Source organism: Prionailurus viverrinus, chromosome F2, assembly GCF_022837055.1.
Source record: "Prionailurus viverrinus isolate Anna chromosome F2, UM_Priviv_1.0, whole genome shotgun sequence".
Taxonomy (NCBI): domain Eukaryota; kingdom Metazoa; phylum Chordata; class Mammalia; order Carnivora; family Felidae; genus Prionailurus; species Prionailurus viverrinus.
Genome location: NC_062578.1, coordinates 66,989,992 through 67,134,170, shown reverse-complemented (window position 1 = coordinate 67,134,170; position 144,179 = coordinate 66,989,992). Strand labels below are relative to the sequence as shown.

The 144,179-nt window shown below is 43.9% G+C and overlaps 1 protein-coding gene across 5 annotated transcripts; it reads left to right on the top strand.

Moving 5' to 3' along the window:
- The first annotated feature begins 62,526 nt into the window (after positions 1-62,526).
- On the top strand, positions 62,527-128,397 carry FBXO32 (F-box protein 32). Of its 5 annotated transcripts, none has more exons than XM_047842014.1 (10): positions 62,527-63,248; positions 69,118-69,230; positions 70,096-70,145; positions 71,341-71,433; positions 83,736-83,829; positions 84,713-84,897; positions 90,684-90,866; positions 92,338-92,481; positions 105,764-105,834; positions 128,332-128,397. In XM_047842014.1, exons 1-9 carry the CDS (start codon positions 63,133-63,135, stop codon positions 105,809-105,811), a joined length of 1,026 nt encoding a protein of 341 aa, XP_047697970.1. In that variant the 5' UTR covers positions 62,527-63,132; the 3' UTR covers positions 105,812-105,834; positions 128,332-128,397. The 5 variants fall into 5 exon arrangements, with proteins under 5 accessions (XP_047697970.1, XP_047697969.1, XP_047697967.1 ...); XM_047842013.1 differs by lacking the exon at positions 128,332-128,397 and adding an exon at positions 106,543-106,588; XM_047842011.1 differs by lacking the exon at positions 128,332-128,397 and having other exon boundaries at positions 105,764-106,368.
- The last annotated feature ends 15,782 nt before the right edge of the window (positions 128,398-144,179 follow it).

The following is a 144,179-nucleotide window of genomic DNA, read 5'->3' as shown; positions in this document are numbered from 1 at the left end:
TGCTGTGGACCACGGAGCCCACACAGCTGAACAGATGGTGCTTGTCTGCTGTCACAGTACTGCACTCATGGATCCTGCCCACCCCACAGGGCTGCCCTCTGAGCAGGTGCCTCTCTATGGTTTCCATACCTCTGCTAAGCCACTATTCTCCAAAGCCTAGGCCCAGGGCTAGCCTAGGTTGCTTGGTCTAGAGAACCTGCCAGCATCAGCTGGAAGACAGTGCTGGTCCATCTCTCCCACACCAACCCTCAGATCCTGCATGTAGCTGGAGGCCCAGCCTAGATGCCCCCTTGCTTGAGGTAATTTTATTTTAAGAGCTACATTGCCCCTTCCATTTTCTGTCGCAAGCTTTGATCAGAGCAATCCCAGTCTATTCTGTGAGAGCTCCCTAACTTCCAGTCTCAAGACTTCAGAAGTTGAGATATCAGCCCCTTCCCTCCCTGAAGGTCCCACTCATTACTCAAGTAGGTGTCTCACCTCTTCCCCCAGAACTTTGTGTCTTAGGAAAAAGACGGCTTTTGCTAAAGCGTCCTCCTACACTCTGCTCTTTGGACCCAGGGTGTCCACTAGCTTTACATTCACATAAATAAGAGGACAACTTTCATGATTCTTCATGAAACAAAAAAGGGGGTAGTCATTCCAAATTTAAAAAATAAATCAGTCATGGAGATGTAACATAAAGCATGGCGACTATCGTTAACAATACTGTGTCGCATATTTGAAAGTTGCTAACAGAGTGGAGCTTAGAAGTTCTCATCACAAGGGGAAAAAAAACGGTGTAACTATTATGTAAGGTGATAGATGTTAACTACATTTATTGTGGTGATCATTTCACAATGTATACAAATATCTAATCATTATGCTGTACACCTAAACTAATACAATGTTATGTATCAGTTACTATCTGAATTTTGTCTGTGCCTATTACATATATGGTTATAAAACACTATAATAGATAGGCACCAGGTGCTATGGAGCCCAGAAAAAAAAATATCTGATCCAGACTGGCTTCGTGGAAAAACAAAGAAGGAAGTCAGGGAAGGCTTCCTGTATCATGTATCTACATTATGATGTCCCAGGTCATGTTCATCCTATATCCTGAGTGTCTGCAGCCAAAGGGGGCTTGTCTGTATGAACTCAAGTCCTCAGGTTAATGGCAGCTCAAGAACAGTCTCCACAGAAGTGAAGCATATATACCAGAGTAGAGGAGGAGATGGGGGGTCACAGTCAGGCCAAGATATGACCAGACAGGATTTTAGGGAGTCAGGCATCTGAGTCCCAGCATCAGCAATCAGAGATACGCACACAAAGGTTTCAAATATGGAACAAACTCTTACTGTCCAGGCCACATTTTAGGAGCTGGGAATGTCACGATGAATAAGACAGACACAGGAGTACAGGCCAAATCATTCAACTTCCTAAAGACTCCAATCCAGGAATGAGCAAGAAGAGAAGTATCCTCTGCTCAGTGCAGGGGGACAATGTCGGAGGTCAATCTATAGGGCCTCAGCTGGTCTGAACAAATTTGGGAAAGGGAGACAAACTAGAAAAGAGGCTCCTACTTATGGGTTGACACAGAGTCAACTCTTGGTGAGAGGAACATGGGCCAGATTTCAGGCGCCACTCACCCTCTGGGCCAGGTGCCTTGGCAGAGTGTGCAAAAAGCAAATGCATTTGGCCTTAAAGGATGAATAGGAGAGCACCTCCAAATAAGGGGAAAGACACTCTAGGCAGAGGAACAACATGGACAAAGGCCAAGGGCTACATTAAGGCTTGAGCCTAGAGAATCTTTTAAACCTCCTGTTGAGGCAGGAAGTGGTCCCAGAATACAGGTGACCTGAGATGCAAAATACAGATAATCTGGGGTTCAGGGTACAGCTGGCCTGGGATTAAGAGTACAGGCAACCTGGGGTTCAGGGTGCAGGTGATCTGGGATTCATAGGTGTGAATTTTAAAACAAACACCCCCAATCAGAGAGCAAAGAAAAAATCATTGCTACTGGAGATCAGTTCCAAATCTAAGGAAGGTAAGGAAGCCTCTAAACTAAAATGACAGGGTGGCTCTGTCAGCAGCAGAGAAATTATTTAGTGAGTTTCAAAAATGTGGAAAACACCTGGGACCAATTCAGTCTTTAAAAATAAATAAATAAGGGATTTCTCTTCCTTGTGAACTAGGATTCAGAGACTGGTTGTCCTGAAATAATTGTCCCTAGCTTTTCATTTCCCTTTGTGAGTTTGGAAAGGAACAAATACATCTGACTTGGCTGGATTTGACCTTCCCCATGGTAGACATACCATTCTCCCCACCACCTCCCCAGCAACCAAGACTGAATCACTAGGAAGAACATTTCGATCAGACCACCACCATCCACAGACAATTCAAGGGGATAAAACACATGTGAGTATGGACTTTAAAAGCCAATTTTTAAGTAAAATAAAATGGGCTATTTGCTTATGCTAAGTTCTCCCAGAATTGGCCTGATAAAAAGGTGGGGGAGGCCATCCTACCATAACAAATGGTATGAGCTGAAGGAGACAAAACATATTCCGACTTCAAAATAGCTATTCCCCAAGTTCAGCAAGTGCTATGAAAATCATTCCCTTGGAATATGGCACTGCCTCCTGAAGGTCCTATGAGGACCTTAAGAAGACTCATCTACACAGTAGCCATGTTCCCCTTCCCTGAACACAGTAGCTGATTTCCAGGTATCTGCCCCCAGATGGCCAGGGGCGGGGGGCAGGCCCAAGCTAGGAGTCAGGATTGGTCCAAGCATGTCAGGGGGATCTTACTGCCCTTGCCAGTCTTGGTTTAGCCATGGGCACATGCCATAATTCTGACCAATGAGATATAGGGAGAAGTAACTTATGGAAAAAAATATCTTAGCTCCTAGAAAGACACACTGGAAGGAAGAGAAGAGGAAGAGACACTGGATTTCAGATTCTGACTATTGGTGTATATGGATGTGTTTTCTGAAAGTGGTGTCCATCTTGTAACGTGGATGTCAGTTGGATTGAGTGATATGCACTAAGGGTAGCAAAGCCAAAAGGCAGGCAAAATCTGGGTCGACAATAATAATATGGAGCCATAGAATTAACCAATCCAGAAATGGCCCCTTTTTTAGGACTTTTGTTATAGGAGTTAATAAGTATCCCTAATTTTTAAAGGCACTTTAAGTAAGGTTCTCTATTGTTTATAGCTGAAAACATCCTGATACAGACATTTTGATGTCTTCCTTACCTTGATACCCATTTACCCCTAAACACACTGCAGTTTGGATTGTGCATGCCCCAAATGCCACTGAATCCATTCTTTCTTCAATCCCCAGTGTCCCCCTAAAAAAGAGATCCACTGGTAAATCTTTAGACCTTAGCTGACTCAACTTCCCTCTCATATTTGACCCGTGCTCATAGCCTCCTCCTAGAAACTCTCCATTCCCTTGACTTTAATGACACTAAAATCTCCTGGTTCTCCTCCTACCTGTCTGACCACTTATTCTCTGTCTCCTTCTTCCAATCATTTCAAAGAGGTCCTTGGCCAACAGATACATTTTGTTTGACCTGGGTAGTGTTTTTAAAATTTTGTAAATTCATTTCCAACATTAAAAATTGAGAAATTTCACTCAAATATAAGGCTTCTAGCTTCCTGGAATAATTGCAAGACTGGACAATACTAGCCTGGTATTCCCACGTGAGACTTTACAGGTTGGGAGCAGGACATTAGTCCAGCAAATAGGCAAAAGAATCATCCGGAGTCCAGGTGAAGGATGTGTTTGTGTCAAAAGCTGCTAATAGGTCAAGATGAAGACTCAGAATAGATTTGGCAATGTGGAGGCAGCTGGTGACCCTGAAGAGAGTGTTTTAAGATTGAAAATACTCTAGGGGCACTTGGGTGGCTCAGTTGGTTAAGCTGCCAATTCTTGATTTCAGCTCAGGTCACGATCTCGTGGTTGTGAGATGGAGCCCGGCATGGTACTCCATGCTTGGGATTCTCTCTCTCTCTCTCTCTCTCTCTCTCTCTCTCTCTCTCTCTCACCCTCCCCCACTCATGCTCGCTCTCTCTCTCAAAATAAATAAATAAACATTTTTAAAAAGGTAGAAAATACTCTTAAAAGAGTAGTTTCAAGACAGAAAGAATGGGGGAAAGTTGGCACTACTAGCTAAGCTGTAGATTCTCATAACACATAATCCAGCAATTTCATTTCTAAGATCTACCACAGAGGAAATGTAGTACACATGTACCACAAAACATATATAAGAATGTTCATAATGGCCCCAAACTGAAAACAACCCAGTGTTCATCAATAGTAGAATAGATAACAGACTGGAGTATATTGATACAATGGGATAATGGGCAGCAATGAAAATGAATAGACTATCAGAGACAACATGGAAAAACACCATGATCATAATGCTAAACATTTAAAATAAATAAGATACAGGGGTGCCTGAGTGACTCAGTTGGTTAAGTGTCTGACTTTGGCTCAGGTCATGATCTCATGGCTTGTGAGTTTGAGCCCTACATTGGGCTCTGTGCTGATAGCTCAGAGCCTGGAGCCTGCTTGGGATTCTGTGTCTCCCTCTCTCTCTGCCCATCCCCTGTTCATGCTCTGTCTCTCTCTCCTTCAAAAAAAATAAACATTAAAAAAATAAAATAAAATAAAAATAAATGAGATAAAAAAAATGCAACTCAACTCATAGAAAGTTTTAAAACAGGAAAAACCAAACTGTATTGTTTAAAGTGTTCATGACTAAGTGATATAACTCAGAAAGAAAACCAAGGAAGTTATTATATATATTAAAAAAAAAACAGATAGCTATCAGCCCTAGAAGGGAAGGAGTATATTGCAAGTGTATGGGGTGACTCAGAGATGCTGACAATGTCTTATTTTTTTACCTGGCCTTTGGTTACATAAAGGGTGGCTTTATATTATTATTATTTGAATTGTGTGTGCATGTGTGTGTATGTCGTATATAGATTTTAAGGACTCATGCATGCTATTCTTACCATTTAAAAAAGAAATGAGGACAAGCAATTAAAAACCTTTCTTAAGCATGGTTATGACTGGCCACACATCCTATGAAAATCACTGGCTGGGACACAGTCAGAAGTCACTGCCTCATGAGACCTCTGGAACCACTCAGGCTAAGCTAGCCCAGGTTCATCACTTCTATTCCTCTGTAGTTTTTCTCACTATATTAAAGCATCATGATCATTCACCTTTTACTTGGCAATAGCCTGTCTTCCCCATGGAGGAAAAAGGAGAATGGGAAGAGTAGAAATGGAGCCAGTGGAGGTAAACACCTATTCCCATGATTTTTGTTCAGGGAAGAATAGAAACGTAGCAGGAGAGAGATGATGAGTCAAGGGAGATAGTTTTTTTCTTTTTTAAGATGGTATATGTTATGGTGTATATATATATATATGGTGAAGGAAATCATCTGGAAGGAAGAGGGAAATGTGGTGATCTAGCAGGAAGAGAAAACGATTGGAAAGGCTACATTCTGGAGAAGGTGACGGGAGCAGGTGTCAATGCATGACTGCAAGGCTGCACCTGGGCCAAGAAGCAAGGACCATAGGGAGCAAAGGCAGAGCACATGGGGACAATGGCCAGGAGGTCATAGGTTTGGTAACGGAAGGAAGAGGAAGTTCTCTTGCAATTGTTTCTATTTTCTCAGAGAGTGAGAAAGGGGGTGTTTGAGATTGGAGGGGTAAGTGGAAAAATAGCCCTCTGGGTGAATGGGATGGAAAGTGACCAGAGAAATACAGTAGAATGGCTATGGATGCCTGAGGGCCCCCTTAAAAATTAGGGTCCCCAATTTAAGTTGAGGTTGGTCAACATACTGAGTGCTTTCCTCCAGGCTTGTTCAGCTACTTGATGCAGGTAAAGAACCAGAGGAGAGCTGGAGCTTAATCAGCTGAATTTAACAGGGGGTGAAGGTGCAAGGGGGTGGCCACCACAGCAGACCATGGGCTCTGAGCTGTGCAAGGAGGGAAGCACAGAGAGTAGCAACCTTCACATTCACTGTTATCACCATTTCCAACTACAAATGCAATTATTCTTTTCATTTGTGTTTTAAAGCATAGCAATAGAGTTTGCCTCAGTAAGACATAGTATTTTATCTTCTTTTGGATATATTTTCTAATGTCTATAAAGATATGAAAGTCCTTGGGGAAACTGGACTTTTTGGATCTGTCATGATAGGCTCCTGGTGTTTGACAGAATAACTGATAAGACATAGGAACGCCTGGGAACTACTATCTTATGCGATCCTTATCCATGTAAGGGTCCATTTCAGAGAACCACGTGTGCTGCTGATTAACAATACAGCCATGACAAGAAATCTGGCGTCAAACCCCATCTCCATCACCAACTGACTTTGGCTAGTTTTCTTGGCCTCTTTTAACCTCTGTCTTCTCATCTATAAAATATCTATAACAATAGTATCTACTTCTTGGAATCCTGTAAAGAATCAAGTGAGAAAGTTCATGCATAGCACGGTGCCCAGCACAAAATAAATATTCAGTAAAAGACAGAGTTGCTTAGAATAAGTACTCAATAACTGTTGGCTGATTTGGTTGGTGTTGGTGGTTGCTGAATAATGGGTTAAATGTTTAAGTGCTTGGGTAATAAGGAGATCTCAATCTCATTGACATTCTATTCTATACTTGGACAACCTTAATTTGATCCAGATCTTTCTGCTGCCAACGTCTATGCTTTGTGCCCAATAAAATACTCTTCTTCTTGAAAAGTTGGTTCTCATTCTGATTTATTCTAATTCTCTTCTCAGGAAGGACCCAGAGGAAGTCAACTCGTCTACTGCAGGACAGTTTCCCTCAAATGAAACAGAGACTCTCCAGAGTTGTGGATCACACCAGGAAATTGTACCCCTCACACCATGGGGACCATTAGGGAAGTCAGCAGGGGCAAATACAGAATGGCCTCAGGATCTAGGAGCCTCTCTCAGAGCCTCTGTGTATGGTCAGAAACCCCTTCCCAAGGAAGGTCCTTATCTAGTTATTTCTCTGAAGTCCAGGGGATCTTCCTCAAGGGAAGCAACTTCTCTCTCCAGTGAAACAAAAGTCTGATGATCCCATATTCCCAGTATATGATCCTAATGCATGACTCTCTAATTTAAGTGGATGTGCCATCATTCCATTATTCAACCAGCAAGCTTTGAGTGAGTGCTTGCCAAGCTACATAGGCACTAAGAGGAGTGCAGAGGAAGTATAGAGGCTGGCCCTGAAGGACATGAAGACACCCCATAAGGACATCCTGATATCCTGTGTGACCACAGACAAATCTTCACCTTCTAACTCTCAGCTTCCTTGTGGTGAAATGGGGATAGCAGTAATCACCAATACAAAGATTATTGTGAGGATTTAATGAAATGATTCTAACTATTATTATGGAAGATATCTCCACACAGACACTCCCCTTCCTTGTGGGGAACAAAACCCCAGTTTTGTTCAAGAAAGCACTGTGCTTGCCCCAGGCTATGAATTAAAATTGATCTGATATGGTCATGATGATCCTAATACTCTCTTCCAGATTCACCTTCCCAGACCCTCTTGTGCCTGGGAATGTTCATCTGACCAATGGCCAAATTCTGGCCAATGAGAAATTAAAAGACGTCATCTGGGAGCTTCCGGAAAATTCTTTGCTTTCCTATAAGGGGACAGCAATAAAATAATACACATAAGTGCTCCCACCCCACACATGTAAACACATACTCTCTCTCTCATCCTTCTTCCTTGAATTCAGATGTCATGCCTGGAGCTGTGGTAGCCATCCTGTGACCATGAAGTGGCAAGCATGAAGGCAATGTTCAAAAGCTAAAGATAGAGAAGCAAAATGTTAAATGACCCTAGATTCTTGATGAGACCCTAGAGCTGATAAACCAACCTCAGAATGCCTTCCTCCAGAGTTATTAAGTGAGATAATAAATGCTTGAGTATTTCATCCACTGTTGCTCAAATACCACTCACAACCCAAAGCATCCCTAATTGAGTCAACAATATTAATTATTGTTACATTTACTCCAAGCTCCTGTGATTGTTCTTTCCATGACTTGGAGCAGGGAGCCACATCTCTGGGTACTTTATGAGTGTATTACTTTGGATTAGGACATACACAGTAAAGTTGAGTCCCTCTACTATTTTCCAGAAAGTCTCTTCTACAAAGGATGCCAACACAATTCACAAATGAAGGGCCTTTAGCCCAGCATGGCTCAGAAAATGCTTCTCATAGATTCCTCCAGTTCAACACCATATTTACAGCCCCCCTTGGCCAACCCATGATTCATATCTCTAATATGTTGTATTAACACCATTTTGGGTTGTGTCCTGGGCATTCTGCTCTGCTTCAGTGAAAAAACTTCTCCTGATTCTGAGAACCCATTTTCACAATTGCCCATAAAGGCAAAGGAGAGATTGGAACCTGTGAACATATAAATAGAAAATACTTAGCACAGTGGCTGATACTTATTAGTTCCTCAATGAAAGGTGGCTATTATTATTATATGACACAGCTGTTGTTGCTTCTAAGTTCAGCTCTTCCACAAGGGCATAGACAGACCCTGTACTTCTCAGTCCACTCACCTTCAATGACTTAGGGACTACACTCCTTCTGGCTTGGTATGCTCCCAGAGTGGGAGGGGAATGGCAGGTTCTAGTAAAGAAGCAGGTGTCTGGTAGGTTACATGGAGAAAGAGGCAGAACTTAGATTCACCATTCAGAAGATGAGTCAGGACTGTGGTAGAGAATCACACCCTGTCTTCCCAACTTGGGCTGAAAGTCAAGACTGATTTTACATTATTCATCACCCAACAGGTATGTATCAAGGTATATGGCTCAAAACTATACTGTAAAATTCCCCTTGAAAATAAGGGAGACAATGGGATATACACTGCAGAGGCGATTTATGGCTTGATTAAAAGCATTCATTTCAGAAAAATACTCTCAGGTTTCAGTTACTTAATTTCCTGGAATTTGGACTGAGGTACCAAGGTGACGGATCCCGAAAGACACACACTGAGCTTTCCAAAGAGCTCTCCTGTAAAACACACGCTGCAACTCTATAAACAAGCCAGTCTAACACGTTTGAATAACGCTGTGGTGAGACTTCCTTTATTTGGTGCCGAACCAACAAGCAATCTCCTTGTTATTTCCCCTCAGCCCCAGTGGGGAGATGTCCCAGTGAATGGTGCTGTACGGGCGTGCAAGACTGCAGCCAGGGGGCCTGCATTTCCGTGCTGCCCCCTCCACTGAATCGCTGCATGACTCCAAGCACATCACTGGACCTCCCTGATCCCTGTTTCCCCATCCATTAGGCGAGGGGGCTGGACTCAATGACTCCTATGATGGTTAATTTCATGTGTCAACTTGGCTGGTCACACTGCCCAGGTATGTGGTGAAACATTCTTCTGGATGTTTCTGTAAGGGGATTTTGGACATTTAATCTGTGGGCTTTGAATAAAACAGATTGCCCTCCACCATGTAGATGGGCCTCATCCAATCCACTGAAGGCCTGAATAGACAAAGACTGACTTACCCTGGGCAAGAGGGAATTCTGCCAACAGACAACCTTTGGACTTGAACTGCACCTCATCTCTGGGTCTCCTGCCTGCAGCTGAACCTACCCTGCAGATTCATTTTGGACTTACCAGGCCTCCACAATTGCAGGAGACAATTGCTTTAAAAAAAAAAAAAAAGTGTGTGTGTGTGTGTGTGTGTGTGTGTGTGTGTGTGCACATCCTATTGGTTCTATTTCTCTGGAGAGCCTTGACTAATACAACCCCCAAACACCTTTCCAATTTTAAGATGCCAGAAGTCTGAATGGTAGCAGAGGGGAAGGTTAGGTCCATTTTCAGTCTGCAGCTCCCCAGGGCAGGGATGTCAAAGTGATCAGGACAATGTCCTCTTTCAGGAGAACTTATGCAATGGGACTCCTCAGCACAGCAATAAATACCAGTAGTTCCAGAACTGGTACACCAAGTACTCTGGGGGTATGGAGAGAGATAAGTTGATATGAATGCAGCCAAGAGGAAATCCAAAATGGGAGGTTATAAAGACAGCTTCACATTCCACGAGTTTTGCCATCTTCTGTTGGGACCTCCCCAGCTACTTGCCACATTATAAAACTGTGATCCCTGAGGCAGGAAGTGGGTTTTTGCTCATGATTGATGATGTGTTGCTAAAGATCAGATCATCTGCTGCTGAAGAGATGAGGAGACTGTCTCTGCAAAACATAGTTTGGGGGAAAGGAGGAGGGAGGGAGAGCGGGAACAGGCTGATATTGAAATCCATGCAAGGACCATAGCAACTCACAAGAGTCCGCCCCACACCATCTATTGTCCAGAAGCACCAGAACCGTTGCACGTGTCTCCTTTAAGATATTTCAAGCAGATCCCAGCCATAGCTTTCAGAACTAGAGAGGCCACAGATGGAAGACGGTGGCTCCTTCTCATACTCCTTTGTTGTTTCTTCGTCCTCCCTAAGTCCTACGTGTCCCATGTTCTGTCCAAGGCCCTCTTCTCTTCCATTCTACATCTTACATTCTACATTATACATGGATGGTTGTCCCATTCATGCCCATCCATTACCACCCCTGTGTGGATGAACCCCAAATCTAGACATCCAGCTCTTCTGTTCTCCTGTGCTGCTGACCTGAGCTCCCCCAAAACGTAAGCTCCGTGGAGCAAGGATGGTTACCTCTTGTTCTCTGCTGCATTTCCAGTACCTGAAATAGTGACTGGAACATAACGGTGATTAATAAATATCTGTTGAGGGGCACCTGGGTGGCGCAGTTGGTTAAGCGTCCGACTTCAGCCAGGTCACGATCTCGCGGTCCGGGAGTTCGCGCCCCGCGTCAGGCTCTGGGCTGATGGCTCAGAGCCTGGAGCCTGTTTCCGATTCTGTGTCTCCCTCTCTCTCTGCCCCTCCCCCGTTCATGCTCTGTCTCTCTCTGTCCCAAAAATAAATAAACGTTGAAAAAAGAATTTTTTTTAATGTTTATTAATAAATATCTGTTGAATTAATAAATAAACCTGCCTCCAGCGGCCTTTAGACATTTTCACTTGGGCTTTCTTGGACTCAGAAAGTATAAAACCCAACACTAAATCTTCCCCTCAAAACCTGTATTCTCCAGTTTGCTCATTCACTCCACCGTCCATTGCCTTACTTAGTCCCAAAATCTGGGTGTCATATCTATTTTCCTTTGCTCTCCATTGCTTCCCACTTTCAATGAATATCCAAGTCCTATCTCCTTATTATCTCTTACCTGTTCAGTTTTCTCTTTCCCCACCTGGATTGAGGAATGTGACACCCGTCATTCCTGTTGTATTACAGTCATCGATTTACTTTTCTGCTTCTCCAACTAAACAAGTCATATGATGGCAAAGACCTGAGATATTGACACCTATCTGTGTGTGTGTGTGGAGGGGGAAGAAGGAGGTAATTTCCAGAATCTGAATACTCCCTTGTTATTTTGGGAAGATCCTCCATTGAGTGAGAATTGGTGAAAGGCAGGGCCTTTGACTCCCGCTGCAAAAGCCAAGAGAGCCAGACAGACCCTCCCTTGAAGTTATAACCACATGACCCGGCCTTACCCAATCAGAGGGAGGAAAACAAAGGCGCAGGCTCACTCAGAGTTTATTCACGCTCCAGACATTGGTGTCAGCTGCCCAGCAGAGTGGTGCTGGCAGTGAGTCTTAACCAGCAGACTGTCCCTGGTGAGCCCTTGGCTGTGTTCTTAGCAGCCTGGCTTCCTTGGTCCCTGCCTGGTGCCTAACCCTGCTCTCCAGCTCCCCATCAACTCTGAGAAGTGACCAGTATCCTTCTGACACATCCCTTTTATAAATAAGTTTAGCTCAAGTCAGATTCTGGGCTATAACTAGGAACTCTGAGTGACATCTGTTCTCATCTGTCTCTTAACCTCAGCATCCAGCAGGGTACGCAGCATCTAATAGATAATCAGTGTGTGAATGAATAAATGAAAAAAGGAAGGAAAAGAAGGAAGGAGGGAGGGAAAGAAGTATGGAAGGGAGGAAAGACAGCATTCTCATTCTTTTGTGACCTTTGACTACTTCTCAGATGAACTTGAAAGTAAGGAGAGAAAGTTTGCAAAATTAGGACAACTATATGTATACAAGCTTCAGGGTTTTGTGAATTTGTTGTTACTGTTGTTTTAGCATGAGAACCCTCCCTCCTTCTTCGCTGGCTGCATCTGGAGGTCCTTAGGGAATGTGAGAAAATATACCATAATCCCAAGCTTTAAGAAATCAGTAGGAGCCAACCTTTATGTTGTAGGAGGACAATGACTCCGAAATGTCTCCCAGGCAGGGCAGGGAAAGCAAGGGAAGAAAGGAGCAGGGTTTGAGTGATTTTGGAAGGAGAGATGCAGTTGGGAGCTGAGAATCTGAGGAGACACATAAATAGAGCCTGTAAAATTCCCATGCTTTATAAAAACCAGCTGAGAGCACAAATTGGTATAAGTTTTCTGAAAATTACTCTGGATTCCCTTTGACCCAGTAATTCCACTCTAAGCATCTTTTAAGCAAGCAATGGGAAATAGAGACAACAATTTATGTATAAAAATATCCATGTTAATGTTATTTATAACCAGGAAAAAAATTGGAAGCAACTTGAGGTTAAACACTAAGGAAATAACTGAGTAAAATATGTCTCATTGATACGATGGAATATTAGGCAGCCATTAAAAATAATGTTCACAAAGAGATCATAAAGCTATAGGAAAATGTAGTGACATAATGTTATGCAAAAAAAGTGATCACAAACAGATAAAAAATATTTATATTAGAACAGAAGCTGGAAACAAACTATCAGAGAGTTTGCAAGGCTTGTCTACATGGTAAGGTTATAAATTTTTTCCTTTTAGTAACTTTTCTATAGTTTTCTATAATGAGTCAACTTTAATTTGATGATCAATAAAAAGGAAAAACAACAGTAAAATGTAAGAGCAGAAATTTAAATTATCTGATGCCAACTTGTATAGGAACTGTCATGTCTTAGTTTTGAGTTCACAGGTTTTCTGGTTACTTCTGAGTAAGAAACCTTACTTTCTGCTCCAATCATTTTATATTCCACCCGCCTCCTTCCTCCTCAGATGAGATTAAAAATAAAGGCCCCAGGAATGCTATCTCCTTCTTCTCTCCCACCCCTCCCCAGTTCTAGTTCCTTTCTCTTACTCCAACTTCCCCCACCCACCTCTGCCAACCTCTCCACAGAGTCCTAGGCTGGATCCATCACACCTGACCCATGGGTGATGCTTCTACAGAGCTACTCTCTCAGGTGGGTATGTATCTGAAAGAATGTGACAAAGTAATTCATGTTCAATGAATAGGATATATGGGACGTGTTTGGGTCATCCACCACTTGAAAAGTTTGGGATGACAACCCATGACTTTCCAAGACTCATTAATTCCACTTAGACTCTCTGAGTTCTGAGTAGTCACTATAGGTGCATTTGTTAATACATCCAGCATCTTGACACCTCTAACACTGAGAAATAGGGATGTGCATCCTATCTCTGAATTAATACACTTTCTAACCAAATATAGAGCTGCTGTCCATTCATGGAATAATGCATCCTTTTTATTAATCTCAGCTTCTTCTTGCAACAGTATAATAAATAGAACAGTATAATAAATAGAACAAACAAAATAGTAAATAGAACAAAGCTCAGAGAAGTAACTTAAATACCCTATCACTATACTACTATACAGCCAAGTTCAACTAATTCTCGGGTCTAGTCCAGCCTGTTCTGAATCTTACATAAAATAGACTGTTGGTGTTAATTGCCTCAAAGGTAATAAGAACAATAACAATATTAATAAACATAGCAGCTTATTTTGTGCCAAGCACTGTTGTTAAACTCATTATTTCCTTTATATTTACAAGGACGCACACGGAACCAAGGCACAGAAAGGCTGAATAACCTGCCCCAAATCACTCAGCTAATAATGGTAGAGCTTGCTCAGAGCACCCTGCATACGCCCTTTGCTATACCTATGGCTCTGTCTCATAGCTCCGGCTGTGTCGTCAAAGGAGAAATGATTCTTAATAACCCCTAACAAATAACCACTTTAGAACATCTGTCAGCATCTTTAAATTCTGTCTTGTGATCCAAAATTAACTGCTCTAAAACTTTATGCCTTCATGTCTCTGACTGTGGTGCTTTTATCTATTCAACTTGAGTATCTGTAGAATCTACTTTTTAAAAAATGTTTAATGTTTATTTCATCTTTGAGAGAGAGAGAGAGAGAGAGAGAGAGAGAGTGAGCAGGGGAGGGTCAGAGAGAGAGGGAGACACAGAACCCGAAGCAGGCTCCAGGCTCTGAGTTGTCAGCGCAGAGCCCGACGTGGGGCTCGAACTCATGAACCGTGAGATCATGTCCTGTGCCGAAGTCAGACCCTTAACTGACTGAGGCACCCAGCTGTCCCTCTAATGTGATTCTTGATCAGTACTTTTAGGTTGCTTTTTTTTTTTTTTAGAAACTTTTAAAAGTGCCAAACCTCCCTCTCTTAAAATATTTTTATATTTTAGAAAACCTATGGAGGGGAAGCCGAGTATATCATTAGTAGGAGCTGGTTACATGGGCAAATGAATGATAGTATATAAATAAAGTAAAATTATTTCAATGAAGCTGAGAGCTTGCATGCCTAAGGGTGGAATTTGATTTGTTGTCAACAGTCCGATGAAGAAGACATTTTGGGTTAGATCATCTTCCACCAGAAGTACAATATATCAAGCAAAAACTACTCTTCTTGGGAAGAGGGAAATGGGAACCCAGTAAAATTTCTACCTAATGATCTGGCCTGCCAGGAATTTGCCTGCTTTCAGAGAGTTGTCTTCCTGAGTCTGGCTGTGGTGTGGATGGCAACCATCAAGAAGTGTCTCTGAAAAAAAATTGTGGCAGGGAAAGGAGAAAAAAATAGAAGTAGTAGGAAGTATGGGGTGTCTGGGTGGCTCAGTCAGTTAAGCATCCGACTCTTGATTTTGGCTCAGGTAATGATCTCACGATTTGTGAGTTCGAGCCCCACATGAGGCTCTGCACGCTGAAGGCATGTAGCCTATTTGGGATTCTGTGTCTCCCTCTCTATCTGCCCCTCCCCTGCTCATGCTGTCTCGAAAGAAAGAAAGGAAGGAAGGAAGGAAGGAAGGAAGGAAGGAAGGAAGGAAGAAGAAAGAAAGAAAGAAAGAAAGAAAGAAAGAAAGAAAGAAGTAGGTCATATAACTGTGCTAAATTTCAGCTACAATTGTTAAGATGCCACAAGATATTGTCCAGTTGATAAAATAATATTGACAGATCAAAGAATAAAGGTATAGGGGTGCCTGGGTGGCTCAGTTGGTTAAGTGTCTGACTCTTGGTTTTGGCTCAGGTCATGATCTCACACTTTGTGAGATGGAGCCCCACATCAGGCTCTACACAGGCAGAAAGGAGTCTGCTTTGGATTCTCTCTCTCTCCCTCTCTGCTCCTTCCCCACTCACATTGTCTCTGTCTCTCTCAAAATAAAGAAAGAAAACTTAAAAAAATAAGAGTATAATAACATATAGGTTTATGGTTGTAGCCATAACATTAATTTATAAAAATTCATATCAGGAGGTGGGGTAATGTGTCCCTCTAGGAAATGGAGTGGTGGGTTGGGAGGAGAACAGAAAGCTTTTTAATTTTCCATACACCCTACTATACTACTTGAATTCTTAAATCAGAGAATATGTACTATTACTATAATAGAAATATTAAAAGGCCAAAACTTAATGTATTTATACATAAATCTATCTATCTATCCATGTGTGCAAATGTCCATACACATGTGTACATGGATACATGCATACGCATGAATATGCACACACACACACACACACACACACAACCATCCTTTCCAATATATTTTTTTCTCTGAGGGTGTTTGTAAAACCCCTATAGGTGTCTATTTTCAGACAGCTAATGCTGTCTTTTTAATCAAGATCTGTATGCTTTCAAAAAACAAAACAAAACCAGTGACTCTGAGAACCTCTAGTCAAAGAGGTTGTAGGTGGAGAGAGAAAAACACCCATCCCACTAACAGCTATGGAGCAGCTACAAGTACCACAAGACACGGTGTGAGGCCTTGAGACAGAGAGATGAATAACTCCCAGGGCTTCTGATCAAGATCAGGGACAAAAATGTCGATGGCTGGCTATAACACAACACAAATGCAGTGAGTGGAGAAGCAAGTAAAGGGCAATCACCCAAGACCGCAGAAAGTAGAACCAATCACAGGTGTGAGCTCTTCCTCGATGGGGAGGGATGTTCTGGAAGGCAGGGAATTTGAAGCTGCTTCCACTTGTCCAGAGGTTTGGGACCCTAAAGTCTCCCCTCAATTCTTCCCATGTGTCATCCTACTCCAGCCAGATCAAGGCTGAGGCAGAGCCCAGGGTCCAGACACAGACAGAAATCCTTTCCCTGCCCCTGCTTCCCCAGAGCCAGGCTATTTTAGGAGTCAGACAACTAACGAACATTTTTAGTCTTCCTAAACACCTAGATCCCTGGCAGTCTAACCGGACAAGTGAGTCCTATTCTTTCTCATGAACTGAGGGCTTCTGCATACAAGAGGCATGCAAATGGTCCTATGCGTAGGAAAGCTCCCTGGTTACCATTGAAATAGCAACCTCATGCTTCCATTTTTCACTCCTCAGATTGGCAAAATTCCTGAAGGCGGAGAAAATCCAGTGAGGCTGAGGATGTGAGGACAGAGACGCGCTCCTTCACCACTGGTTGGAGTATGACCCAGCTTAAACTCCTGTAGGGGGCAGCTGGAAGGAATTCAAAGCCTCAACGTGCGACTCCACAAGGATATATGCGTAAATGCGTCCTTGCACAGAAACGTATGGACAAAATGCTCACACAGATGTGTACAGTAGCAGAAAACTGTAAACAACCAAAATGCCCATCCATCAAGAAATGGTGAGATCAGCCGAATGTATCCATACTACAGAATACCACCATGTGCAAAGTTAGAAAGAAGGTGGCGAATCTCTTCATCTAGTCATAGACACAAGGATAAATGAAGGACGCAAGTTTCATAATAGAACAGAGTGTGATCTTACGAATGTTTTAAAATTTTTTCTGCATTGTGGGAATGCAGATGTATAAGAGACAGTGGTTGCCTATCTGTTGTCTGGAAGTTTGCAACGTGTGTTCATACTTCACTCACTAAATTTTTTGGAAGTGACAGAAAAATAAAAGTACTTTAAAACAGGCAGTTGAAAGAACTTTTAAGTCAAGGGAGACAAGGGAGAGGCCCAGAGCTCTAACTGGTGAGTCGTGGCAGAGTCCAGGTGTCGGTCTCCAGCCTGACAGGCCAAGAGACATGCTTATATCACACCGAGAGTTGTTTAGTGTCTCAGCAGCGAATTCAAGCTAACTTGAATTCAATTCAAGCTAAGCTTGCAAGAGATGGAGGGAGAGATAACCATTTATCATTTACAGCAGGGTTTCTCAACCTCTGTGCTATCAACCTATTGACATTTGGGCCGGCCTGTGATGGGGGTATTGTGAGATGTTTCACAGCCTCCCTGGCCTCTACTCACCAGATGCCAGTATCACGTCCCTCCCCACACCGTGACAACCAAAAATGTCTCCAGTTATTGCCAAATGTTGCCAGAAATGTCCCTGGTTGAAACCACTGATTTACAGTGAGAAATGTAACTGCCAAGAAAACCAGACGTCGTCACTGCTATCCCTGCAGGAAAATGACACGGACGACCAAATTACAACAGGAGGTTGCTGGGAGAGTAAGAAGTCAGAACAAAGGCAGTTTTTTGAAGAAAAAAATAAATATATATGTAGTTTAAATATTTGATGGCTGTAGCCTGGGAAAGACTGAGGCACCACCCTCACACCAGGAAAATCCCTGGTTGGATGCTGCCAGCCCCTTCCCTTCTGGCCCACGCCGATTAACGGTTCCCATTCTGACAGACACTCTTTTTCCCCAGAGACACCAATGTCGTCCATTGTGTTAACGCTTCTCAAACACGCCAGTGGCCTCGAGCTGCAGAAGAGCATAAAGCCATGGAAGCTGGTGACCCCTGGGAGAGGCAAAGCCCCAGTGCCTGTTTTTGAAGACGTCTCTTACCTTAAAAGTCCACGTGATTTTGCCTTCTGCTCTATACTATACATTTATATTTATTTTAACAAAAAGCAGGTAAATTTCCCAAATCCTAAAGAGCAAACTTTGGGAGGATGTGCCAGTTTATCCTCTGGCTCTCTGTCCTCCCAGGCATGTTCCACGATACAAAGAACAGCTTCCTGCAATTCCTTCATCTTGTCCGTGGAGAGTATTTCCCTGAGCTTGAAAAATGTTCCAAGAAGTTCTTTGGAGAATCATCTTTCTCTAGGGTGCCTCCTGTGTCTACCCAATCTCCTCCAGTGCACGGTTTACACTCCCAGGGTCTAAAAGACACCCTTTGCCAGCCACGGGCACTGAGGAGCTCACAGCCTGTTGCCCAAGCTGAGTTCGGGCAGCAACACCGAAGAGTGAGTGATGGGCCAGGCCTCCACTGTCTCCGGCAGACTTTCAGTTAAAACAATCCCATGGCTCATTTTGCTTTCAAACCATATAGCTTCTTGAGATTTTATTTTTAAAAGAAATTTGTCTTAGCAAAAGAGAAATTGGGGTAAAAACGCGTGGGAGTATCCATTTCTAAATCAGACTTCCCTTGGATTTTATTTGCTCTTATTTAAGGGATTTCATGTTTCAGTGGGGATGGGATTTTTAAATAAAGAAGCCTGTTTCAATCATGGCTCATGTAAAGCACGTATCAGGCCTGAATGTGTCGGGCACAGAGGACTCATAAGTAGAAGACGTGGTGGGAGGTGCCCAAGAAACACGGAGCTTCCTTCCCACGTCGGTTCTGAGGTCCCAGCGATGGATCCCGCTGTACTGGGATAGGTCTAGGATTTTCTGAGGCACAAACACTTCTGGGGTTGCAGTCAGGATTTCATAAATCTCATTTCAGTATCTTTTGCGAGCCTGCATTCTTTCCTTATTCCCATCTCTTCCCTTCTAACCCCCTCTTTATTTATATGCCAGAAATACCAAACGTGAGAAAGGACAGAACTACACACAGCCCTTTCCTCTGATTCTTCCCAGAACTGGGACGGGCTTCCATGTTCTGTGGTTGCCTCCCTTACCCAATTCTATACGTGATCCTGTTGTACTTTTGTCCTTAAATAGCTCTTTAGCAGAACAAGTTTTTCTATTTTTACATTTTCCTCTAAAAACGACCAAGAGAAATGGGCTCTGGATTTTCACTCTTTTCTTCTCTATTTTTCAAGGACTCAAATGCCTATCTTTTCCTATTCATCTTCAGCACCACCGTATCTAAGGAGGGAAGACCCAACGTGATGGCAAATTTGAAGCCCTCTTGAAAGGTTTCTGGAGAGATAGACATGGTGTTGGTTCCTGCCCTTTCCAGGCCCATGGCAAAACCGCTCGGCCTTGCCAGGGACTATTTACACAGAGGGGGGCAGGGAGAGATGAGAGGCACAGCTCAGGGAGATAGTGTTCCATGTTAAGAAAAATAAGGCCCAGCACCAATTAGGTAGCATGCCGAGCAGAAAAGTAATCTGGCTCATTTAGTCCGGAAGAAGAAATCTGACAGGGAAAGGTCACAGCACTATGAGGCCAGTAATGCATCAGGATTAGGGTGTCTGTTTGGGAGACAGGCAGCTTGGGTTTGAACCCCAGCTCTGCTATTGTATTAACTGCAAGTTACTCAGCCTCTCTCTGCTTCAATTTTCTCATATTTGAAATGGTGATGATGGCATTGAGTCATTGAACAAATGTTGACGAATGCCTAGTATATGCCAGGTGCTCTTCTAGATGCTGGGGGTGGGGGTGGGGCAGTGGTGAGCAAAACATTCGTGGTCACTGCTCTTGGGGGGTTTACATCCTAGGGAAGAGTGCTAAGCAATAAAGAAATGTGTAGGATAAATTCCCTAAGAAATGCTACAAAGAAAATAAAACAGGATAGTATAAGGGAAATTGATGGGGGAAGGGGGGTGGTGAAACATTAGAAGAAACAAATGAGCTGATAGCCGATGATGGAAACAAACCAGCCACGCAAAGATGGGGAGAGGGTATTTCATAAGGATCCCATGAAATAAAGTACGGAAAATCTTAGTGCAGTACCAGACAAAACAGATGTAAGTTGCTCAACAAGTGTAGGTAGCCATTATGATTCAGAGGGCTTGGAAAAGTTCCCGGAGTCAGACCATGAGGAAGCTGGGAGAGGGAATGGCAAGGACATCAGGGAGGAAATTGGAGCCAGTGAATTAACTGTATAGCCTCAACCATGGAGGCCAGATGGAACAAAGGAGGCATGGCAGGGAGGGGGTGTCTGGGGAGGGGGAACCTGTGGAGGAGACCATGGAAAACTGGAGAGCTCATGTTCCATCTAGAAGGAGCAGCTGGGGCTCACTCTGCTTCCCTCAATTACTCTGATTCTTGTGACTTGAGGACCATCCTGGCCTACACATAGCCTTCCTGTCAGCTCACCCTACCCATGTGCCTCCCTTCCCTGTGCCCAGGCTGCCTCCTGGACTCTTGAGCAGGAGGTCAGGAAACAAGTCAAAGGGCATCTATCTAATCTCCCTGTTTTATAGATAAGGAAACTGGAGCCCGGGGAGATGATGAGATTCTAGCAAAGAACACAATTACTTCCTCAGCCTTGACAAAGAGTGCACTTCCCAGAGCAGAGAAGGTTGTCTTCTTCCATCTTGGCCCTCTCTACGTCGGTCCTGCAGCTCCAGGGGTGGTATGCCCAGAGCAGCAGGAGAGAGGGGAGACCCACCCTGCCAACCAACCCTGCTGATCCACAGTCACCAATGACAGAATGGACTACCCCCCATACCCAGAGAAGTGAAGCTCCGTGCACCTAGATTTTCAGAACCACCAGAAGTAGTTTTGGGCCGGTTGTGGGGACAGAAAGAAGGCCATGGCATTAGCACCACCAGGGGCACTGATGAGCAGGTCAGGTACACACCAGGGCAGGACGTGAGAATAGCTCTAAAAAACAGATCTGGTCAAATGAACAACTCAACCATCCAAAGTGTGTTGACAGTGCAGCCTCCAGCACAGCACTCAGAGGAGCCCAAGAGAAGCAGTGATACTCCTTGCCATTTGAAAATGGAAAACTGCCTTTGTCGAGGCAGTTTACAGAGGAGGTAACTGAGATGTGACTCCCTCATGCTCTGTGCTCATAGAAACCAAAGTCCATGATATTTGGGATGCCTTCCATTTGTAGGTTCCCATCCATGACACAATGAGAGAATAGCACAACACACATAGCACCACGGCAGGAAGGCCCGTGCTCCGGACTTCTGCCGTGCCCAAGGCAGAAGTCAGTGCTCCGGACTTCTGAACAACTTGTAATTTCTGCATGACACCGTGCTCCTTTCATCTGTAGGCTTTTGTAAATACTATTTCCTCAGCCTGAAATCCCATTCCTCACTCCTCTCCCCACCATGACCCACATTCACCTGGAAAAATCTAATGCATTTTGTTCCAACTTAAATATCACCTCTTCCAGGGAGCCTTCTCCCCCATCCCTGTGCCTCTTCAGCACCTGATGCCTCTCAGATCAGTCACCAATCACACTGTCCTATAACAACTTGATTTTGTCTCTCTCTCCCCCATTAGACTATGTCCCATGATGGCAGAGGTCGTGTTGTGTCTGCTGTTATATCTCCTGGCCTCATAAGTTGTCATTTATAGAATCAGGAACAGGGACAGATCCCTGCTCTCTCAGAGCTCACAGAGTAGTAGGGACGCCCATGGCCCAGGAGGTTCATTCCACGGCAGACTCTCATCCTGAGAGCTCCATGCCTCTTCGGGCTCCCTGTCTCTCTCTTTTAGGAATTTCTACCCTCCCTCATTGTCAACAACTCCATGTTAGTCAGAGGAGATCTGGATAATGCCAACCCATACCGGAGCCAGCCAGCTCCTCTCTGCAGACTGGGCACTGGTCCATCTGATTTTCTCCCCTCCACTGGCATGAGACATCCAAAGCCAGCCAGGAAATCAGTCTTGGGAATGTTTGGCCTTTTCAGACCCTTGGGATTAGAGTCTAAAAATCTGATCCAGGGAGACAAGCTAACAACCCATTCCCCTATTGCTTGGTGAGGATTCTTTGCTTTCACTGAGCTACCTGGCCCCACCTGTCTCTTCTCTCTTTTTAGCACATTTTGCAGGTTAATTTTTATTTTTGACAGTGACTCTATGTATAGGCTATGGGGGACATATTTTGGGGTAGCTGCCCAGTTTATGTGACTCCTTAGGCATACCTCATACTCCAGCCCCTCACCAGTACTGACTGGACCAGGATTGGACCCCTGAACCAACTGCAGCTAACACATTCTTTCACCTGGGAACTGGGACTAACAGAGTCTAACTCAGTCTGAGTTGGTCTCTTAAATGGAAGTGATGTAAATTAAGCAGCTGTCTGGTGGCCTCCTCTTACCTACTAAGTAGACAGGGAAGCATAGAGGTCTGGTCTTCAGAGAAAGGAGAAGCAACCAAAGACATTGGGTTGAGACATCTGGATTGGCCTTTCTGTTCCTTGTTGCAGCCCCTTCCTAAGGCCCAGTCTTTTTCTCTCCCACACATACCTCTTTGACATTCAACAATTATCCACTGAGCACCTACTGTGTGTCAAGCATGAGGGTCTAAGCACTTGGCCTAAGTGTTGGGAAAAAGGAAACATAATCTCTGCCCTCATAGAGTGTACAGTCTAATCAATCAAATAATGCAAAACTAAATATTGAATCACAAACTGATTTAACTGCTGTGAAGGAAAAGTACAGAGTGATATATATAGTGCAGAAAAGTGAAAAGTGCAGAGTGAGATATATAGACATAGATAGATACATAGATAGATATAGATAGATGTATATATATATATGATATATATATATATATATAACATATATATGTTGTATATATATGTAACAAATATATATATATGAGATATATATATATATATATATATATATATATATATATATGTAACAAAAAGACCTGACCTGGTCTGGAGAATTAAAGAAGGCTTCCCTGAGAGAGTGGTATTCAGACGTACTTTTGAAGCAGAGAAGATCCTGTAGGCTGGTAAGATGACTTCTAAACCAAACCAACACAGCAGGAACACACTTCAGGAACAGAAGTGGCCATCAGAACATAAAATTAATAGTAAGAGGGAGGAGCCTGGGCCCTCAATCTCATCTAGATCTGAAGAGGCACAGTGACACGTGGGTCCATCTGATTTAATTGGCTGGGACTATACTTGAGCACTGGGAGTTTTTAACTCTTCAGGTGGCTCTGATGTGCAGCTACAGTGGAGAACCACTGAATCATGGCCTGCAGTGAGAGCCCAGCAGACAGCAAAATCATGACTTCCTAGAAGCCCAAATCTTTGCACTCATGACTGTTCTCTGGACTCACCAACCCACCCCTTCCTGTGATCAAATCTTGCACCCTCTATGTCATAACTGATAAGACCCCTGACATGTAGCATGCCAGCAACTTAGACAAAAAAAGAGAGAGAGAGAGAGAGAGAGAGACCCTGAACCAGCCTGAGGTGTGATCTAGACTCATTTACCAGGAAATAAGAAGAGCTCAGATTCCAGGGAAAACAAGTAGAGATAAAGCCAAGAAAGAGAAGGAGGGAAGACGACCAGATGAGGTAGAGCACACAGAACTGAAAACAAGTCTCCTTAGCCCTCTAGACTCCCTGCCTATTACAGAATACCAGGAACTCGGAGGCAGAAAGCCAAGCCAGGGCTCCCCTGAGGTCTTGTGTGAGAGCCAGAGAAAGGTGTAGCGTCAGTGGCTGCAGTAGTGGTGTGCTGATAAATGTTTACCAACCCATTCTCAGCAGAAAGCCCTGGTTTATAGCATTCGCCCATTTCCATGGTGTAAATACTCCCACCAAGGCCAATCTCAAGTTACCTGTGTAAACATCGCTGCAAGCAGAGCTGGGAAGAGATGCTCACAGTTGGCATTCTGAGCTGATGTGAACCGGCTCCAGCATACCACTGACCTTAGTAGGTAACCCGAATGAGTTCTATAGGTCGGGATCACCCAGGAACTCTGGGCATCTAGCATTCACACTTAGTCTGACATAGGTAATAAATAGCATTTTCTGTTAAGTAACATTCTAGACATGAGAAGGGAAAAGATTATTTGTCTTCCAAGAAGGGCGAGTCCTAAAGAGGATGTGTCCAGATAGCAGGACAAGCTACCAGAAGAGGTGGGAAAAATTTTTTGAGGGGTGGGGGGGCGAGGGGAGAAATGGGGTTGCTAGTGTTGAGAGAGGAACTTTCAGGAAAGAACAGGAACGTTTAAAAAGAATTTTTTTGCAAGTTTTGCTGGTTATATACAGCATTATGATCCAGATTTCCCCAAGTAATTCTTCAGTAAAATCTGTGTTTCTCGCCAAAACTTCTATAGTTCAATTTGATTTGAAGGAGGGAATCCAGTAAGGTGCTACATTTGGTCTCAAGGTGGGTAAAAAGTGAGAGAAGGGGCTGCCCAAAGGAACACAGTCACATTCAGATTAGAGGAAAAATAACAATAATACCACCACAACAATAACAACCTCACTGGCTGAGCACCAACCGTGTGTCAGCACTGCTCTACTCAGCTTTACAAACTCAACCATTAACGCTTTTCATATGACAACATCTTATGTGGTAGGAACTATACAGATTAGTAATTTACTTGAACCCAGAGGGACTGGTCCCAGAAATGAACTTGACTGATTGATACACTATACAACCTCTCAGCATAGCATATGGAATACAGTGTATATTTTTAGATAAACAGTATATGTTTGTTTTTAATGTTTACTTATTTTTGGGAGAGAGAGACAGAAACAAAGTGTGAGTGGGGGAGGGGCAGAGAGCGAGGGAGACACAGATTCTGAAGCAGGCTCCAGGTCCTGAGCTGTCAGCACGAGCCCAACACAGGGCTCGAACCCACAGACTATGAGTTTATGATTTAAGCCGAAGTCAGACGCTTAACCAACTGAGCCATGCAGGTGCCCCGATGAACAGTATATGTTTCAGTATAGAACACCTCAGACCTCTGTGATTAGGATGTTTATCTATAATTCAGATCTTCCAGGAGAGCTGAAAAACCTGCTAGCCCTTTTCGTAAGTAAACATTGCTTGAAGTGAAATGAAAGCCTTACATGAGTTGTAAGGGGGATTTCAGTCATCAGACAGGGAGTGAGATGCTTTCCATCTGGAGCTTCTGAAACCACTCTCGAAATTCATTGTGCACCAGCTGCCTACCATCAAGTCAACAGACATTACAAAGCACCCTTTGAGGCCCTACAAGATGAGGATGACAGTCTCTTATGCACCTCACCCCGCCAGAGGGATGGGGCAGGGAGTCGAGTGGAAAAGGAAGTACACCACTCTCACCTCTGACAGAGAGAGTAAAATGGGTGCATGAGAGGCAAATTCATAAGCACAGCTCAGAGCCTGACACAGAAATCATGAGAAACTTCATGGGCTGAGAAAGTCTGGGTTTGGCTTTGAGGGATTCCAACAGGTACTGGTGGAGAGAGAATGAGGGAGTTCCAGGGAGACAGGAAAGACCAGGAGAAGGTGTAGAGGTGAGCTAGACCAGGACAGGGAGCAGGACCATGGGCACAAAGACAGAATATAAGGCACAGAAGCCAGATGCAATTCTCAGGGAGCTCTCACTCTTCTCTGTATTGTTTCATGATAATGAACCTATGATATAATGATAATGAGATATTGTGAGAATCCAAAACATCAATAGGACTGTTTTCATTTTGACGAAATAAAGAGTACCTTGAAATTTAAGCAAAAAAAAAAAAAACCCCAAAAGACAAAAAACAAAAAACAAACCCACACTTCCACTAACCTTAGTTAATAATAATTGAACAATAATGAGCCAGCTCACTGAGGCTTAAAATTTTAAAGGGAGAGTGGAATTACTCTGCCCAGATCCATGGCACAACCAGATCTCCACCCCTTTCTCCCTATAGCCCATCTCCATTTTTCCATCCTCCTCCAACTTAGTTCATGAGGCTTCATATTCCCTCAGCTACTCTGGGCTCTTGTCCATGTTTTCCTTTCAAGGTTTCCTTTTCTGATTGTGCCTTTTCGGTCTTCTGCGTCCCAGGCCTTTAGAGTCTGACATAATCCTAATTGGAGCTCAAGTGATAACAGTTAGTGATGCTCTTCAATGAAAATATATTGGCTTCAAAACCAAAAGTGCAGGTAATGGGAGAATCCCATGCCAGTAAGAGAGATTGGGGCTGGACCTCCGACTTCCCCTCAAATCACACCAAGCAGGAGACTCATTCCACCTGCAGGGCTGGCATTGATTGGGGAAATTTCTTTAGGAGACCACAAGCCAAATTTCACAAGAGAAAAAGTAGAACATGGTTAGAGTATCCTCTATGCCCTCTTTTGCCCTGGTCCCTGTTTTCCTTTCTCCCCTGAGGAAGTGCAGAGATGTTTTTGGAATGTAATTCTAGATAACTCAGGCTATCGAGTTACATTTCATCTGGCAATCCAGACAGGCTGGATGAGCCAGCATAAAGGGAGACTGGGGGTGGGGGAAGGAGGAAAAGGCCACAGGGGAGAGCAGGGTAGAAGGGAAGGTGATGACAAGAGAAGCTTAGGGAGGTAGGGACCTGGAAATCTGGACCCAGCAGGTTCAGCTTCTGAGGCCACTGTCTGTCTGAAGGCCAAGGACACTGCCAAGAGCCCTATGGGAATCTCCAGCATTTCCTAATCGCCTTGGCCAGAGTCCACACAACTCATATCTCTAGGCATTTCACTGTTTACAGAACCTTTCCCAGACAAAATGTCTCACAAGAGCCCTGGGACGAGGACTACTGGTGTTAACAATCCTGTTATACAGATGAGTAAACTGAGGCTGAAACACCCTGTGATACACCCAAGGTCACTCAGTGAATGAGAAGGGAACTTGATTCCATGGTAGGTCCATCCATTTTAAAGCCAGTCCTCTCCCACCTGTCCTTCCTTCTCTTCTCTACCACGGTCAAATAACTAAGCAGAAACTCTTTGATTCCATTTAGCCAATGTCCTCTGAGCACCTACCATGAACAAGTATGTGGTACTAGGCAATGTCATAAGAAATAAAGGGATAGAAAAAAAATGTCCTCTCTCCTCAAGTTACTTACAAGCTTTAGAGATTTTGTTCTTGGGGGGTTTGTTTTTGTTTTTGTTTTTTTAATATATGAAATTTATTGTCAAATTGGTTTCCATACAACACCCAGTGCTCATCCCAAAAGATGCCCTCTTCAATACCCATCACCTACCCCCCCCTCCCAGCCCCCATCTACCCTCAGTTTGTTCTCAGTTTTTTTTAATTTTTTTTTCAACGTTTATTTATTTTTTGGGACAGAGAGAGACAGAGCATGAACGGGGGAGGGGCAGAGAGAGAGGGAGACACAGAATCGGAAACAGGCTCCAGGCTCTGAGCCATCAGCCCAGAGCCCGACGCGGGGTTCGAACTCACGGACCGCGAGATCGTGACCTGGCTGATGTCGGACGCTTAACCGACTGCGCCACCCAGGCGCCCCTGTTCTCAGTTTTTAAGAGTCTCCTCCTATGCTTTGGCTCTCTCCCACTCTAACCTCTTTTTTTTTTTTTCCTTCCCCTCCCCCATGGGTTTCTGTTAAGTTTCTCAGGATCCACATAAGAGTGAAAACATATGGTATCTGTCTTTCTCTGCATGGCTTATTTCACTTAGCATCACACTCTCCAGTTCCATCCATGTTGCTACAAAGGGCCATATTTCATTCTTTCTCATTGCCACGTAGTACTCCATTGTGTATATAAACCACAATTTTTTTATCCATTCATCAGTTAATGGACATTTAGGCTCTTTCCATAATTTGGCTATTGTTGAGACTGCTGCTATAAACATTGGGGTACAAGTTCCCCTATGCATCAGTACTCCTGTATCCCTTGGGTTAATTCCTAGCAGTGCTACTGCTGGGACATAGGGTAGGTCTAGAGATTTTGAAAACACAACGTTTATTGCATGCCTGTTCTGTGTCAGGCCCTGTCCTAGGTGCTGAGGTTTTAATAGAGACCAAACAGTTAAGGCCCTTGCCCTCATGAAGCTTATATTCTAATGATGAGAGACAAGTAAGAAACTATAAAGAAAAATAAACAAGTGTGTGTTGAAACTAAAACAGATGCAAACAGAGCTTCTCTTGGACAAAAAGAAAATCAGATCATATGAATGTCAGGCTTGGCTTCACAAATCAGCCTACAGTCTTCTAAATTAATAACAAAGGTTGGTTCTCCATTTACCAGATTATATTAAAACAAGTCCTTTATTACAAAACCACAACAAATACCAGGTGAGAGCCCAGTCAAAAGTCAGACTGGAAGAAACTGTTGCAAGACCTAAGGAAAGATGTTCCTGCTAATAAATCACAGCTCTATCTCCAAGGCTATAAAGAAGGCAGAGCCTGAGAAAAGGGCAGGTTCATTCATGTCGAAATGATCTAGGAAGATGACATTATCATTATGACTTCAGGGTTGAATTGGAGACTCTTGTAAATTGAAATTAACAGTATCACAAGCAAGAATTGCAGCTTCCAGGATGTCAGTATGTTTGTTCACATGTGGCTTTTATATTCCAAAGGATAATACTGTCTGAAGCCAGCCCAGCCCACCCCATGGAGAGTGTTCTCTCTTTGAACTTGATGCATTTGACATCCACTACACTTGTTTGGCAGTTAACCACGCACTGCCTGTGAACTCATGTTATTGTTTTGCATTGTTCCTTTTCTCTTGCAATGTTGAACTGGTAGATGATTCATCTACCAACTGGTCTATAGGGATCACCTCTCACCCTTGTGCTCTTTTAAACTTGCATTATAAGATAGACTTCATTGAGCCCACAACTTGTTGACTATCTACCGCATGCTGGGCACTGCATTAAATACTAGGGAGTAAGCCTTCTTGGAGATTTTAGTCTATAGGGAGAGACAGACATTAGCCATCATTCAAAGGAGCCTATCATTACATAGAGTCTATATGGTTATATAATGAGCCTATAGTTATTTATTACAGACAGAAACAAGTGCAGGAAGATAATTTAATTCCATGAGAATGGATCACCTTCAGGAAAGTCAGCCTGGGCTGGAAGGAAGGAAAGGATTCCCAAAGAAAGTAGAACTGGAGCTGAGAAGGGAATCAGAGGAAAAATGTGTAAAGGCCCCAGGCAAAAGGATACATGGCTCAATATGTGCACTGTACAAAGTCCGCACCGTAAACTGGTCCTGGCGCCAGAGTAGAGAGAGTGAAGGAGGGTGGGAGGGGAGTGAGGCAAGAGATTTAGGTGGATCCTTGTAGAGCTTTCCTTAAAAACAATGAGAAGCCATTAAGGGGTGTGCAGCACATAGCAGCATAATCATATCTGCTCATCGAAAAGATCTGACTGCATCGGGGAGCAGCCTTCTCTCAACATTTGATTACACGAGTCCTCATGAGTGAAAATGTTTTGAGTACACACTTTTGATTTGTGTAAATTTATATACTATATATTTGTATACACTGTAGAGCTCATGTACGTTATAAAACATACAAACACAGAAATTTTTAAAAGGGAGTTAATGATGAAAATGGTTTTTTTAAAAAAAAATTTAATGTTTACTTAATTTTGAGAGAGAGACAGAAAGTGAGCGGCGGAGGGGCAGAGAGAGAGGGAGACACAGAATCAGAAGCAGGCTCCAGGCTCTGAGCTGTCAGCACAGAGCCTGACGCGGGGCTCGAACACACGAACCATGAGATCATGACCTGAGCTGAAGTCAGACATTTAACCGACTGAGCCACCCAGACGCCCCTGAAAATGTTTTTTTACAGTTTTGTCTTGACGAAATGCTGATAATCATTGAGGCTGAGCAATAGGCACATGGAGTTTCAATATTATATTTTCTTTTTTGCATATGTTTGAAGAGGTCCACAAAGAAAAGATTTTCTTTACATCTCAAAAATTATTATGATGACTACATCCTATCATTAGTAAATATCTCAAAGCATAATATACACTTAGGGTAACGTTTGTGATCAACAATCATAGATGTTTGTCTATACTTCATTTGATATTTTTGATCACTCTGAATTTGGGGGAGCCAACTTAATGTCAGACATAATTAGTTCATCACTGTGCTTACGGATTCTAGGATCTATAACAGCTCAGCCTCTAGCTTTTCGTTCCCTCTTGCTTGTCCTTAGTGTTATCTTCAATCTACAAATGTGATGCAGGAATCCTTTTAAGTTGTTTGTCCATTTTTTGAAAGTTCATTTAATGAAAACTACTTAATGTAATCCAGAAGTGGGTTTCCCCTGGAGAAGATATAAGCCACAGTACATTGCAACACATTGAGAGAAAATGGGCAGAGGATCTGAATTTTTCCAAAGACATTTCTCCAAAGAAGACCTACAAATGGCCAACAGTTATGAAAAGGTACTCAACCCCACTAATCATTAGGGGAATGCTAATCCAAATCACAATGAGATATCACTTCATACCTGTTAGGCTGGCTATTATCACAAAGACCAAAGATAACAAGTGTTGGCAAGGATGTGGAAAAAAAAAAAAAAAAAAAAAAAAAAAAAATCTCTTGCACTCCATTTGCAGGAATGTAAATTGGTATAGCCACTATGGAAAATAGTATAGAGGTTCCTCAAAAAATTGATCCATATGATCCAGCAGTCCCATTTTGGGGTATACTTTGGGGTATACATCCAAAGGAAATGAAAACAGAATATTGAAGAGATTGAAGACGTATCTGCACTCCCATATTCATTGCTCCATTATTCACAACAGTCGCGATATGGAAACAAACCAAAAGTCCATTGATGAATGAATGGATGGATGGATAAAGAAAATGTAATATACATATTACATAATATGATTCAGCCTTATAAAAGAAGGAAATCCTGCCATTTGCAACAACATGGATGTACCTAGGAGACATTATGCTAGCTGAAATGAGCCAGATGCAGAAAGGCAAATATTTCATGATCTCACTTACATGTGGAATCTAAAATAGTTAATCTCATAGAAATAGAGTAGAATGGTGATTGCCAGGGGCTGGAGAAAATGAGATGTTGGCCAAGGTGTACAATGTTTGGTTATGCAAGATGAGCAAGTTCTAAAGATCTCATGTACAATAATGTATATATATTTTACTATAGTTAACAATATTCTATTGTGTACTTGGAATTTGTTAAGAGGGCAAATCTTCAGTGTTCTTACCATAGAAAAAAAAGTAACTATCTGAGGTGATGGATACCTTAATTACCTTGATTGTTCTGAATCTTTCATAATGTATATGTATAAAAACATCAAATTGCATATCTTAAGTATATGCAATTTAAAAAATTTTTTTATTGTTTATTTATTTTTCAGAGAGAGAGAGACAGACAGAGTGTGAGCAGGGGAGGGGCAGAGAGAGGCACACACAGAAACTGAAGCAGGCTCTAGACTCTGAGCTGTCAGCACAGAGCCTGATGCAGGGCTCGAACCCACAAACCCTGAGATCATGACCCGAGCTGAAGTTGGTCGCTTAATTGACTGAGCCACCCAGCATCCTAAATATATACAATTTTTAATCATCACCTATACCTCAGTACAACTGGGAAAAAACAAACAAACCAAAGAGCAGAAACCATGAGGACACCCCCTGAACCCCGCCATGAGCTGGAGCCTCCAGGATACCTCTTGAACCAAACGTGATATGTGACTATCTGACACTAGGACTGGGTGAGAGGTCAAGGTGAATCCATTTGTTGAATATCAATAAAGCTTTATTCGTAAAGCTTTATTCCTTCTTTTTTAAAAAATAAATAAAAAATCAAAATTCTCATGTTTTCCGCAGACACTTCAATGGATCATATTGTGTGCAAAGTTTTAGAGACGCTTCAATAAAGCCTGGCTAGGAGGGGCCCAACAAAGATACACAGAAGGCCCCTGCAGCATGGACCGGAGCGATGGTGGGGTGACAATAATGATGAGGGAGGGAAGCAGATGGATTCAGGATAGTCAGAAATGCATCATGGACTGTGCACTGGACTGGACACAGGGGTGGAGAAGAAGAAGGACACAAGACCACTCCTGGGTTTCTGCTTGTGCAGGGCTGTGCCTTATACAAAGGACATGTATTTATTCAAATTTTGAATAAAATTAGCCCACTGACATAAAACTGAAACCTATGTGTGCTATTTAAGTGGATCGTTCATACTACCAGTGCTTATGGTGATCTGTTCCCTGCTTTGGTCTCCTAATAGCTCCACTGAGAGAAATTGTACCAGGTTTTCATTTAGCTAGTTTCACTGGGGGGAAACTTCCAGTTTTGAACCCTGAGCCCAGGCTATGCACAGACAGACTGGGGCAGAGGCCTAGGAGACAGGATATCTTGTAGTATCCAAGCTGCACATTCAACCCTCTGCACTGCAGCCCACATCCCAGGGGCTTTGTCTCGGGTGAGTGGTCAGTCCTTCTCCTCCCACCACCAAAAACCAGCTTCCCAGATGGAAAGTCCTCAATGTGGAGCCTATCACATATCGGGAGGGTGGGGAGAGAGGAGTGAGATGAGCCCTGGATATGGACCAAGCAGATGACCACTCCTGTTGTTTGACTGTAGGGGCTCCAGGAAGACCAAGCCCCAAGGTCCAAATTCTTTTTCCCATCCACTGGGCACTGTCATCTGAGATTCTCCCCCTTGGAAATGAGTTACTTTGCATTAAATCGCCTTCCAGGCATTCTGAGAGGAGTAAAACATCACTGTCACCTTCATGCGAGTGGGTTTTTCTGAGTGACAGGAAATGCCCAGGGCTTCGCAAGAAATATACAATGTTTGTCTGGCAAAGCATGAAAACTGACATGCAGGAAAGACCCAAATACAAACATCATTGATGTGCCCTTGCAGCACCCCCCAAGCTGTACGGATCAGGCAGATACAGATGTCCCTTCCTTCCCATAAGACCATTCTCTAGGGAAATTGTGCTGTTCTAAATTACAGAAGGATACTAATAATCTCCTTAGGAATTTTTTTAAATCTTGAATTTACTGATTAATAAATCTCATGTTATGTGTGCCAGGCACTTGGGAAAGTACTTTTCAGGCAAAGTCTCATTTATTCCTTACCATAACTCCATGAGGTAGGCAACTACGACTGCCTGTATTTTACAAATGAGCAAAGAAGAGAGGTTAAATACTTGTGTTAGGTCGCAAAGCATGAACGATGGAGCCAAGCTTGTATTCGAGACAGCAGGATGTTGTCGATTAGAGAAAACTGCACCAAAAATCAAGAGATTTGAGTCTGAAGACCAGCTTCACCGGTCAATAACTATGTGAGTTTGTGTGACCTCAGAGCCTCAGGTTCCTCCTCTGTAAAATAAAGAACCAGATAGTCTCCTCCCAGCTCTGATGCCCTACGAATCTGCTGGGACATAACCTTCCATCCACCAGTCTTCCCATCCAACTAGACACTTTCCCTGAAATGCAGTTTAATTAGCCACTCTGTGCTCTAAACAACATTTTCAAAGGGTAACCATGTGTTATAATGGTTTTCTTTGATTCTTAAATTAATTTGAAAAAAGCTCAGGCTAACAAGACCAATGCCCGAGCATTCAGAGGGTTGAATGGAAGGAAAAATATCAACCTGCTGAGTGGACAGGGCATCGCACGCTGCAGTGTAATGGCTCTGTGCTGCTGTAACCAAGGCCTGGGCAGGCTTAGTGCCTTGGCTGTTCAATCAGCTGAGACCTAGTCATGTTTCTCAATTCTCAGACTTACTCTGCCTTTGGCAGGATTGTTTTCCACACAGAGACATGACAGGTGGCCCAGGGTCCCTCCTTAGCACCCACAACAGCCTTAATGAGCAGTCCTTGCTGCAGACAACTTTTCAGAAGAGGAAGTGCCTTCCTTTATAACTGGGAGGAATCTTCATCTGGGGCTGCCTCTTCTCGATTCACCTCATGTGTACCTAATCACCAGAGGCCAGTGTCGTTAATGAGCTCTGCCTGGCTCCAGCCATGGGGTCATAAATCTTGGCTTTGCCACTTTAGAATACGACCTTAGCCAAGTTACCTAACACCTCCAAGCCTCAGCCTCCTCACCTAAAAAATGGAGATGATCATACTTTACAGGATCATTGAAAGTTTAAATAAGAGTTTCTTTATATGGGAACACGTGTGGGACAGGGTTCACATACATTCAGTACTCAACAAGCATAAATTAAAAACTTTTTTCATCTGAATAATAACTTGTAAGTCAAAGCCCGGAAGGGCGAAAGTTAAAAATGTTTATGTCAAACAGAGGAAATCTTCAGCCCTCAAAAGTAATTGGAAATTTATTTTGCAAGTCTTTATTGAGTGCCTACTGTGTACCAGGCACTATTCTAGGCACTAAGGATACAGACATGAAGAAGACACACAAGAACTTGCTTCAATGGAACTTATTTAGTATAAGGTATTTGAGATTTTCAAAAGTTTAAATCCATCTGGGGACAACAGTGTCATATGAAGCTCTTAGGCCATTAAGGAGAACCCAGTCTCTGGCCTCCAAGCTTGGGCTCAGCAGAGGGCAGCCACATGTTCTTGCAACACTTTCCTTGGTGGCCCTATCACAGAGTACATTCTTGGCCTTGAAGGACTATGGCTCTGACCCAGTGTGACATTGCTCATGTCCTCAGGTATCCTTTCTGGCCTAAGTGAACAGGCAGTATAGTGTACCACAGCCTCTCTCTCCCCAGGGATGTTCCTTAGGGTGTGACTAGCTCAGGAAACACTGAACTGAGCCAATTCCAAAAGGTTTCTTTGCTGCAGGCCTTTTCAGAGTCTTAATGAAGCTAAGGTACTTGTGAATGTGAGTGGGTGAGTGTCCAGCCTTTGACAAAAATGCTGCTTTAAGCATTTAACATGTATTTATTCCAGAATATATGGTAAGTCTGGCCTTCCCCAGCATGCATTTGGGACATGTTGGATGCTTAGAAGGAAGTCTGGAGCCTCAAGTTCTGATCCCAGTATATCAGTGACTTGTTCCATGACCTCAAAAAGGTCAAGTTACCTCCCTAGGTCTTAGTTTGCTCAATTAGAAAATGTGTTTGTGCTGTCAAAGGAGGGCAGTGGGCAGGAGAGTGATGAAGACAAAGGAGGAGGCTGAACCACATCAACTCAAAGGTCTGTTTCAGGAGGACCAGTCTATCACCTGCAAGGTCCCTAAGTTCCCAGGTGTACAAGCAGGCTCATGGCTCTGTGTGCTGGCCCTCAACACTCAAGACCCCTGGGTTTGACTGAGATGCATTCTCTATCCTGAGAATCACCCCCACTCCTCCCCTTCAATCCTATTAGTTTTGAAAAGGATCACTCAATATCTTGTGTTAGTAGCAAAGTGGAGCCTTAAAGATGCTCCAGGACAAGCCAGAGTCAGCCCAGTCTTATCTGAACCATTCTAGAAGACTGAGTGAAAATGATACAAATAGTATTAGCTAATATCTTAACATGATCAACCATGTACAAATATGTCATTCTTTCTCTCTCTCTCTCTCTCTCTCTCCCCCCCCCCCTTCTCTCTCTCGATTACATATATATCATCCATCAAGAACCAGAGAGGACAGTCTGGAGAAAATATAAGAAAATATTAGCAGTGGTTTTCTTTAGGTCATGGACAATGGATGGTTACTATTTTGTTATTTAAACTTTTCTATATTTTCCAAATGTCCATCAATAAACATGTATTGATTTTATGACAACAACAAAACTAACTCCTCCCCCCTTTTTAAAGAGTCATCTGGTGCAGGTCTGGGTGTGAAAGAAACCATCCAGCGGATTTTGTCAGACTGCCCCAGCAAGAGTCCTCTGCGTTCCTGTCTCCCATTACCTTGGCTTGTGTCCCTGATTCCTAATCTTCAACACTAACACCCAAGCACAGTTTTTTTATAGCTCCCCAACTGAGTTGCTGGAGTTTCCATGTGACCTTCTGCTGTTGGCTTATGTAAGCCCCAAGGCCTCAGAGTGGCCACAATGTAGGTTGTCCACTGCACAATTCCAGGGGTTACAGTTAACATCGATGACAATGTGAATGCCACCTCCTGAGTTGTGCAGTGCACAGTCCACACAACCATACAAGGTGACCCTACCTGGTTTCCTGAACCATTATCATGATCCTCTAAACATTTTGCTAAGTGCTACTCAGAAAACAAAAGTAGCTGGGCTTGGAAGGCAGTACACCTAATGTATCACAGCATGGGCTCCAAAATCAGACTGCCTGGGTTGAATGACCTCAGACAAATTATTTCACTTCTCTGTTAACACAACTTCAGTTTCTTTACATGTAAAGTGAGATAACACTAGTACCTTCCCCTAGGGTTGTTCTGAGGATTAAATGCAGTTAAAATATAAAGCACTTAATCAATTTTCTGTCTCATGGTAAGTGATCAATAAATGTTAACTGTTATAACTGTAATCTCCTCTGAAGTCATACACAGAGACCTGGAGACAAGGTCTTCAATGCAAATTAAATCTTGCATTCTTAGGATGTTGGGGGGAGGGAGTCAGCCAGGGTAGGAGTGAGTTTCCTAGGGCCAGAACTGGGTCATAGATGCTCACCAAAACAGACTGGGGTTCGGAGAGCCAGAGGGTCAAGCTGAATCAGAATTGGTTAGGGTTGCTGCTGAAGAACAGACATCTACAGCAAAGGCAGGAGACAGGATGGATTTGGGGGCTGCAAAGCCAAGATGGCAGCACCTGATGGAAAAGGCTCTGGGGGGCACTGGGGAAAGAGTCAGCGATCAGGGAGGAGCCCCCGAATCATCACTGGAACACCCTTGGGATGCTCTCACCTTGTAGAGACTGGATGTGTTGGACTTCCTGAAAGGTCAGTGTTAATTCCTTTTTTTCCCAAAATAATTAGGTTTGGCTCCAACTGTGAGTTTTGAACATGCCCATAATAACAGTGACTTGAACAACATAAAAATTTATGTCTCATTCAAGTCAAAGTATAAAGGTAGACATTTCAAGGCTGCCCTGTGACTGCTGCTTCCAGCTCATACCTCCCCCCTTCTCTAGGGTATGGCCTCATCCTGGTGGCCCAGTTAGCAACCAGGTCTAAGGGAGCAGGATGGAAGAGATGAAGGAGGAAGAGAGAGGGCACTTTCTGCTGCCTGAGATTCCCAGGCACTGCCACACAGCCCCTCCCCCTGCACCCAGGACTCAGTCCTAGCCACCCCTGGGTGCAAGAAGCTTAAGCAATGTCCTTTTAATTCTGGCCAGTGTGTTCATATCCTATGGCAACTGTAACAAATTACCACAAATTCAATGGTTTAAAACAACACGAATTCATTATCTTACAGTTCGAGAGGTCAGAAGTCTAAAATGGGTCTCACTGGACTAAAATCAAGGTATCGGCAGGACTGGGTTCCCTTCTGGAGACTCTAGGGGAGAATCCATGTCTAGTCTTTTCCAGCTTCAAAAGGTCACCCACATTCCTTAGGTCATGGTCCCTTCCACCTTCAAAGCCAGTGCTGGCCAGGAAAGTCTTTCTCCCAATGCCATCTCTCAGATTCTGACTTTTTTGTCACCTTCTCCCTGCCCCCAGCCCCATTTAAGGACTCCTAGAATTATATTAGTCCCACCTGCATCATCCAGAATAATCTCCTTATTTTAAGGTCATCTGACTAGAATCCTTAATTTAATCTGTAACCTGAATTCCCCCCGTTCCATGTAACATAACATATTCATAGTTTCTGGGAAGTAGGGTATAGATATCTTGGGGGGAGCATTATTCTGCTTACCACAGGTGACCAATTCTATCTCTATACAAGAAAGATGAGGCAATGATCTCAGAGAGCAGGTATCATGGACCTTCAGTTCTGCCATGCTGATGGCACAGAGGTACTCATTGTGAAGGAGCATTCTTGTCTTCCCAGGATCTCTGAGGGATTCCCCTCCCCCATGCACAGTTCAGGTGGGGCAGCCCTATCCTCTCAAGCTTCTGATGGTGTCAATCAGAATTCTCCTAGGTAGAGTAATTGCTTCAGGAGATGTGCATGTGAGCCAAGCCAGGTCAATCATGCCATTCCTGGCATGTGGGCTGGAATTTTGGAAATGATGTTCTCCCTTATTTCTAGGATCACCAGCTCTAGGGATAACTAAAGCTGAGAGGTGCCACTGACTACCTTTTTCACCATGGAGAAAAGCCTGTCTGAGGTTGAAGCCAGCACAGAGGTGAACAAGGATGTGAAATGGAGAGATAGACAGAGGCACAGAGGATCTGTAGCCATGCCCATAGTCCAAGAGCTACCCCTGGGCTTTTCATGGACATGGACCAATAAATTCCCTCTGCTTTTTTATTATCTGTTAAATAATTTCAAGTTTCTTTCACTTGCAGCCAAGTGCCTTGACTAATAAATTCAGGAGACACCTATCAGGTCAAGTCACAGCTTCCCAGAGCCCTGGAGTGTCTCCTGAATCCCGGCTCTCAAATGCTCTGACTCTAAGTCACTGGTTGGGACCCATGAGACCCTTCCAGATTTTATATGCCCTAACAGGTACTCATACATGCTGGCCTCATTTGACCTAGCTCAGCCCAGAGGCATATACAATTTCCCCAAGTCACTTATTCTGCATCGGAAATGTCTGTGTAACCAGAGGCTCTTTCTGGCAACCCTACTTCTTATGTATCTGTTGGAAACACTAACAAATACTCCAGGGTAACTAGAGACCTCCATGGCTCTTCTAAGGACATCCATATGGAGGGAGAGGATGTAAGAGAGAAAGAACAGCTTTCCTTCTTTGAGTGACAGCTGCAAGAGCCTGTGGTTATTTCCTTTCTCCTGTAGTTCCATCCCTAGCACAGCTTTCCTGGCCTGAGTCCCTCTCTGCAGTCCAACTCATGGCTCTGTTTCAGGGGAAAGACATTCCCTAAAGTGTCACCTGAAGCAGGAATACTACCTTTAGGGAATCCAGCCAGTGAGAAAGAAATTTAGGAGAAATAACCATTCCCTAACCATCCCCTGCCTAGGATGACGTCCGAATCAGAGCCTTCTGACTTGTCATAAGGAGCGATGAAACTAAAGAATTTTACAAAGCACCTGGGAAGTTGGAATATAAATGTCCCATTTCAAAATCCCCCGCCGGTAGTATGCCTGGCTGGCTCATGGGAGCAGCTGTGCACATCTCTTCCCAGACCTAACATTCACCAGTTCCCTTTATGTTTTCCCAGCTGGGTGGAACCTACTCTGCTATGCTGGAGAGCCTCTAAGACCCACCTGGATTCTGATGTCTGTAAAGAAAGCAACACCTCTTAGGTCATTCAACAAATGAGAAATCAGGGTCCATATAGTCTTGGAATTTTGACTAAAATCAACTATGAAATCATAGTAACAATTGCCATTCACAGAGTGTCTCCCACATACCATCACCTTACACCGTTTCCTACTCTAAACCTAACCGCAACATATGGAGGCCTTATCGTTCCCATTTTACAAACACAGAGAGGGTAAGTTACTTGCTGACAATCAGAATTCAAAGAATTCTTTTGATTCAAAGAATCAAAAATTCAATCCCACTGAATTAATTAATAAATAAAAGTTACCTTGGAAGTGAACACAAAACAAAAGGCCGTCAGCATATGATGAGTGCCCATCCCTGTGCTCCATGGAACAGCACCACCTCCAGCCATTTGTCTTCTGTATGATGTATTTTTTCTGAGAAAAGTCCTGTGGTACCACACAGTCCTGTGGTACCCCCTCTTAGAGAGGGGGAGGGTCTGGGATTAAATTCTGGCCCTGCTACCGACTAGTCATGAAATTTTGGACAAGTCAAGCAACCAAGTAACCTTTAGTTTTCTCATATGAAAAGTGGAGCTAGGAATACCCATCTCTATTTCAGATAATTATTTCAGATCATAATTTGCAAAGGACCTAACAATGAGCACACAGTAAGTGCACAGTGTGTGGTATTGGTAGTAGTTAGGCACTAAAATTGATTGATCTGGGACAGAGCGATGGGCTCCATGAGTGGGAGGATGATGAGGGCAGAGAAAGCACAGAAGGAAGGCCTAGGGGAGGGTGCTCTTAGGAGACGGGATGGCCTGAGACTGAGGTGGGCAAGGAGGTTACAGAGTGGACCATGGGCAATGGAAGGAGAACTGAGAGCCACAGAAGACAAATGCGTCTATCACCAATGTGCCAAGGACTCCATGGCCTGGAACCCAAGAGCTACCTGGATCAGGACTCACTGTAAGACCTCTCTTCCAGAAGGAATGTTTGCCCAGATGCTGACCTAAGACCCTTGAGTTGAGTTTCTATGCAGAGCAGCTGGGACTCGAGCAAGGTCACTTGTTCGCTTGCTTTCCCATCACCAGATAAACCACCTTTCTGCCTCCTCCCTGCTCTTTCCCCCCATCACCCTCCAGGAGGCAAAGGAGAAGATTTACCTAGAGCTGCCTCTTCTTGCAAAGCCATGGGAAGGAATCTCTCTAAAAGGCAAATGTTCCACCTCATAAACATGTCATAAATCCATAACCAGTTCTCCATGTTCTTTGTGTTTTTATGTGATGCATCTAATAATCATTCTACCCTTGACTTTGAACCCACATCTTCTGGGTCCAGGTTACCAAGAAGTGGCTGTTCACAGGAGATTTCAAAACTATTTATAACTTTTGTATGGATGGCACAGTGGCTTCTTTTTTATTAATCTCCAAGAAAAATACATTCTCTGAAGCACTCAGACTAAATGTGATAGAAGATATATTTTTCTTTTTCTGAAGAAGTTGCTTCCACTTCTGGTAAGATATTATCCAACCTGAATCTCCCAGAGGCCGACTTGTCTTAATGATTTCAGAGTGGTGGCCATTGTGTGGGAACCTACATCGATTTCCTTCCCTCAGAATGAATGTACTCAAGACAAGTGCCATCTGATGCCCAGCAGCCCCCTTGCAAATTCTATCCATAAATATGCAAAGGCCGCAATAACGGGAGAGGAGCCAACTCTTGATTAACCAGCCTTCAACGCACCAGAACGTCAGTTACTCAAAACTTTGTACTTGAGTTCAAAGGAAAAGACTAAGACCACAGAGGGGAGAAGGTAAGACCGGTTTAGCTTTAGAAACAAATACCTTCCAGTGGTTGTTATTATAGCTAATCCTTACTAGGAGCTCACGGGGCACCAGATGCCATGAAAAGTAGCATAAATGCACTATCTAACTTAATCCTCACAACAACCCTTGAAAGAAGTACTGTTATAATCCCCATTTTACAGATCAGAAAACTGAGGCTTAGAGTCTCAGTTGCCCAGTCATGCAGAGTGCCCTTGCTCTCAAGACTCTGGCTTAAGGATCCATAAGCTTAACTTACATCATCCTGTTCCAGGAAATCAATAAAATCAGATCCAACGTCTATACCTTTGACAGAGACATCTAGAATTGAGAAGAGCTTATTCACCTCCTCTTGTTACAGTTGAGGAAATGGATGCCCAAAGAAAGGAAAGGGTCAGCCTATATGCACCTAGCTAGCAACTGAGAGAGCCAGGATTTGAAATAAGTTCACCACTCAGGACAGTACCCAGAGGTTGCATGATCAAAAAGACTGCACAGCCAAGTTCCTCAATTTCCATGTCAGCCCTTTCTACTGCTCCTGGCTCTCATTAAAATAGAACAGTGAGGGGCGCCTGAGTGGCTCAGTCGGTTAAGTGTCCAACTTCAGCGCAGGTCACGATCTCGCGGTCCGTGAGTTCGAGCCCCGCGTCGGGCTCTGGGCTGATGGCTCAGAGCCTGGAGCCTGCTTCCGATTCTGTGTCTCCCTCTCTCTCTGTTCCACCCCCGTTCATGCTGTCTCTCTCTGCCTCAAAAATAAATAAACGTTAGGGGCGCCTGGGTGGCACAGTCGGTTAAGCGTCCGACTTCAGCCAGGTCACGATCTCGCGGTCCGTGAGTTCGAGCCCCGCGTCGGGCTCTGGGCTGATGGCTCAGAGCCTGGAGCCTGTTTCCGATTCTGTGTCTCCCTCTCTCTCTGCCCCTCCCCCGTTCATGCTCTGTCTCTCTCTGTCCCAAAAATAAATAAACGTTGAAAAAAAAATAATAAAATAAAAATAAAAAATAAAGAAATAAACGTTAAAAAAAAATGTAAAATAGAACAGGGAGACCTTAGCTTTTGGATAGATCTCCACAAGAAAATTTGGAGGGGAGTAATTGGCCACTTAATTAACTTTTTAATTGACTAGTCAAGTAGCAGGACCTAACTGAAGCTTCCTTTGGGTGACAGATTCAATAAACCAACATAATAACTAGCATTCATTTAGCACACACAATGTGCCAAGTCATATCCTGAGCAACTTACACATTTGAACTTAGTTCGTCCTCACACAACTGGATGACACAGGAATGATAAGATTATTCCCATTGCACAGGTGATAAGATTGAGGCACAGATAGATTAAGCATTTGTTCTGAGTCTGCTAAATTTACCTAGTATTTGTATAACACTGCTTCCATATATATTTTCTTCTTTGTTGCTATAACAAGCTTATGATTCACAAATGAGTATTTTATTATTTTTACACCTCAATTATTTTGGAGATGGAGAACCAAAGCTTTGCCTGGGCCCTGTCACTTTTGAGCTATGTAAGCTTGAGCATGTGCTTTACCTCTCCAGGCCCCAGTTTCTGTAAAATAGTCAAGGAGGAACTAGATTCTAAGATTCCCCAAGCTGGAATACCCAAGATAATAAAGAGAGACAGCCTTGTTTTCTGGAATGTCCTTCCCCTGTGTTCTGACAAACCTGAGGTCTCTTGGCTTAAACACAGGGAGGCTGGCATCTCCTCAGGGGTTGTGAATAATTAGGTGGCTTAATTATCCATGCACTCAGGGGCAAAGGAGAGTGGGTGCATTTTTACACAGATCTAATCAAAGACTGCTTGATTCAGAATGAGGGCTCTCAGAATGGGCAACAAATGTTTCCGTGGGCACAAGATGGATGGTCTGGGGCTGGCTTCCCTTGAAGTATTGTTGAGGAAATGGCACTGAAAAGTCCCGGGGATATTAACCAAAGAAAAAGCCATGTATTTCTCAATATAGTCCCCTTTGGTGCAGAGGGTGGCAGATAGGTACAGCCATCAGACTACTCCTCTCAAGGTCTAAAGCAACTGGGATACTCCCCAATTATATGGGCAAGGCCAGATCAGAGGCTGAGGTCCTCATGTTCTTCTAGGTATTTGGGGGTTTTCTTTCTTTCTTTCTTTCTTTCTTTCTTTCTTTCTTTCTTTCTTTCTTTCCTTCCTTCCTTCCTTCTTTCTTTCTTTCTTTCTTTCTCTTTCTTTCTTTCTTTCTTTCTTTCTTTCTTTCTTTCTTTCTTTCTTTCTTTTCCAGGCACTCAATTCTGTTTACATTTAAAAGGGCACTGTGCTCTGGCAGGATTTGCCTTTAAAATAAAACGTGGGGAATAGACAAGAAACTAATAGGCCTCCCTCAGTACATGACGACCTGTCATAGTTTTGACACCTGACATGTGGAGAGTGGGGAGTAGATGAAAAATAACACAGTAAGGCTTTCACTGACTCAAAACGTTCAGTGAACTGAGCGTCTTGTCAGAAGCTATCAAACAACTATAATGTATTCAGTTTGGAGAGACTTGGCTTTCTACCTATTACCAGAATAAAGTTATTTTTTGCTACCCAATGCTAAATCTTCCTGTTCTAAAGAGTTCCCTACTAAGAGTAAGGGAGACCCCACCTCCACTATAAGAGCCTAAAAGACCATACATTTATTTTCCCAGCTTCCCTTGCAGCTAAACCACATTCAATCAGACAGACTTTCAATCAGATGCTGGTAATGCAAAGAAGTAGGGCCGATGGAAAAGGCCTTCTGGGGAGACCAGCAGCAATGTCTGCTATCCAGAGACAGTGATGCTAGCAGTGCTGTGCTGGCAATGTCCTCTGTTCAGGGGGAAGGTGGGGATGTCACCCATGTCCTCACTAGGCTGCTTCTCAGGCACCATTTGGGCCTTGGTGCCTGCCGCCATCTTGTCTCCCTTGTTCCGGCTCATTTTTTTAAGCCTGGGTCTTCCTGGTGATTCTGTGAGCTCCCCAATAGGCTTCGAGTAAGTTCTTTTTCTTCTTAAATCAGCCAGAATTGGCTTCTGTTGTTTATAATTACGAATTGTGATGGATACACTTGTCGTATGCCTTGGACAAGTTAATCTCTCTGACTAAGCTTCCCTGTCTATAAAATGGAGAGCATACTCCTATGTCTTCCATTTATTCACTCAGCAAATACGTAATCATCGAACAGCTACTAGCTGTTAAGCATTGTGTAAGCTTTCCTGCACTCCTAGATTCATAGTCTAATGGGAAAGGGAGACATTAACAAAGTATATCATGGAAATAATTTATTACAGTTATGTAAGATGCTATGAAAACTTCATAGCAGCATAATTCATAATAGCTCCAAACAAGCCAAACGTATACCAACTGGTGACTGCAGAAACAAGATGTGGTATGTGCATACAATGGAATATTATTCAGCTATAAAGAGAAATGAAGTACAGATACATGCTACAGTATGGATGGACCTTGAAAACATCATAGGAAATGAAAGAAGGCAGGCACAAAAGACCACATACTGTGGATGAAATGTCCAGAAGAGGCAAATCTACAGAGACAGAAAGTAGATGAGTGGTGTTCAGGGGCTAAGAGGAGGGGGTATTTGGGAGTGACTGCCAATGATGACGGAGTTTCCTTCTGGGGTGATGGAGATGTTCTGGAATCAGAGAGCAGCGACGGCTGCACTAACCTGTGACCACACTAAGAACCACTGAACTGTACGCTTGGAAAGGGCCCATTTGTGGATATATGTGGAGTATGTCTCTAAAGAGGGCTCTCATTCTTATTCCACTCCTCACCACTGTTCCCTTTGTGCCCTATCTTCTTTCTCCCTTTATGCTGATCTTCTTCCCAATGCTGCTGAGAAAGAGAGCATCTGGTATCCCTAGATGCACACACTTCTGCTTTAGCAGATGCATCACTGGACCCTCCCTCTCTCCAGAGCTCTCTCAATCAATTCCAGAGAAGACCTGACTGGCTCCACTTAGGTCACATGCCCACTGGACTAATAGCTGTGAGGGACAAGGGGTGAGGGCTAGGGACTATGACTGGCCCAGCTTGGTTACTTGGTAACCCCTGTAGGGAGGTAAATGGGCACAGAGATTAACAGCCCCATTGGAACCACGTAGAAAGGGGGGAGTTTTCCTCCAAAGGAAGGGAGGAGGAGTTACTAAAATGGAGGAGGGATGAGATGGTGAGCTTGACAACCAATATCTATCCTGTTTCACCATGATCACTATGGAAACCAAGCCGTTCTATACGCATGCCGCATGCCGGTAAAACCTCCCTAAGAGCATTTAATAAAAGACCTAGAGAATAAGTGGAAATTAGCAAAACAAAAGCCAGTACCTGAAAAAGAATGCTAAGGATGGAGGGAATACATATGTTAACATATGTTAAGATGTATCATCAACTCTAAACCAATAAGTAATGAAGTAATTACTCTAGGACCCAGGAATCTTGCCCCCCCCCCCCGCATAGGTCTCTGTGTGTCCTGAAGAGCTGTGGTTTAGAACACACTCTGCCCCAGGTTGCCTGCCGAAGCCCCACCATGAGACCCATCACTGCGGATGAGCCACATACCTGATCCATGAAGATTCTCCGGCTGTTTCCTATCACAAGCAAAATAAATACCATTTCATGCCTAGTGTTCCAGCCCTCTTCCCACATAAAAGTTGCAAGGAGATATTTTAATAGTCCTCACTTTCATCTAGGTAAAACTGTGCCAAGGGATGATAACATCAGCTCAAGCACATTGCTTGCATCTTGGAACACTCTGCACAGCGGGTTTGTTTTGTTGTGTTTTGATGTTAAGGGGTGGGGGAGGTAGGGTTGCAAGACTGGGCTGACACACATGCATAAACTTTATGGGGGTAGAAGAAAACATAAAAGTCATCCAGCCACTCATCTGAAAGATGGAGAAACCAAGGAGTACTGGAAGACTTTAGTGACTTGGTCAAAACCACACAGTTGCCCCTGGTCCCCTAAGCTGCCCATTTCTGGCTCAGTCAGGACCCATTTGGCTGCAAAAGAGAGAAGGCAATGAAAGTTCACAGGCAGGGCTGGGACTTGGGGCTCAGGTGACATGATCAGGACATACTCCCATTCTGTCCCTAAGGTAGAGACTGTCCCAGTCTGCCCAGGACTGAGGGGGTTCCTAGGATGTGCGACTTTAAGTTTTAAAATCAGGACAGTCTGGGATCAGTTGATCACTCTAGTCTGTATCTTAGCCAGGCCATCCTCTGTGTTAACTCCATTCTCTCCAGCTTCTCTCACGTCCCTCCTTCTCCGCAACTCAGGCAGAAAAGAGACTTTTCAATACCACCAGCACAAGTCCTGCAATTCACTCTGTTTGGGTCACATGCCCTGAATACCTCACTATATGCAAGAGATGATTGTGTTCAGCCCCTCCTGGACCTTCTAGAGAAATAGCTACAGAAGTCCACACACTGTTCATCATCTCACGGCTGTAATTTGATGCCCATGTGTGATGCCTGGAACCATATAACAAGTTATATTTATATAAGATGATTGAGAGATATATAACTGTATAACAAGATGGTGCTGGTGACCCATAAGAAATTGTTCACAGAACCTACATGTCAGATCTCCATGACATTTCTTGACAAAGGCACTCTTTGCAATCATATAAAATGACACTGCGGGAGTTTCAGATAAGACCTCACCCTGGACAGGCAGAATCCCATCACCTCAAACCCAAATGTATCTCCTAAGAGGAAACGGGGTGCCTACAGACACAGTTCTCCCAGCACATCCTCCAGCCTGAAACCTCCTGGTTCCCTTTGCTGAGCATGAACCTTCTGGGCTCATCACAGAAAATTGTGACATTTTTAACATTCAGGGTCAGTTTCGCCGACTGCTTCACTTGGGCCACATGGCCACCCTGTCACCTGCACGTGCACGTGGGTTAAGCATCAAGGAAGGGTGCCGTTGCCAAAAGAAGGGAGACAAAGGATGTCAGAAACAACAGAAATCCATCCCACCTTTCTGTGCTGTTTACTCCTGCTGACAGTCATCCTCCAGGTAATTGTGAAGGTGGGCCATGTAAATGTGAGAGAGCTACTGCTTTAACATGGTGAGTAGAAGTCATGAAGTCAGAAAAAGTAGGGAGTTAAACCTCCTCTTACCAGTTGTGCTGGCTATCTTCCAACTGCCTTTCCAGACTCAACATTCTGCCCTTCTCTGCCTTCGCTGCGCCCCAGCAGGCTGCATCAGTGGGCATTCTTGCTCTCCAGCTTCCAGTTGGGTTTCTCAATGGCAGGGACAGGTAGGAGACTGAAGGAAAGGAAGAGAGTGCAGTCAGGGTATTTATTGCTCTTGGTACCTTTCTCCCAAGTCACTGGGACTTGGCTATATCCTTTACCAAAGGCCACAGCTCCTATCTGGTGGCCCTCTGCTACAACCATGGCTCCTTTCTCCAGGTTCCCATAACTGCTCCCTCCATTTGCCCCAGGGGCCTTGCAGTAGGAATAGTCCTCTCCACTGCCATCCCCACAGTGTCCCACCATCCCTCGTTGGTTTTCCTTACCTGCTGATGCCATTGTAAGCTGTCCCTTTACTAGACTGTCCTCCCTTACCCCATCCGAGTGTGTCATCTGTTCCCTGCAGAGATATCTGAGTGATAACCCAGCTATGGGACCTCAGGCAAATAACTCAGCTTTCAGGAAATTTAGTTCTCACAACTGAGAATGAAGATAACTATACTTGCCTCTCATGGTCATCATGGGATAACATATGGAGCCTAACACCTTGCCTGATACACGGCAGGCACTCAGTCTAAAGACAACTATCTCCTTCACTAGTCTGTGAACTCCCAGGCCAGGGATGTAATTTTACTCATCTTTGAGTCAACAGCAGCTAGTATGTGCTCAATAAATGTTATTTTATGGATTGTCAATCTATTGTTTGGCCCTTGTTCCTTCCCTTTGGTTCTGGAAGATAGATAAGAAAAATATGGTAGCACTTGGCATTAAACTTCAACCAAACCCAGAAGCTTATAGTGCTGTTCTTTATGTTGTATCTTGTATTTTTTTATAGGTCACGAAAAGAAACTGATTTTATCATACATCATCTACGTGCTTTCTTTAGAAGAGTCCTGCTAAGGAGGGGTGCCATTTAAACATGTGATCCCAGGGGCGCCTGAGTGGCTCAGTGGGTTGAACATCAGACTTCAGCTCAGGTCATGATCTCACGGTTTGTGAGTTCAAGGCCCACATGAGGCTAGCTGCTGTCAGTGCAGAGACCACTTTGGATCCTCTGTCCCCCTTTCTCTGCCTCTCCCCTCCTTGCACTCTCTCCAAACTAAATAAACATTTTAAAGAATAAATAAAAAACAAACATGTGATCCTGAATTCCTGATTAGCTCAGCCAGTTGAGTGTCTGACTCTTGATTTCAGCTCAGGTCATGATCCCAGGGTCATGGGATCGAGCCCCACATCAGGCTCCACACTTAGTGGATTCCCTCTCTCTCCCTCTGCCCCTCTCCCCTCACTCCCTAAAGTCAAAAAAATCAATCAATCAATCAATCAATAAACAAAGAAACATGTGATCTTGCACCAATATTTGGACACTCAACTCTGTAACAGCACTCTGGACCCACTGGTCTCCCCAGGTTTAGGGGCTCCTAATGCTGCTTCAGCCTTTAAAACCTTTAAAACTCTTATGGTTTGGCTTCCTCCCTCTCTAACTTTTTTTTCCTTCCCCTCCCCCATGGTCTTCTGTTAAGTTTCTCGGGACCCACATAATAGTGAAAACATAAGAGACTCTTAAAACCTGAGAACAATCTGAGGGTTGATGGGGGGTGGGAAGGAGGGGAGGGTTGGTGATGGGTACTGATGAGGGCACCTGCTGGGATGAGCACTGGGTGTTGTATGGAAACATATGTGACAATAAATTGCATATTAAAAAAATAAATAAAATAAATAAAAATAAAAAATAAAAATAAATAAAACCTTTAAAACTGTTGCAAGCACAAGAACATGGAGAGCTCCACCCACCAGGACAGGCACGCTGGCTCAAACATGTCTCCAGTGCTATAGGATCAAACACCATGGAAGATGCTCACCTCACCTCCCAAAGGCTCTCTGCCCTCCATATGGCAGAGGAGGGTCTTCAAATTCAGGCTCTAACTTGCCTTCCAGATTCATTTCCTGTCTCCTTTCATGCAACCTCTGCTCCAGCAACACTGAGTCAGCACGTTTCCCAAACACCCTGGGCTCTCTTATTCCCACATGGCTTTGCCCTCTGCCTGAATGTCTTCCTCCTTGTCCTTTCTCCAGTGAAGTGAGGCTTGTCCTTCAGCTGTACCTCTCCTGTGGAACCTTCTATGACCTCCCCATAACAGAATAAGTGCCTATCTCCCCTATGCACCAGATATACTACACGTTACATTTTAGTGCAATGAGTCTGTCTCCCCAGTAGATGCTCATAATCTCTAGCATTCATTAAGCATCTATTATGTGCCTGTGGCTCCATGAACATCTCATTTAATTCTCACACCAGCTCTTCATTAAGTCCTAAACTGTAAATGCCATGATTACAGAGACCACCTGAGTATGTGTTTTGGGTGCTGGTTTTGGGGAATGGTTTTGTTTGTTTGTTGGGTTTTTTCTTTTTTTTAGTTTATTTATTTATTTTTGGAGAGAGAGCAAGAGCAAAGGAAGTACAAAGGGGGGGGAGGGGAGAGAGAATCCCAAGTAGGCTCCACACTCGCAGCACAGAGCCTAACACAGGGCTCAAACCCATGAACTGTAAGATCATGACCTGAGCCGAAATCAAGAGTCAGATGCTTAACTGACTGAGCCACACAGGCACCCCTGTTGTTTTTTTTCCCCTTTTTTGCTTTGTTTTTGTCCTTATTTTTCTTTTGTTTTGTGTATTTGGACAGTTTATTATATGCATTTTTCCTTTCAGTCTTATACTTCTGATACATAGCGCTGTCCCATTTCAAGTGTTCAACAAATACTTACTGAATGAATGAAAGTTGGCTTTTCTTAAATTTTTTTAACTTATGGAGGCACTCAAAAGCAGAGACTGGAATGAGTTTACCCATGGCTCTCTCACTGTGCTCAGCCTGTGTCTGGTGGGCGAGGGCCACACCCCATTCATCTTTGTTTTACCAATGGCAAGACTTTATGTGGCATCCAGTAAGCACAAAATAAAAGCTTAGAGAAGGAATAAGTGAATGTTTGGGGAATGCATATCCCAAAGGATTATAACCTAATGACAGGCAACTGAAAAAAAGGTAGAGTCACAGCTAAATTCTACCACATGTCTGTAGAAATCAACTTTCTCATTTAAAGTATAAAAATGTTACTTGCCATAAGTAATGCTAGGAGGAAAGTCTATTTGCCCAACTTGCTAAGGTAAATGAAACTTTTAAAATAGCCCTGCTCTTATTTTGCATTACTTCTGGCATGCCTTCTTCCTGGAAGTCTCCATGTAAATCAAACATTTGTAGATCGAATTGATTTAAATATTGTAGGAACCCTTGATTTTTCAAGAAACACTACTGCATAGCCTTTGGGAAAATCAAGACTGCTCCAGTAAAATGATAATTTTATGCTTCAATAAAATGAAGTCATCTCCCAATTTGTATCACACAGGGGCCCAGCAGGTTACAAAACTCTGTTCAAATGGTTTAACTTAAGAGGTTTTAATAAAGGGATCTGTTACAGAGGTGTGGATAGAGTTAAGGGAGCCCTCAAGAGGTGAGGGCAGCAGGAAGCTGTTACTACCTCTGGGTCTTAGGGGCAAGAGGAAGAATGTGATTTTGCAGAGCCCAATGAGAGTTGAAATCAGGGCAGAGCAGCTGCCTGGCAGGAACTAAAATTGTGGAAGGGCTAAGCATATGATGCTAAAGCAAAAAGGGAGAGAGGAAGAAATCAATCTCTCTCTCTCTCTCTCTCTCTCTCTCTCTCTCTGTCTCTCTCTCTCTCATCCTTTGCCAGTAACTTTCATTGACCAAACCCAACCAGAAACCAGAGCACGAGGAAGCCCAGGTGAGATGGTCTGGATGGACTGGAGGGAAGAGAAGGGGAGGGATGCCGGGGAAAACCTGAATGGTTCCCCCCTTTTGCATTTACTCAGCATCCATCTTGTACCTCATCCAGATGAAGAAACTCATCCCCAACATCCCAGAGGACCAAAGTCCCATAAGCTGCTGTCATAGTAAGGAGAGATCAATACAGTCACACTTTCACTTGGAACCTATATTGTAACATGCCCTTCACATGAGGCAGAAAGTCAAACCCATAAAGAAGACCATAATCAATTAGAGAAGACATGCCTACCAACAACAATCCCAATGTCATCTTCTGGTCATGGGACAAAAATCAGCAATCTCTCCACCACCACTATTCTACGTTCTCCCTCAGCACTTCAGCTAGTTGGAGTTTATTAGCTGACAGGATGAGCCAACTCTTCATTTCCTGAGGATCAGAGCCCTCAGTGGCCCTGTACTGACCATATTATCACGGTTTTTCATTAACCATTATTATTGTGGTGCTAAGAAGTGACCTGGTGAGCCTTCTGGGCTCTGGATATGGTCTCTCTTGCCTTCACTGGGTAGCAATAACCTATTTCCATTAATAATTAGGATCAGTCACTCCAATCAATACAGTTACCTCCTGCCTACTTGTTGATTCAGTGGCAGGAGGAGCTTCAAAGGGCTAAGGACAGTTTTAGCTTCAACTTTAATGGAACCATGTCTGTGCTTTCTGGTGGAAGCCAGAACATCTAAACCCATCAACCCAAGATTTCAGGCATGGGAAGCCAAAGCTCTCTAGATGGCTTGTTAGGTACAATAGCCTAAAAATGAGATGGGGGCTACGTTCACCTCCCCACTTCTGGACATGGTGGAAACACTGTATTTACTGCATTCTGTAAGACAGGAGCCCCAAGCTTTTAGAACATTATTCCCCAGCAGTCTTTAGAAGGTCATTCTACAGTTCTGTGAAGCTTCTGAGTGATGGGTCACATAGTCAAATCAGCTGACTTTGCCAGCAAGCACCCAGTGCTATACTTCTTTTATCATAAAATGAGTCCCTTGGTTATTGACAGGTAGAATACCAATCCAATCGCGGTCTTTCCAGACTACACACTGGCCGCTATGACACAAACCGTTAGCCATGTCTGTGGTCCTGAGTCTCACACGCATGAAAGAAGATTTTTCTTCCCAAGGTCTAGAAGTGTGCTTTCTCTGCCCTTATGCTCCCTGTTGCCCTCACATAACCTTCAGGAGGCAGAATTGTTTCATAGAAAGAGCACAAGCTTTGGAGTTAAAAGTCCTGGATTGAAATCCCTGCTCTGCCATGCATAAGCTGTGTGAGTCTAACTATGAGTCTGACTATTTATTCTTTGTGAATAAATAGGGATATGATACCTTACACTGTTTGCGGGGGGGGGAGGGGTTAAATAAACCAATGTAGATAAAAGTCAGACAACAACAGGCATTCAATAAATATCACTTCCTTCCTCCTGCCTTCAAGCTAAATTCCACATCTGAAGCATCAATTTAGGAAATGGTTTGTAACAAAAAGTGTACCTTAGGGAAATTTATAAGATATTCTCTGGGTTCAGCCATGCTGCCCTGATGAGGTTCATGCCATGGATTTATAAGAAAAATCTACAGCTCTGAGCTTTTGAATTCCTCTTGTTTCACTTTCACACATGGGCAGTTCAGCAGTCTTCCCGGTCTCCATATTTCTAAATCCGCCGGCTTTGTGCGAGCCAAAATCCCCTGTCTGGGCTTGAGTCCAGTTTTCTCAGTGGATGATTTCTTTAGGTAAGTCCTAATACTTACAAATCATCCTCTCTGGTCTAATTCAACTGTTGGCCCAAGTGCACACATAAGCACATGAGATCACAGGTGCTTGGAGGGGTGATGGGCAGAGGAGACAGTGTGTTCATATGTGACCCAGGCCCCAAATGCCTCCTACATGGAGCTTCCATACTGTCGCAGTCACTGTTTGCAAGGAACAGAAATCGACCCCAACTCTTCTAAGCACAAAGATTTTACTGGAAGACTATCGGTTCATAAAGGCTGAAGAAACAGGCATGGAAAACCGAGGCAAGAACTGAGAGGGTCCCCAGAGGAACAGATAGCAAGGATCATAGCAAAGCTGCTACAGCAGGGGCCAGCCAGGGTCAGCATCCCTCCAATGAGGAAATGCCAACCTCCTTCCAGCACTTCTCCAGGAGAGTGTATGTGATTGGTGCAGCCCAAGTCACATCCTGCCCCTGACTGAACCACAGCAGGGAGAGAAGTCCCTCTGGATCCCGGATTTAGAAGTCGGCACAACCTCCCACCATACTTGAGGCATCCCCTGTCCCCCACATCAGGGCACTCACAGGCGGTACAAATTGGATGGTAAAAATATTTACCTAAAACAAATTTTCAGCACCCACCCATTCACTTGTTGGTTTTAGGCAATTTCATTCTTATTTGTAGTGAGAATGACACTATATATTCATAACATTTTTAAAGACAGGTGAAAAAGGAACATTTCATTTCATGGGACAGGACTGTGTACTATCACCACTGGTAGAAAAAACAATCTTATTCAAGATGGATCAGATAATGGAGGACAAAAAAGAAGATCCCTTTTGAATGTTGTTCCAAATGGAGCTCCTTCCTCTTCCCTGGGCAGGCCTTGGCAATTAGAAATAAGTCCCTTCCACAACACAGGCAACGTCCCCAGGGAAGAGGAAATGCAGAGTTTGTCCTGTCCACGGCCCTAAAATGAGTGAAAGTGAGGACTCACTCAGTACAGTGAGACAGTCCTCAGACCCTCACCCAACCGTTGGTTTATTCTTTCACCTAATGTAGAATCTGTCTTGATATTGAAGTTGTGAGTTCAAACCCCATGTTGAGCATAATAGAGCTTACTTAAAAAGAAGGAAGGGGGGTTCCTGGGTGGCTCAGTCAGTTGAGCATCTGACTTCAACTCAGGTCATGATCTCACAGTTCATGGGTTCAAGGTCGCATCAGGCTCTGTGCTGACAGCTAGAAGCCTGGAGCCTGCTTCAGATTCTGTGTCTCCCTCTCTCTGCCCTCCCCCGCTTGCATTCCATCTCTCTCAAAGAAAAAAGAAAAAAATTTTAAAAAAATTAAAAAGAAGGAAAGAAGGGAGGGAGAAAGAAAGAGAGAGAGAGAGAGAAAGAAAAGAAAGAGAAGGAAGGGAGGGAGGGAGGAAAGAAGGAAGGAAGGAAGGAAGGAAGGAAGGAAGGAAGGAAGGAAGGAAGGAGAATCTAGAAAGCCTTCCTTCTTCCTTGGTGCTGTCCTTTCTTCATCCCTGATCAATCACCAAGTCCTGGGTGTTTGCCTCCTACAAGAGTCTCAAGTTCATCTCCTCCTCACCGCCCCAGCTACTACCCTCCTGGCTCTGATGCTCATCAGCTGCTGCCTGCAAACAGTGACATCCTCCTGACTCCTGTCCGTTCTGTGTGCTTCTTCCGTCCTTCCCTCTGCCCTCCCCCACCAAGAGATATCTATTACAGCACAGCCTACCTGCGTCATTCCCTGTTTACAGCTCTCTGAGGCTCCTACTGCTTCAGATAAAGCCCAAGCTTTCTACCAGACCTCACAGAACCCTCTGCAATCTGCCTCCACCCCCTCCATCCCAGCCTTTCTCACTATCTGCTCACACTCTGTCCTTCGAGGCACCCCAGGCTCTTCCGCCCCTTTTGTCACTGTTCCCGCCGTCTCCTCTACCTGGAGGCTTTATCTCCATTCGCTTCATCAGTTCCTACTCATCCTTTAAGATCCAACTCCTGGCAGCCTTGCCTGACCAGGCCAGGTTCAGTCACGTGATTTACCCTTGTGGGTGTCCCAACAAACCCTGTGCAAATCCCAATCACTATACATGGCACATAGTTTTAGGAATACATATTTGTATATGTCTCTCTCCCTACGGCCTATACACTCCCTGAGAGTAAATGTTCATTTTTGTGTTCCCAAAGTTGCTTCAGAAGAGCACCAGAACATAGCAGAGGCATGATATCCCCCTGTTGAGACAGTGAATGAATGATATTCGACAACAGATTTTACAGCCTGTAAAATGATCAAAATCAGAACTGAAGATAACCACTCCTTTTGCTTAGTTGGCAGAGGAGAGAAAAATCTAATTTATGCCCCATCTCTTCAACAGATACACAATTTGAAGAGATTTAGCAAAAGCTTTTATGCAATACCATTTTTAGCAAAGCAGATGTTTAAAAGACTAAATTATTTCTTAAATTACTATCAACAGTAAACCCTGGTTGAAAATATTATGTCCCTTAAGGGACTGGATTTCTCAGGCTGTAGTCAGAATGGGAAAGAAGATGAACATTCTGTACTTATTTTTAAATTACATTCTTCTTCCTGAAATGAATGTACTGCTGTTTAAAAAAAAAATATCACAGGCTCATTTTATTTTTATTTTTATTGAATCATCTGAGACAAACAGTAAAACGGTTTTCAGTTCATGGACCACAATTTCTAGGTGACGACTTAGAAATTCAGTCCCACTTACACTGAGACCTCCTTGGCACTTTGATCTTTGATATGCACCAGGCATCAGGCATACAACAGTGAGCAGAATACTTCTAGAGACTTTTGCTTTCTTTTTTTTTTTTAATGTTTTTTTTTTTATTGTTTACTCCTTTTTTGACAGAGAGAGAGAGAGAAAGAGAAAGAGAGCATGAGCAGGGGAGGGGCAGAGAGAGAAGGAGACAGAATCGGAAGCAGGCTCCAGGCTCTGAGCTGCCCGCACAGAGTCTGACGAGGGGCTCAAACTCACAAACTGTGAGATCATGACCTGAGCCAAAGTCGGATGCTCAACTGACTGAGCCACCCAGGGGCCCCTAGACTTTTCCTTTCTAATGGAGGTGACAGGCAGCCACCCAACAAGAAAGACAGGAGAGAGTTGTATTTTTCTATTTCCCAAAGAAAATCTGTAATCATGTTAATGATCACCCTTCAATCAAGGATGCCATAGAATCATACAACCATCTTTATGACGTGTGTATATAAATGTGAATACTGAACACCAAACAGGTTAAGTGATTTCTCCAGGATTTGACAAGTCAGTAGTTAACTCACGTGAGGAAACACACTGCATAACTCACCAACCATTCTAATCCCCAGGGCTGACCAGTCAAAACCTGCAGTGATTACCACAATCTGTCAAAAGGTAACAAGCAGTAAATCCACATTCAATCTGGTGGCCAGGTAAATGCTGATTTTTCAATTCTGTCGTTTCTCTAGGATCCTGGTTGACTTTGAAGAGTAGCATCTCTAGGGGATCAAATTGTTTTTCTTGTACCTTCTGGAACAAACTCACTGATGAGAAGCCCTAATAAGATCTGATCACTGGATCAAATCACAGAGGATTTGAATTTTACTTCAAAGTGTACATTTCTCAGGGACATTGATCAGCAAGATTACTGGAACATCCAAACACTGTGGGTTTGGTCTCATGGTGCCCAAAGAAGAGAGTTTCTCTTCTTTGAGACTTAGCTTTTTCAAGGGTAAAAGGAAGGAATTGAATTAGGTAAACTCTCTAAATTTTGTTCTGATTTTTAAGCAGACCTTTGAGTAAATGTTTAACATATCTAAGCCTTAATCTCTTCATCTATTAAATGGGGATAAAAATACTTACCTTGCAAAATTATATGAACATTAGTGATAATAACAAGTAACCATGAGATACAATGTCTAGATGAATTTCAGTCCAAGCTATTTTTGTATATGAGAAATCTCAGAACTAAAATTTGTTACTCAACTATTCAAGATACCATATGAAAGGTTATAGATAGGATGATTTTAACCAATTTCAGGCACTAATAGTGTATTTAAAACTTGACATCCGTAACAAATTTAAGATCCTCATTTTAAAATGTGTTTTTAGGGGCACCTGGGTGGCTCAGTCAGTTAAGCATCTGACTCTTCATTTCGGCTCAGGCCAAGATCTCTCAGTTCACAGGTTCAAGCCCTGTGTGGGGCTCTGTGCTGACAGTGCAGAACCTACCTGGGATTCTGTCTCCCTCTCTCTCTCTCTCTCTCTCTCTCTCTGACCCTCCCCCACTCATTCTCTGTCTCTCTCTCTCTCTGTCTCTCTCTGTCTCTCTCTCTCTTTCTCTCTCAAAAGTGAATAAACATTTGGGGCACCTGGGTGGCTCAGTTGGTTGAGAGTCCGGCTTCGGCTCAGGTCATGATCTCACAGTCTGTGAGTTCGAGCCCCGCGTCGGGCTCTGTGCTGACAGCTCAGAGCCTGGAGTCTGCTTCGGATTCTGTGTCTCCCTCTCTCTCTGCCCCTCCCCTGCTCATGCTCTGTCTCTCTCAGTCTCAAAAATAAACAAGAACATTAAAAATATAAATAAACATTTAAAAATAATAATGATAAATAAAAATAAAATGTGTTTTTATAAAAAGACACTAGAAGTCTGGACTATTCGTAAGTGTCATTTCATTCATTTCTCTATATTGTACAAAAGTTAGCAGCCTTGCCTCCAAATCCTATTTACTACTTATTAAAAGAAAAAAAAAAGAATTTTCATTAAAATTGAACAACTGGGCTATGAAAGAAGGAGGATTATAGCAAAATGCCCTTGACCCTCTCTCAAAAACAGAACCAGGCCCACATTTGAGGAATGCCAAATGATTCTCATTAAAGTAATGAGAATATTTTCAGTGACATGTGTCTGACCGACTTTAATTTAGTTGGCAGGACTCATGGCATCCAGAGACCCAAAAATACCACACAGCCAGCAGTGCCTGCTCACACACACCTAACAGACGTATTTCACACTGTTTCAAGGATGCCCCACCCTAGACAGACAGGGTGTAGGGTCATATGCAGATTGTTGTGGCATTAAACACACGGTCCTGCGACAGCACTGACAGGTTGAATTTAATATCCTGAGTTCCTCTAGCTCCCCCTTTACAAAATGCACTCTAACTTGGACAGAGCGAGCCAACAGATTTGGTTGCTCGCAGCCCCCGCCCCACCCAACAAGCTATTTTTAACTTACAACGACTGCTGATAAGTATTAAAAAAAAAAAAACAAAAAACAAAAAACACAACCTTTCAGAAAGAGAAACTATGAAAAAACAAAACAGCATTGCATTTTAGCGAGAAGTAGTCAGTCCCTCAGCCAAAACCATAAACAAATGTCATTTGGGGCTGGAAACAACAGAGCACTTCGTATTTATCAATCCTTTCCACAAACAATTTCTATAAACAGCCTTATGAGGCAGTGGGCAGGCTAAAATTATGCTGGGTTTGCCTTTGGAAATGTAGTCTTCTGAGCAGAATAAGACCCATTTCCATAGTTTAAGTGCAAGAAATTGCAGCTAGTAATAGGCAAGCTATCATTTCATTGTACAATTTGCTCCAGTATAGACGGTTTTTCCCCACATCTGGAAATTAGCTGGGTGAACTATGCTCCACGCCCTCAAAAGTTAAAATTCGGTGGGTAGACACGGACTTAAGCAAATAAAAGATGGAGGTGCAAATTTTGCATAAAGATAATAATACTCTTTACCATTGGTGCTGGCACCTTTATGGATATTGTATGCACATTAACTCAATAAGTCCTCACTACACCCTTTGAGGTGGGTACTATCATGATTCCCATTTTGCAAATGAGGAAACTGAGAGGATAAGTAACTTGTCCAAGGCCACACAGCTATTTAAGTGGGGAACTATGATTCGAACCCAATCTGGCTCCCGTCGGGGTTGGAGACAGACCCGGGGACGAGCTTGGGTTTCACCCTACTGGCTGGCTGATCTTCAAGACAGGCTACCTAACTTTTCAGAGCCTCGGCTTCCTCAGCTGTAAAACAGGGAACGATCACACCCATTTCACAGGCTTTTGTGAGGAGTATTAAACCGGATCACGTTTGCAAAGTGCTTGACACAGTGTCTTCAGCATGGCTAGCCTCTGCCATGGGGGAACAAGTGTTTAAACACTTAAAACGTTTTTTTCTAAGATGTCACCTTTTGACCTCCTTTCCTGTTTGCCTCACTAGCTGGTAAGGCCCAACTCGTGGAGGATTCAGCTATGCGGGCTAGGATTCGGGGCTGCCCACCCTCCCTCCTCTCTACCCTGCTGTGTCCTTCGGAGGAATTAGGGGTCAACAGGAGAAGACAGGGGAATAACAGCATCCTGAGTAGTTCAACACTTATTGAGTCATTTACTGATTGCGAGAGTCACATACTAAACACCATGACAAGCACTGTGGTGACTAAAACATGAAGACACGGCCCTACAAGGGGTTCACAGCCCCATAGAGGAGAAGCACACGTTTTTTTTAAAAAATCAAATACCCAGGGGTGCCTGGGTGGCTCAGTTGGTTAAGCATTCGACTTCCACTCAGGTCATGATCTCACGGTTTGTGAGTTCGAGCCCCGTGTCAGGCTCACTGCTGTCAGTGCAGATCCTGCTTCAGATCCTCTGTTCCCTTCTCTCTCTGCCTCTCCCCCACTCTCACATGCCCTCTCTCTCTCAAAAATAAATATTTTTTTAAAAAATCAAATACCCAGCATGTCACATGGGCAATCTGTGGTAGGAAGCTGGTCAGGAGAGACAGTGGCCCAGTGTCCATGCAAACGTACTCGCATTGTGTGCCCTGCTCAAACCAGGCCATGCGGGTCCTCCCCGGCCTGTGCCTTGTGAAATTCTCGGAGCATCTGTCTGCCTCTGCATCTTCAGTCGGAAGCTAAGACACCTTAGCTGATACCTTGTCTTTGTGGTTCTCAAATGCTCAGTCTCGATATGGCCTCCAATCGCAAGACTTTGCAAAGTCCAGCCAGTATCTGATATGAAGCTAACTGTTCTAAAGATAGTCTAGTACTTTCTTTATCCTGAGGGGCTCAGCACTGAAAGGCTTCCTAGCAGAAACCATATGTTTGAAGAAGTGTCGAGTTAGATGTTTAATGGTGTGGGAAATCTAAAGCAGTCACTGACACTTCAGAAGAAGGCTGGGTTAGATAGGATAACCACAACTTGTTTTCTTTTCTTTTCTTTATTTTTTTCTTTCTTTTTTTTTTTTTTAGAAGGAAGATAGAGCTGAAGTACAAGAAGCAAACACTGAGGCTCTCTGAGATTAATTCTTAGCAAAAAAAAAAAGTGATTTCCTACATATGCTTGAATTTTAGAAGTGAAAAAAACTTTGACAAACTTTCAGCCACTCAATCCTTTGTCGCTACTGGCTGTGTAACAAAGACCACAATAACGTCAGTGGCATTCAAGAATAAACGTTTATTTCTTGCTGATGTATCTGTAGGGTAACTGAGGTGTCTGCTCCCTGTGTGCCATGCTGGGACCAAGGCTCTAGCCGTGGCCACCCAGGGTATACCCTTGCCACGGAAACACAAGAACACACAATCAACCAGACAAGCACGCACCCCATATCTCCTCATGTCATATCCGCCGGCATCCCACCGACCAAAGCAAGTCACCTAGCCAAGCCCAACTTCAAGAATCAGAGAAGTACACATCACTAGGGGGCCATGGGCCCCGTGGATGTGTAACGTCACCAAAGAGGATGGAAGAACTAGTACGAATAATCCCATTTACAATGATTTCAATCCAGAGAGGGAGGCATTAGAGGCTCTATTTTTTTCTTGATTGTTCAAAAAACTGAGCCTCCAGAATTTAAGTCATTCATCCACATCAGACAGCAGTGTGTTGCCCTAGCAGAATTAGAATTCAAATCTTCTGCCTTCTCCGGTTTCTATAGTGATGTAGCTTAGGGACATGTAACTAGCAGGCATCTTTAATAATCACATCCCTCAATTACGCTCCCTTGCAGATATCAGTTCTGTCCAGCAAAGGCCAGACTCAACATTGTCTCATCTGTTAGCATGATCACTGTGTTTATCATTTGTTTAGGATCTTCTGCGCTGTTTTTACAAGCTATTTTTACTATTACCACACTAATAAATTATTTATGGTGGGAAACCTGAATCAGAAAACTCTGGCTACTTGAAAACAGACTTTATTAAAAACATCTCCTTCCCCCTCCACCATGCACCCCTCCCAAGGCTCACACGATCACTTTGCCTACTTTAAGCCTTAAAGATTGCACAGTCTGTGGAACAGAAAATACTTGTAGATGGCTGCAGAGGAAGGAATATTGAGGGGTCAAGTTTGAAACTAATTCTTGAGGGTGGAATTTTTACTTGCTACAACTGCTATGTGCCTTCTCATTGCCAAACAGATCAGACTGTGAAGCATCATAACCAGAAGTCACGAGGGGTTTCCTGAGCTACCCCAAGCCAGCAGCCTCCCACATCCGATCGCCTATTCCTACAACAAATAGTTATTGAAAGTCTTCTCTTGGCCGGGCAAGGTGCTGGGATATCCCTCCAACAAGACCTAGGAGCTCTCAAGGAGTTTATGTTCGGCAGAGAGGGACGGAGAGGAATGGATTACTACAAACAAACTAAAACTAAAACTGAACAGGGTGATTTCAGATGGTACTAAGGTTTGTGAAGAAGTTAGCTTTGCCATCCTGGGTAAGTCACCCGCTTACCTTTCCTCTGGGGCCCTTAGTGCCCTCATCTGGAAAACCCGTGTCGCTCCCACACTGGCTGCTTGCCCGAGGTTATGAAGACCGGGTTAACAGGCTAGTCCCTGAGGGTCTCGGCACCTGCACTGGGGCACCGCCAGCTCACCGCACTTCCTTTAACCCCCATCGGTCGGGTGGATGGGCTTCTGCGTCCCTCGCCCCCAACGCACACCAAAACTAAAACATAACTCCTGGCCTAGTATTTCCCGGAGAGAAATTAACAGCCCTGAGGATGTTGAACAGCGGGAAGGAGAGGCGGGCACAGCCCCGGAGCTGGAGCGAGGCTCGGACACCTTTAACGTGCGGCCTGGTGCCCCAGAGGTCGGCGCTGCTCGCTTAGCGTGCTGAGAGAGAGAGTAGGGTGGGGGACTGTCTCTGCTCTCCACTCCCACCCCGCAGGCACCAGAAGCGCCCGGCCTCCCTGTCCTTGTCCTCTCTTTGGCACCCTCGGAGACAGGCCTGGCAGAGGACACGTTGACGGCGGCTTGGGGGCAGGGTGGGGTGGGGGCTGCCCCTCCTCCCCACCGCCGCCCCGCAGGGGTTGCCCTCTTCCCGTCCAAGAGCCGGGGCTGGGGCTGCGAGAGAGGCTCGGAGGCTGTGGTCTCCTCCCCCGCTCTGCTCCTGGCCGCGCTGTGCTCCCCCAGTTCCGGAAGAGCTGCTCTGATCGCGGGGCTCGGTGACAGCTCGGGGATGGGAGGGGAGCTCTCCCTCCTCCCCACCCCCGCCCAGCAGTGACCCAGACGCCGCTCGGGCCTCCTTTCTGCGCCGCGCCAGCCCGGGAGCCGCGGGCGGACGGGGCGCGGCTTCCCGAGCGCCGGGCCCCGCTCTCCCGGCGGCGGCGGCAGCTGCGCCCTGGGGGGCGGGGAGCGGGCGCCGCGGGGCCAGGGGCGGAGGGGCGGCGGGAGCCCCGGCCTGGCAGCGCGGCTTCAAGTTTCCACCGGCGCGCGGTTGTGCAACAGCCTCGGGAGCGGGAGCCGCGGGCGCCTCGGAAAACAAGCCGAGCCCATAAACAAAGCCACGTGGGCTCCGGCGGGGGGGCCGGGCTAAGAGCAGGCGGCTCTTCCGGCAACAAAGGGCCGGGGCCGGCGGCCCGCGATAAATACTGCGGCCGGGACGGCGGCGCGGCACACTGGCCAGCCCCGCGCGCCCTGCGGCCCTCCCCGGCGCCGCGCCCTCTCCGAGCCCAGGCGCTCGGCTCCGCGGCCCCCGAACCCGCAGCCCTCCACGCCGCCTCCCTGCAGCCGCCCCCGCGTCGGCCCCAGCACCCCTGAGCGTCCGCCCAGGGCAGCGCGTCCCCGAGGCCGCCCGGCCGGTCCTGTCCGTCAGTCCGCCGAGTCCGACCGTCGCGTCGCCCCCAGAGCCATGCCATTCCTCGGGCAGGACTGGCGGTCCCCCGGGCAGAGCTGGGTGAAGACGGCCGATGGCTGGAAGCGCTTCCTGGATGAGAAGAGCGGCAGCTTCGTGAGCGACCTCAGCAGGTGAGTGGATCGGCCACCAACGTGCAGCCCCGCGAAACAGACCTGGGCTGGTTTCGGGGGCGCAGGGGCGGGAGAGTGGGGGGCACGCAGGGCTGGAACAGCGTGAGGAGGAAGCCCCTGGACCAGGGCGGGGGGGGGGGGCGGTGGAGTGCAGGGGAGGAGAGAGAAGTTGACGGGGTTTCTGCAGAGGTCGCTAGAGCACGAGATTCGGGGAATTTGGTTTCTCTTATTGTTCAGGGTCTGCGTCTCCAAGTGGGCACAACTCTTTACAGAGCCCCGGGTCCCTCTGGGAATCTGACGACAGACGCAGACCTTGTCCGCAAACGTTCAAACTCAAGCATACAACTTCAGGGGACCCCCGCCTTAAGGACACTGGAGTCGCGCCGTCCGCCTGGGCGGGGGCGCGGGCGAGTGGGCTTCGCACCTTTAAACCGCTGGGGGTGGCGGGGCTCGGAGCACCCTAGCGCAGTGGGCACAAGTCGGGTGACGCGATCGGACATGGGTGCAGCACCTCCAGGCTCTTCCCACGCACGGGCGACCGCAGAGTGGGCAGGGAGGATGAGTAACCAGGAAGGGGCGGCCAGATGGTCCCTGGGGCACCGGCGCTTGCGGGGCGGACTGGCGGAACCAGGGTGAAGACTCGCGACTGCGGAGCTGCGGAGGAGGGAAGGGAGGCGGGAAGGCCACCCACAAGCCTTCTGCTTTTGAAAGGACGAAGCGCTTGCACCTGTTTCTTCAGTGGCCCTTTCGGCCAGTTTTCTGAGCGAAATAATGTCAAGTGATGCCCGTCAATTGCAGAAAGTACCCCACCCCCCACCCCCCGAGCCCCGTCAGTCTGGTTGAAAACCCGAGGTCCGCTCCGTTTGGTTATAACACAGAAGCGCTGTCTAGTAAGTGAAGTGGTCTGGAATCTGTCAGTCCCGGATCGCAACAGTTGACTTCCAGATCGCTGACATTTGGAACAGGTGGGAAGGGCAATGAAAGCGGGTCCAGAGGCGATCAGTGCAGCCCAGTCACCCTTGGATGCCTGTTCGTGCAGCCTTTGGTTGAAACCACTGGCACCAGAACCCTTAAATTGATTCCGGTGATGAGTTCTGTAACCGGACCAGGTTCCCACTTACTGAGATTTACCAGTGGTTTTTTTGGCTGAGCCCCCTGGCACTCAATTTTAAGAAAACTGTCAAGAAAGTGTGGTTATTTTGACAGCTTGACCTCCAGAGCGCGCCCCCCCCCCCCATCTGATTGTTATTTGTAAAACATCAAACTCCTTTAGTCTTCCAATGGAAAAAGAAACAAAAGCATTTAATCCTGGGGGTCTGTCAGGAGAGACAAAAGCATATATAACCCTTATGTTAAAGATATTTTCAGGCAAACTGTAGAGTTTGGAGAGCAAATAAGAAGTCTTATTGCAAATCAGATAATTTACTTAATAGAAAAATAGACCAATTGCTGTCACTAGACTCTTAACCTTTTAGGGAGGCGAGTTACCAATTATGCCTAAATTATTTTCCCTTGACTAGAAGCTTGCTTCTAGTAGAATACAAGCTTCCTTCCTGCCTCCTCATTCCTAAGGAATGATGATCTTGATAGTTTGTTTCTTTTATTTCTGTACAACAGTCCAGATTCTTTCTGGGGAAATACAGCAAGGATCTGCTGAATGATGTCCCAGCGGCTCACCCAAATATGATTATAGGTTGCTCATCAGTAGGATGCAGTCGTTCAGTAGAAGAGGATTCAAGATACTGAGCCTCTGGTTCACGTAAATATTCACACTGTATCTGCTCCAAGAGATAAGCTGGTATCACTCCCCTTTAGAAGCAGATAGTGGTGCCTCTCGCCACAGAGTGGGAGACCTTGAGGATGGTTTTAACTTACCACAAAAGTTTAACCTAGGCTGGGATCAGGTAGCTTCACACCCCTCAGACCCCTTCATGAGCCTCCTCCTTTCCTCCCATTTCGTGCCTTCTGAGCCAGTGCTGTAGCACCGCCATAGTTACCACAAGTGGTGATCAATATAGTGGCCACCTGTGGCTCTTGGAGGAGTCAGAGTTTAGGAATCGTTTGGTAGCTCCTGGCAAAGCAGCTGGCTGTTTGTTTGCGGAGTATTTTTTTCCTCCACCAATTGTAAACAATCCCTTCCCTACTTAGCATGAGAAGTCTGCCAACTTCTTAAAAGCAGTTGGCCTTCTTGGACCTAGGTCTGGAGTCTCAAATATCCCCACTGTTTTTAGTCTTGGTCATGTTTCTCTGTGATGTAAGGTTTGGGCTGACCGCCTGCCTACACAGGTGAATGCCTCTCCTGTTAGGAGAAAACAAAAGGCCGACGGCCCTTTCCAAAGGGGGAGGGGAGGTAATAAAACAGAGGACAACAGAGGCCTGCTACACTTCTCTAATTCCACATCCAATTCTGTGAGCTGCCTGAACAAGAGTCGGGAATGAAGGGTACATTTGGTGTGTTCCGACCTGGGGAGAGTGTTTACAGTTGACCACAGCCCGTCTGGACAGCACGCCTTCTCTGGACTCTGCTGGCCATTCTATGTTCTGGTCCCTGTCCCCTTCCAACAGCAGAACCTTACAAAGCCCATCCCAGCCATGAACAGAGATCATGGCAGGCTTTAGGATAAGTTTAAAGCAGTACCCCTCATTTAAAAGGGTACTTGCATAAAACAGCAGAGGAATGACCAGTTTAAATGTGGGTGGGCAGATGAAAAGTTCAGGGAAAGCGCTTGGCATGAATTGGGGGTGGTCCAAGAATGCTTCAAGGAAGTGGTAGTTGAGGTACCTCCAAGCCTCACCAACAACCCTCCAGCTTCCCCCACCCCCAGAATGAGTCATCTCAGCGATCGGAGCCTCAGGCCACTCTTCTCCAAGTCTACAGGCCTGCAGCTGAAAACTCCAATGTTGCTCTGCACATAGCTGAGGCTGAACCAGGAAGCAGGAAGCTTGGTGCCCTGGACGAGTAGTGCAGAAGACAAAAATAATAGGTCAAATTTTTATGAGTGCTTACTGTGTGCAAGGCACTGTTCTACAAGCTTCATATAGTAGGCTGTTTGTTTCACCAGAACAATCTGGGTAGGGAGTCTGACGATTTGCGTCTGTATTGGAGCAAATTAGCATAGAAATCTCACCAGCTTTAATCCACCACCAAATCCTTTAGGCCCTCCATAGCTTTCTTAAATGGCCTGTGATTGTGGAACAAAATGAGAAATAGGCCTTTCCCCCCACCGGTGCCCTTATCTCCTCTGCCCAAATGGTCTTATTTTGAAATCTTTCCATCATTTCTAAAGTTGTCTTTAAATATCTAGGTACGTGTATATTGATAGTATAAGGCTGGGAGAGGTCTTTTTTCTTATTCTGTGCCTGTGCCTATAAAAATCAAGATTAGTAAAAACTAACCACCAAATGGCAACTTCAGTGGCTATTCTTGAATTTAATGAGGTAATTAGCATCCTTAAATAGTTCTACTTAAAAAAAAAAGTTAAATGTCATGGTTCCTAAATGGTGGTGGCTTTTCTTGTTAAAAATTTCAGTTGTAATTTTCTCTTGGCTTTGCATTTCCTTGAAATGGATGGACATAATTGAACTCTCAGAATAACCTCTAACTGAGTATGTTATTGCTTGAAAGAAAAGCTACAAGCAGACAACACAAATAAACCTCCTAGCCCTTCCTTCCAGGCCCCACCTCTGAAGTCCAAAACCTAATAATCAAGAGAAAAATGCAGGGTTTGTCTTTGGTTGAAGCGTTTCTACATTCTACAGTGGAAGAACATCATCAATGATGTCAAATTCTTCTTCAACTAACTTTGGAAATGAGTCGCTTGGGCTTAAAGCAGATTATTGTCATTTCTATGAGGAAAGCAGGTGCTCAAATTCCTTTGAGTAATGTTCTCAGTTAGAAGAGAGTAAGGTGAACTGTAAATATTTAAAATCTCTGGGGAATGGCCACAATCTAAGGTCCAGGCTCTGGAAACTTTCTGCCAAACCTCAAAAGTATGACTGAGAATAAGACCGCTTCATTTTATGGTTCTCTACAGGTGGAATTTAAGCTCTAGGTTTTCGTTCATGGTGTAGGAGTGTGTTTTCTTTAAAAATAAGCCTTCGTGTGGTGTTTTTACATGAAACACGTTCTTAACTTTGCTTTCTAAAGGCTGTTCTCAGCTTTGGTACACCATGGACCAGTCAAGTAACCTTCCATGTTTTCCCCTTCTCAACTTTGATTGAAATTCTTAAGTTGGCTTTAAGGACTCAGAGTCCAGCGCTCCCTTGTTCTCTCTTTTCTTGCTGACCTTGGAGCAGATCACTGACCAGTCGGTGGTTTTGTACACTACTGTCATGCAAGTAGACAAACACACACTCATGCGTGACACAGAGCCTGGCCCCAAACACTCACCCTTGGCTCGTTTAAGAAACTGTCTCTAAGAGAAGACATTTCTGCAGTAATCGCTATGAAACCTAAAAATATCCAGTTTCCCCAAATGAAAAGAAGGCTAGAGATGTTAGAAATCTCAATAAGTGGTATTAAACATGGCCTTACAAGGGCAGATTAACAAATGATAGATTATCCATCAAGCTTATTCCTCTGGGTCCAGAAACACTGAGCACGTTGTTGGTGATATCATGTGTAAGCATTTATGTAGCAAGATACTTATTGTACTTATTGAAGTGCTACTTGAGACGACTGTAGCAACAGGATACTGGAAATTGTTTCAAACCCTCTTTTCTCTTGTACCATTTACATAATGTCTGTGGAATAGAGAAGTGCAGGTGTGCCTCATTTTAGCCAACAGATGTATGTCCAAAGAAGATGTAAAGCAGACCACATTTTAAATTCAGCAAAGGAACTCAGAAAATTAAAGAGCTCTGATATATCGGTGATACAAGAAAAAGCCCCTGATTTATGTTTTACTAGTGGGAATTCTAAATCCTGCCTTGTACATACATCCCCATGGGGCTTGGGGGACCTACTCACTATACTTCAATATTTCTCCAGCATCCTTTCAATGAAAACTCTTCAGAGATTTACCGTGAAGTTATGTGGTATCACAGAATAGACTTCAGCCCCCCAAAATAACAGCTCAGCCTACTGGCAGAAATATGCACCTGACCCAAGTTGAATCTGTGCGTCCTTCAGGGACCTGTGAATTGGGCAGTTCTGTTTTTTCAGCCCTTATAAATTTATGAATTGTGAAATCAGTTGGTTTCATTTAGGACCCAAGGTCTTCACCTCGCAGCATGATGCTGAGTGTTAGTCACGGAATTCCATGAAATCTAAACAATTAGCACTGTATGCTCAACGTCTCCTAGAAATGGAGTGTGTAAGTCAGATTTTTGTTAATATGATCATGTTTCAAAGGCATGATGGAAGCATGCTAGTTAAAAGAAGCTTGGGTACACTTTAAATGGGTGGATTGTATGGTATGTGAATTGTATCTCCATAAAGACTTTTTTTTTTTCTTAGAAAGCAGCTTAGGGTGGATACTTTTGCAAAATGAAGGCATTGTGTACCACAGTGATAGCAGTAATCATCCCTCTCCCTCCCCCCTGAAGTCGTCATTTTTGCTTAAAGTAATATTGTAGTGCCCGGCATTGCCTTTAGTTAAAGGGTAAAGGGCTGTGTGTCAAACACAATGGCAAGCACTGTTGGGAATTCAAAAGCAGTAGAAGCCCCCATCCCTGCCTTCCACAGAGATGTGACAATATTTCATCCCCAAAGAGGGAGGTCTGTGCCTGAACAGACTTCTTTTGAGGGGGTTATTGTTTTGTTTGAGGAGATGTATGTTTGTGTTTTATAACCCGGTAAGTTATTTATAGAAACAGCTCTTATTAAAGTATAGCTGCTATAGCTCATCCCCTCTCCTGTTATTCCTAGTTATTGCAACAAGGAAGTATACGATAAGGAGAATCTTTTCAACAGCCTGAACTATGATGTTGCAGCCAAGAAGAGAAAGAAGGACATGCTGAATAGCAAAACCAAAACCCAGTGTAAGCCATTTGTTTTGAACTTAAAAGAAAGCTGTTTGAAGATCGCTAGGATTGGTTCTTTGCGGGGGGAGGGGAGAAAATCAGACCTCGAGTGTTAGACATCTGCTTTAATGTTTACTGTGTCATTGACAGAGGTCATTGGGAACTTTGCACTCAGAAACCCGGCCGTGCATTTTACAAGCAAGATCAATGTGTTCTTTATAGTCTTGTTTATAAGTCAGTTGCTAGTCAGAGTGGGGTTTTTTCCCCCCACTTGTCACTAACATTTGACGTAGTTAATTTAGTTATTATACAGTGATATGGTCGGCTGAATCAGTTCCAGCATGTGCTTTTATTTGGCACTGTGTTGTGAGGCTTTGAAAATAGATTTGTTTCTCCCTCTTTCCTTGTCTAAATACTACTACATTTCTAGATGCTGGGTGTAAGAGTATAAAGTTCTAGAAATAAGTCGGAATCACAGATCTTTAGTTTAATCCACCCATACTACATGATCTCTTCATGTTATCTGCTTTATTTCTACTTTTTATGACCTTGTATAAGTTGTAGGTTTGACATTTAAAACAAACTTGTACTTGGGTATTTGATTTTTTTCAATTTGGAGCTTTGGTATATACTAAATCTGATGATCAAAGATTTGGAGAGCTTCAGACCCGGTAAGCATAACTCCGATATGTATACACTGCAGAAATTAGGCATTTGCATTTCTTAGATTGTCAGTAGAGTCTCTGTCTTTTTTTGTTAAAACTTTTTTAACACTTTGGAGTATATGAAAAAGAAACAAGTTTAAAATTTGGGGCATGTTGCAAATTGTAAAGCTGTGGGGTTTTTTTTTTATTTTTTTTTTTTATTTTTTTTGCCTCTGTAGATTTCCACCAAGAAAAATGGATTTATGTTCACAAAGGAAGTACTAAAGAGGTGAGCATCCATCTGTTCCTTAAAGCATATGCTTAGCTTTATGCCTCTCCCAACAGGAAAGGGAGGGAAAGTGGGCAAGAATATGACTTCAAATCATGGCTGGGTGTGGGGGGTAGTGGCTAGCAGCTCACCACCTACCCAACCATCAGAGAGAGTGAGAAGCCAAAGTCACTAGGTGGACTCCCCAGTCATGCAGTGAGATCACGTATGTAAAAGTGCTTTATAAAGATTAGTATACCCATCTCAAATGTGTTGTTATAAAGCCTTGGCCTTGCCCCGAGAACAGTGCCTCTTTCTTGTTCTGAGATCTCTTCAGACTCCGACTTTGTTAAGTTTTAGCCCTGGAGGGGCTAATCACTAAACGCAGCAGAAATTTTCATGTCTGCTCAGTATGAGACACTGAGCTAGACCTAGAAGGGGACAAGACACTGTAACAACTACATTTGCGTGGCACTTTATAAAACCCTTTTATGTGCATCTTCTCCCTGCACAGGCCTCTGCTCAGATATCTAGGTTATCAGGCAGTGTGGTAGAACGATGGAATTTCTACCACTGTCAGAGACCTTGGTGAATACATAAGTCCCTCTGCGGTTTGGAGGCCAAGGGCACACCCGCCATTATCCAGATACTCAGAGCAGAGCTGGGACTGTGAGTCAGGGCTCTCTGCTCCCAGTGCTTGTGCGTTCATAGGTAAAAAATCAAAAGTTCTTTTTGCCTCCTCATGAAGCCTTAAAAAAAAAAAAAAAAAAAAAATGTTTCTAGTGATCCCAATGAGAAGAGCAGTAAAGATGCGAGGCAAGGTAGCAGGCAGGGTTGACACAAGGAAGTCTAATTCTCCTCCCAGGAGATGCTACAGTGACCAGCTATCTTTGTCTCCCATCCTATGTCCAACTCCTGACCTTTCCCAGATAAGCAACTACTTAGGATTTTCCCATTCAAGTTCATGCGGAGAACAAGGGTCCAAATGGTGCAAGTCATGAAGGGGGGTGTTTAACATGTGAGTCACAGACTAAAGCAGCTGCTAGCTGCACTGTCCGTCTTTGTGGCTCGCAGGGGGCTCCCAGAAAGAGCTTATCATGGCCCAGGAAAACAGCATATGGCCACAGGTTACCTAAGACAGGCATCCAGCTTGCCAGTAGAGTCCAGGTGGACCATTCTGGAGAATGACCTCTGTGCCCCCCGTTTTCACATTCAGCGCCATGGATATTGCACTCTGGGGGAAGCTTTCAACAGGCTGGACTTCTCAACTGCCATTCTGGACTCCAGAAGATTTAACTACGTCGTACGGGTAAGTCTCTATAGGTTCCCAGGGTCTCAGTTGAATTATCTTTTTCATGTTCTCTTGAGATAGTTCCCCCCCCCCAAAGAATAACTCTGTAGGACACTGGGAATTTTGAGGAAAGCAGAAAACAGACTTCTCAACTCCCTTCTGTCCAGATGTACTTCGAGTCCTTACGTGGATCCCATGAGGATGTCCCTGAGATTGGCCGTGACAGACAGGAACGGCCATAGTCCTCGTGTGAGCCACTTCCCGCCCCCCACCATAAATGGGAACACACTGCAGGCAGCAAGGGCTCTGGCAGCCACATTAGCAAGAGAGAATTCAGTAGTAAGAAAGCCAAAAAACACCATGGCTTATTTTAAAACCTTCTGTACCTCTGATTGTTCTCACTGTCCTCCTCCTTGTCCTGTTTTAGCAGACTCTAGGTGACCCCACGGCATTCTTGGTTTAGGCTACAACACCAGACAAGTTCAAAGCACCTCAGTGCATCTTTCCCGTGACTCCCTCCCACCCCACGTTCAGTCTTTTGTTCACCTAAAGCGTGAAACTAACTACCTGTTCAGGTCCGTTGCTTTCCATTTGAAACCCCATGTCGGGGAAAAAAAAATTTTAAGGAGCTTTGGCAAGATATTAGTGATGAAGGTAGTAAAGCAAATAAGTCTAAACATGCCCTCCAAATCAGTGATTCTTTTTAATTGGTTTATTGTTGTTGTCCCCCCCCCCCCCAACCCTTAGCTCTGTTGTGCATTTCTGTCAGTGGTTCAACCTGAGAGGTAGCAGCTGTTTGGGTTTTAGTCTCAGAAGTAGGAGGAACTAGGGGCTCCTGGGTGGTTCAGTCAGTTAAGCAGCTGACTTCAGCTCAGGTCATGATCTTACATTCACGGGTTCAGGCCCTGCATCAGGCTCCATGCAGACAGCTCAGAGCCTGGAGCCTGCTTCAGATTCTGTGTCTCCCCCTCTCTCTGCCCCTCCCCTGCTTTCACTCTGTCTCTCTTTGTCTCTCAAAAAACAAAATAAAACATTAAAAACAAATTTTTAAAAAACGTAGGAGGGGGGGCGCCTGGGTGGCTCAGTCGGTTAAGCGGCCAACTTCGGCTCAGGTCATGATCTCGCGGTCCGTGAGTTCGAGCCCCGCGTCGGGCTCTGGGCTGATGGCTCAGAGCCTGGAGCCTGTTTCAGATTCTGTGTCTCCCTCTCTCTGACCCTCCCCCATTCATGCTCTGTCTCTGTCTCAAAAATAAATAAACATTAAAAAAAAAAAAAAAAAACAGAGGGAATTTACCCCTTGTGGGTGTTGGGTGGCTGGGTTTTTATCTTCTTTTTCCTGGGTCGTTGTGCTTCTCAGTGCCCCGTCACTGAGTCACATGATTGCCACGGCTCAGCCAGAGCAATGACATTCAAGGCCCCTTGAGGCCTGGATCATTCACCTGTCATCAGGGCAGATGCTGGCCTGGCCGTCCCAGCTGACCTGATAAAAACCCAAGCCTCCTTGTAGGTTAGAAGCTCTGAGCTGAGCCTGTGACCACATGAGTAAATCTGTCAGCTTTCAGCTGAGCCCTTATTCCAATCCAAAAGGGATGAAAATAAGAGACCTTCTTGATGAAATGTTCACGTCATTCAGTGTGACTCTGCCATTTCAGGGAGGTCACTGTGGCCTGCAACCCAGCCCAGGCTGGTTGGAGACAGGCCCAGCAAGAGCTGGAAACTCTGTTGCTAAGAATATGAATACTTTCCATCTTCTAGGTGTCAGAGGAGGACACCCAGTTCTGATGTCTTAATTACAAACTGATCAGCAAAACAGTCAGTTTGTAGATGGGTCTTCCTACTTGTTTTCCCTTTCACAAGAAATACAGCAAAGGAACAAGGTCGTAATAGCAAAACTCTATCTTCGTGCAATTATGTGCCTTCACCTTTATTCGTCCATTAACCCTATGAAGTGTGGGTACTTTTATTATCTGTTTCAATAAACGGAAATACAGCAAAGTAAAATGGCTTGTCCAAGGTCACAAAGCTACATAAGCGACAAAATCGGGATCTGAAACCTGGTCAGTCTTAGAGTCCACAGTCTTCACTGCTACAGTAAGTTCTTTGCAAGCAGAGGACTGAAGGTACAATGGTCTGAGGTCAGGCCCCAGCCCCGCAACTTTCATACTGTTACAGCCTAAGGCTCAGCCGCCCCTTCCGTAAGAAGGATTTAGAACAACCTCAACTTCACAGGGTAGCTGTGAACTCAGTAATGTTATATATGAAGATACCCTGCAAATCGGAATCAATTAGAGTCAGCTACTAATATTTATTATTGCCTACTCACCTAAATTATCATTGATTCTCCCTAATATGCCTTTTCAATTCAGTTGATAAATGTTTTTCTACTTCCAAAAAAAAAAGATTAATGGGAAATCTGCCACTTGATTAAGACTCAGCATAGAGGACTTGTATCTGATAGTATCTAATTACAAAATGTGAGCACTTTCCCACAAATAATCTTGAAGTTAGAGAAACTGCTGAATGCTCTCAGAGCTGTCAGGTTCAGCAATAGTGGAAAAGTGTTTCTATTTTGGAAAGAACAATCTTTTTTTTTTTCCCCCCTTTCACTGTTAAGAGTCCTCTATAATTTGAGAAATAATGTTATTTTTATAAAGAGCTTAAAACATTTTAATGATAGGCACTGTGCTTTGAGGGTTTTCTTCTAAGGAAGTCAATGCACATCTCATATATTCTTACCCTTAAGCCAACTTTGCAAAGTAGCTTGCCAATATGTCCTCCCCATCTTACCACTTGGACATAATGGTCTAATATAGTACCATAGTGATTCCTTAATTCCAGTGAACAACTGAACCAACTTTGAAGGCCTTTAAAAAATGTTCTTTAATCTCTTTAAAGCCAAGTACATTAAAAAGAAATTTTTTTTTATGTTTATTTTTGAGAGAGAGAGACAAAGTGCAAGTGCGGAGGGGCAGAGAGAGAGAGGGAGACACAGAATCTGAAGCAGGCTCCAGGGTCTGCTCTGAGACATCAGCACAGAGCCCAATGTGGGGCTCGAATTCACGAACCACAAGATCATGACTTGGGCTAAAGTTGGACGCTTAACCGACTGAGCCACCCAGGCGCCCCTAAAGCCAAGTACATTTTTTACAAAATGTGTTCATGCTGGCTTCCCTCTTCAGAAACAGACAACGCAGAGGGAATAAAAGAGGTGGCCAACGCCGCTATCTCAAAATTGTCTAATTTTTATCTGTAAGTACAAAAGTTCTGTGGAATTTATGGAGTCAAAAGTTTTTAGTATAAGCTGGGAAGGAAAGGTTTTCATATAGTATCTGTACCTTATTTTAATAGGCTTCAGATTATACTTGCTGCCTTCATCCCCTTCTCTACACACACACACCCAATGGCTTAAATACAATTTTAACTGTAGTTTTTAAGGATGATCTAAAACCTTTAGAGGCAACAACTTACCCATTTATGAAAGGTCATTTTAAAAATTGGTTTACACCATGCCTGAAGACCAACACATTTTGGAAACTCCCTTGGGAAATCGGTGAGCATTCCAGGGGCTGGGCTGGTGGTAGGGCTGGAATTTGGTCCCCATGAGGAGGTGAGTGCTGACTAACTCAGCTAGGGCAAAGAAAGGCCAATGGAGAAAGTGGGTCTCCAGTAAGCTGGGAGAGGGTTTTCGAGACCACACATCAACTCACAGCTGTCTGAACTAAGCCTGCTGTGGCCCACTGGTTCTCATTTGAACTGGCTGCACATTAGAATCACCTGCAAAGCTGGTTTCTCTACAGAAGGCCACCTCTCGGGCATACGATTTAATTAACTGAAGGTGGTGTCCATGCATTGCTACTTAAATCTGCCCTTTGGTGACCCCTGTGTTTTTAAGTTTGGGAACCAGCTCAAAAAACTATTGGAAGCCCAAATGCTGGATTTTGCACATTGCGTTTTTAAACAAGACACAGTAAGGCACACATGCAGGAAAGGGTTTTCATGCTTTAATGCCAGGATGCCCTTTGACCGGGTCTTCCAGCTCTCTTTGTGGGATGCAGATGCCACCTCTAGACCAGAAAGGTTCTGGAGAACCTTGAGGACCACCTCCTGACTGGAGAGAACTGGCCCATCTGTGCTAGCAGATCAGAAAGGACAAGCAAAAGCTTGCAACCCCACTCTCTATCCCTCTGCAGCCCAAAGAAAATCACAACCTAAACCAATGCACGTTATTTTTTTCTGCGTTACCACCCTAAGTCCATTTGAATGTTTCCAGCAAGTTACTGCATTCCTACAACCCCTAAAAGTCTTTTCCAAAAACATGTTTTAGTTTAAGTTGACTGGTGGCTTGGCAAACAAAAGACTGAAATATGGCACTATGACTCAAATTCAAACCCAATGCCTTCAATTAAGGGCATGCTGTTGGTGGGTCGTGATGTGCAGGAGAAGCCTGGCTCCTTTGCTAGGTTCCTCTGCCGCAGTGACCTTGGATTAATTTAGCACTGCACATACTTGGCGCTTTCCTCTGATGGAGGGTGGCCCCTGCCACCTGGGTCTTAAAACCCGTGGTATCTTTTTCTGTTGGGAGAGAGAAGCTGGGTTGGAGGGAGGAAGGCCAGCCACCCCAATGGCCACAGAGTCAAAAGAACAGAGCTGTGAGCCTATTTGAAAATGACTCACAGAAATGGTTGGAATTGTGAGAATCTACTGTGGGGCATTAACATTTGAGGGCACAGGGTGGGTCCTTCAGTGAATGTTGATTAGGCTGCCAGGGATCTTACAGGAGAAAGTCTGTGCCGCTTAGAATTCCTGGTTTTCAGTCCTAACAAGCATTGAGGCAAGCAGATACTGTAATGTCTGAGTACCCACAGAAGAGGGAACACTCACAAACAGAAGCAGGGGAGCACACACAGAAGTGGGGACCTACCTGAAGAAATAGGGGTGCCTACATAGCCCACAGAAGTAATGGGATACATTCAAAAGTAGAAAGGTACCCATCGAAGGGTGGGGGGGCACCTGAAAAAATGAGGAATGGCCAAGAGAGCAAAACAGTGGTGTTTTTGACCATGGACTCCTAAACAAATAACATAAGCACGTACTCTCAATTTACATATATTCATAAATTCATCTGTGAATCACATCCCTATAAAAGGTGCTAATAATGGTATCTGTCCCATCATGTTGCTCAGGGAATTAAAACTAAATTTAAGTGCTTTCCGACAGGATCTGGTATGTGGTAAGCGCTCGATGAGAATCAGTTGTTGCCATTAATATCCTCATCTTTAGGGTCCTAATTACAGGCATTAGAAAACACACAAATAGATTATAGAAATAGACAATAGAGATTAAAGATGAAATAAAATGGAGAGATTGATGTTTTATGCTTTTTCTGCCAGATTTCCTTTCCTATCCCACTTTGAAGACCTCAAGATCAAATTTGTTTTGAGAACTCAGAATCTAAGCCTATCCCACCATAGGCCAGAAATATACAAAAATATACAAAAATTCTGTCCAGTTTCTACATTATCAGGTGCTTATTATGCAGAGGGATATGCTAAAATGGACAGGTGAGCTGAGTTTTAAATGCCATTTCAGCAGACTTTTCTCCCATGCAAGGAGGTAAGCTCCTGAGAGCATTGGACACTGTACTCCAAGTGCTCTGGTTGAGGGTAAGGTTTGTTTTCAGGAACTGTGAGCTAGGATCCGAAGGCCCCTCCAGTCCACAGACAGAGGAGCTCCAAAGGCAAGGAGGTGACAGCATCCCCCTGCTAGGTCCCCATAGATCAAAGACTGCTTCCGGTGAATGCTTTCAAATTCCTAAATAGGTATTTCTGAATGAAATCCATAACATTTACCTAGTGTTGCCATAACCACTCGAGAATCAACGAAGACCTGGTCCCTGCTTATCAGGATCTTCTGGGCCACTTGGGGGACAAGGTACAACTACTGAAGTGGCAGACGGGGTTTTGGTCTTGTCTAGGAGACTGGAGGAGGGGCGGGCACCAGAGACAGCCTGTTGGAAGAGGTAGAATCGCTGAAGAAGGACTGAAGAACCAGTCCTTCCAGGAGCTGGCTAGGTGCTGAGGCAGGAAGAAGGCTTTGCAGGGACAAATGCTGTGAGCAGAAACCGGGAGATGAGAAAGAATGGGAGGGGAGTGCTGGTCAACCAGAGGCCCAGGCAATGTGACATCCAGCCTCATGAAATCAGAGGGTAGAGGTTAGGAGTGCTAGGGTAGATGAGAAGCCCAATCTAAAAGCAGGATGACTGAAGCAAACAGAGCTGCTCAAATTGATGCAAACAGGGAGCGGGGCACCATTACAAGTTCAAAAATATCTGGGATGGATAGAAGACAGGCAAGTTTCTCTCAGATGAGAATACAATTAATTTGTGTAAACTTGGCCCTCCTTCTTAGGATTTTAACACTCCGTTAGAGAGAGATGTTTCACTTGCAAATAATATTTACCCAATCCTGACACGCCTGAAGATTATTAATGTAGCTGCAATGTTCTCTCTTCCAACCTGTCAGTGTTCAAGCTCAAAGTCAGGACAAAACTTTCCAGGTTTTTAATCTGTGTTATCCACTGAATAAATAAGGGTCTTGAAAGTACATGGCACTCGGTACAAGCAGAGGCACTGACTGATGTAACCAAAGGTTTCTTGCAAAGACATAATGTTCCTATAGGTACCCAGCTTGGGTATTGAACACGTGAGAAATGGCAGGGGCTTCTTGAAGCTTCTTTCCTGCCTTTGATAACCCTGAGGCATGTTTTCAATCGCACCTATAATTCAAACTTCAGAGCCCATAGTCACAGGAGATGGAAGAATTTAGAGATCAGTTATGTTCTTAACAATATCCTATGAAAGACAGAGTATGCTCCAGCAGCAGCCTTATTGTTAACCCCTGTGTGGTTTGGTCTGAAACAAACACACAGACGGGGAAGCTACTGCTTTCTGTTGATGCTTCCGAAGCCCAATTTATTTACCGTTCCTCTAGATGTCAGCTGCTTGCCTTCCTGGAAAGGGTGATCTGTTTGCACTCTAAGTAATTTACTCCTGAAGCATTCGTCTGGGACCAGACCCCATATGAGTTCCAGCCTAACAGTCGAGACGATCTAGCACTGACCGTGATTGTGTCATTTGACCATCATGAGCCTCCTGATCTAAAGAGGAGGAATTTGGGCATACTCTTTCCCAGGTCCCTTGCAGCTACAATGCTCATTGATTCTAAAAGACAAATGTGTTAGAAAATAAATATTGGTTGACTGCCTACAACGTGCCAGGCTGGGGGTAGAGCGATTGGTAAACAAAACAACCCGTGCAGTCTTGAGGTTCATATCCCAATTAGACAGTCAACAAATAAGGAAACAAGATCATTTCAGAGATGTGTAAATGGAACAATGAAACCACAATAAGATAAAAATGGCGACTGGGAGGTTTCCATAGAGGATGGTCACAGAAGGCCTCCCTGAGCAGGTGATATTTGAATGAGACCTGAGGGGTGGGTCAGAGCCAGCATGTGAAGCCGTGACAAGGGCAAAGGCTGGGAGGTGGGACTGAGCTGAGCCTGTTCAGGAAACCAAAGACGGCCCTTGTGGCTAGAACAGAATGAAGTTGGAGGAGGGGCACAGGCCACATCAGGGAGGACCTTGCCAGTCACGGAAAGGAGGTGAGATCCTCTTCTAAGGGAAGCTGTTTGAGAGTTTCAAGCAGAGAAGTGGCATAAGCTGATTTTTTTAAGTATGAATGCTATGACGAACCGAAGGTGAGAGAAGATAAGAAACCTGTCCTTTCTTTGGTTAAGTGAGATAGGAGGGGAATATCTCTTCTGCCCAGTCATGTTCCACACGCCACTTCAAGCTGCGGTTGTAACCGCTCCAAGATTTGCTATACGATATTGCTTGCAACTAGATTTTTCCCCTACTCGACGTCTCCAAAATGAGCACGAGCCAAAGTTGAAGGGCAGGATGTGGTTTCGGCATGCGGTGACCACCATCCCTTCCTCTGGTAGCCCAGACCCATTCCTGTCACTGCACAACCAGTCACTGCAAATCACTCCGGATACCCAGACTGCCCACGCAGCAATGATACCATGGAGTTCAGGAGGGGCCTGAGAGCCGTCTTGCTCCTCCTTTTCCTGCTCCTCCTTACCCTCCTGCCTCTCCTTAAACACAGCACAGGTTACTGGCACCTGGGCTAAAATTTGCCCGGCCGAAAAGAAAGAGCCATTTCCAAACAGAACATTTTCCTTTGCTGTCTTGTGGCTGGGGGCAAAGAATCCAGCCAGCTAAGTCATCTTGGTAAAGAAATCGCTAGATGTAGTCCTGCTCCCCTCGGCACACAGCTCTCTTAACACAGAAGTAAAATTAATCAATTTAAGTCCTCTTTACCACTAGCTCCACACCATACTACCTACTGGTTTGGGGCCTGCAGTGTTATGCTGTTGTGGAAAGTAGACCTAAGTGGTTTACCCAAAGCAATGGCCCCATCCCAGTCATGTCGTTAACACTTTCTGCGGATTATTTCTCCCTTAGTAGTAAAAGCTGATTACCTGTCACAGTGTAATATTGATACGGCATTTCCAGACCCTGTCTCCCAGAATATAGCAATACGTGATATTGCTACTAGTTTTAAAGTTTGGTCGTAGAGGCAAATTTGATCGACCCTGAAAAGCTGAAGTCCTTAACATGTTTTCTGTGAAGACACATCTGGTTAGAGTCCACCACTTAACTACTGCTGGTGTGACTTTAGGTATTTGACTTAACTTCTCTGAGCCAGTGTCCTCTTTTTCAAATGGAGAGCCCAACTCCTCAGGTTACCATTGAAGACTAAGCGAGATCATACATGTGAGGTGCTTAGTGCAGTCACTGATGTGTAGTAAACCCCCATTTATCGTTAGCAAAATAAGACCTCATGGTAGATGCAACTATGTAAGTCGTAAAACGTATCAACGTTAACATTCATCAACAGATAGGGAGCTATTAAAATGTATCACAAACATAAAAATGACAGAAAGTGATATTAAAATTTGAAACCATTTAAGCATTTGGTTGACAATACATAAAATTGAAATACAAGGATTCTAAAGATCTTTAAACCATCTGTACTTTACTAATTCACTATGCCCACCCTGGCATTAATTTTACCTAGTGATATTCTCTGCATTATGATAAAAACTAATAACAATTTGAGTATATTCTTTGTATCAGACACTATTCTGAATGCTTTATGAACACAATCTTCATTGCAACTCCAAAGTTGGTACTATTATTATGCATGGTTTACAGATAGGGAAACTGAGGCACGAAGTAAAGTTGGTAAACTATGGCCCAAGGACCAAATCCGGTCCCCCACCTGTTTTGGTAAATAAAGTTTTATTGGAACACAGCCACATCTATTCATTTACATGTTGCCTAAGGCTGCTTTTGCACTATAACTGCTAAACGGAGTAGTTGTGACAAAGAGCCTATAGCCCACAAAGCCCAAAATATTTACTCTCTGGCCCCTTACAGAAAGTTTGCTAAACCCTGATATCAGCTGTAAACTTCACTAAAAGATTGGGGTCTGGAATAGGAAGAAATAATATTTTATAATAGTAATAATGCTTTGAATTTGGTATTTAGAATGGGTTTTTACACATTTATCTCTTTAACTCTTATAACAACCCTGTAAAGTAGGTAGTCTTTTCATTTCCATTTTAGAAATGAAGAAAATGGGGCTCTGAGAGGTTAAATGACCTATGCCACAGGCTAGACAGTAAACTCCATGCGTCTAGCTATCATGTGACCCTACTGTCATATCCACGTCACCTGCCACAATGCTAGGACAGAGTGGGCACTCAGAAAATATTTGCTAACGAAAGACAGTTGTAGAGGTCACCCAGCTAGAGGAGCTGGGTGTGTTCCTATTGCAGGGTTTTTTCTCCTGACCCCACAACTGCCTGGCAGTGAAAAGAGGGACTTTTTCTTGAGATCAGGTTAAACATAGCGTAGTTGACATGTCATCCTGAGGTCGATGGAGAAATTTTCGCTGCCGTATTACTCTTCTTCCTTAGTCAAACGTCATCTCAATCTGACCAAAGGGCTTTTTGTTTTCCCTCAGATGCATAGTCATAGCCTTGCGAGTTGCCTTCTCCATGTGATTGGTATGTTTTTAGACAAGATTAAAACTGACACCCTCAAGAGATGGTAGTCACGTGGAATCTGGGTTTTGGATGGATTTCAGGCAGAGCTCCGCCCGCCCTCCCCCATTCCACCACACGATGAGTCACAGTGCACAGCCAACTGCCGTTCCGAGAGCCACTCAAGGCTTTTGTTTTCTTTCATCTTGCTTTATGCTGGTCATGTGAGGCACAGTGTATTAATAGACCATCGGGCTGGCCTTCTCAATCTGGTTGTTGTTGGTCAGGGAGATAAATGCAAGGTCTGGCCGGTCCCTTGGTGCCATTTGTCACTCCTCTCTTGACTATCACGTGCTGGTTGGTGACAGAGCTGAACCAGACAAGCAGAGGTCATCGGGTGTGGTCACCGCCCATGGATGTGGCCTCTACGGATGTACTGACTTCTCGCCTCTCTCAGTGGGCACTGGATAAGCTTGGATCAGCAGCACTAATCTTAACAAACCAGCCTCCGCCTTGCCTCACCTCCTTCTCCCTGCATGTGTGAGAGATACAGAAGCCGGGCAGGAAAAGGTTTTGGGGTGGTTTTTTTGTTTTGCTTTGTTTTACTTAAAAATAAAATTATGTTCAGGAAATTAAAAGTCTGTATGTGGTTTGACAGGCTCCAAAAGGGCTCCGGGAGGACAGAAGTTTTAAACAAATGTCTTGGAAGCAGAGGTTCTTTCAATTGCCTAGGGCTTTGATCCAGAAGTTTCGGTTCTCCTCTGCAGCCTACTTCTTAGAATGTCACTTTGCTAGTTCCCTCAGCCTTGATTCCAACGCTTCCAACAGTGTCACACTCAATGTTTATTGACCCAAAGTGAAGTTGGGCTGGGGCCTAGCCAGGAGATGAAACGCTCTTGAAAAGTTTCCTAGGAGCAGAAATTCAAGCTTTAATGTCAAAGAGGGGTCTTGGTTCTAAGTCTAAGGTGAGTGCGTTGGGGGCCTGCTGGGCTCTGGGGAGATTATTTTCATTTTACATCAACTTCTTTTGTTCAATAACTCCGTGAAAGCATCAAGTGTGTTGAGGTCTCTGCTGAGTCCTCTCCTTGCTCTCAGTAAATTGATAGTCTCTTGAGCCTCACTTTGTTCATCTGTTAAGTTGGTTGAACTACATGATCTCTAAGATGCCCTTCCAGTCTTAAGTTTCGTTTTTTAACAATAGAATTTTTAATAGATTTTTTAAAAATATTGCCACATCTGTAAAGAATTTTGCTACCAAAGAAAGACCAGACTAGGGACGCACCAACTTAAATTATTACCTTCATTTCTTTGTGTTTGGCAATAATGGGGGTCGTGGGATTGGGACACAGTCTTTCAATAAACACCAACCTCTATTTTCCACCTAATTTGTGCCAGGCACTGTGCTTTATGGGCATTCCCTCATTCAAAGCTCTCAACAATCTTGACGACTCTGAGTATTATTAGTACAGATGATGAAACCAGGGCACCAAGAAATTTAGTAACTTGCCCATAGCCACAGGGCTAATAGGTGGTCAAATCAAAAATTGAACCCAAGGTTAGGAGCTATAAGGATCCTAGCCTCTAAGCAGAAATTTGTAGATATACGATACAACCCTGAATTCCTCTCTTTTCCTGTGATTGGCCTCTTTCCACAGGAATTTAAGTGCAATGGAAGATTCTAATTAACAGACATTTTTACTGAATGCTGCAGGAGCAGGAGACTTCTGGATAAGAATTTCCCCTTCCTTGGAAAGTGTGCATCTTACTGACCATGAGGTTTAATGTGCCTTGAGAGTAGTTGGTGCCGGTGGGGAAGAAGTTCAAGTAGGGGTAGAAAAATTCTTGCTGGGAGTGATTGTGTACGACTCCAACATTTGCAGGTCATTGGAAGTTTTGTTCCCTTTAGAGTTCCTCAGCTTCACTTGCTGAAGTAGGACAGGCAGAATGAATTCACCCTGGATGAAGCAAGACTCTTTATATTGAAAAGAAAACAAAAGCAATTAAATATTCAGCCTGATTCCTGGGTTTTGAATTACCCCCCATTTGTCTTTCACTTTGAGCATCTGCTTTTTATTGCACTGTGGGCCCGCCTGCCATCTATCTCTCCCTGTCGATCTGTCTCTACGTGTCATGTGACCCGAAAGCAAAGATTAGAGGAGAAAAATGTCTCTGTGTTCTAAGCCTGGCAACTTCTATTTTTATCCACAGCTGTTGGAACTGATAGCAAAGTCACAGCTCACATCCTTGAGTGGCATCGCCCAAAAGAACTTCATGAACATTTTGGAAAAAGTGGTACTGAAAGGTGAGCGTTCTCTCTCTCTCTCTCTCTCTCTCTCTCTCTCTCTCTCTCTCACCCTCACCCCTTTTTATAGAGATGGGGATGGGCAGATGGGTTTTCTGATAGAGTGGACCTGTCATTAGATTTAAGGAAGAGTGAGTGGATGGAAGTGAATGACTCCAGATGCACTTCTGCCAAATTCCAGTTCAGAAAGGAGGGTCACTTGTAAAAAGGGGAGACACCATCACCCTCCCATCCTTTTATTAGGAGTATCCGTTTGCCCTGCTATAAGCCTCTCAAACTTCTCAGTGTGGGCACACATCCCAACCTTGGCTAACCAAGCTCTCTGGATTCTAAATTCCTAGAAAATTGAGCTATATATGAAGCAGAATAGACTCATAGACTATTTGATCTAAAAGAAACTTTAGATCTTTGGCTCATCTGAGTCGTTGTACACAGAGGGAAACTGAGGCCCATAAGAAAGAGTAATTTATCCATAATCACACAAAGACTCAGCCAGACAGGATCGGAACTCACATTCCTGACGAGTGACCACTTGCTGGGCAGGATGTCACTGCTGGGCAAAAGAAACTGCCTTCAAATCAGGTGAGCCATTGGTGCTGGCAAAACTGTGAAGGGAGAAAGAGTCTTTGTCGAAAACTAGGGAGAAGAGAACAAAGAGGGACCTAGATAATGGAAACTCTACCCAGTAACCTCAAGTGTAGAAGCTTGGCCAAGTGTAGAATAAATAACAGTGAGAAAGAAAACCACATCCCCGGAGGCAGTACCCACGTAACATGAGCAGAATCGAGAAGAAAGGCCCACTTATAAAATATACAGTGTTTCCAGTATCACGACTGTTAACACTTTTTTCTACCCGCCCCCCCCCCCCCCGCCCCCACTCCAGTCCTCGAAGACCAGCAAAACATCAGGCTAATAAGGGAACTACTCCAGACCCTCTACACGTCCTTATGTACGCTGGTCCAGAGAGTCGGCAAGTCTGTGCTGGTCGGGAACATCAACATGTGGGTGTACCGGATGGAGACCATTCTCCACTGGCAGCAGCAGCTGAACAATATCCAAATCACCAGGGTAAGCAGCAGCGCCCCGGCTTCCTTCTGGCAGTAAAGACGTTAGTCAAGTCCTCCACGGCGAGGCAGGACTTTAAATCCACGGTGGTGGTGGAAGAGTCAACTATTCTGATCTGATGCTTTCTACTTGGGTGCTGGGAGCGGGCTAGAACTTCCCAGGAGAGGGAAGCAGAAGAACTTGGCAAAACAGGATCAAAGTGTGGGAACTGAAACATGGTAGGAAAACTGGAGACTTCGATCTGGGGTGGGGGGGCGGGAGGAATCTCTCCTCTTTGCCCATTTCCTCCTAAAGAACCTGTCCCTTATAGCTCTAGGAATGCTGCCTTGCATATGATAGAGCTACAATGGCAGTGGCTTGGAAAACTGGTGCCAACTTTTGAAAATTCTAGTTCCAATGAATAATTATGACAAGGAAGCCTTTGGTTAAAGACTGTGAACATACATGTAGGAAAGAGAAGAGTAATTCTCACTCAAAGCAAAAAAAAAAAAAAAAAAAAAAAAAAAAAAGCCCTATATTACAATGAAACTACTATAACTATAAGTAGTGTCTTTTGACTTTTACAACATAATTTGGCCCCCAGCTCTTGTCTTCTTAATAGTGAGCAGCAGGACGAAGGCACACAAAAATGTGAGAAAGACACTGCTGTAATCTCTAAGGCTCGCTAATGGACAGGCATACTTAGACCGCTCACATAGCGCTCGACTCCCATATCTAATCACCCACCGCACTGTTCTAAGTGGTTCCGGGACCCAAGCTGATAAAGTTTGGGTCCGCCCCATCTCTCAAGGCAGTAGTGTGAAAAAAACCTGTTTGACCTCTTTTAAATAATTACTTTACTAACAAAGTTTTCAAAATGTAGCATCCTTGACTTTGCTGTTAACACCCTCTCTAAGACTTAGTTTCTCAAACCCTGAAACAAGGGGAATAATTAGAAGCCTCAGAATTATGTGACTTCCTTAGTCACGTAGGCTACAACTCCCACACTTACACACACACACACACACACACACACACACACACACACACACACATACACACACACACAGCAGAGCTCAAGCCCAGATAATCTTTCAAAAGCTATCTCAATTATTTGACTATTTTAAGAAAGTACATTCTGAACCTTTACCTAGTTTATTCCAATAATTTACCCCAATCCCTTCTCTCAGGTATGGGCATAGTTTGACAACGTGAACTTGTGACCCAGATTCCCAGCTTATCTCTCCCAGAAAATTCACTTACATCTTCTACCTGATTTCTGGTATTCTGTGTAGCCTGGACTTAATACTTTTTTTTTTTTTTTTTTTGTCTAAGCCCAGGAGAGAATTACCCAGCCAGTGATCTAAATGAGCAAGTCCCATTTGTCTCAAGGGCATCTTCTCCCAGGGGAATTTGGGACACTGTTTAGATGATCACACTTGCCTAGAGCTTGCCTCTGTTCCCTCTGTCCACACCACAGGAGCCCCATGGGCTTACTTACCTAGAACCACCCCCTTAATTGACCCATGGACACCAGAAGGATAGCCATTGTAGTTACTCTAACCCTTCATGGAGTGAGAGGGGAGTAGGGACCAGAGAAGCCCAGTGACTTAGGCCAAAACCGGACTCTCTATTCCTCACACGGCAAAGCTTTCTTAACGTCAGAGATTTCCAAACTTCTTTTCAGTCCAGCTTTCTTCCAACTATTTATTCCATGATCCAGCTTTTCGCAACCTTTTAAGTCCAGCGCAATCCTGTGCAGGACAGATCAGACACGGAAGTTCATCTCACTCGCCCCTCTGTTCCTGGCACTACAGCCAGGCCAAGCTATTCCCTGCCCCTTCCAAGCTTGGTCCCGCCTCCCCAGACCATCGGATCCACGGAAACCACTCTCCCCTCACCTTCTTCAGAGTGGTTATTGCTATGTGAAATTATCTCCTGCCTGGTTCCACTTCCCTGCCTCCATCCACTGGCTTCTGAGCACCGCAGGGAAAGACCCCACCATCTTGCTCCCTCTCTGTTCCCTCTTCCTTGCTCAGAGCAGAAGGCAGTCAGTAAATCTGAGACGAATGGATGAACAATTGAAGGGAAGTCCCCCACCACCTGCCTGAAATAACTCGTGCAGTGTTTGGGGGAATATAGATGGAAAATACTGCCCTGGGTTAGGGATGATGATAAACATTTACCAATTGCCGAATTTGGGGTGAGTTAGTCAGCATCTCCGGGCCCCGTTTGGAAAATAAAGGCAGTAATACTGATCTCCTAGCCCTAGTGTAGGATTTAATAACCTATAGAAAGTACTTGGAACAGTGCCTGACATGTAGTAAGTCTTTAAATGGGTCAGCTCTTATTATTACTAACGGCTCACTCTGCGGCTGGCTTTCTTCCAAGTCTTTCATATTGTATTAATTAATAATTGTAAGTAGGGGTCTTTATGATAGCTCATTTTCACTGGGCACTGGGCTAAGTACTTCTGTGCATTATCTCTTCCACCCTGCCCGGCAACACTATAAGATATACGTTTCCTCATTTTATAAATGAGAAAAATTAGACTGCGTAGTTAAGAATAGCTGGCTGGTGCCTTGATACAGATCAGATGTAGCAGTATAGGGACTGAACCTCAGGCCTGGCTACAGAGACCGCGCCTCTACCCATACTCTCTGCTCCCCTCTGCCCTCCTTCCCAGCCCTCCTTGCTCTGAGCCAGTGATTTTGAGAGCAGTGATGGGAACCCATGGAGCCCTAAAGAGCTTGTCACACAAATGCCCAACTCTCTGGAGGAAAGAAAGAGAGAAGGGACTTTGTTACTTCAGTGTGGACTATATTTTAAAGCCAACTTTTTAACAGTTTGGACCAAAGAGAAGTATGTTATCACACAAAAACGTTAAGGTGACATTCACACTAATTGCTTTCTATTTGCCAAAGTCCTAGCACTATCTTCCCGGCATATAATCTCGTTTCCCTTCAAAATTTCATCTCTAATTACATGGAGCCAATGATGTTTGGCAAAAATAATTAATAGGATAAAGGATGAAGGGGAAAAAAAAGAGAACTGGTTGGGAGGGGAGAAAAATCAAATAGAGCCACAGAGTGCTGTGGGCAAGGCAGGGTTTGGGAGCATGTAGGGGATATAGAGAATCCATAAAAGGATTTTTTTTTTCCCAATGTTTGTTTATTTTTCAGAGAGAGAGAGAGAGAGTGTGTGCATGAGCAAGCATGGGTGGGGGAGGGGCAGAGAGAGAGGGAGACAGAATCTGAAGCAGGCTCCAGGCTCTGAGCTGTCAGCACAGAACCCTATGTGGGGCTCAAACCCACCAACCGCGAGATCATGACCTGAGCTGAAGTCAAATGCTTAACCGACTGAACCACCCAGGCACCCCTAAAAGGATTTTTGCCAAATGCTTGACTGGAAGAACAAGAGTGACTTATTTTTCTTATATATTTACATTCAAAAAGAAGAAGGCATATAAGCAGTTAACCATTTATCAGGAGTAAGGGCTCAGCATGGGGTCTGGGCAAATATTTTGGAAAAGTTCAGGTTTGAAAATTTGAGAGTGAACTCTGCCAAGTGGACTTTAATAGGAGTTCATGTAATAATTGGCCTGGGAGTTTTAACCAAAAAAGTAGATGCTTTGAAGTGCTGGAAACAAAAAGAAAATTTCATGGCAGTTTTATTAGCTCACATGATCACCAGCAGATGATAAACGACAAATAGGTCTAGAGCCTTCAGCAGCCCGGCAAAGTCCTGAATTTTGCAAACAATTGAAAGTTCAGCCCAGCAGCCTGAACAATTTAAACTGTCAAGTCACAGACTTTCTGATGAGTTAAGAGGCTGAAGCCGATCCACATCCGAGATTGTCGGAGCTAGAAGGGATCTTCAGAGTCTTCTAAGCTCATTCATTTTGGACATGGGGAAACTGAGACCCAGAGTCCCCAAGGACACCTGGGATCCAGATCTGCTTGTCCATTCGGTGTATCTCTCATGTCACCTGCCATTCTTCTCCACAGTCCAACTTCCCAAGGCCCCCTGCCACTTCCCATATTCCCTCTACACACCTCTCCTGCTTGGCAAGGGACACAGGTGGGAGTCAATAAGACTGCATACCCCCTGGAATCCTGGGCGGCTGGGGGGCTTTGATGTCCCTCGAACAGAGCAGTTCCCTAAAAATTTGAGGAGGGGACTCAATACCCTTTGACAAGATAGTTTTCCCTGAGCTAAGGAAGGGCTTCTTCATCCTCTATTTTTTTCCCTTGAACGTCCCCCCCCCCACCGCCAGATGTGACAGAGCACTGAGCTAAAAATGTCCATAGTCCAAAATCAAGAGCACACCCAGGTCTAGCGTGAGAAGGACAAAGAACCACAATTTTGGATGATTTGTGCTGACTTTATATCCAAATGGCAGCATCCAGATGCTGTTCAAGACATATCAGCAAATACTACTGAGGACCTCCTCCATACAGACTGTTGCCAGAGCACTCTGTGCTTACTTCCTGGTCAGCACTTAACATACTGCTCTATAATTATTTGCTTATGTTTCTGAGTATCTTGCCAGCCTAAGGAACCCATTCCAACTCCAGTACCAGGCCACAGCAGGCCCTCAAAAGAGGTGGTTTGTGCTGGGCTAGGCTGCAAGGGATATGAAATTAGACCCCGCCACCCCCCCCCTTCAAGGTTCAAAGTGTAGATGGGATAACATAAGCCCATCAAAATTTAAACAATAAATGTAAAAGTAAACAGTAAATACAAAATTAAAGTTCAGGCTTATAGTAGAGGTTTCTGATTAACAGCCTGTGTATTATTATCCACAAAGAGTTTTTTAAATGTCCCATGGAGCCCTAGGTTTGAAGAGAGATGCTCTAATGGATGGAATGGATGGTGTCACTTAGGTCAGAAGGTTCTGGACGAGTTAGTCCCAAAGCGCACATGCATGTGCACATACACCCAGGCACAGGGTCTTTTTGTTGCTGTTTTTTTTTTACCTCCTTAATTATTAAGGTTTTGTTCATCCCTCAGGTACTTATTGGGTGCCATTCTATGCTAGGCACAAAGGAGACAGCAATGACAAAAGACAAAAAGTCCGGCCCCCGTGGAGCTTACCTTCAGCAGGAACGTTCCTTTAAGCTTTCTTTGGGAAAATGCCTTACATAACAAAAAGGCGCTGGTTCCAAAAGTACCCGAGAGAGACCATGGGAGTTCCAGGAAGATGCAGTGAAAGAGGGCTGGGGTAGTCACAAACGCAGAAAAGGCCTTTCGGAGGAAACAAGTAGACGCTGGATCTGAGGGAAAGTAATTGGGATGGGCAGAGAGGCCTGGGGAGAGCAGGGGCCCACGGGCAGCATGTTTGGGCACAGGTGAGAAAGCCCGCTTAGAGATGGGTTGTCAGGAGGGGCAGTGACAGAGCCAACTCAGGCGGCAGGGGCGGGTGGCGCCCTGTCCCAGGCACCCCGCCCTTTAAGAAGGTAGCGAATCTCGTCGCAGAGTGAACTGAGTGGAGCACCAGAATCGAACATGTGCTGTGCTGCTCAGAGGATCGTTAAAAGTATAAAGCTTTGTCAGTCTCAGGAAAATCCCTCTGGCACCCTTCAGCTCGAGCTGTTCAGGGCTGTTCCTGTGGGTCTCGGCCACGGGTCCTGCATTTAGGGCATTTCTGCATTTAAAGTGGGGAGAATTGCTGCTTCTAATCTCTGATCAAAAAACCAACTTGAGGGTAGAGGACGAGGGGACAGCTGCATCCCTGGAGGGTGTCACCTGGTGATCCACTGCCCTCCCACCCTGCAGCCCACAACTTAACATCATCCTTCTCCCCACAGCCTGCCTTCAAGGGCCTCACCTTCACCGACCTGCCTTTATGCTTACAACTGAACATCATGCAGAGGCTGAGTGACGGGCGGGACCTGGTCAGCCTGGGCCAGGTGGCTCCTGACCTGCACGTGCTCAGTGAGGACCGTCTGCTGTGGAAAAGGCTCTGCCAATACCACTTCTCTGAGCGGCAGGTCAGGGGGCCCAGCGGGCAGTCCTTCCTTCTCTCCCTTCTCTGTCCCCCACCCTCAGACGTCCTTGGCATTCTTCTCGCACTTTAGGCATGGGTGCCCACCCTCCAGGGCTTCCTGGCCAACTGGAAAGCAACAGTACAGGGAGTTTCTAAATAACATATGTGAGGGTTTCCCTTAAGGTGATTTTGATGGGGGAAAAAAAAAAAACTTACTTTTTTTTTTTTTTTAATGTTTATTTTTGAGATGGAGACGACATGCGAGCAGAGGAGGGGCAGAGAGAGAGAGAGAGAGAGAGAGACAGAATCTGAAGCAGGCTCTAGGCTCTGAGCTGTCAGCACAGAGCCCAATGCAGGGCTCGAACCCACGAACCGCGAGATCATGACCTGAACCGAAGTCGGATGCTGAACCGACTGAGCCACTCAGGCTCCCCCACCAACTTACATTTTTAACCTATATGCACACTTTGCAATTTGCTTTAAAAAGTTCATAAAGGGGGCGCCTGGGTGGCTCAGTCAGTTAAGCATCTGACTCTTGATTTGGGCTCATGTCCTGATGTCACAGTTCGTGGGATAGAGCCCGGCTTCAGGCTCTGCACTGCTTAGGATTCTCTCTCTCCCTCTCTCTCTCTGCCCCTCCCCTGCATTCATTCTCTCTCTCTCTCTGTCTCTGTCTCTGTCTCTCTCTCTCTCTCTCAAAAAGAAACATTTTTTAAAAGTTCCTGAAGTGGCATCAATCCTCCTTTTCTATAACAAAGTAACTTACAAAAGTCACTTATTTTCATGATATTTTACAGCTGATGTACTTTTACAGGTATTATTTCATTTTAGTCTAATGACCCAGGGTGGAGTAGGTATCATTATGCTCACTTTAAACAGATGAGGGGGCTCAGACCACAGGTGGCTAAGTGACTGTCCAAACTAGGGGAATGGCTCTCGAGGTGAAGAAACCGGCCTTGAATCTGAATTTGAACTGGGGCCTTCTGACACCCGAGGAGTCCTGTTTCCCCTCCTCGTGCTGCCTCAGATTTTTTTTTCCCCAACTTCTTTATATAGACGTGTGAGTTCAACAAGTTCTGTTCATGAAGCCACTAATATTTAGATCTAGATTAGAGGCACTATGCCAAGGAGTCACCGCATTTCCCGGGAAATAATCACTCAAGTCTACAGCTAAGAAAAGATTGAAGGTGTTTATGGAGATTACCTAAACTTTAAAGGACCATCCAAATATAATTTAGTAGAGGTCACTAGTAAGATGTCACCATCCACCTGTTTCTTTTAAAGACTGGTAAAAGCTACCGTTTAACTGGGTAGAGCTTAGAAGTTCCCTCTTTATATCTTGGCTATTTTTTCCCTGGAAATTGCAGGACACAGATGAAAAAGGGGGAAGGAGGGTGGGAACAGAACTTTTCAGAACCAGAAAACCACAAGCCATGTTCTTGATGAACAACTATCTGTATTTGTTTGCAATTTAGATCCGCAAGCGATTAATTTTGTCAGACAAAGGACAGCTGGATTGGAAGAAGATGTATTTTAAACTTGTGCGATGTTACCCACGGAAAGAGCAGTATGGAGACACCCTTCAGCTTTGCAGACACTGTCACATTCTCTCCTGGAAGGTATGTGTCTCCAGTGGTTGCCACAGACCCCCAGCCCAGCCCCTAGGAGCCAGCAGCACTGCCAAAGCCGTTCCTACTCCTTTCCTGCTCTTCCCCTCTGCAGCCCCCAGCTGAAGGTGTAGGGAAACTGAGTCAGTGCCTGGGGAAAAAAACTTTCAAAGACATTCATTTCCTCCACCCCCTTACATATATATTTTTTTTATATTTATGTATGTATATTTTATGTGTGTGTATATATATTTTTTTTGCATCCCACCCACCTTCAAATTCTCCCATCTCTTTGGGCATAGGCATACACACACACACAGCTCTCTAGTTTTGCATAACTCACGGCATTCTTGACAGAGGAATGTTGCTGTGAGGTTGGGAAATGACTCACGGTGCTAACAAGCCAGCAGGATGCTTCTGAGAACCTAAACCTACCCATGATGTTCCTTTCCAGGGCACTGACCACCCGTGCACAGCCAATAACCCAGAGAGCTGCTCCGTTTCCCTTTCACCCCAGGACTTTATCAACTTGTTCAAGTTCTGAATCCCAGCACATGACAACACTTCAGACGGGTTCCCCCGGCTGATTGGATTCTTGGGAATACAGAGTTTGGACACTTCATTTGTAAATAGTGTACATTTGAAATGCTGGCTCAAAACTTCTGAGATAAGTCACTGAGAGGATGTTGGAAGGGGAGAGATGCAGTTGCTGGCTGGGAATTTAAGACTATGGACTTCTCATTAGAATCGGTATGGAAAATCAGAAATGCTGTAAATAAATTTTTTCCCTAACTATTTGCCGGCAAGACTATAAGGGCAGGAATTCAGTTTCATCGGTGAAAATGGAATTTCCTTGACGTTCACTGAAACGCCTTTGTAGTTCCCTAGGGATGTGGAAGAAAAGGGCAGAACTCGAATACAAGATAGAACACTCTCTGTTTACAATGTGAAAATTTGCTTAAAGAAAGGAAGAGAAGAAGAAAACTTCATTATATATGAGAAGTCCCCGCGCTTTGGTTTCGATTTTGGGGGGTTTGTTTTAAAAAGGCAAAGGAAGCACCACCCATCTTAACCCGTGTGGGCACAAGGCCTTATCTTGCAAATATATCACACAATAGTCTACCTCGGAAAGTATGCAATGCCCTCTCTGACAAAGCGCATTGTCCAGTAGGCAGTGTCTGTTTTTCTTGGTTTTTCATCACCTGAAAGTGGTTTCAATAGGAAAGGGATACTGGAGGCAATCCTCATCATGCTTGAGACTTCCTTTTTAGGCGAATAAGCACTTCAGAGTTGCCTCTTTTCTAGAACAGCCCCACAGCGCGTATGCCTCTTTCCCTTTCGTGCTGTAGCTCATTCAGGGCAACATAAGGCCAATTAAAAACAGTCCCAGAGGAAGTCCTACCGCAGAAAAGATAGAATTAGTCACCCAATAGCTGTGAAGACTTTCTATTCCTGTTTAACTTCTTGGTTTGTCTGGGCTTCCTGGAATATCTTCACGGATAAGCATATCTGTGGACTGGTCGGAGCCGGAGTGCTGATAAAAGCTTGTAAAACAGGTTTTACATATCAGTTAAACGTGTTTCCAGCTGCTGTTCCTCATGACAGGGGATGAGTTGAGGGGCTTTGTTTTCTTTTTGCCCAACATCAAAATTCAGTCAACCTAAGCTAGCACTTCTTGCAAGGATGACAAGAGAAAGCCTGGAGTTCCAATCACAGGGAACAGAAGTACTATGAGTTCATCCTACACTTGCTACATACCCCTGGGGATCTTGCGAGGCAAATATCAGCAGGTAGCTGTGTAGAGGAAAGGGAATCTCAGGACTTAATGAGTTCATTGTCAAATATTCCTGGGATGGGGTAGGGGATGTTTGGTTTTTTTTACTTTTTATAGAACTTTGCTTTTCTACAACAATGTACATATCTTGGCAGTTGTATTTGCTTCATGCTTTTTTTTTTTCTCTCTCACGCAAATAAAGTTGCCACTCTGCATGGCCTTGGCACATAGGTGAAGCAGAGATAGGAAACTTGCTCACATTCACATTGAAGAACAGGGTATCCTTAGGGGTTGAACCTTGGGGTGACCAGATGAGGGGAGAGATGGTTAAGCACGTACAGAAACGAGGCAAGGGACCGGCCGGTGATGCGAAGTCCCTTCATGCCCATCCGTCAGTGCACAGTCCACGACTCAGCATCCCAAAGAGAAGTCAACCATTAGTCCCCTCACTTTGCAATGCCTGTGTCTACACCCCAGGGTGTCTCCACATTTCTTTTCCTCATCACCCCTGACAGAAGAAAAAATTAAATTGAATTTAAATTCTCCCCACTGTGACAAATATTAAAGAATAAGATTTTGTTGGGTAAGGTTGAGCTTTAGGAACCCCTGTATTACCTGATGGGATTTTTGCTTCCCCTTCCCCCCTGAGTCAGAGTCACATTGAGGATGCAGGGCCTAAGTGGTGAATAAAAAGCTGGCACTTCTATAATTCAGAGACGTGCCCTCAAATGTCTCGGCTTCCTTAAAGATGTGGGGCAGAGCTGGGTTAATTGTTGCTCTAGATGCTGGAACCTTTAGCTCTGACATTTTTAGGTTTAGGCATCCATGGCCTTCCACATCTGCCCATCAACTCATGACCTCTGCCCCTTCGTGCTGATCAGGGAGGTGGAAACTCCTGGGTACCCTCAGGTTTACAGTCCCGGAAATGTTGCCTGCTTTCGACTGTCAGCACAAAACTGCCAAACCAGTCTCATCTGGACTTTGTGCAATGCCCACGATTGCACATCATCTGCCAGGCAGCAAGGCACATCTGTGCAGGATGACTCCTACTGCCAAGCGGTGGGGTTATGGTTTTCTGAGATGTTTACCTTGATGGTGCCTCTGGGCTCTCCCCATCTCTGTTGGCATTTTTGGAGGTGGTGTGAAACAGAGTCAAGGAAAAATTTTAAGGAAGAAAAGAGAAGAAACCAATGCTCTTGGTTCTCTTTCATTGGGAGAGGAGAATAAGAAAGGAAATGGCAGGTGGAGAGGGACGGGGGAAGGAATAGAAATGGCCTATCTTTGATGCTGTGGTTTGTGTGAAGGCATTGGAGAAGAACATAGTGGGTTCAGGGCATCTGTGTTGGCACCACATGGCAGCTGTTAAGCATGGTCAGAGCCTCCCATGTAAGTAAAGTGAGTGAAAAAGAAAATACTTGTTCCCTGGGTACCAATCATCTAGAGAATTTCTATTGGCAAACCCTCTCGGGACAACCTAACCTCAAAACAAAACAAAACAAAACAAAACAAAACAAAACACACAAAGAATCCCTGTCTTCCAAACTACTGGTCTAAAAGCCAGAGGGACAGGACGATGGAAATTGCTGGAAGAAATAGAAAGCTCTCCTCTCTTTGCTGTACCTACCTACTACCCCCGACCCCAACCCTGTGATGTAGAATTTGAAATTGATGTCGACTATGAAGTAATGCGGACTTCCAGAGAAAGAAGGAGTGTGTCCAGGGCAGTGTGAGGAAGTCCACAGGGATGTTCTGTATGATGAGCTGGTCCAACATAAAGGTGTATGAGCAGTGAGCCTAGAGTCTCTTAAGAGTAAGGCACAACGTTTGGGGAAAGAATATGTGAGTGCTCACTTCATAGCAAGATCCGGAAGAAGGTCCAATGACATCTTAAGCCAGGTTGCATTATTAATGCTATTACTCTGAGGAGACAGACCAGTGGCGTGGGAGGGTAAGTGGCATAAAATACGAAGTGAAAAACATCCCCAGGGCATCGGGTATGAGATGACATTTGTTCAGTAATGATCAATTTTATATTGAAGTGGCTGGGAGGAGATACTTGAGATGCGCTGGGTTGACATTGCAGAACACTCAGCAACAGTAGGCCTTCCTTGGGGACATGACTTGGTAAGTTGTGTACTGTGTTACCACCATGATTCTCCGTGGATTCAAAAACTTTGCTCATAAGGAGCCTATGATTAACAGAGGCTCTGTTTTTCTGTTGTTTTCTATGTGGGAGAAGGGAGGGGGCTTAGAGTATCATTTGTCTAAGCAAGTGGAGTGATTCACAAGGTCAATCATTTCAAGACATGTTCAACAATGTATCATTTGTAGCACTCAATACAATGTTTATCATAAAATAGGCACCTGAGTTTATATTTTTCTGCCAGGCTTTAGGGCAATAATGTTTTGCTATGCACTCTATTTTGTGTGAATTTTTTTAAACTGTAATTTTATGTGTGAATTTTTTTTAACTAAACTATATCAAACATATTCTATGTGGACATCTGGGTTTTTTTTTTGTTTTTTGTTTTTATCTGTTTCCAACTCTCTGAGTCTGTGAACCATCGTTCTGACTGGATGCTGGCCTAAAATCCTATTAGTGTTTAAACAGACCTCAGAAACACCCTGAACCTCTAGACAAACGCAAAGCCGTGGCTCTTTGATATATCTTGGGCTCTTGATGTCTTCAGTAAACAAGATCGTAACTCCTTTAAACTCCACGTTTTCTCTAGAGGCTTTCTTCTCTTTTTTTTTAATTTTTTTTTTTTTATTTTTAAGAAGAGTAAACCCTCTGTGGTTTTCCAAAGGAAGGAAACTCCTATCCCAGACTTTAATGCTAGAAGGGAAATGAAAGATGGTGGAGTCTGGCATTCCTTCTGCCTTTCAGCATGAGGTAGTGGGTGCACAATATTCAGGGGACAAGTCTGAGCCCATCTGGTACTCAGTGGTAGACCTGAGTATAAACCTGGGACTTTCTGAGGTCTTTACTTTGTGCCCCCTACCCAGCATCTTTTGCTATGTCTGGAGACACGTGATACCTGACCTGAATCTTCTCAACACCTTCGCCGTGGAAGGCAAGCATGAGAGTCCGGTGTTAGGCATGTGGCCATTATCTTTTCCAAATATTTTAAGCCCCTGGTTCTCTATGGAGAAATTCACATTTCTCCCTGGAGCCACTTAACATTTTTACAAACCTCTGACTCTATTGTGAGGACAGCATTCTAGTGAGTACAACCTGCTCGCCATAAAGTAAGCAGCATGTTCTGACAAATTTACTTTTCCCTGGGTACTTGCATTTTAATTCCAAAAGTGGCCCTTAAGACAGAAAACGGCTGAGCGGCCAGCTTGCTTTCTAGAAACTGAGGTTCTGAAACCAAGCTTGGGAACCAAGCAGATATTTCCTCTCTTAGACTAAGAGGAACATTTAATCCATACCCTCATCTCCCCATCTTCCGGCACCTGGCATGAGATCCAGTGAGCTTCTGTCCCAGTGCAGACCCTCCCACTCTCTGCTAAACCTCATCTTCACTAAGCAAAGAGGGATTATTCCAAGAGGCAGCAAAGAGCGAGGGACCACAGATACTTCTGACTTTGTCTGCTGGACATTTTTCAAAGTGTCTCTGAACTCAGCAAACAAAGCCTCCTGAGAAATCTCTCAAAACTCAGGTCCTGCTCCATTTGTCCAAAAATGGATAGCTGCTCCAAATCTCTGAACTTCTTAAAACTCCATCTGCTACAACATTACTTCTGGAGTCTGAACATGACTTTTTCTGTCTTTGAGTATAGCAATGTTTGTTTAATTAACGATGTACAAGTCTGTTAAACAGAAGGCTCCAAGTACTAGTCTATGCTTGCGAACTCTTGGCACTATCTTTGTTCTACCAAATGCCAATAACCCTGGCTAAAGGGGGTGTATAGTCAAGTCCACATCCTAGTCGAGAAGCTTTACTCCTTTCAATAAAAAAATGCTATAAGGGGTTGAACATTGTAACTAAAAGTATGAGGTTAGACTAATTACATACAAAAAAATGTTTATTTAATATTGTGTGAGCTAAGCCCTCCTGTATAAATTATTTGCACACTTTTCTTGCATGATGAATTGATTTTTTTATAGTTGTTTGTACCAGACGGTGGCATATTTTTGTAAAGATTTTTTTGACACTGAATTGCAATAAATGTTTTTCCAACAACACGCTGGTGCATTTTGGTGCGTGCCAATTCAAGTTGGCTTTCTGAGCACACGGACTACATTTATCTTTTGCCTCGTAAGGCTTATATGCCTTGTCCCAGAAACTTGTTACCGTTGTTGTAAAATTTCTAGGGATATGTAGAAAAATGACCTCCCTGCTGAGTACCAGCCTCAGTCAATAAGACAGAACTGTGCTTAAATGGGATATCTCCACTTACTTGGGTATAACAGAATGATTGGGGACTAGTGAGATGTGAAATCAGTATCAGTTTTTTCATCAACATTTATTGAACAGCTACAATATGCTGGACCCTGTGCGAGGCACTGGGAATAGCATGGTGAACAAGACAGATACAGTCCCTGCCTTCATGGAATTTAGATTCTAGCAGGAAAAACAGACACACACAAAGCAAGTGGGAAAATATTTAATTCATAGTAAGTGCTATAAAGAGAATAAACAAGGGGCACCTGGATGGCTCAGTAGGTTGAGCGTCTGACTTCGGCTCAGATCATGATCTCATGGTCTGTGAGTTCGAGCCCCGCGTCGGGCTCTGTGCTGACAGCTCAGAGCCTGGAGCCTGTTTCAGATTCTGTGTCTCCCTCTCTCTGACCCTCCCCCGTTTATGCTCTGTCTCTCTCTGTCTCAAAAGTAAATAAACGTTAAAAAAAAAAATTAAAAAAAAAAAGAATAAACAAGGGGCTGAGATGCAGAATGTCAAGGGGACCTGCTTTGGACCAGCTGTGCGGGGGGGTGGGGGGTGGGGAGGGGGTCTCTCCAACAAGAGATACTGAAGCTGAGGCCCAGAATGTGAGAAAGAGCCTCCTCCAGAAGAGTGAGGTCATGAGCACTTCAGAAAGAGGGAATGGCTTGTGCAGGGTTCAGATCACGGTCCTGCCACTTACCTGCAGTGTGACCTTGGCCCCCTTGACTCCTCTAGGTCCCAATGTCCTAGACTCCAAAATGGTGAAAATAAATCTATGACTGGGGTTGGGAGGGTTATGTGAACTACCACCAGTAAAATGTGTGGAGCCACACACACATTCAATAAATGCTCATTAAATGTTAACAGTTAACAGTCCCTGAGCGACAAGGGTCTGAGAATTAGGTTGGGAATTGCTCTGCATCTCTCTCTAGTTAGGTGTGATATGCTCGGGTGACCGACATGGTGACTGACTTAATAACACATTTACTCTGGAACACACACTGATCCTGCCACTAACTCTCCATCGGAAAACGACGTAAAAGGTGCATGGGAGTAATCAGAGATTTTTTTTTTTAATGTTTATTTGTTTCTGAAAGAGAGCGAGTAGGGGAGGGGCAGAGACACAGGGAGACAGAGGATCCAAAGCGGGCTCCACGCTGACAGCAGAGAGCCGGATGTGGGGCTCAAACTCATGAACCAACTGGGAGATTGTGACCTGAGCCCAAGTCAGAGGCTCAACAGACTGAGCCACCCAGGCGCCCCGAGAGATTTTTTTTTTTCCTAATTTCCACCAGGATCACAAAAGCTCACCATTCGCAAAATATCCCACACACTCTTTGCTCAGACTACTTACTCCATCCACCTAGAATACTCTTCCCCTGCCTCTGACAGATAAGCATCTATTACCCCTTAGGGCCACCTCCTCCCTAAAGCCTCCCCAACTGAGTAAATCTCACCTCCCATAACCCTTCCCTGCATCTAGACTTTGCTACACTGTAGTCTGACGTGGGGGCTATATCATAGTCCCCAGCACAGTGCAGGGGCTGAATGAATTAACACACACATACATTCACAAAATGCTTTTGGAAGTCTTACTGGCCACATACTTACCCTCCACTCCAGTAAGAATCAGTGTGAGTTGATGGACATAGAACTATTTACAGCTTCTCAGTTACAAATAATGGTAGTTGAAAAAATAACAAATGTAGAGACCTAGTTTTCATTAAGGTTTTTTTTTAAGTTCAACTAAATCTTTACAAGTCTAGTAAATTTTCATACAAAAGAAAAGGGGCTTTTATTACTGTTTGATAAACTCAAGTTGAATAGACCAAAGTCCTTTTACAAAACAAGTCCCAGGGTGCCTGGGTGGCTCAGTTGGCTGAGTGACTGACTTCAGCTCAGGTCATGATTTCGCGGTTCATGAGTTCGAGCCCTGCATCGGGGTCTGTGCTGAGCACTCAGAGCCTGGAGCCTGCTTCAGATTCTGTGTCTCCCTCTCTCTCTGCCCCTCCCCAACTCATGTTCTGTCTCTCTCTGTCTCTCAAAAAATAAACATTAAAAAAGAAATTTTAAAAAAACAAGTTCCTTTCATACACTTAATGAAAATTCCTTTTAACATCTTAAAGCTACAATTACAAATCTAGCACATGTGATATATATATATATATATGCACTTCACATTTTTGCTCAGGTAGGCATCAGCCCTAATAAGTAAAACACTCCCAAGTAAATTAATAAGTTATTACATTTAATAAATTAAGCATAAATATATCTCAAAAACCCTAGCATTGTTAAAACTAGTGAAATCATTATACCTTTCCATTTAAAATCATATCTTATACTAATTACTTATTTTAAATGGAAATCATAGGACTACTAAGGTAGGCAGAATAATGAATCCCCAAAGATGTCCACATCCTAATCCCCAGAACCTGTGAATATGTTACATGGCAAGGGAGAATTTGCAGGTGTGATTAAGGTAAGTGCTTTGAGATGGAGATTCTCCAGGACCACCTGGGTGGGCCCAGTCACAAGGGTCCTTAAAAGTGGAAAAAAGAGAAGAGCACTAGAGGACAGAGTGATGTGATGTACAAAGGGCCCTCCCACCATTGCTGGCTTTGAAGATGGAGAATGGGGGCCATGAGCCAAGGAATGAGAGCACTGTGTATCATCAAGGAAAGGCTAGGAAATTATTCTCCCCCAGAGCTTGCAGAAAGGAACACAGCCCTACCAACACCTTGAACTTAGCCCAGTGAGATCTGTGTCACACTTCTAAAATTCTGATGGATCTGCATTGTTTAAACCACTCAGTTTGTGGTGATTTGTGACAGCACTAACAGGAACTAACATAGTTAATCTGACAGATTTGCCAGCACGTACAGCAGCCCGCCCTACAAAGCTATCAGTTACAGGGCGCCTGGGAGGCTCAGTCGGTTAAGCGCCCAACTTCGGCTCAGGTCACGATTTCATGGTTTGTGGGTTTGAGCCACCCCCCCCCCTCCCACTGTCGGGCTTTGCATTGACAGCGTGGACCTTGCTTCTGATTCTCTGTCTCCCTCTCTCTGCCCATCCTCTGTGCGCGCTCTCTCTCTCTCTCAAAAATAAACATTAAAAAAAATTTTTAACTCTATAAAATAAAAAAAGCTATCAGTTCTGACCCTTCTGTGGCATGTCCCCCACCCCAAGCTGAGTGAAGGTCTTTCTGCAAATGAAAGGCACAGCTGTCTTTATAGCCTAATTCAGCAGCAAGAGTTATGTTGACTGCCCAGGTATATGACCTTCAAAGCCAAACAGGAGAGTTCTGCCTGTCAGTGTAGTAGGCGTAAAGTTGTCTCCTGCCCGTCTTACACAGGCTTAATTGAGGTTAACACCAATCACATTCCTGCCCAAGAAACAACACAGACGATCAGCCTTTCAAAGTCTCTCCAATAAGCAATGTTTATGAAGCAGCAGTGTCCCGGCACTAGAGCAGTCATTCAGAAGTATGAGCCCCACCCTTGCCTTCAAGAACTTTTACAGATCTGGTCGGGGGCCTAGGTGGGGCAAGAGAATGTACATCGACTACAACGCAAGATCCAAAGTTGCAGGTGCCCCGAGCGAGGTACAAAGCACCAGAGGAATTCAGAGGGGAGGAAGGGAGTTCATGCTTCTGAAAAGGAACAATGTGGGAGAAGACAAAAGCCCAGAACATACTCCTCCTGAATCTGGAAGCCAGGGGCTGTGGCTTAAAAGCCAGAGACCAAGACTTACCACCCCAGTCTGTTTGGTGGTGCCAATCGGTTTTTTGAAGAAAACACTGAAGGGGGGGCAGATTTCCCTTTTGAGGGGAACTGAAGAAGCTCTTGGTGTTCCCCGGGGGTCCCAGCGCCTGAGCCTTGTTGTTCTCAGAAATTAACAAAAGCTCAGTGAACTCCAGGTTGCTTCAAAGAACTCAGTGATGATCAATTCTGAGTCCACTTGACTAACCCATGGCACTCACTTGTTAGGTCAAACACCAATGTAGACTTTGCTGTGAAGGGAGTTTCTAGGTACGATTAACATTTAAATCAGCAGACCTCGAATAAAACAGATTAACCTCCTTGATGTAGGTGGGCCTTAGCCAGTTGGTGAAGGTCGTAAGAGAAAAAGGCTCATGTCCCCCATCCCAGAAAGAAGGAATTCTCTCTCCAGACTGCCTTCAGGCACAAGACTGCAACATAGGCTCTTCTCTTCTCTGAAAGTCTGTCGACTTTCCTCGCCAATTACAACCTTGTCCGCTCCACAATTGTGTGAGCCAATTCCTTTAAGTAAAGATAGCTAGCGAGCTAGCTAGCTAAATGATAGATAGATAGATAGATAGATAGAAGATAGATTTTAAAGAATAAAATATATGTATATCTATATAGAGCTAGAGAGACAGAGAGAGAGAGACAGAGAGAGACAGAGATGCATCCTATTGGTTCTGTTTCTCTGGAGAGCCCTGACTAATACAAGCTCCTAGAAAGAGAACAAGGGTGAGGAAAGTCTTACAGGAAGGCTTCAGAGGGCAGGAGGGAAAGGGAGAAAAACCAGAGATCGGAATCTAGTGGCTGAAGAGGCTGTCAGCCAATTACCACATCCTGAGAAATCCTATCTGGCAGATGCCAAAGAGGGCAGCAAAATAGTCCCTCTTACCCTACATAAAAGTGATGGCTCCCCTTTCTTTGTACTTTTTAAACGTTCAATTGTTTCAATTATATTTTTTTTTATGAAAGAAATGGGACCCTTTCCATATCAGCTAGCACCCAGTTGACCTGTCAGCTAACTTTATTTTTTTCAAGCTTTAATTTAAATTCCAGTTGGTTAATATATAGTGTAATATTAATTTCAGATGTACAATATAGTGATTCAACACTTCCATACATCACCCGGTGCTCATCACAAGTGCACTCCTTAATCCCCATCGCCTATTTAATACCCCCACCCACCCCTCTCTGGTAACCATCAGTTTGTTCTCTATCATTAAGAGTGTGTTTCTTGGTTTGCCTCCCCTATTTCTTTTTTTTCCCTTTGCTTGTTTGTTTTTGTTTCTTAAATTCCACATGAGCGAAGTCATATGGTATTTGTCTTTCTCTGACTTTTTTCACTTAGCATAAAATGCTCTCTATGTCGTGGCAAATGGCAAGATGTCATCTTTTTCATGGATGGGTAATATTCCAACCACACACACAAGCGCGTGCACGCACACGCACACACACATCTTCTTTATCTGTTCATCAATTGATGGAGACACTTGGGCTGTTTCCATAATTTGGCTATTGTAGATAATGCTACTATAAACATTGGGGTGCATATATCCCTCTGAATTAGTGTTTTTCTGTTCTTTAGGTAAATACTTAATAGTACACTTGCTAGATCATAGGGTAGTTCTATTTTTAACATTTTGAGAAAGCTTCATACTGTTTTCAACAGTAGCTGCACCAACTACATTCCCAACAACAGTGCATAAGGGTTCCCCTTTCTCCACACCCTCACCAACACCTATTGTTTCTTATGTTGTTGATTTTTGCCATTCCTGTGACAGGTGTGAGGTGATAGGGGTTTTTTTTTTTAATTAATTAATTAATTAATTTTGAGAGAGAGAGAGAAAGAGAGTGCATGAGAGTGCAAGCAGGGGAAAGGCAGAGAGAGAGGGGGAGAGAAGATCCTAAGCAGGCTCCATGCTGTCTGCACAGAGCCCAACACAGGGCTCAATCTCACGAACCATAAGATCATGACTCGAGCGAAAGTGGGACGCTCCGACGTTACTGACTGAGCCACTCAAGCGGCTCCCATCAGTAAGCATTTTTAAAACAAACCCAATATATGTGTACTTATTAAGTACAGGCAGGCATTGTTATCATTAACATTTCAAGCATAATGAAGTCTTAGGGGGACAGTCATCATTAGTAATGATGGATATAAATCCACATTTCAAATAGTTGTGACCACTTCGAACGTTCTAGTCAATTTTTGGTCAGATTTCGTTCGATTATCATTGTTTACACCTGATACTGCAGCCAGTGAAGAGGCCCTCCTAGGAAGGGCCATGTTAATGCTGACATTTTCTTGTTCCTTTATGTATGCAATCACAGTATCTTCACTCTGCTGTTCCTTTGCAAGAACCACCTTAAAGCATGTGTCCATTTTGTGAGGTTTGATTTCAAACTAGATACTATAATCCACGAATCCAGTTAGCCAGGCAGTCAGAAGTTGCAGTATGTCACAATACACCGAAAACAAAGCACTGACTGGCCTCCACTTTGCACTGGGGCCAAGGCACCTTGGGTACGGACATGACACCTGATGTCTGATCGGTGGGCAGAGAGAACCAGTATCAATCTGGATATTAAATATTTGTAAAGCTTTTGTGCTGGTTGCTCTGTGTGTCCCCAGAGATCCATGCCCAGCTCTGTGCCCCGGGGGGCTGAACGAAAAGGGTTGCATCCGCGCACCTGGGTGGCTCAGTCGGTTGAGCGTCTGACTTCGACTCAGGTCATGATCTCGCGGTCTGTGAGTTCGAGCCCCGTGTCAGGCTCTGCAGAGCCTGGAGCCTGTTTCGGATTCTGTGTCTCCCTCTCTCTCTCTCTGCCCCTCCCCCGCTCATTCTCTCTCTCTCTCTCTCTCTCTCTCTCTCTCTCTCTCTCTCTCTCTCTGTCAAAAATAAACATTAAAACATTTTTTTCTAAACAAAAGGGCTGCATCCCCCAGATTCTACTGCCTGGTTGGATTGGTGTGTGTTTGGGTTTGCCCAATGAGAGCTGCTGACGGAGGACAGAGAACAGAGAGAGGGAGAGTTTGGGGTCTTTCTTACCACCTCCCTCCTGGCTGGCCCACTAGTCTCTCACAAGGGCGATATCCTCCCTCCACATAAAGCCTCCCCATGGCTCTGGCTCTCAAGGGCCTCCTCTCCAAGCCTGGGAGAAGTAATTCTTGTTGCTCACCTCTGGGGGCCTCAGCACCTTTGTGCTCCCTTAACCCTGCCCACACCTCTCCAAGCAGTCCCTTTGCTAATGTCCCTTCATTGGAACTACATAAGGAGATCATTTCCCATCCAAAACCACTGATCACTGCTTTATTTCTTCCTCTTTAATAAAGAAATCAACATAACTTTTCATTTTTTCCTTCCAGCACCTCACTTCAGAGACCACCAGTTTAAACAGCTATTCTGAAGATTAAGCCAAATAATTTTCCTGACCAGTGTGAGTATAAACCTTAGATTTCCCATTTCTCCCATTGCTCTTTGGGGAAAAGTTCTTGCTCGAGCCACTGAAGGCCTGCCAAAAAGGGCTGGGCTCACAGACTGACCCCTGGATAGATAGCCACCCTGCAGACCTTGCTGGCTTCTACTCAGGGTGCTGTCCTACCAGGCTGAAACTGCGGGAAGCCATTCCAGCTCTCTGACTCAGTCTCTTCATCTGTAACATGAAGGTATGTTGGATCAGCCACTCTCTAGGTCCTTTTTAGCTCAAATGTCCTTTTGTGATTTTAGGAAGTCATAAAGAAGTTCAGATGAAACTATGTTATTTGGTATTTTTGTTTTCTTTTTTGTTTTTCTTTTTCAACACCACAGCACACATACACCCTCCTTTGGTTAAAGTGTTTCTTGGGTGAAAATCCTTTAAATTTTATAAACCCCTAAGTGACAAGAAATAAGAAAGCCCAGACGTATTATCAATAATAAATTAAATCCAGGGTGCCTGAGTGGCTCAGTCAGTCAAGCATCTCACTTCAGCTCAGGTCACGATCTCACAGTTTGTGAGTTCGAGCCCTACCTCGGGCTCTATGCTGACAGTGCAGAGCCTAGAGCCTGCTTCGGATTCTGTGTCTCCCTCTCACTCTGTCCCTTCCCCATTCACGCACTGTCTGTCTCTCTCAAAAATAAGTAAACATGAAGAAAAAATTTTTAGGTGGCTCGTCGGTTAAGTGTCGGACTTTGGCTCAGGTCATGATCTCACAGTTCATGGATTCGAGCCCTGCATCGGACTCTGTGCTGACAGCTTGGAGCCTGGAACCTGGAGCCTGCTTCGGATTCTGTGTCTCCCTCTCTCTCTGCCCCTCCCCTGCTCACACTCTGTCTCTTACTCTCAAAGATAGATAAAACATTAAAAATTTTTTTTTAATTTTTCTAATAATAATAAACTGAATCCTATGTTTTCAAATACATTATTCTTTTTTAATTGTCATGGCACCCCTGTAAGGTATATGCTAGTATCATCCCACTTCATAAATGTGGAAACTGAGGAGGCTCGGACAAATTAAATGATCTGTCCAAGATCACACGGTGCGGTGTGCTAGAGCTGGCTCATGAGAGCTGAGCTGCATGTGTTCGTCTCTTTCCAACTCCACATTCATTGGCATGTTAGTAACTTAAAATCGGCCTAGTGACACCACAGAAATCAGAAAGAGCTACGAATCAGAGCTGCTGCTGCTGCTTCCTCTCCCCTCCTCCTCCTCGACCTCCCCCTCCTCCTTCTACAGAGCTGATTCTTAAACATTTACCATCATACGATGGTACTGTGTGACCATCGTATGATGGTAAATGCATAAGAAACCACAGACCTACAGTTTAAACTCAAATCTGTCTCATCCTAAACCCAGGGTGCTTTTTACGACACTACAGCTGTCTTCCCTGAGCAGCACCTGATACAGTGACTTGGGAAAAGTCATTAAGAAACACATGCTTCGGGGCGCCTGGGTGGCGCAGTCGGTTAAGCGTCCGACTTCAGCCAGGTGACGATCTCGCGGTCTGGGAGTTCGAGCCCCGCGTCGGGCTCTGGGCTGATGACTCGGAGCCTGGAGCCTGTTTCTGATTCTGTGTCTCCCTCTCTCTCTGCCCCTCCCCCGTTCATGCTCTGTCTCTCTCTGTCCCAAAAATAAATAAACGTTGAAAAAAAAATTTTTTTTTAATTAAAAAAAAAAGAAACACATGTTTCCTGTACCAGATTGCCCAGAGGTCTCCAGAATAAATTTTCATTAGCCTTGCCACTCAAATGGGCTTTCTATTAGATGAAGACTTGCCAACAAATAACTCCGAAAGAATTTTTGGCTTGTGCTAATAGCCCTGACTCCGGTAGATGGGAGTAGATTATACACAGAGCACGGCTTTGTTTCCATTCCCTCATATGTGTGAGCACAATACTCTCTTCTCTCCTAGTTAGGACGGTCCCCCTTTCTAGGTCGGGCTTCACAACCAGGAAATGCATTGACATGACTGAGATTTTAACTTGAGTCAAAACAAAGGACAGAGAGGAGAAACCTTGAATTCAGGCAAGCTAAAGCCATGAACTTCACAGATTTAAAGACATTAACCCTGACAGAGACCTCAAGAGGTGATCTGATCCAGCTTCTATCAATTTTCCTATAAGCACTCCCCATTTCACTGAGACAACTGAGACCTAGGAATGTTCAGTATCTGCCCCCAGAACAACAATTTGTAATTTGATAATTACTATAACAGGATATTGAGTGGGGTTTCCCTTGCCCCAGAATGTTGCTTTTGTTTTTTCCCATTGTGTGTTGATTTTAACTAGTTCCACTAACATAGATCACCTCATTTCCTAGTTCTGGGGACATCTGTGTCTTTGAAATACTTTTAACGTGCCACATTCCTAAGCTCAAAAATTGCCTGCGTATATAATTTGGAAGAACTTCCAATTACTCTTTCATTTCTGAAGACATATAACTCACAAAGTCATAGCTTCAGGCACGAAGAGAAAAGAGAATGACATACATTGACTTTATGGTCTGTTTCATAGAACCACTTACGAAATAAAGTGTTACGTCTCTTAAGTTATCTCTGGAAGATTTTTTAAGTTTGGAAATGCCCCTAGTTTTGTTTTCGGTTTTGTTCCAGCTTTATTGAGATGTGATGGGACATATAACGTGTAAGTTTAAGGTATACAACTTGATGACTGGATATACACATATACTGTAAAATGATTACCACAATGTTAAGGCTACTTAACATTTCTATCAACTCACATAATTACTGTGTATGTGTGTGTGTTGAGAATATTTAGGATCTCTAAGATTCTCTAAGATTCTAAGATACTCTTTAGGATTCTCTTAGCAATTTTCAAATATATAATATACTATTGTTAACTACAGTCAGCATGCTATACATACATACGTCTCATACATACATATTCATCTTATAACTGGACATTTGTACCCTTTGACTAATAGCTCCCCATTTCCCTTGCCCCACGGCTCTGGCAACCAGCATTCTAGCCTCTGTTTATATGAGTTCAGCTTTTTCAGATTCCACATCTAGGTGAAATCATACAGTATTTGCCTTTCTCTGCCTGACGTATTTCATTCGGCATAATGCCCTCAAGTTTCAACCATGTTGTCACCAATGACAGGACCTCCTTTTTCATGTCTGAATAACATTCAATCACATGTATATATACACCACGTTATATATATGTACATACACACACACACACATCTACTGTATCCATCCACCAGTGCATGTTCAGTTTGCTTCCGCATCTTGACTACTGTGAACAATGCTGCAATGACGTCCCAGAACTTTGGATAAAACCCAATGCAGAGGAGAAGTGGCACTGAGTATCCTGACATTCTAATCCAACAGTGGGAGCCAGCTACCTCCCTGCAGGGCTTATGGAAAGGCCAGAATCTACCCTCCATCCCCTGAATCAATATAAAACAAGGAGTAAGAGGGAGGAGTTCAGGCAGGAAGGGAGGACTGTTCATGGAAAGAGCCTGTCTCCTCCTGGGAGTCACAGCAGGGACTCTAAGAGAATTACTCATAAAGCCCAGGAGTTCCAGCCATGTGGAATACTGGCATTTCATTCCCCTATGGATGGCTGCTTGGGCAACAGGCTTGCAAATGTTGCCTGGGGCTAAGGAAAGGGGCCCAGGAGAGGACACTGGTCTGTGAGACAGAGTGGCATCAAGGCAGCTTGCACTATGCCCAGGGGCATGCCAGGGTGTGCAAGTTTTCCTTGGGTCGACTGGACACTAAGAAGGTAACTAGGCTCGAGCCACTTTTCCTGCATCTCATTAAGAGCGTGCCCCTCAGGTAAGTGGCCCCAGTAGCCACCGAAGGGGGTGAGGACCAAAGCAAAGTCGGGGGAAGAGGTTTTGCTGCAGCCAGGTCTCCACGCAGGGAAGTGTGTGGGGAGAGTCCCCAAGGGGGCCTTGGAAAGACTTGCTCCCACAGTCCACAGGAGAGCTGGCTTGAGAACCTGTCCCCGAGGGAACTGACCACAAACTGGTTAGCTAGAAAAGCAGCAACCCATGGGGAGAGGGTGGATACCTCTTCTTGGACTCTGTAAGGAAGAGCCTCTGCCCCCTCCCCATTCCCACCCTCCCACGCCCACCTCCCCCCCACCACACCTAAGCTCCAGAAAGAGGGACAGCCACGAGGAAACCAGCGGCCACGGCAGCCACCACCTCCTTCTGCCCTAGCAGGGTAGACAAGAGAACTCACATCTGGGAGAGACACTATACAGTTAACCAGACTGAGGCTCACACACTGGCATGAGACTGCTAATAACCAGCAGGAGCTGGAAACCTGCAGGACTTGGCTTGAAGGTCACCAAGGGAGACATTCCCATGAAGCCTCAGGAAGAGGTTGGGAGCCAATATTGAAAAAAAAAAAATCTTTTCATGGTGATACCCTCGAATGAGACCTCCGTGAAGCCAGTTCCAATTTACTCAATATTATTTACCTACTGTGTGCCTGGTCCTAGGTCTATCAAGTCAGAAAAGACAGCTGGAGTCATCCTGTTTCAGGAGCCCACATGTTTATGGGGGAGACTGAGATGTATGAACCAATAATTTTAGTATTCTACGATCAGGTATACATGGGGTTCAGCAGACACACAATAATACTTATATCAAATAGACTTTTCTATGTCTCAATGTCCTCATCCATAAAATGGGAATAACAATAGCACCTACCTCATAGGATGGTTGGTTGGATTGTGGATTAAATGAGCTATTGTAGGTAGAACAGCAGCTGGCACAGTAAACCGAACACATGTTAGGGTCCAATGTCGTAGTTATTACTGTTATTTTATGTTGAAAGGCAAGGCACGGTTCCAAGCCCCCTAAATGCTTAATCCCAACAATTCTTATGAAATAGGTACTATTTATTATTCCCATTTTACAGAAGACAGAACTGAGGTACAAGAAGGATAAGCAGGTTGCCCGAGGACACACAGTAGAGCTGGGATTCAAACTTAGGCTGTCCACATCCAGGGCCTGCGCTCACCATGTAGCTCAGGGGTTTAGGGTGGCCAGTTTTGTTGGGTACTTCCGGGAACAGAAAGGCTAAAGTAGTTTTTCCAAAACAGTGACCGATAAAACACAGTCCTAAAATAACTGGCAACAAAGAAGTCTGTGGCTCTGCCTGAACTTAAAACAAAACAAAACAAAACACCATTTGCATGGATTCTTCAATCCTGTTTCAAGTTACAAAAGGCAATAATTCATGCTGGGGTCCCGGGCATGCAGGTACAAGCTCCCCAGCCAGTATGACTGGGCCCACCCTGGCATGTTGATCCTTCGACCCTGCAGAAAGCTACATCCTGCCCCTCTGCCGGGTGCCCTGATTGATGTGGATGCCAGGCCCTCCAAAGGGGAATTTCAAGCCCTCGAAGTATAGCCTGGGCAAGCAATGCCTGCTCTTTGTGTTTATCTAACCATCCCAGCTCCAAAACAAGGGATGCTGATACTCTATAATTACAGGCGGGTAGCCTGTCGCTGGGGAGAGAAAAACAGGGATAATAGCTCCATCTGCCTGTGGAATCTAAATTCTCTCTAGAAGCCCAAGAAAGCTCCTGGAAAAGGACACAGGAGGCCAGATCCCCTAGCACCGCCGTTCAAAACATCCATTTTTATTAAATAAACAGAATCTGGCTGCTTCTAAACTGAGTGTGACTGTGGCCTTGCAAATGACATCATCACATCTGGGTAGTATTTTGTTAAATTGAAAGCTCCTTTAAGCTCCCAATCCCATAAATTCCCCCTAAACATGTTCCTTAATCGAGAACAGCAAGAGTTGAACTTGAGAAGCATAAGACATGCTCATTAATCCATACCATGTATCAAGATTCCAGATATCAAAATCTTGCTTCTCTTTTACACACTAATAAATTGTGAGCTGGTGTTCGGTGTTCCCGTGCGGAGTTGGTGGTCTCAGCTTTTAATTCTACGGCATTTCATCAATTCTAAGATGAACGCCCTTTTCATTCTTAGTATCTTTGAATTCAAGCTACATCATATAACCCATGGCGTCTTAGAGTCAATGAAGCAGACTCATGATTGGACCTCAACGTACCCCATCAATTCTATTCTTCAATCTCTCCCTGATGGCCCCCCTCCTTCTCCACTGCCTCCCCTAACTAGAGCTGTCAGCATCGCTTGCCTGGAAGTCTGCAAGAGGTACTTAACCTGTCTCCCCATCTCCAGCCTGAACCCCTTCAACACATTTATCTTGCTGCTTCTAGAACGCATATCTAATCCTACTTAATTGTTGGATCTGGGTGATAGATAAATGAAGACCCTTTCCACTATTTCTTCTATTTTGGGCAGGTGTCTTGGTCTCAGGCTGCCATAACACGATACCCTAGAGTGAGACCTTAAACAATAGAAATTCGTTTTTCCACAGGTCTGGCGGCTGGAAAGTCCAAGATCAAGGTCTGGCAGTGTCTGGTTTCTGGTGAGAGCTCTCTTCCGGACTTGCAGACAGCGGTCTTCTCACCACGGCCTCACGTGGCAGACACCTGACCTCATTTAATCTGAATTTCCTCCTGTCTCCAAATACAGTTGCACTGGAGGGGTTAAGGCTTCGACATACGAACTGCAGGGGGACACAATTCAGTCCACAGCAGTAGGTTTGAAAATATACATAATAAAACTTGTAACACAACAGTGAGGATGCCCCAGGCTATTAACAAAAGCAAACTCTGTGTTGGGGCCATAGGGAGCCTGATTTGGATGGACATAGAAGAGAGCCATGAAAGGGGACTTTCATCCATTTTGTTTGTCTGGTTTTCGTTTCTTTCATTCATCAGTTAAAATTTTATTTTTGAAAATAAATTCTATTTTTTATTTTTATTTATTTATTTTTATTTTATTTTTTTAAATTTTATTTAAATCCAAATCAGTTAACATATAGTGTAATAATGGTTTCAGGACTAGAATTTAGTGATTCATCCCTTACATGTAACACCCAGTGCTCATCCCAACAAGTGCCCTCCTTAATGCCCATCCCCCATTTAGCCCATCCCCCCCCCCCACCTCCCCTCCAGCAACCCTCAGTTTGTTCTCAGTATTTAAGAGTCTCTTATGGTTTGCTTCTCTCTCTGCTTTGATCTTATTTTTCTTTCCCTTCCCTTATGTTCATCTGTTTTGTTTCTTAAATTCCACATATGAGTGAAATCATAGGATAGTTGTCTTTCTCTGGGGTCTTTCACCCTTCAACTGTAAAATAATCTGGGTTGTTTGTAAGTTTGGCAAGAGTTACTTTTGTCATTTTTATAACAATTTTTCAAATCACTTCAAGGCATCTCTTTTTTTTTTTAAGTTTATTTATTTTGAGAGAGAGAGAGAGAGAGAGAGAGAGAGAGAGAGAGAATGAGCAGGGAAGGGGCAGAGACAGACGGAGATAAAGAGAATCCCAAGGAGGCTCCACGCTGTCAGTGCAGAGCCTGATGAGGGGCTCAAACTCATGAATTGTGAGATCATGACGTGAGCCAAAACGAAGAGTCGGATGCTTAACTGATGGAGCCACGCAGGTGCCCCAAGGCATCTCTTTAATACTGGCCTAACACTCAAGCTCACTGTCATGGCCAGCACAAAGCCTCCCCAAAGCCTCATCAAAAGCCTTAGGCAAACATCCTTTGCTCCAGTTCCTCCAAACCCCATGCGGTTCCTGGAACTAGCCAGCCACCAGCCTCATGCCTCTGTTGCATGCACTGTTCCTGCTCTCTAGAATGCCATTGCCTGCCTTGTAAACTCCTACTCTCCCTACAAAGCCCAGCTCAAATGCTACCTCTTCTGTAAAGATTTCTTTGAGCATCACCACCCCCCCATACACACGATTCCTGAGACACTATGCTCATGATTCCATCGTAACACTGATCTTGCTGTATTATAATTATTTGTCCGCAGAACTATCCCTCCAAACAGATTAAAGCCTTGAAAATCCATATTATAATTCATTTGTTTTTGTATCCATAGTGTCTAATTCAGTGGCTGCCACATCTTGGTGCTTCATTTTATATACACACAGTGTGACTAATATTAATGAAACAGACTTCCTGTTCATAAAACTGCTTGGTGAATTTAATTCCAGTCACAATCCAGGTGACTGGAAGTAGAACTGAGCAAGCTTTGAAGAAGGTAATTTGAAACTAAAAAAAGTTTAGAAGAGACTCATAAATATGGAGAACAAACTGAGGGTCACGGGAAGGATCGTGGGAGGGGGGATGGGCTAAATGGGTAAGGGGCACTAAGGAATCTACTCCTGAATTCATTGTTGCACTATATGCTAACTAATTTGGATGTAAATTTTTAAAAATTAAAAATGAAACAAGTTAAACTAAAAAAAGTTTGCTTTTACACAATTTATAACTAAGTCTGTAGTCTTCTTGCCCTAAAAAATAATCTAACGCGAAGGTACCTTGTGCTCCTGATAATCTCTGGGAGCACATTTTAAAAAGAAAACAGATGGGGCACCTGGGTGGCTCAGCTAGTTAAGCGGCCAACTTCGGATCAGGTCATGATCTTGTGGTTTGTGAGTTCAACCCCATGTCAGGCTCTGTGCTGACAGCTCAGAGCCTGGAGTCTGCTTCAGATTCTGTGTCTCCCCCTCTCTCTGTCACTCCCATGCTCATGCTCTGTCTCTGTCTCTCAATAATAAATAAACGTTAAAAAAAATTTTCTAAAGAAAACAGATCAGTGTTCTCACCCAGGCATACTAAATGAGAATTTCCAAGGATAGAATCCCCAAATCCGTAAAATCTTAAAACATCCCTGGGAATGCTGATGTAATCAGTCCCAGGAAAGAAGTTGGGGACCTCTATTTTAGGGAAAAATACAAAAAAGTTTAGGTCAATTCATTCATGATACTGTGATATCAGTACTGTGTTTTGGTCTTGTATTTACAGTAAATGATGGACTAACTTTAATGTATAATTTACTTTGAGAACTTGCTGCATCACACTGAGGGGTGAATTAGATTATTAGAAACAGGTGCACTGACATCATTTATCTGCACTATAAAAATATGAGGAAAACCCATAGAAGTTAGAAGGCTATGTTAGAGAGAACTCGTGAAAGCGGAGGCCCAGGTAAGTGAGGGAACCACTCCAAACTTCCCACTTTGTTATAAGCTCCAGATAAGGGGCAAACCACTCAAACCACACCAGTCTGGGTATTTTCCATTTGCTGCTCCAGATCTACCCTTCTCCATCCTCTTTGTCACCTGAGAGGCTGACCCATGTGAACTGCATCTGTGGGTCCCCTGCCTGCAGCTCTGGTTAGATAAGCCCAGTGAAAGAAAGACAGAAAGATCTGGGGGGTGGGGCAGGGTGAAAGCAGAGTACTTATTCTCTCTGGCCCCTCCCCACCAGGCCACGGGCTAGCTGCCTACCCCTCCTGAAGGCCACAGGGCTGTCAGGTGACCCTCTCCAGTAGCTTTCTCCCTGCATCTGGTCACGCCTCCTCCCCCTCCCCCCTCTTATTCCTTTAGGCTTAGGAATAAAGTTTTCCTATTGCTGCTTTAACTAACTACCACCAACCTAGTGGCTTAAAGCAACAAATTTATTACAGTATAGTTTTGCAGGTCAGGAGTTAAAAATGGGTTGGCAGGGGTACATTCCTTCTGGAGGCCTTAGGTGGGAATCCATTTCTTTGCCTTTTCCAGTGTCTAGAGGTTGCCTGTGTTCCTTGGCTCTTGACCCCACACTGCTCTGACTTCTGCTTCCATCACCCTATCTCCTTTTCTGTCTCTGACCATCCGCCCTCCCTCTTAATAGGGCTGCTTGGTCTCAGCCGCCACGGACTTTGGTCCAGCCGACCCCAGCAGAATTTTGATCCTGTCTAGTCCACAGCAGCAAATCCGATCACATCACTCATCTATTTAGGACCTGTTGGTGGGTTTCCATTATACTTCAAATAAAACCCAATTTCTTACTGAGAATGGATGAGGCCATCAGAGTCTGCTCCTGCCCATCCTTCTGGTCCCATCTCACCCCACTATACCCCATCCTCTTTGAGCCCCTTTACCTTTTCAAGCTCTTTCCTACCTCAAAGCCTTCGTCTGGATTGTTCCCCCTTCCTAGGCTCTTCGTATCATTGGGTCTTAAATGCCACCCACTCAAGGAAGCCTTTCTTTCCTACCCCATGCAAAGTCAGATCTGACCTCCCCTACCTTGCCCCAATTCCATTCTCCTCTGTCTCAATCCTTTGATTATTTTCTTGGTGGCACTTATTATTACAATTTGTAATGATTTCATTTGTTTCTTTGGGTTTTAATATATTCCCTACTAGATTACAAATTCCCTGAGCACAAGGATTATGTCTTGTCAAATATCGTATCCCTAGAGCTGTTGAGTCTCACAAAGCAGGCTCTTAATATCATATCTGTTGTATGTGGTACACGGTCATTTTTTAGACTCTCTAAGAGGCAATGGCTAATCAGGCCAAGATTGCAGACTTTGCTGCAGAGTTCCCTTTACTTGATTACAAACCCTCTCACTACAACACCACTCGCATTATATACATTGAGTAGAAATCCTTGCCACCACTATTCATTTCAATTCAGTAGCTACCTAGAACACTAGGCATGGTGGGTCTTACATAGCAGAGATAAGTATATCACCTGCCTAATACAGCATCATGTTACTTATACATGTAAATAGTACCATGAATTCATTATGATGCTTATTTGGGGCCAGGAATTGTGATAAGTCTGTTACACACATCATCTCATTAATCCTCACACCAGCCCCACAATGGTATAGCATACCAACAAAGAACATAGGTTCTAGAATCACATTGATGTGGGTTCCAATGACAGTTCTGCTACCTTGCAAATTTCCTTAACATCTCTGCTTCCATTTCTTCATGGGTGAAATGGAGATAGTAGCAGTCACCACATCTTAGGGTTGTTGAGAGGATTAAATGAGATACAGTGTGTGTGATGTGCTTAGCTCAGTGCCTGGCACATTGAAAGCGTTCCATAAATGCCAGATGCTTCTTCTTAACTTGCTCTTCTGCAGGACATGTTATGGCTGGCAGCACCTAACTATGCAGCATGCACAGTGGGAGAATGAGTGATCCAGGCTGAGCTCCTGCCCTTCGGGAGCACACAGTCGGAGACAGCTGTGAGCACATACTTAGAATTCAAAAGCAGACAGTAAGCGTGTTCCTCTAAATGGCTGTATTCGTTTTACGGTGTGAGCACAGTAAACCCATGTTCTCATTTCCTTTTCCACCAAAATAGCTACCTCTGCTCCCTGAAGAGGCCCTGGATGATTATAGTCCCTTGAATGGCCTGAAATTCTCAGGAGAGAAGGAATGTTTTTTTAAAGCAGGGACAGCTTGGAGCTAGAAGACAAAAGGTTAAATTCTCTTAAGCTACGACAATGTAACTCATTTCCTGTTTTTCTCAACTGTCTAGACACAGATCTCATAAGCATTAGCCATGAATCCCACCATCATGTTAAAAATAGAAGGTTTAAATATGAAATCCTGTGGTGGAGGAAAGATTGTAGGTTTTACCTTCATCCACAAAATGACTACTTTGGAACAGGACTCTGTCTTTGTTGTTAGCTTTTCCCTAAATTCTGTAAAGCTGCATTTCAATGGCAGGAGTAGAGAACACCTTTTTTTCCCTAAAGAATATACTTGCCCCTCAATAAAGTGAATGCAATTTTTCCCTGTAGGTTTTAAAAGCCATTTGAAGGCTAACTTATGGCAGTTTCTCTTAATGAGGAATGTGGTCACACTTACTTAAAAGTTTTCAGGTTAGGGGCGCTGGGTGGCTCAGTTAAGTATCTGACTTCAGCTCAGGTCATGATTTCACAGTTTGTGAGTTTGAGCCCCACATCGGGCTCTATGCTGACAGCTCGGACCCTGGAGCCTGCTTCAGATTCTGTGTCTCCCTCTCTCTCTGACCCTCCCCCGTTCGTGATCTGTCTCTCTCTGTCTCAAAAATAAATAAACATTAAAAAAAATTTTTTTAATAATAAATAAACATTAAAGAAAAATTGTTTTAAAAACCAATACTCTGATAAAAGTAACATACTTTTTGGAAAAAGTTTGATACCAGGGTTGGGACAAGGAAAATACAAGGTGAGCCTATAAAAAACAAAAAGGAAGTGCCAAAAAGTAATAAGGTACTAACAAATGAGCATGTTGAAAGGATACAGGCCCAAACTAATTAAGCTCCTAATGGCAAAGCTGGGACAACTTGAGCAACAAAATAAATAATAATAGTATGACACTGTAACCTATAAAATAAAATAAATATGCATAAGCCTATCCTAATATAAAATATAAATGAGTGAGGAGGAACAACTCTTCCTTACAGAGAAATTATAATAAATGCAGAAGGCATTATGGATAGAGAAAATCCCCAATAAGCAAACCTCACAGTAATGCCTTCCCATCCCCCACGCTCAGCAGCTAACAATCCCAATCATTTTTTCCACTAAAATACCAGGGGTGCCTGGGTGGCTCAGTCAGTTGAGCATCCGACTCTTGATTTCGGGTCAGGTCACGATCTCACAGTTCGTGAGATCGAGCCCCACATCAGGCTCTGCGCGGAGTGTGGAGCCTGCTTAGGATTCTCTCTCTCCTTCTCTCCCCTCTCTCTCTGCCCCTCCCCAGCCACTTGCACACGAGTTGCACTCTCTCTCTCTCTCAAAAATAAAGACATAAACTTAAAAAAAAAAAGATAAACCAATACCCAAAGTATCCCTGAATGAGCAAATAAGTAATGAAAACACAAATAAGTAATGAAAGTAATGATGACAGCAAGGGGGCAGGCAGATGGGAAGAAAGACATTTGGCTAATTAAGAATTAAGAATATGCACGACCCTCAGCTCTGCACATTTCTAACTGAGCTGGACGGCTTATTTTCTCTGACTTGTTCTCCTCAACTGAAAAAAATGAGTTTAAATAAGTGTGTTGGAAATGAATAGTGTACCCCCAAAGTCATGTCCACCCACAACTTCAGAATGTAACCTTTTTTGGAAATAGGGTTTTTGCAGATGTAAATAAATTATGATAAGGTCAGACTGGATTATGCTGGGCCCTAACTCCTATGACTGGTGTCCTTATAAGAAGAGAGGACAGGGGCGCCTGGGTGACACGGTCGGTTAAGGCTCCAATTCTTCATCTCAGGTCATGATCTCACAGTTGCTGAGTTCAAGCCCCACACTGGGCTCTCTGCTGATGGTGCAGATCCTGCTTGGGATTCTGTCTCTCCTTTTCTCTGACCCTCTCTGAGCTTGTGCTCCCTCTCTCAAAATAAATAAATAAACTTAAAAAAAGAAAAAGGAGGGGGAGGAGGGGGGGGAAGGGGAGAGGGAGAGAGGGGAAGGAGAGGACAGACAGACAGACAGCACCACCAGAAGTCACCAAAAGCTAGGAAGAGGCAAAGAAGGATTTTTCCCTAGAGCCTTCAGAGGAAGTATGGCCGTGCTGACACCTTGATTTCAGACTTGTAGCTTCCCGAACTGTGAGAGAATAACTTTCTGTTGTTTCAAGCCACCGAGTTTGTGATCATTTATTTTGGCAGCTCTAGGAAACTCACAGAGTAAACAATACAGGAGACAATGTATGTAAAGGGACTAGCAGAGGGCAATTAATCATCTTTCGGCCACATCATGGCTCTGCTTTAGTCAGAGGAAGGAGAAGGAAGGTCAGGCTTGATTACACTGTTTCTTAGCTTTGGATATTTTAGCCCTAGTTGGCACACTCCCTGCCTTGTCCCTACCCACAAGTGCTCTGAGTCACTGCCCAACTACCAGGAACTCTAAAATTCTGGAAAACAGCCTCTGTTATCCATTTCAGGAGTGAGAGTGGGAAAAGACCCCTATCAAATAATAACACTACTGAGTAGTAAATACAGATTTGAATTGACCCTTCTATCGTCAGCTAAAAAATGTTCTCTGGGCATGAGTCCCTTACAGATAGGCTGAAGTCCTAATAGGTTGAAGGTACTTCAGAATGTGACCTTATTTGGAAATGGGTCACTGCAGATATGGTTAATTTAAGACGGGATCATGCTGGAGTAGGGTGGGCCCTTAACCCAATGGCAGGTGTCCTCATACGAAGAAGAGGCAGAACACAAGGCGATGACAATGACATGACCGTGGAGACAGAGACTGGAGTGATATATCTAGAAGCCAAGGAATGTAACCACCAGAAGCTAGAAAAGACACAAAAAGATTCTCTCCCACCAGTACCAGAGGGAGCATGGCCCTGATGAGACCTTGATTTCAGACTTACAGCTTCCATAACCATGAGAATACATTTTGTTGTTTTGACCCAGTTTGTGGTACTTTGTTGTGCAGCCCAAGGAAATATATATAATTGCTTTAGTAAGGCTAAGTTTTAAGAGGTGGTGTCCCTGTCCTCCAAAAGTTTGCATTACGATATAAGTGGATACAGCCAGCGTAAGTAGACCTGTAAGTGTCCCCCCACGGCTGTTCTCTATTTACACATACCCTCCTCCATTTTCTACCTTCTCTGTGGCCTGCAGGGCTGATTCCCAAGGACTGCAGTATCCAGGCTCCCTTGTCCTTAGCTTCTGGTTGGGTTTGGCCAGTGAGAGACAACAACTGGGAATTTGAGTATAGAAGGCATAAAGTTGGAGATTTCTTGCTCTCTCCCTGTCTCGATGTTCTGGCAATGTCTCCATCTCTCTACGACTACAGCTCCCATTGGGCACCCCTGCCCACCGTCACCTCATATCTTTAGCTCTCTCTGAGCTCCATGACACAACTTCTTCCCCTTGTTCCTTCATTCCTTGGAGTAAAAGAATTTCCCTCTGCTGCCAGTCCCTGAGAGCCTCAACATCCCTTTTGGTTCCCTCTATCCCTGCGTACTATGGAATACATGTTTTTATCGCCCCAAAATTCATATTTTGAAGCTCTAACTCACAATGTGACGGTATTTGGAGGTGGAGCACTTGGGAGGTAAACAGGTGTAGATAAGGTCATGAGGGTGAGGTCCTCATGATGGAATGAGTGTTCATTTAAGAAAAAGAGAGACTAGGAGCACCTGGGTGACTCAGTCGTTTGATCATCCAACTTCAACTCACATCATGATCTCGTGGTCCATGAGTTCAAGCCCTGCATCGGGCTGTGCTGACAGCTTGGAGCCTAGAGCCTGCTTCTGATTCTGTGTCTCCCCTCTCTCTTTGTTCCTCTCCCACTTGTGCTCGCTCTCTCTCTCTCTCTCTCTCTCTCTCAAAAATAAATAAACATTTTTTTAATCATTAAAAAAAGAAGAAGAGAGACTAGAGTTATCTCTCTCCATTTGAGGACAAAGAGAGAAGACAGCCATCTGCAAGCCAGGAAGAAAGCCCTCATCAAGAACCAGTTGGCCAACACCTTGATCTTGGACTTACCAGCCTCCAGAACTGTGAGAAATAAATGTCTACTGTTTACGCCACTGAATCTGTGGTATTTTTTCATTTAAAATTTTTTTAAATCTTTTTTTAAGTTTATTTATTTTGAGAAAGAGAGAGAGCATAAGCAGGGGAGGAATAGAGACAGAGAGGGAGAGGGGGGGAAAGAGAGAGAGAGAGAGAGAGAGAGAGAGAGAGAGAGAGAATGAGCAAGCAGGCTCCATACTGTCAGCACAGAGCTCAATGCAGGGCTCGAACCCACAACCCTGGGATCATGATCTGAGCTGAAATCAAGTGTCGGCCGCTTAACCAACTGAGCCACCCAGACCACCATCTGTGGTATTTTTTTAGAGTAGCTCAATCTAAAACACTGTCCCACCTGGATAGATAGGCCCTTCATTAAAATCCTCTTCAGGGCACCTAGTTAATGGCAATGTACCAATGTTGGTTTCTTGGTTTTGACAAAAGTCCTGTGATGATATAAGATGTTAACAGCAAGGGAAATTGAAAGTGGGTAAGAGATATATGGGAACTCTACAACTATTCTGCAAATCCAAAATATCACAAAAGGAAAAAGTGTATTTTAAAAAATGATTAGAGAGAACTATACGAAGTGACAACTATATGCAGGTCAAGGAACAGTTGAGTAAGCATAAATAATTTGTTTACAACAATAAATATTACAAGCTGGGATTCTTATATAAACTCGGTAAGCCTCGCCAATGATAATTAAAAAGCCTTCAAACAGAGCTGGGAAAGTACTGAGAGAAGAGTCAATGCAAAAGATACTCCAGTCACACATGTGTGCCCAGTCCATCAGGCAGAAGTAAAACACCCAGGCAAGTCACAGCAAAACAAAGCATTACCTGCACTCCTACACAATTGCCATTGTTCAGCCCAAATGAAGGTGCTATTGAATATCTCGGTGGCTTGCAAAAACAGTATCTCTTTATACCCTATTTTCTGTGCTTCTTGAATGGAGCACTCAGGTTACTGAAAGGACAAAACCTTTGGTTTCAACCAAAGTGGAATGCCCTTGGGGAGGCACTGAGGGACCGTCCTACAGAGAGCAGCTTCAGAGGGAACACTGACTCCTTCAGGCACTAGACATAAGCCTCAGTCTTTAAGGCCTCATCCCTTTCATTCTCTAAGCTATGAAGTGTCCATCTCATCAGGTATTAGCCCTTAGCAAAGAACAGAGAACACAAAGGGTCTCTGGGGCCATGGTAAGAAATAGTACACATGGGTCCTTGAGGACATGGAAAGCGTCTCACAGTCCCTTATGCCTCTCCAAACTCCTAGCAGAGGAAGGGCAGAAATACATATTTTTGTTGATGCTGCTAACAGAAAATAGGATTCTACACAGAAACACACATAGCAGGAACCTGTCTCTCTCTTTTTTTTTTTTAAGTTTACTTCTTTATGTTGAGAGAGACAGAGACAGCATGACTGGGGGAGGGGCAGAAAGAGAGGGAGAGAGAATCCCAATCAAGCTCTGTGCTGTCAGTGCAGGGCCTGATGCGGGGCTTGAATCCATGATGCCATGAGATCATGACCTAAGCCAAAACCAAGAGTTGGATGCTCAACCAACTGAGTCACCCAAGTACCCCAGCAGGGACGTGTCTCTTATACACCTGTATTCTTTTGGCCTGGTTAGTGCCTTCTATAGTTGACACTCAATAATCACTTATGTGGTGAACTAATTAGTCAATCAACGCCTACCCCTTGGCATTGATGACATCTTAAGAAAAAGTGTTACTAAGTCCCCATCCAATAGTTTCATGGTTTTATTCACATTTTTGTATTTTTATTTTGGCCTTTCTACCTCACTCAAAAACTCATTATATACCCACAAATCTGCCTTACAAAGAATAAGTCTGTGACTTTATCATGTTTCCATCAATAAAAAATTATATTTGATGATCTTTGACAAGGTTGTCAATACCACTTAATGGGAAAAGAACCATCTCTTTAAAAATGGTGTTAGTTTGGGGCACCTGGGTGGCTCAGTCGGTTGAGCGCCCGACTTAGGCTCGGGTCATGATCTCGTGGTTCGTGAGTTCGAGCCCTGCATCGGGCACTGTGCTGACAGCTCAGAGCCTGCAGCCTGCTTCGGATTCTGTCTCTCTCTCTCTCTCTCTCTCTCTCTCTCTCTCTCTCTCTCTCTACCCCTCCCTCACTCATGCTTTGTCTGTCTCTCTCTCTCTCAAAAATAAATAAACATTAAAATTTTTTTTTTAAAAATGGTATTAGTTTGGGGCACCTGGGTGGCTCAGTCGTTGAGCGTCTGACTTAGGCTCGGGTCATGATCTCATGTTTCGTGAGTTCGAGCCCCATGTTGGGCTCTGTGCTGGCAGCTTGGAGCCTGGAGCCTGCTTTAGATTCTGTGGCCCCCTCTCTCTCTGCCCTACTCCTGCTTGTGCTCTGTCTCTGTCTTTCAAAAATGAATAAACATTAAAAAAAATTTTTTTTTAAATGGTGTTAGTGTTGATGCCAAATATCTATAAGGAAAAGAATGAAATTGGGCCCTTATCCTACACCATGTACAAAAAATAACTTGAAGTAGAATAAAGACCTAAACCTAAGACCTAATAATGTTAAAACTCCTAGAAGGAAACACAGGAGAAAAACTTTATGGCATTGGACTTAGCAACGATTTCTCAGATACGAGAATAAAAGCACAGGCCACAAAAGCAAAAACAGACAAATGGGACTACATCAAACTTAAAAATTCGTGTGCATCAAAAGACACAATCGACAGAGTAAAATTCAACCTGTGGAACAGAAGAAAATATATATCTGATAAGGAGTTAATATCCAGAATATATAAAGAACTCTAACAACTCAACAACAAAAAAATCAAATAAACTGATTTTAAAATGGACAAGGACTTAAATAGATATTTCTTCAAAGGTAATATACAAATAGCAATGAGCATATGAAAAGGTGCTCAGCATCATGAATCATCAGGGAAATGCAAGTGAAAACCACAATTAGATATCACCTCACATCCATTAGGATGGCTAATATTCAAAAACAAAACAAAAAAACAGAAAATAACAATAAAAATTAGAGCTCTTGTGCACTGTTGGTGGGACTGTAAAATGGCTTAACCACTGTGAAAAACGGTATGAAGTTTCCTGAAAAATTTAAAATAGAAATACCTTGTAACCAGAAATCCCACTTCTGGATATATACACAAAAGAATTAAAATTAGGGTCTCAAAGAGTTATTTGCACACCCATATTCATAGCAGCACTATTCACAATAGCCAAGAAATGGAAGAAACCCAAATATCCATCAATAGATGAATGGATCATCAAAATGTGGTATATACACACAATGGAATGTTATTCGGCCTTAAAAACAGAAAGAAATTATGGCAAGTGCTACACCACCTGGATGAACTCAAAGACATTATGCGACATGAAATAAACCAGTTACCAAAAGACAAACACTACACACTTCCACTTATGTCAGGTTATCTAAAGTAGTTCAGACTCAGAAACAATTAGTAAAATGGTGTCCACGAGAGGCCAGGGGAGGGAGGTAAGTGGTATTGTTCTTCAACAGGTAAAGAATTTCCCATGGCAAGATAAAATGGTTCTGCATATCTGTTTCAAATCAATGTGAATATACTTAACACCATGGAACTGTACACATAAAACTCGTTAAGATAATAAATTTTGTGTTATATAAAACGTACGCATACATGAATTTTTAATCCATTGATACTTGGCGGGGGAAAGGCATATTCCCTACCCTACTACCTTACTTGGAGGCAATTCCACAATCTTTGTCTCCCAAGCTCCTTTCTCAACTCACTTCCTGACCTCATGGCCACCTCCTTGTTCTTGGTCCCTTGATTTCATTTGTTACCTCTCGCTTACAGCTCTTAAACCTGTCTCTTGTTTTCATTCACTGATCCTCTGGCCTTCACCTCTCCCTTTCTTCCTTGCTCACAAATCCTACAGAATTTGCTGTTTTTCTAAGTGCTCCAGGAAAGCCCCTCGACAAAGCTGCATATGAATATCCAGTGATTAATTTATAAAATCAGACCTTTAGCAATATTCTATACTCAAGATATTAATGCCAAGTTTAAAGAGATTGATAAGGGGCGCCTGGGTGGCTCAGTCGGTTAAGCGGCCGACTTCAGCTCAGGTCACGATCTCGCGGTCTGTGAGTTCGAGCCCCGCGTTGGGCTCTGGGCTGATGGCTCAGAGCCTGCAGCCTGCTTCCGATTCTGTGTCTCCCTCTCTCTCTGCCCCTCCCCCGTTCATGCTCAGTCTCTCTCTGTCTCAAAAATAAATAAAACGTTAAAAAAAATTTTTTTAAGAGATTGATAAAACATCTAATGCAAAAAATTTTCATATTACAAAAAGCATTTTAAAAATTATTCCAAACATCAAATAGCATTTAAAAACATTTTTAATATTTATTGATGAGAGAGAGAGAGCACACACAAGGAGGGGAGGGGCAGAGAGAGAGAGGAAGACACAGAATCTGAAGCAGGCTCCAGGCTCTGAGCTGTCAGCACAGAGTCCAATGCGGGGCTTGAACTCATGAACTGCGAGATCATGATCTGAGCCAAAGTCAGACCCAGGTGCCCCTGGATAGCATTTTTATTTAAGTTTATTTACTTTGAGAGAGCAAATGTGCAGGGGAGGGGCAGAGAGAGGGAGAGAGAGAACCCCAAGTAGGCTCCACCCAATGGAGCCTGACAGCCCCAGTGTGGGGCTCAATCCCACCAACTGTGAGATCATGACCTGAGCCAAAATCAAGAGTCTAATGCTTAACCGACTGAGCCACCCAGGTGCCCCAAACATCAAATAGTGTTTAAAACTCATTACATTAACAATCTTATGATACTATCCTGTACCACTGAATATGTGATGAAACTTTCATACAGTATCTGGTGGGAATATAAATTGGTAGAAATCTTTAGAAAAGCAATTTAGCAATTTGTTTTGAAAACCATAAAAATATCCATGCCCTTGGACCTATTAACCCCATTCCCAGGAATTTGCTCTAAGGAAATTACAATATGAAAGAAAAAAAAAGGCTTATGTATAGACATTTATTTCCAAGTTATTTCTGTACTGCTGCGTGGACATTCTCAAAGCACACTTTGTCATTTTTCTCCCACCATCCCATTAAAATGTATTCAGTTTTGGGGGGATACTAGGAAGAAGAAAGGAGGTTGTCCTTGATTCTAGATGCCAATTGTCACAGGACTCTGCCTGCTCTGGTCACTTTCAAGTAATGACAGTCTGATGGTCACATCAAGTCACAGACTTGGTCTTCATAGAGTAGTAATTCAATGCATTGTGACATTCATTATATTAGCCAACAATTCAGGTTTCATTCCAAAGATTTCTCCCACTTCTGAGCTACAGCCAGCAGTTCAGCGAGAGCCACAAGGGAAAGGGGTGGGGGCTCATATGCAGTCAACTTCTCTCTCCCACCCCCCTTCACATTCCCTCTGTCACTCACTGGCTGCTGTCTTGAAGACCACGTCAAAATGGATGGAAGGCAAAGAGGTAAGTGGTTACGTCTGGAAATACTCTCACTGGCTTGTGATGGGTAGTGTTGCAAGCTGACTTCATGCTCACTGGGCTTTCCAGCTCTAGAACATTACCTCTCGTTTGGGGCATTCCACATGGGATCTTTGGAGATCACCATCTCTGGGGACCTCTCTAGTTTGAGTTCTCAGGACAAGCGAAAAGCAGTCTATCCCAGCTGCCACTGCTCCTGTGCCCTGGTCCCTAGTACTCCTCTCCACTCAGACTTCATCCCTGATCCGACTTCATCCCTGACGTTCCTCTCACCTTCCCAGAGGGTCCTCTTGGCCCTCTTGGGAATGAATAAACAGTGTGTGGGTATACAATTGCATGCTACTAAGTTATACAACTTGATACATGCAACAACATTGATGGAACTCAAGGATGTTATGCCAAGTGGAAAAAGCCAATCTCAAAAAGTTACATATTGCTTGATGTCATTACATAGCACTCTTGAGATGATAAGATTACAGTGATGAATAGACCACTAGGTTATATTGACCACTAGGTTAACAGATACTAAGTTACAGGGGTTGCAGGGGTAGGTGTAGTATTCGGGAGTTTCTTCATAGTAACGGAGCAATTACATACCCTGATTGTGGTGGTGATTACATAAATCCACAAATCTGTACATGTGATAAAACTGCATAGTAACACACACACAAGTACACGTAAACACTGATGAAACCCAAGTAAAGTCTATAACTTAGTTCATAGTATGATGCCAATGTCAATGTCAATTCCCTAGTTTAGAAAATGTACTATGGTTAAGTAAGATGCTATCACTGGAGAAAGCTATCACTGGCAAAGGGCACATGGGAACTCCCTATTTTTGCAACTTGTTTTGAGTCTTAGACAATTTTTTTAAGTTTTTTAAAATGGCTCTGGCACAGGGGGCCCACCTTTGAGCCCCAGGAAACATTCTCTCATCCTTTGCCCCAACAGAGCCTGGGAGGGCAGGACCAAACCCCACCCTGCTGCCACAGGCCACTTCAGCCAGTTCTCTTTGCCCCCAGCTGTAGAAAATATATTTCAAACACATATGTGGCTCTAAGGAAACCCCCATCATACACTTTCCAAGAAGGCCTTTCCCCTGGGCAGGGGGAAGGGAAGAGTCACAGCATGCGATGCACTGACTGCTTGTGTATTCAGTCTGGCTGCAGAGGTCAAGGACTTAGCCAACAGGCTCGTGAGCATTCCCCTGGTGTAGTGGATGCTCTGGTGTCTGGCCAGACCTCCCCTCAGGACTACAGCCTTCACTCCCACTTGAATCTCTCTGAAAACTGCTCTCAGTTGAAGAAAGTTCCAAGGACACATCCCCTTCCCACGGGCAATCTGCACCCAATGACTGGTCCACATAGAGGCATAAAGACCTGGCCTCCTTGCCTCAATAGGGGACCCTCTGCAAGACCATCTCAGCTTCAGAGCTGGTGGAGGGGCTGAGACTTTTGCAGTGACTGCATCAAAGTATGACTATTCCCTCTGACCAGCCTCTGCCTTTATTCCCCCACAGGTGTTGATCCCCAAGCACTTCCCAGTGAACCTGTACACAGATCTCCATCACAGAGCCTCCTGGGGAACCTGACCTTTGACTCTTGGTGAAATCCTACTTTGTCCACTTACTAGCTGTGTGACCTCTTTGAGCATCAGCTTCAGAAGAAGGGATGACCACAGCACTTATTATCAAAGGGTAACTTGGTGAATTCAGCCTCACCCTCACTTTGGAATCTGATATCTATTGAATTGGTGCCTGAGTCAAACGTGAAGGAGGAAAAGCCCCACTTAACATCATGTTACACTTGTAATAGGAATAGCCAAAGAGAAATTTATTAATAAATCATGGCAAATCCACTCCATGGAATATTAAATAGCCAGTAAAAGTTATAAACATTTTGCAGCAAAATATCTTGGGAAAATGACCATGATATGAGGAGAATAAATGTTGATTCTGGACTGGGGGGTGGGGGGAAAGCACTAAAGGGCATCTTGGGAATATTTGGAGAAATTTGAACATTGAGTGTGTATTAAATAATATCACTGCATCAATGTTAAATTTCCTGCACATGAAAATAATATCTTTATTGTGTAGCAAAGTGACTTTGTTCTTAGGAAATCCTGCTGTAGTATTTATAGCTGAAGACTCCTGATGTCTACAACTTGCTTTCAAGTGGTTCATCAAACAATTGTGATCAACAGAGAGGGAGAACTCTTCCCCTGCAAAGAGCAAGAATACTCACTCCCTGCAGTGATCTTATTCCCATTTCTGTGCTAAATGCTCCCCCTTGTGTACAACAAGAGAGCAGAAGGCATTCATCAAAATGCACTTAAACCTCCTCTGCCCAGTGGGAAAGCAAGACTCCAAGACTTTTACAGAAGGCAATCAAAGGGTGGCACATTTTGATGTGCTTTCTCCCAATATGCAACCAATAGTGTAGTTCCCGTCCCCCAGTTCGCTCTCCATGGTGTCAAAATCGGACTTTCAGGTCTGGTGGTGGGAAGGCATTGTCTGGACATAGGTGGGGAGGAGGGTAACTGTAGTCTTGGGCATGGGCTCTAGAGTCAAATAGCCCTGAGAATGAATCCCACTTTGTCCACTTACTAGCTGTGTGACCTCTTTGAGCATCAGCTTCAGAAGAAGGGATAATAACAGCACTTATTATCAAAGAGTAACTGGGAGAATTAAATGAGATAATGCAGAGCAAGAATAGCCTAGGGCATGGCCCACCCCTTAAGAATTAAAGTCCAGTAAGTATTAATCAATTACTATGACCTATTAACCTCTTCTTGAGGAGGCTTCTAAGAGAGAGTTTCTTGGAAGTCCTACTGCCTTGTAGAGCATAGTTTGAAAAACACTGCCCTGACCTGTAGACTTTAATCTTTGGTAAGAAACCATCTGAAATTTTTATTACAAAACTATGCTTACTAACTGGAAAGTTGAAAGCAAAAAATAAATAAGAAAAAAAAAACTCCTTGGCACAAAAACAGACACTCAGGTCAATGGAACAGAATACAGAACCCAGAAAGGGGCCCACAAACGTATGGCCAACTAATCGTTGACAAAGCAGGAAAGAATATCCAGTGAAATAAAGACAGTCTCTTTAGCAAATGGTGCTGAGAAAACTGGACAGCAACATGCAGAAAAATGAACCTGAACCACTTCTTACACCATACTCAAAAATACACTCAAAATGGGGGCGCCTGGGTGGCGCAGTCGGTTAAGCGTCCGACTTCAGCCAGGTCACGATCTCGCGGTCCGTGAGTTCGAGCCCCGCGTCAGGCTCTGGGCTGATGGCTCAGAGCCTGGAGCCTGTTTCAGATTCTGTGTCTCCCTCTCTCTCTGCCCCTCCCCCGTTCATGTTCTGTCTCTCGCTGTCCCAAAAATAAATAAACGTTGAAAAAAAAAATACACTCAAAATGGATGAAAGACCTAAATGTACAGGAAGCCATCAAAATCCTAGAGAAGAGAGCAGGCAAAAACCTCTTTGACCTCGGCCACAGCAACTTTGTACTTAACACATCTCTGGAGGCAAGGGAAATAATACCAAAAATGAACTATTGGGACCTCATCAAAATAAAAAGCTTCTGCACAGCGAAGGAAACAATTAGCAAAACTAAAAAGCAACCGACGGAATGGGAGAAGATATTTGCAACGACATATCAGATAAAGGGTTAGTATCCAAAATCTATAGAGAAACTTCTCAAACTCAACACCCAAAAAACAAAGATTCCAGTGAAGAAATGGGCAAAAGACATGAATAGACACTTCTCCAAAGAAGACATCCAGATGACCAACCGACACATGGAAAACATGTTCAACATCTCTCATCATCAGGGAAATACAAATCAAAACCACAATAAGATACCACCTCACACCTGTCAGAATGCCTAACATTAACAACTCAGGCAACAACAGATGTTGGCGAGGATGTGGAGAAAGAGGATCTCTTTTGCACTGCTGGTGGGAATGCAAACTGGTGCAGCCACTCTGGAAAACAGTATGGAGGTTCCTCAAAAATTAAAAATAGAACTACTCTACGACCCAGCAACTGCACTAGTAGGTATTTATCCAAGGGATACAGGTACGCTGTTTCAAAGGGACACATGCACCCCAATGTTTATATCAGCACTATCAACAATAGCCGAAGTATGGAAAGAGCCCAAACGGCCATCGATGGATGAATGGATAAAGAAGGTGTGGTACAGATATATACAATGGAGTATTACTTGGCAATCAAAAAGAATGAAATCTTGCCATTTGCAACTACATGGATGGAACTAGAGGGTGTTATGCTAAGTGAAATTAGTCAGTCCGAAAAAGACAAATATGACTTCACTCATATGAGGACTTTAAGATACAAAACAGATGAACATAAGAGAAGGGAAGCAAAAATAATATAAAAACAGGGAGGGGGACAAAACATAAGAGATTCTTAAATATGAAGAACAAACTGAGGGTTGCTGGAGGGGTTGTGGGAGGGGGGATGGGCAAAATGGGTAAGGGGCTTCAGGAATCTACTCCCGAAATCATTGTTGCACCATGTGTTAACTAACTTGGATGTAAATTATGAAAAATAAAGTATTAGATTTTTAAAAATAATTTAAAAAGTTTTAAAAACTTAAAAAAACTCCTTTTCAGGGATACACGCACTGAAAAGAACTATTTCACCAGTTTACATTTCCTCATAAGTGATATTTAAGAAAACAGACATGTTGAGTTCTCCACCAATTTTTCTGTTCACCATTATGCCTCCTCTCCGTCTTCTGCTTCTGACAATCCAATCAGGGTCTCCCTCCAAGGTAAGTTACTCTCACGTCCCATGTCAAGATGCCAGGAGAATCTCTTTTTTGTTCCCCAAGGTCATGCACTCAACTGCCTACTCTTCTTTCTTCTGCCCTCTACCTCTTGCTCTATCTCTTCAACAAATCCTCATGGAGCATCTAGTCTCTGAAAGACACAGTTCTGGCTGGTCTTGGGTACAAAATTACCAAGACCATATCTCCTGCCTTTTATGAGTGTATACTAGAGTCTACTAGGCCAGACTCTAGTAGCAAAGCCAGCTATGTCAAAAAACAGAACAAAGCAAAAACAGGGAGGCATTATAGCAAATACTAAACATGGTCTAGCAGACAATAAGATCAGGAACCCGCTGGGCTCAGGAGACCTGGATTAAAACCCTAGATTTGCTACAGATTTGATGTGTGAACTTGAACAAGTGAAATCACTTCTCTGGGCCTAGATAGTATCATCTGTAAACTGCCTTAGGTTGGGTTCCCCCAAAGTAGACCTTGAGACAGGGATTAGGGTGTAAGTGGTTTATCTGAGAGGGGATCCTGGGAAGCACCAGCAAGGAGTGGGGAGGTGGGTCAGGAGAGGCAAGGAAGCAGGTTTCTGAGCAGGTGCCAAGCAGGCATGCCATGTGGGCAGCTGGAGACCAACTCTGCTCGGGACCCCAGAAGACCCACAACACCTCACGCAAGAATGGTAGCCTCTGAGGAACGAGAAAGTCGAAGCATTCCTCCACCAACTCCCGCACATCAGCTGCTACAGCCTACTCCGGGGCATATTAACTCTTCCACACTTCCGGCCAAGCCTGTTAGCACCAGGGAAAGCCTCTTGTGGAGGCTTATGTGCCTCCCTTAGTAAAGAAGACTAAGGGGAAGCTGGGTACTATAGGCGAGGTGGGGATTGGCAACATCTGCCGTGCCTTCCAGAAGAACTGTTCAGGCAGACAAGTGATAGACCACGAAAGCCCTGAGCAGAGTTCCTGGCAGAAGCATTGAATGAACCAGAATGTAAAAATAGGGATAAAGGACCTCCTCGATGACCCATCCCTGCATGAGAACATGCTAACCGTGTTATTCTCTCCTTGCTTCCTTTTCAACCTTCCACTAGTACAAACCCTACCAAATCCTCAGAAAGAAACTGCCCAGATCCATCCTCCCACGTCCACAGCACCGTCCCTAGTCCTGACGCCATTAGTTTGTCTGCAGAAGTCTCTCCCCCCCGGGCTCCCCTCTCCCTCCTCTGCCAACCCCAACCTGCCAACTACAGTCAAAGGACACTTGCGCAAAACGCTGGTTTTCCCACAGCCTTTTCCTGCTCAAGAGCTTGCCACCACAGCCTCTTTTCTTCAACAGGATTAAACCCTAAAGCTCATCTTGTGGTTCGAGGCTCTCTAGTAGTCAAGGCACCCCACGTGCCCAAGATAGGCCACCCCATTACTTCCTCAGGTTCCCAATTCTAGAATTCACCCCACTTCTCCAAGAACAGTGCCCTAATTTTGCCTTTGGGTTTCTTCTAATGTACCTGCATTCATTTTATGAGGTATAATCCTGGAGTCAGACCCTGAGTCCGATCACATTCCTCCACGTATTAACTGTGCTACTTTGGGCAAGTTTCCCATGTCTGTGGCCTCATCTGAAAAATGGGGATAATAACAATTCCTACTTCATACGCGTGTTGTAAAGATAATAACTTTATGCACTATAGGTAGCTTTGAGCAATGCCGGGTACAAAATGAGTGCCCACTAAATGTCAGCTATCATTATGGCTTTCTTCTAGGTGTCCAGATTCTTAAAACGAGAAAACTACTGAGATTTTTTTCTCTTTGCGTGAGCTCATGGGCCTCCTGAGCCTTTCTGTACCCAAAGTGCAGCTCAAAGCCACATATGGCCCAGAAACACATGCCTTACCAGCATGCAAACGGCTCCTTAGCTGCTTAGCGACCTCACCTGCACTTGAGGTGGCAAAATCAAAGGTTAGAGCTGTAGACCAGGAGGCTAAGAGCTGTATAATGGAAGAACACTCGGGGCTTGTTTCCTCATTCCTCAGGCTCTCCTCGTGCAAACACTACCTTCGAGCTCTGTAAGTATGCACCACACATCCTGATTTTTCCAGCTATTGGTTAAACCAACTTTCACTGCAGAGAGTACCTGAAGCTGCTACCTGTTAAAAGTTATGTTTGTTTAACAAGACAAAACAAAAGTTACGTGGGTAAATGTGTGAGGGGAAAGTTGTGTGGGATTTTTAATGTTTATTTATTTTTGAGAGACAGAAACAGAGCATGAGCGGGAAGAGGGGTAGAGAGAGAGGGAGACACAGAATCCGAAGCAGGCTGCAGGCTCTGAGCTGTCAGCACAGAGCCCGTCGCAGGGCTTGAACCCATAAACCGTGAGATCATGACCAGAGCCAAAGTCGACGCTTAACCAACTGAGCCACCCAGGCACCACATTTTTTTTTTTAATTTTAAATCTATTTCTAACAAGCAATATATTCAGAGAGATAACAACTCTTAAAAACAGAAAAGGATACACGATGAAGTTTCCCTCACTGCCTGACCCAGCCACCTGGTTGTCCTCTCCACAGGCAACCAATATTATCAGTTTCTTTTGGACACTGGATATTCTTGTAGATAATCTGTACAAATACTAGCAAATACGTATGTATTTTTCTCTCTTAATACACATCGTTTCCTTTGCTTTTTAAACTTGACTTTACTAAATAACTACCGCAAAGAATATAAGTTCATATAAAATAACATGGGGTACCCGAGTGGCTTAGTTGGTTGAGCGTGCAACTTCGGCACAGGGGTATGATCTCACAGTTCGTGGGTTCAAGCCCCATATCGGGCTATGCACTGACAGTACAGAGCCTACCTGGGATTCTCGCTCTCTCCCTCTCTCTCTGTTCCTCCCCCACTTGTGCTCTCTCTCTCTCTCAAAATAAATAAACAAAAAATAAATAAATAAAAACATCACCACTCAGCTTAAAGAACAAGTTCCTCATTGATTCTCCCAGCTTCATAATATTTTCCTCTGCAGCGGCATTATAATTCATTCCATCAGTCCCCAGCAAATGAACAAGCCTACAGGTGGTTTCCAATCTTGCATTGTTATCCACATGCCACAATGAATAACTTTGTTTATCCGTCTCTTACATAAGTGCAGTATACCTGGAAGATAAATTCCCACCTGAGAATTTCCTAAGTCAAAGAGTATATTCATGAGTCATTTTTAAAGATATATATCCAGGGGCACCTAGGTGGCTCAGTTGGTTGAGCATCCTGCGCTTGATATCAGCTCAGGTCATGATGTCACATTTTGTGAGATCGAGTCCCGCATCAGGCTCTGCGCTGACAGTATGGAGCCTGCTGGGATTCTCTGTCTCCCTCTCTCTGTGCCCCTCCCTCCCCCACACACTCTTTCTCCCTCAAACTAAATAAACATTAAAAAAAAAAAAATATATATATATATATATATATATATATATATATATATCCAAAGATGGCAGAACAGCATGGAAGGTTTTTTTGCAACTCGCATCCAGGAAATACAGCCAGATCAACACTAAACCACCCTGCACACCTAGAAAACTGATTTTAGGATTAACACAACAATCTGCACAACCTGAACCACAGAACTCAGCAGGTACTCAGCGCAGAGAGGTGAACTGGAGAGAGAGAAGCCGCGGAGGGCAGGGAGCTATTTTTGCCTGCGGAGAGAGGATGAAGATGGGGGGGTAGGATATGGGAAAAGCACCCCCCCCAAAAGCAGCTGGAGAGAAAGTGGAAAAGTGGAAACAACCACAGGGACTGAACTAAAAAGGGAGAAAAGAGAAAGGAGAAAGGAGAGGGTGTAAATTCCATTAAGACACTATAAACAGGGAGAAGGCAGAATTTGAAACTCTGCAGCTCGATACCTGGTGGTGGTCTGGTGGGAAGGGTGAATCCCCAGGAGCAGAGTGGGGTCCAGGAGGTCCTTGGGCCACATGGGGACAAGCAGTTCCACTGCTGGAAAGACATTTAGTAGAGGCTGTGCAGCCACCCGGTACCAGCAGACCCGAGAACCACATTCGCTGGTGCTGGAACAAAGTCATTAAGGGTGAAGCCCGGTGCCGGATACGTGTTGTGATTTTCCATAATCCCTGAAATGCTGCCACTACACGATCACGGGAACTTTTTCTGGGGCGGGCTGGCACCCGGCCGCAGTCTCTGGGCATCGGCAGTGGCACAGTCCCGCGAACATTCCTGGGTGTGGCCAGCATCCGGCCAGTGCTGGTGAGACCCTCTCCCAGAGGATCTGAGCGGGTCAAAGCCGCGGTCCCTCAGAAGTGAGGGGTCGGGAAACACAGCCGCGTCTGAAATAAAACTCAGGAGGGAGGTGCTGCCTGGCAACCTGACGGCTTGGTCACAGACGGTGTAAAAGCGGGGAATGGATGGAAGCCAGAGAAGAAGGATGGGTGTGCGATTGCTGGTCAGGGAGAGTTCCAATACTAGAGACTGACGCCATTTTCACCCCTCCCACGCATGTGCATACACACCTACAAGCGCCAGAACAATCTACCCCAGTAAGCTAAGCAGAGCCATCTAGTGGAGAACAGAGGCGTTACACTAAGCCCTGCCCAACTGGGCCAATCTCGCTTTTCAGGAACACCACAAATCTCCCCTGCTTAGTTTATGGACTATAACGCGCTTCACAGACTTCAGGGGAAAATGATGTAATTTCTTTTTTTTTTTAATTTTTTTTCAACGTTTATTTATTTTTGGGACAGAGAGAGACAGAGCATGAACGGGGGAGGGGCAGAGAGAGAGGGAGACACAGAATCGGAAACAGGCTCCAGGCTCTGAGCCATCAGCCCAGAGCCCGACGCGGGGCTCGAACTCACGGACCGCGAGATCGTGACCTGGCTGAAGTCGGACGCTTAACCGACTGCGCCACCCAGGCGCCCCAAAATGATGTAATTTCTATCATATTTCAGTCTGTTCGCTGGTCCATCTATTCAATATTCCTTCATTATTCCTTTTTCATTTCTTTTTCTTGAATACAGAAATAGAAAAAATTTATTTTTATTTTCAATTTTTATTAAAAATATTTTTATTTTTTTCTACTATATTTTTAATTTTTTTGTAAATTTTTCAAATTTTATTTCACTTCCATCATTTCATTCTATTTCATTGTATTCATTTTCAACGTATTCATTCAAATTTTCAAACATTTTCCTTTTTTTTCTTTTTCTAGTTTTTCTTTATTTTTCCTCCCCTCCCCCCCTTTCTTCTCTCATCTATCAAGCTCCTTTCAATAACCAGACCAAAACACACATAGGATCTAGGATCGTGTAACTGATTTCTGTGTGTGTGTGTTGTTTTTAATTTTCTAATTTTAATTTTTTTATCTGTATTTTTATCTTATTAATTCCTTTTCTTCCTTCTAATTGATGAAATGAAGGAATTCAGCCCAAAAGAAAGAGCAGGAAGAAACAACAGCCAGGGACTTAATCCACACAGATACAAGCAAGGTGTCTGAACTAGAATTTAGAACCACGATAATAAGAACACTAGCTTGGGTCAAAAATAGATTAGAATCCTTTATGTGGAGATAAAAGATGTAAAACCTAGTGGGGATGAAATAAAAAATGCTGTAACTAAGCTGTAATCTTGAATGGATGCCATGGTGGCAAGGATGGATAAGGCAGAACAGTAAATCAGCAATATAGAGGAGAAATTTAAGGAGACTAATGAAGCACAAAAAAATGAGGCAGACTAAGGCAAAAGAGCACAATTTAAGAATTAGAGAAATGAGTGACTCATTAAAAAGGAACATCAGAATCATAGCGGTCCTAGAAGATGAAGAGAGAGAAAAAGGGGTAGAAGGGTTATATGAGCAAATCACAGCTGAAAACTTTCCTAACCTGGGGAAAGACACAGATATCAAAATCCAGGAAGCACAGAGGACTCCAATAAGATTCAACAAAAACCGACCATCAACAAGGCATTATCATAGTCAAATTCACAAAATACTCAAGCAAGGAAAGAATCATGAAAGCAGCAAGGGAAAAAAAGTCCTTAACCTACAAGGGAAGACAGATCAGGTTTGCAGCAGACCTATCCCCAGACACTTGGCAAGCCAGAAAGGAGTGGCAGGATATATTCAATGTGCCAAATGAGAAAAATATGCAGCCAAGAATTCTTTATCCAGCAAGGCCATCATTCAAAATAGAAGGAGAGATCAAAAGTTTCCCAGACAAACAAATTAAAGGAGTTCGTGACCACAAAACCAGCCCTGCAAGAAATTTTAAGGGGGACTCTCTGATGAGAGAAAAGACAAACAAACAAACAAACAAACAAACAAAACCCAAAAGCAACAAAGACTAGAAAGGACCAGAGAACACCACCAGAAACTCCAACTCTCCAAGAAACATAATGGCAATAAACTCATATTTTTCAGTACTCATGCTACACATCAATGGACTAAATGCTCCAATCAAAAGACACAGGGTAACAGAATGGATTAAAAAAAACAAGATCCATCTAAATGTTGTTTACAAGAGACCCGCTTTAGACCTAAAGACACCTTCAGATTGAAAGTAAGGGGATGGAGAACCATCTATCATGCTAATGGTCAACAAAGAAAGCCAGAGTAGCCATACTTATACCAGACAATCTAGACTTTAAAATAAAGACTGTAACAAGAGATGAAGAAGGGAATTATATCATAATTAAGGGGTCTATCCACCAAGACCTAACAATTGTAAACATTTATGCTCCAAATGTGTGAGCACCCAAATATATAAATCAATTAAGCACAAACATAAAGAAATTCATTAATAATAATACCATAATAGTACGGGACTTCAACACCCCACTTACAACAATGGACAGATCATTGAAACAGAAAACCAACAAGGAAACAATGGCTTTGAATGACACACTGGACCAGGTGGACTTAACAGATACACTCAGAACATTTCATCCTAAAGGAGCGGAATACACATTCTTCTCCAGTACACATGGAACATTCTCCAGAATAGATCACACACTGGGACACAAATCAGCCCTCAACAAGTACAAAAAGATTGAGATCATACCATTCATGTTTTCAGACCACAACGCTATGAAACTTGAAATCAACCACAAGAAAAAATTTGGAAAGATAACAAATACTTGGAGACTAAAGAACATCCTATTAAAGAATGAATAGGCCAACCAAGAAGTTAAAGAGGAAATTAAAAAGTACATGGAAGCCAATGAAAATGATAACAGCACAGCCCAAAACCTCTGGGACGCAGCAAAGGTGGTCATAAGAGGGAAGTATATAGCAATCCAGGCCTTCCTAAAGAAGGAATAAAGGTCTCAGATCCAAAACCTAACCTTACACCTTAAAAGGCTGGAAAAAGAACAACAAATAAAACCCAAAACCATCAGAAGACAGGAAATAATAAAGAACAGAGCAGAAATCAATGCTATCAAAACCAGAAAAACAAAAACAAAAACAAAAAACAATAGAACAGATCAATAAAACCAGAATCTGGTTCTTTGAAAGCATTAACAAATTCATAAACCACTAGTCAGTTTGATCAAAAAGAAAAAGGAAAGGACCCAAATAAATAAAGTCAAGAATGAAAGAGGAGAGATCGCAACCAACAGAGCAGAAATAAAAACAATAATAAGAGAATATTATGAGCAATTATACACCAATAAAATGGGCAATCTGGAAGAAATGAACAAATTCCTAGAAACATATAAACTACCAAAACTGAAACAGGAAGAAATAGAAAATTTGAACAGACCCATAACTGGTCAAGAAATCAAATTAGTAATCAAAAATCTCCCAAAACACAAGAGTCCAGGGACAGAATTCCAGGGGAATTCTACCAAACATTTAAGGAAGAGTTAATATGTATTCTCTTGAAGCTGTCCCAAAAATAGAAATGGAAGGAAAACTTCCAAACTCTTTCTATGAAGACAGCATTACCTTGATTCCAAAACCAGACAGAGACCCCACTAAAAAGGAGAACTATAGACCAATTTCCCTGATGAACATGGAGGCAAAAATCCTCAACAAAATATTAGCCTACCAGATCCAACAATATGTTAAAAAAAAATTATTCACCACAACCAAGTGGGATTTATACCTGGGATGCAAGGGTGGTTCAATATCCACAAAATAATCATTCTGATACATCAAATCAATAAAAGAAACGATAAGAACCACAAGATCTTCTCAATAGATGCAGAGATAGCATTTGACAAAATACAGCATCCTTTCTTGATAAAAACCCTTAAGAAAGTAGGGATAGAAGGATCATACCTCAAGATCATAAAATCCATATATGAAAGACCCAATGCTAATATCATCCTCAACGGGGAAAAACTCACACCTTTCCTCCTAAGGTCAGGAACAAGACAGGGATGTCCACTCACGCCACTGTTATTCAACACAGTATTGGAAGTCTTAGCCTCTGCACTCAGAAAACACAGAGAAATAAAAGGCATCCAAATCGGCCAGGAGGAGGTCATACTTTCACTCTTCGCAGATGACATGATACTCTATATGGAAAACCCAAAAGATTCCACAAAAGAACTGCTAGAATTGATTCACGAATTCAGCAAAGTTGCAGGATATAAAATCAATGCACAGAAATTGATTGCATTCCTATACACCAATAATGAAGCAACAGAAAGGGAAATCAAGGAATCGATCCCATTTACAATTGCACCAAAACCCATAAAATACCTAGAAATAAATCTAACCAAAGAGGTGAAAAATCTATACACTGAAAAATATAGAAAGCTTATGAAAGAAACTGAAGAAGACAAAAAAATGGAAAAATATTCCATGCTCCTGGATAGGAAGAACAAATATCATTAAAATGTCCATACTACCCAAAACAATCCACATATTCAATGCAATCCCTATCAAAATAACACCAGCATTCTTCACAGAGCAGGAACAAACAATCCTAAAATTTGTATGGACTCAGAAAAGACCCCGAATAGCCAAAGCAATCTTGAAAACGAAAACCAAACAGGAGGCATCACAATCCCAGACTTCAAGCTGTATTACAAAGCTGTAATCATCAAGACAGTATGGTACTGGCACAAGAACAGACACTCAGATAAAAGGAACAAAACAGAGAACCCAGTAAGGGACCCACAAACATATGGACAACTAACCTTTAACAAAGCAGGAAAGAATATTCAATGGAATAAAGACAGTCTCTTCAGCAAGTGGTGCTGAGAAACTGGACAGCAACATGCAGAAAAATGAACCTGAACCATTTTCTTACACCATACACAAAAATACTCTCAAAACAGATGAAACACCTAAATGTACAGGAAGCCATCAAAATCCTAGAGGTGAAAGTAGGCAAAAACCTCTCTGACCTTGGCCACAGCAACTTCTTACTCAACACATCTCTGGAGGCAAGGGAAACAATAGCAAAAATGAACTATTGGGACCTCATCAAAATAAAAAGCTTCTGCACAGCGAAGGAAACAATCAGCAAAACTAAAAGGCAACCAACGGAATGGGAGAAGATATTTGCAACGACATATCAGATAAAGGGTTAGTATCCAAAATCTATAGAGAACTTCTCAAACTCAACACCCAAAAAACAAAGATTCCAGTGAAGAAATGGGCAAAAGACATGAATAGACACTTCTCCAAAGACATCCAGATGACCAACGGACACATGAAAAAATCCTCAACATCTCTCATCATCAGGGAAATACAAATCAAAACCACAATGAGATATCACCTCACACCTGTCAGGATGGCCAAAATGAACAACTCGGGCAACAACAGATGTTGGAGAGGATGCACTTTTGCATGGCTGGTGGGAATGCAAACGTGTGCAGCCACTCTGGGAAACAGTGTGGAGGTTCCTCAAAAAATTAAAAATAGAACTACCCTACGACCCAGCAATTGCACTACTAGGTATTTATCCAAGGGATAGAGGTGTGCTGTTTCGAAGGGACACATGCACCCCAATGTTTATAGCAGCACTATCAACAGTAGCCAAAGTATGGAAAGAGCCCAAACGGCCATCGATGGATGAATGGATAAAGAAGATGTGGTATAGATATATACAATGGAGTATTACTTGGCAATCAAAAAGAATGAAATCTTGCCATTTACAACTACATGGATGGAACTAGAGGTTATTATGCTAAGTGAAATTAGTCAATCAGAGAAAAGACAAATATCATATGACTTCACTCATATGAGGACTTTAAGATACAAAACAGATGAACATAAGGGAAGGGAAGCAAAAATAATATAAAAACAGGGAGGGGGACAAAACATGAGACTCTTAAATATGGAGAACAAACAGAGGGTTACTGGAGGGGTTGTGGGAGGGGGGATGGGCTAAATGGGGAAGGGGCACTAAGGAATCTATTCCTGAAATCTTTGTTGCACTATATGCTAACTTGGATGTAAATTTAAAAAATAAATTAAATAAATAAATATATATCCATCCAGATTACCCTCCATAGAGGTCGAACCAAATTGATTTAAGCTTCCATGACGCACAGAAGTCCAATAGATGGCAAAGTCATTTAAGTGACAGAGCTAAGAGAATGGGAAAGTAAAAGAATCACTTTAAAATGACATTAAGAAAAAATATATACTGCACATACTAGCCATGCAACGTGTTAGTTAACAATTTAAAACACTTTACCTTTCAGAGTATGAAACATTCTTTGTATCTCTGTCTCTGTCACACACACACATAATCTCGGAAAGTAACCTTCTTAAGCGTATCATCCAAGTCCCAGAGATGTTAAGTGGCTTCCCCAAGGTAACACAGCAAGTGAGGAACAAAAAGCACAGCTGTACTGGGGACTACGAACTGAAACCTGATTTTTCTTATATTCTGAGTGCAAGAACTACGCATCCTCTACACCTGGCCTTAAAGAGACCACACACAGCTGTGCACCCTGTGGGCCTTGAGTGGGAAGTGACTTCTCTATCGCCCATGGTTCTAGAAACAGTGTGTGCCAGAACAGTGTGAGTGTACTAACATTTTGTCCCTCAATTTTTTTCCAATGTTCTTCCCAGAAACTGCTCTAAAACAGCAGGTCCCCATGGAAACCTCAGGAAAGACTGCCTGTTGACTCTAAGTGAAATGCAGCTACAACTGCTCCCTTGATAACAAATGGATGTTATTAAAAGCCTGGTCCCAACAGACGCCTGCCATAGCTCACAGCCAAAGTCCCATTCTTCTTGGCTGAGAGGGTGAATGAGATGGTCCATTCTGGTGTCAGGCTGTGTGGTCAGCTCGGAAGAAAGGGGAACAACATCACCTGAACCCCACTGTCACGGTCAGACACAAGACAAGGTGTTTTCCACGTACATTTGTAATAGAAGGCTGGAGTGACAAGCCCACTGAGAATGTGGCTGATGCTAATAAATCACCTCACGACAGTCCTGGCCACCTGCAGAACTCATTGGTGATGCACCGTCCAGACCAAGAAATGAAAGAGGAAGGCCAGGGCTGAGAGTCTGGGAAAGAAAGCCACGTGGAAAAGGACAGCGTCATCTAAAAAGGGAACAGAACGGAGTCAGAGCGAGGAATCCAAACAGCCAGAATTTAGCAGCATTTTTCTGGCATTACCTAGAGACCCGGTGGTTGGGGGGCTTGACGTTCCTGACTCCATTGATAACAGGAATTGCTCCTTCTTGAAACAGTTGAAGAATACTTGCTGAGTACCTACAGGGTCAGACGTGGGAGCGTGAATAAGGCAGAACTAGAGCTCACAGTCTGGTGGAAGGAGATAGGAAACTGGCTTTTAAATAAATATATACACACGGTCATTTGCATTAGTGACAACTGCTACGAAGGAAAGAAGTAATGAAGCAACGTGACCTTGATGGGTCAAGCAACTTGAATTAGCAGACTTGGAGCTAGGACCTAGATGACAGGGAGCAGTCAGCCCAGAGAAGGTACTGGAAAGAAGGGGCAAGTCTGGGCAAACAGAACGTAAGGACCTTCTGGAAGGAATGAGCTCAGCACGCTCTGCAACAGAAACCTCTTGGGGGCAGCAGGATGGGGAATGGACCAGGGAGTCATGGAGCTGGAATCACAGAGGCAGCCACAGTCCAGACCACACATGGCCTTGAGGGCCTCAGAAAGGGCAGTGGATTTTATCTTAAGTTCATGTTGAAGCCATTGGAGAGTAGTGGTGGTGGTTGCTTGTTGTTTTAAAGCCTGGGAGTGAGATGCTGTCGTTTATATTCTTTTTTTTTTTTTTAATATTTATTTATTTCTTCAGAGACAGAGCGTGAGTCGAAGAGGGGCAGAGAGAGACCGAGTCACAGATTCCAAAGAAGGTTCCAGGCTCAGAGCCCGATGTGGGGCTTGAATGCACAAACTGTGAGATCATGACCTGAGCCGAAGTTGGATGCTTAACCGACTGAGCCACCCAGGCGCCCCCTCTGGTTTACATTCTTAAAACACCACTCTGGCTGCTTTGTGGAGAATGTATTACAAGGTGGGAGGGAGACAAGATAAAAAAGCAGGGGGTCTTATTAGGGCTAGTGCCCAAGGCTTCTCCCTGGCCTGGATGAAATACCCCCACA

Coding starts and splice junctions, on each gene's coding strand:
- FBXO32 (XM_047842010.1), top strand. CDS start 63,133: ATGCCATTCCTCGGGCAGGACTGGCGGTCCCCCGGGCAGAGCTGGGTG. Junction 70,146..71,340: donor ACAAAGGAAGTACTAAAGAG/GTGAGCATCCAT, acceptor TTTCACATTCAG/CGCCATGGATATTGCACTCT. Junction 92,482..92,923: donor GTCACATTCTCTCCTGGAAG/GTATGTGTCTCC, acceptor GTTCCTTTCCAG/GGCACTGACCACCCGTGCAC.